Raw genomic sequence first — 140,422 nt, 5'->3', positions numbered from 1 at the left:
GCCAGGGGGAGGGCAGTTCATTACGGATGCTGGATGTGGCTGGATGGGAGGAGATCTTGAAGGTCAGCCATCCAGCTTTGATCATCCTGTGTCATCTCTGCCAAGAAGCTTCCCAGCCCTGTACAGAAAACCAAGTCACCCCGTTTATACAGACCATCAGGCAGAGACCCTACGTGGTAACTACCAGGCAACCAAAGGAAACTGTGTGCATGTAGACCTGCCATATATACACCGACCGTCTCCCATGAACACAGCAAAAATGTTGTTGTAATGTTCCACAGTCAGCCCTGGAATACTCCAGATAGGCACCATGTTAAGAGAACTTGTCATACAAACGTGCAAATGCATGAAACTTGATTCTGGAAGTAGGAAGTCCTCAGGTTTCCCATGGGTTTTGTTGCCCAAGTTCAACTTAGAGATGAGTTTTCCAGAACATGCCTGCATGTCTAATTCAGATGCCTGCAGACAACACTGTGGAGCACGGCGGGCAGTTGGCTGCGAGGATCTGCCCAGAGCCCTGGGGTGTGCTTTTCAACTTAACAGGACCCTGCCTGTTCTTCTGATGTGGTATCACGAACCAAAACGGTTCCAGAAATAAATGTTTGAAAGTTAAACAAGGATGTGGCTCGTTATATGTACATATTCAATTCATGCCCGTGTTGGCATAAGGCATTATAACACGGTGTTGTATGTGTATTCCAGATGCTTGACTTGCAATATGTAGTATTGTGGGTGTTTTAATGAGGGATAATCAGATGGCCTTCCCCAATTCCTCCCGTCGAACAAAGCACCTATATATGAAAACTATGAACAAGGAGCACTGACTTTCCAAGCCATGAGGATGGCACCCTAAGTCTGATCCTTTTGACTTGTAATATTTTTCAAACCACTTCCTCTCTCTGAGCCTCAGTTTCTCACCTGTAACTCCTGGAAGGGGCGCACCCACCCCACGCCCTCCCTCCTGTCTCACCCCAGCAGCACTAACCTTCTAGGGGAACCCGGGCACCCCCGGGGGGTTCCCACCCACCATGCAGCCGCTGCACCTGCTGCCCACTCTGCCCGCTCACTTTTTCTCAATTCTCAGCTCACTTGGCATCCGTCATCCTTCAGATCTCAGTTCAAGCATCATTTCCTTAGAGAAGCCTCACTGCAGAAACTGCCGGGTCAAATCCTTCCATTAAAGACCACATTGCACCGCATTTATCACGAACGCAGATGTACGTGCATCTGTGTGATCATTTCATTCGTGTGTGTCTCCTCCACCGGACTCTCAGCTCCTGACAAGAGAGGCTGTCTGTTTGTCCTCATCACTGAACACAAAAGAAGTAGAACGTAGTGGGGGAATAAATGAATATGTGCAGGGCAAAGAAATAAAATTAATCAATCAATTGATATAAAATGGGATGACACCCAAATAATAATAATAATAATAATAATAATGATAATAATAATAATAATAGAACAGCTTCCTCCCACCACCACTATGCCCTCCCCCAACACATGACCCAAGTACATATAATCTCAGATTATAAACATCTGACTTTACAAATATTTCATTCCTCCTGCCAGCTGCCCCCCGGCCACAACTGGTCTACCCAGCAGCCAGCGTGTCCTGAGTGAACATCACCCTTAAGTCAGCTGTGAATAACTGCCCGCCTCCTGCTATTTCTCCACCATTTCCTTTCTTTCCCCGAGCACGGTTTTTTCCTTCCCTCTTTGCCCCTCTCCTTCAGGATCTAGTGCAGAAAACCCTCAACCATGTGTGTATCAAATCAGTTATGGTTTAGTGTCTTTAAAGAACTCTTATGTGTTTCCCTCCTTCGCTCTCCCGCCTGCCTTTCCCTTTTCTCATCCCTCCCTCTCTTACCCACTTCTTCCTCCAGTCATTCTATCTGGGAGCCGAAAATGGACCTTAATCATGACTGCGGAATGCAAGAGCAGTGCCCAAGCGGTCCGTCTGAATCGGTGAGAAATTCGATGTCGTAAAAAAACGGAGCCACCAACCTCAAAAGTCCTTGAAGATTCCCGCATCCTTCCCCAGAGTCCCCACAAAAGTTTACTTCTGCAGCTTTCCCCAGTTAATTCTGTTTCTTCCAGAGGTCAGCGTTCAGGGCAAATGCAGACACAGCCCATGGAACTTTGAGACACATTGTTTAATTACTCACACAGCAACAATCTGCGATGAAGGCTCTTTTCATTGTAGATGTGCAGGATCTCAGCTCACTGCAACTGACTGATGCAGGAATTCTAAAGATTTATATTATTTCTATGCAAACAGTCCAGACTCCTGTGCCTGTTCATAACTTCATTCTCTCTTTGAGAAGTTGGAAGCAATCCAGTAATATGGAGATCTGTTGGAAGTAAGGCTTCCCAAATTTTAAGAGTGCTGGTAATGTCAGGTCTGTGGCCTGGGATCTGCAGCAGCCCGGGCCTCGAGGTCCTTGACAAATGAGGTTTGTGCAAAGCCTCCAGCAGCAGCAGCAGTGACAGGTCCAGAGGTCTGTCCGGGCCCTCCGTGTGCAGGTCTCCCTGGTGGAGCTGGCCTCCCCTCTGTCACCACCACTCCTTACCACCCAGCCTTCCAGGGAGCCTGCAGTCCCGGTTTAATCAAAATCCCAAAGCAGCGCAGTAACGGCCGCCTCTTGCACTGAGCATCTCCCAAGCATGTGCCACACCCTTTTGCAAACACTGCTAAACCACCCATGAGATAGAAACGACTGTCCCCACTTTAAAGATGAAGAGACTCAAGTTCAATGACAAAGGCTGGGTGGGGGAGCTGAGGTCCAAATGCTGCCGGCCAGCCTCTTCCCTCTAAGCCCCTGCGGCTCCTGTCCATCCCAGTCCTGGGAGCTAATGTGCACGTTCCTGGGTTCCTCATCCAAAGGGGTACTTTACACAGAGTCCAGAGTAGACCAAGCCCAGATGGCACGCATACAGAAGGGAGCCCACGGTGAGCCCTAGAGAAAAACTCTCAGGAGTCCATTCGGCAGGGTGACAGGTGACAGCCAGGGAGCCAGCGAATAGACCTGGAGTCGGAAGCCAGGAAAAGGTGAGCGGTAAAGAGTAAGCGTCTCCAGGTGCGAGAATCAGGGTGGGCTGAGAAGGTTGGAACTCCTTCTCTTCGGTCATGTCACAGATTTCAGGGTAACTGGGACCCCCGGGGGGACAGAGCCCACGGGCCCTTCTGGAAAGGAGCAGCACTGTCTAAGGGCTGGGCACACACCCTTGCATACAGCGGGTGGGGCTCTGAGATGTTCTATCAATGACTCGAGTCCAACTTTAAACGCACCAGGGAGATTTACTCCTTAAAGTCTCGAGAGGAAAAAAGGAACTGAAGATAACTAAATAGCCAGCCACCCCCAGCCCTCCTGGGCTGTGAGCCTGTGTGCTGGCCAAGCAGGCCCTCCAGAAGTGGGACGGCTGGGCTGACGACGGCTAGGCTGACCCGGGCCGATATTTTTTAGCCCACCCTGGTTTCTGATGAGCAGCGAACCACTGATTATTGCCCCTGATGGCTGCTGTGGCCTATTTGTCATGGTCTCCGGGGAAGAAGAGCCACAGCCATCTTCACAAACTCATTTCAGCTCCTAAACTTCTCCTCTCCTACCCCCAGCCCCCACCCCCACTTCAGAAGGAGGTCACCATCACCCAGAGTCCCTTGGCAGGCTGACACGCCGTTTTAACTTTGCACTTTCCTGCTTTTGCTTTTTCTACAGGATGCACAGACGCACCTTCTTTTCCCCTGAAACAGGGAACCTCTGGAGAAAGAGTAAGGCATTGGGGCACAGTGATGGTCTGAAACTCGGTGGAGGTCCCGGCTCTGCCACTTGTGAGCTGGGACAGCTTGGTCTTATGGCTTGACTGCTCTGAGCTGCTGGTTCCCAATCTGCATCAGGTGAATAGGAGCAGTACTCACCACGCAGGGGTCTCAGGATTAAGGAAAATCAAGTCCATCGTACCTGGCACAAGGTAGCTGTGACCATTACCACGTCAACCTCAGTCCCCCTCCACACACTGTGATAGCAACCTCCAGGTGGTTCGTGCTTCACAATTGTCCGAGGATTTTCAAGAGCACTTTCGTGGGGGCTCCATTCAGCTCCCCAGTTTGCATGATGCTTAGCTATGTATGGTTGCATTGAGGTCTGTAAGACCTGCGTGGTTGGTTATTGTCTTCAGTCTATCATTGAAATCTTCTTCTGTTAAATATGCGTGCTGTATTGCATGTTTTGAAGCAAATAACAACAAACAGATTCAACTCTTGTTAATTAATATTCATAGTGACCAACCACACTAGGCAAAGGAACTATTTCGGAAATGAGAATAAATAACAGACATGGTTCCTGTCCTGGGAGCTTATAGGTGATTTGATAAAGACACCCGGACCTCGGGCACACACGCACACCCTTCCATGCCTCACAGCAAGTAGGCCAGGCCAGGTTGTTGAATGGAAGTGGGTTCTCCAGTGAGGTTCTTTCCCCCCTGGTCCTTAAAGGATTTGCAGGGTCTGTGGATTCTGCCCCTTGGAGATTTACTGGAAAGACAGGCAGAGATTTCTTAACCAAGAGAAAGAGGTCGGGGGACAAGCGGGGAGAAGAAAGGGTCTGAGGTCAGCTGGGCACCTCCATCCTCATCCCTGTGCTGTGTGTGTGCTCCAGTTATCTCCCTTAGTCCCAGAACAACACTGCGAAGCACAGCATCACCCCGATCCCCCTTCCGAGACTGGAAGACTCGCTCCCTGGTGCTCAGACCTCCCTGGGACTGCGCTTGGCAGAAGACAGCCAGCTCCCCCACAGTCAAGCCGCACATCCAGTGAGTGGATGATGTGGGGCTGGGAAGGCCTGAACCCTCCTCGCCCACTCAGAACAACCCTGCAGGGCTACCCCCGCTTCACACCTCTGCGTGCGGTTCACCGCCGTCAGCTTCTGCCTCCGCTCAGCCCTGCCTTCTCCCCTTCCTCCTCACATGGGGATCCCAGAAGCTCTCTGCGATAAACTCCTCACATGCTAGTCTCTGTGCCGAGAAATAGAGGCTCAGAGAGGTTAAATAGCTTTCCCCAGGTCACACAGCTGTTAAGGGGCAGAGTTGGCCTCAACCCCAAGTTAGTGTGACAAAATGACTCTGTTATTTTCAGTGCATGAGACGAAACGCCCCACCCACCTCCCTCATCAGTCCTTGAACTCTAAAACTCCCTGAAAGAAACCTGATGTCTCCTCCTGGCCATGAAAAGTCCAAATGAGATCAGGTCTTAAGGTTTAAAACCGATTGTAACCCTTGTTCCCCTCCCCCACTGAGAATCCGTCCCTGACCATCTATATAGGACACTTCATGCAACTGACAAGGGCAGGGGGTCCTCGCCGGATGGTCTGCAAGAAAGAGCAAGGCCCCAAGGCTGGTGCCCACCTTGCCACTAGCCATTTGTGTGACTTTGAACAAGTTACTCATCATCTTTGGGTTCAGATTTCTCATCTATAATATAGAATAGCTCTGTCCCAAAATTGTTTTGGGGGTTAAATGACATGACCAATTTGGGGGGGGGTTGGTTTTTGGTCTTTGGGTTGTGGGTTTTTCTTTTTTTGGAAGTATGATCGATTCACAATGTTGTGTTAGTCTCTGGTGTACAGCATAGTGATTCAGTTATACATATTTGTTCTTTTTCATATTCTGTTTCACTATATGTATAAGGTATTGAATACAGTTCCCTGTGCTGTAGGTAGGACCTTGTTGTTCATCTATTTTACATATAGCCGTTGGAATGTGCAAATCCCAAATTCCCAATTTATCCCCCCTCGCATCCCCCTCTCCGTAACCATACATTTGTTTTCTTTGTCTGTGAGTCTGTGTCTGTTTTGTAAGTAAGTTCATTTGTGAAATGACATGATAAATATTTTGAGACTATTTTGAAAGGCACAACATTTTCCCGCTCAGTAGGAAAGTAGAACCTTAAAAAGGTGAGGATAAAATGATGTTTACGCAGAAACCCAAAGCCAAGCCCCTCAGCTTCACAGTCTGCCTGCCCGCCTCGGGGCTCCAGGGTTCAGTGAGAGCCTGCTGATGCTCTCGGGGGAACCTGAGACTAACATTCCCTGTCCGTCCTGGAGCAGCATGCGACCCCGGGACAAGCAAGGGGTTGGGTGTCAGGAGACCTACGTTGCAGTCCTGATTTTCTCAGAAATGAGCTCTGTTGCTTCACATACCGCCTCCCTTCTCTGGGTCTGGTTTTTTGAAATGAGGATGTTGGACTAGACTCCCCTTGGCACGGCTTCCGTCTGGGGCATGTGGGATTCTAGGACATCCGGTGCCTTCTAGAAAAAGTGTTCTGCCTCCTCCACTCCACCCCTCACTCTGACCACCTGCCGCCTCCCCCCTTCCACTCTGAGGGGATGATGTCCTTGCAGCCCAGGTCAGGGACCAGGGATGACAGGAAAGAGGGGATGAAGGCTGCCAGCAAACTCAGGGCCACTCAGTTCCTGGAATCCACGGGCCACATTAGCCAGTGCTGGTGGCTCTCTCTAGGTAGAGGTAAAAATGCTGCTTACCTAAATGCCAAGCCCTCACCAGGCGGGTCCATGTGTGCACCAAGACAGTTGGCTCCCATGTGTTGGCTGGTGGCTCCTTTGTATCCAGCTTCACAACACACTCAGTTGTTTCATCCTGCAGAGCATCTCAGGAGCCACACCCTGACCTTACAGTAAGTCAAAGCGAACACAGTTGGGAAATAAAAAGTCCTGGCAAAGCGTTGAGTGAATCCACACCAACGCGAAATCAACTCCTGTCATTCCTAAAGGCTGTTTGCAAAGTTAATGACCAACAGGTCCTGCCCAAGGTAGACCCCCCCACCACATCTCATCCGCACACACCTTGGCATGTGGGGCAACAGGGAGGTGGAGCAGCTGTAACTCTCACCCCACGAGGGATGGGCACCCTTCTTGCAAAATCTCACCCTGAGGGAGACGTGCTCCCAGAAAAAGAGGGTGAGTGACTTGGTTTGCAGGGATGGAAATTGTTTCTGTGGCAAAAACCCATCAGCTACACGTTGCAGCTTAGAGAGAGGTGGCGTTCACTTGACAAACATTTTCAAAGTGAAGCTAAGGTTTCAGAAAGAAATACTGAGTATTGATGATGCTGAGAAAAGCTGGGAGAGCTTTAATTTCATTCATTCCTTCACTCACTCAAAAGTACTTGTAAGGACCTGCTACGTGCCATTTACTTGACTGTCAACCGAAATTGTAGGAATGCCCGTGTGATTTTGAAATTAAGTAGAAGGGTGATAATGGGTAACCTTTTGTCATCAATTTCTAAAGAACCATTAGTGAATTTACTTTAGAGCAGGTATTGTGGCAATGGGACTGTCAGGTATTTTGTATTGTCCCCATGCGGTTCCCATCCACCAGCAGACGTGATATTTATAGATAATTCTCTGTGGTTGCCAGAGGAAACATGTCCTATAAGGAAATCCAAAGTGCTAGTGTCAGGATTCACCCCCTAGTCCAGAGATGGTCAAGGGTTCATTGAATGTGGCAACTTCATTGACTGGGGTCAGGTGTTACAATGTATCCTGGGGCCAATGGGGATCGGTGGGAAAGAGTGCCTTGGGATCCGGGAGGGAAAGAGTGGTGTCTGGCATCCTGGCTTTTCCATCTTGAAAGCTGCATCCCAGCATCCTTCAGGTCCTCAGATCAGAAGGGTTCTAAAGCTGTTCACCGTCTCCTAAGAATGTATTCATGCCAAGGTCCAGGCTGTTTTTCCAGGATGAAGATCTGAGCCAGAGACATGAGCATATGGCCTGAGCAAAGTGTTGAGGTGCTGGAGCCCCGACTGTCTGTTGAGTCCCTCCCTAGGCCACAGAGCCAGCAAAGGGAGCAAGCTCTTCCCTCCCAGCAGAGAGCAAGGATCGGGCATGGGGTGGGATGGACAAGCCCTGTGGAGCCCTTCCCCTGGGACTTGAGAAGCCTGCTGCCCACATTTGGCCGGGAGCTGACTGCAGAAGCTGCAGCTCCTTGCGAGCTGGCTCCAATGACAGCTGCGCTCCTCACCTCGTGTCCAAGTAATTAACCAGCAGTTGTTCCCACTTTGTGGAACACAGGCCAGGCCACCCCTGCAGCATCCTGTGGGGACGCTCCAAGTCTCACTGGCAGACAACTGGCAGGCAGGAGAAGCTTCTGCAAAGCTTGACTGAAGGGACTGAGGACATTCCAATTTTTTCTTCCCCACCTCATGTCATCCTGATCCGCCTCTCCCTTCTCCCTCAGGGCCCTCCCGGAGTACCCAGGACCAGCACTCCAGGACACTGACCCCACCACTCCCCTGAGATTGTCCAGCTCAGCCCGGATTTCCACTTCTGGATGGGAATTGGGATGGAATCCCTGAAACCACTGAATTCTGGTGTGTCTAAGCTAGAAGAAACCTTAAACATCTTGGTGATCTCACCATCTTGCAGAAGAGGAAAGTTACCCTTGGTATAACTGTAACCAAGGACACACAGGTGGCCCGGGCAAGGCTGAGCCGACTCCCAGGGCTGGTCACGGCCACATTTCACTCCCATTTGGCCCTCCCCCAAACCCTACAAGACTTTCAATCCACAGCAATCCGGAGCCTCCTGATCTTCCTTGACAAGCCTCACTGGTATTTTCGCTCTCATTTCTGTACCTTCTGTGCCAACCTCTTATTTTAAACTCCAGACTTGTTTTTCTGGAAACTTAAAGATCCCTCAAATGCATAGAACACCATTGCCCTCCTCTTGCCTAAAGCTATACTGTCATCCGTGTTCCTTCTTGTAGCTGTGAAATTCTGGAAGTGGATCTACTCTGGGAGGAAATGAGTACCGGATCCTCTGGTCTCAGCCAGGTAGCCACACACCCGCATCACAAAGACAGACGCAAGTCCACTGCGATGACTGGCATCCCCTGGTGGGAACTCAGAGAGTTGGCAGGGAAGTTTAGATGTCTGACAGCTGTCCACATTCAGGGGCTGAAAATCCCTTCCTCCCCAGGGGCCTCCATCTATCTCGGGGTGTTAGAATCTAGCTCTGCCCAAGGAGGGGGTGAACCCCACCTGTCGCTAAATCCATAGTACCAAATGATTCACACGATAACATTGCCCGTGTTTAAACATGACCCCAGGTTCCCCCGAGACCAAACATCTCTTCTCTTGTCCAAGCATTTTAGGTCCCAGTACTCACGGAATCTCAGCCATAGGACACCCAGCCACACCCCGCATTTACACTCCTGGAGGTGAAACCCCACATATAGTACTTAGAAGGAAACTGGATAGGGGACAACCAAACTGTCACCTCCTGTGTCCCAGCAGTGATGACCATCCCGGCAGCCTGAGGTTATGCCTGTTGTCTGGACAGCCAAGCCCGCAGGACCTCGTCCCATGTTCTGAGAAAGTGGGGCTAAGTCTCCATCAGCAATGTCTCCTTCCTGCGCTCGGCCAGGATGCCCTGCCCTGCCTTCTCACAGCCTCTCCTCTGCTTTTTCCAAAGTCCACCTCAAGTTCTCACCTCTTCTGCTACTCTGTGTCCTCCTCGCTGGGATTAGGGATTATCTGTAAAATAAGGGGACTGAGCTGGGTGGCCACGGGGTCTCTCCCAGCCCAGATATGCTTCCGGGTTAACTGAATCGTAGCTTCGGTTTACCTTCCTCCTCAAAGGTATGACCAGGCCTGGCCCAGCACTGTGCCTTGATAAACACTTGCTTGTTAAGTTGAATCGATGCACATGGAGCGATGTAATGGTCCAGTGCATGTGGGTGTTGATAGGGAGTGGGTTGATCATTCAGAAAGAGACAGAGGGGGAGGCCCTTTCCTAGGAAAGTGACGCGGGTGGGTTCAGGGCAGGTGAGAGCAGGCTGGAAGGGGCAACAACACTCAGAGGGAAAGAGGAAAGAGCTGTGATCACGACTGTGCCTCTTGTCTGGGATTCAAGATTTGGGTAGAGATTTTAAGAAAGGGGAGACTGGAGAACAAAGGGCATGATTGTCATTTGTCCAGGAGCTTCGAAACCACAATTTGCAAGGCACCCACATCCACCACACCCATGCTCTGAGCCTCAGTTCCTTCACCTGCAAAATGAGAGACCAGGAACCAGAGTCTCAAAGTGTGGGCCTAGCTTGTTAGGAATGCAGAGGCCTGGCACCACCCCGGGGACCGAATCGGCCTTTAACCAGATCCCCAGGTGATGCTGTATGTGCTGAGGTTTGGGAAGAGCTGGCCCAGACACGCTCTCTGTGACTCCAAAGCAGAAACTGTCAGAAAATGAGCGTTGGACCCCTACCATGCTCAAACTCAGCTACATCCTGAATCACTTGGGAAGCCTTTAAAATCTCATGTCCAATAAATGCTGGAGAGGGTGTGGATAAAGAGGGTGTGCACACTGCTGGTGGGAGTGTAATTTGGTGCAACCCCTATGAAGAACAGTATGGAGATTCCTTGAAAAACTAGACTTCCCCTATGATCCAGCAATCCCACTCCTGGACATATATCCAGAGGGAGCTCTAATTTGAAAAGACACAGGCACCCCAATGTTCACAGCCACACTTTTTACAATAGCCAGGACATGGACGCAACCTAAATGTCCATTGACAGATGACTGGATAAAGAAGCTGTTATGTACTTACACAATGGAATACTACTTGGCCATAAAAAAGAATAAAATAATGCCATTTGCAGCAACATGGATGGCCCTGGAGAATGTCATTCTAAGTGAAGTAAGCCAGAAAGAGAAACAAAAATACCATATGAGATCACTTATATGTGGAATCTGAAAAAAAAAAAAAAGACACAAATGAACTTATTTACAAAACAGAAACAGAGTCACAGACATAGAGAACAAGCTTATGGTTACCAGCAGGGAAAGGAGGTGGGAAGGGATAAGTTGGGAGTTCGAGATTAGCAAATACAAGCTGCTATAATATAGAATAGATAAACAAGCTCTTACTGCACAGCACAGGGAACTGTATTCAATATCTTGTAGTAACCATGTTATTAAAAAGAACATATGTATGTATATGTATGACTGAACATTATACTGTACACCAGAAATTGACACATTGTAAACTGACTATATTTCAATTAAAAAAAAAAAAAGGTTGTCTTAGGACACAGCCCATCTCTCCCCCTGGAGAAGGGCTGTGCTCAGGCATGAACACGAGGTGGCATGCTTTCTAAGGGTACAAATCTTTACCCGTATGTTAAAATTTTTCCACCTGTCACACACATATGCGTACACACACACACACACACAGTCCCAATGCCATAGCCCTATCAACTAAGTCAAATTTTCTGCATACTTTTTTAACTTCTCCAGGTCACTGCAGAGGACAGCAGGGCCGAGAACTACTCTGGAGCCTCTTGCAAGGGTCAGTCATTAATTTTTCTGACTTCACTGGTACCCCCCCTTCCTGAGTGCCCAGCACTGTGCAGGGGACAGAAGGGGGAAAGATGGAGGAACAGCACGTGACGCGGTGTGTCCCTGAGTAATTTACAGTCTGGTTTGGGATGCAAGAAAAGGGCTTGCATTAAAAAGAAGTGACATTGGAACTGAGGCAAGGCCACGTCCACAGCTAGAGGAGTCCATGTCACCCACAGGGGTGCCAAGGGTGGGGCAGCCTCTGGAGGTGGCAGGCACCCGTGTGTAAGGAGAGTGCCTCCCTTTGGCTCCTATCCTGATCCTCCTTTTATAGATGAATAAGTGGAGATTCAGAGAGGTTCAGCAGCTTCCCCAAGGTCACACAGCCAGGAAGGGAGGAGAGAGGCCTTGAATTGTGTTGCTGGCAGACACTCTTTCCAGAAGACCACATGCTGTCAGGCCCAGGCTGACATCTCCCCAAACTTATTGATTTGCCAGAACCATTCAATTGCTAAACTCTGTGGTGCTCCGACTTGGAACGCGGGAGCAGAACAACAAGCCGGAGCAGTAGTGGTGTGTGTCAGGGTGTCTCCGGGTGACATCTACCTAGCCTGCATCACAGGGAGATGTGGCCGATGGGAGGGCACAGGTGCCCGGTGCCCCCTTGGGAAGAAGAATAATTCAGCTCCAGGAGGTGAGGGCACAGCGCGCCCCACGGCCCCGCCTCCTTTGCCAGGGCAACGTAGGATGTCAGACAACACTGTGGCCGCCTCATTATTGGGCTACTTGGCCATTGTCCCCGGGACAATGGTTTCCAGCCCTGGCTTTGTGTGGGGCTGCCAGCCGAAGTTATTAACCACAGGAGCTGCCTTTGAGGGACATCCAAGGGAGGGGTGAAAGGTCAGCCGGAGCAGCCAGGGGAGCGGAAGTGGGAGGGAGAGGCAGCACAAAAGAGAGGGATGAGCCCCTGTCCCCCTCCCCCTCCCCCCAAAGGAACCCCAAACAGAGCTGGGCCCAGAGGGGGGCGTGGGGTGGGTGGTGCCAAGAGGAAGTTCCTGCTGCTGCTGCTGTGGAGAGGAGCCTGGGACAGCTGATCACCCTGACCTGGCCACCCTGGCCAGCCTCGGAGGTGGGAGCCCAGATGGGGATGCAGGCTGAACAGGGAAGGCCTGAACCGGGGAGACCGGAAACAGAAGGAGGTGGCAGAGGCTGGGCATGGGGCTTCTCCACTCCTTCCTAAAACAGGTGTCTGCCACCCAAGACCTTTAACATCCATGCCTGTCCTGCTCTGGGCGGGGGAGGCGAGGACACTGGTTTAGTGCTACTTGGGCAGGTGGCCATGGGAATTAGGCCCCAGATACTGCAGGTGACAACCTGCCTTTAACTGCACAGGGAGACTGATGCCCACACAGGAGGAGGATTCCATGTAGGGCCCAAACCCGGTGATGGACAGAACTGGAACTCAGCGCGGTGCCCGCTCCCGGTCCGGGGAGAAGCCCTGAGGGCCCCTGGCATTCAGCCGGAGCCTCCATCCTCCCCGCAGACTTCCCACTTTGCCGAGTCCCCACGGCAGCCACGGTCTCCCGGATAATGCTGAAACACACCAGCCCCCCCTGAGATGCCAGGCCCGCCTCTCAAAAGAGAGAAAGGCAGAAGGCGCTGCTCACAGAGCTGCCGCCACCCACGCCAGGCCCGGCCCCTGCTCCACTGGCCCAACAGAGGATGCTCAGTCCAGCATTTGGCGCCCTGAGCAGGACCAGAAGGTCCTGGGCCTCAGGTCAGGAGGCCGAAAGAGACCCATGTCTCGTCCAAGGTCCGGGGGTCAGGGACGCGGCGGGAGAAATCAGCTGAATCATAAGAGAAGTGCTCACAGCTCTCTCTAAGTGTGGACGTGTAGGGGCTATGACAGGAAAGCACAAATGATTCCACTCAACTTTTATACTTAAAGGTTATTCATTTTTAAAAGAATGCTTCAGTTCCTTGATATGGTTGCTCAGGGAAGAGAAGAAAATGTGTGATCGAAGGGTGTGAGGGTCCCACGTGGAGCTGGGAGGGACCAGAACGCGGCTGGTTTGGGGGAGCGCGCAGTTAGAAAGACCCCGGGAAGGCCTGCACCCCATCTCCTTTCTCCGTGGCCTCGTCCCAGATCTTCCGCTGCCCCCTGGGTGTGCGCCATCCTCTGCTAGCTTGATGCTGCGAGCACCAATGTCCTGAGGCTAACTGCACATGGGGACAGGGCTCCGTCCAGCTACTGCCCCAGGTCCCACTTTGGCTCTCTCCTTAGCAACACCCAAGAAGCCCAAACTTTCCAGAATTTGGCAACAGAGGAAATTCCAAGCCAACAACAACAGGAGGAAGTAGGGAGAGTAGAAAGCAAATGAAATGTTAAAAAAAAAAAATTAAGCAATGCTTGCATTCTCATTAGTAGGAACGTGTGAGATGAAGCACGTTATGTTATTAGGCATTCTCTCGATTCAGTAAACACAAGCCGAATAAATTTATAAATATCAGCATTAAGTGAGATTTAACGGGGAGCTGTTTATCTTCTGCCTGTCAGGCAGGAGGCAACACTCTCCATGTATCACCCGTGGGCCGTGCAGGGCGCCCCGGAGCCGCCTCTCAGCTCCCCGAGCCGCGTAGCTCTGGTGACTTGAGTCCCGGTGACTTGAGAACACTCTGCACCTCTCCGAGCCAAAGCTCTTTATCTGCAGCATAAGAAGCCTGCACGACCTCACAAAGCTGTTGGAGGATCAAATGAGTTACTGCTCAGCATGTGCCTGGCACATAGTAGGTCCAAAATCCGATGGCTTCCCTGCTTACTTACCTCTAGCTCGGAGCTGGAGGAAAGGTCCCCGCGGCCCTGGGCGCTGCCGGCCTAGATAGGAAGGAGCCAGGCAGCAAGTGCAGGGGCGACAAGGCCGCCCAGGGGAGGACGTGGACGGGACGCGGGGAGCCTGGCTGTGTGTTATCCTGGCTCCGCTGCGGCCACGTGTGGGACTTTGTGCAGGTGACTCCATCTGGCTGCCCCTCCCCTTCCATTCTCCCGAAAGTCCCTTTGACGCCCCAGCCTAAGTGACAGGGGCCCAGTGAGGCCACATGCGGTGAGAAGCAAATGTCAGAGAACAAGGTCACTGAGACCATGAAGACTTCATGTAACAAGCGAGTCCTGAATGTCGGGTAGATGGGGGTCCTCGCTCCTCTGCGATGCCTGCAACCTGCCTCCCTCTTGCCTGGACCCCACCCTCACCTGAGCCTGTCCGCTGGCTCCGTGAACGAACAGCCAAGATTCCAAAGGCCTTCCCAGACCAGGCAGCATGCCCCGGCGCTGTCGGCTCCCTGGGCAGAGCCTGGAACTTGGGCCATGTCTAGGCACCCGTCTCTCCCTCTCATAAAATAAATTATATTACATATCAGATAAAACAAAACCTGGACTCCTGGTCCATCTGGTCGTGTATAAACTGCTCTGTCAAGGCCAGCCCCGGCAACGGGCCCCCAGTGAAGAGGTGCTGAATGTGTGCCTGACACCAGTTTCAGCCCCCCAGGGAGGCTTCCTTTATTGGAAGAAGCCATAAGGTCCCAAAAGAGTCCCTGAGAACAGAACATACACTTGAGCTACCTGTGAACCAGGAGACACCAAGAGGTTTATATTCCCAATACATGGCAACCCCTCCTTCTCTTCCCTCCTCCCTCTGCTGAGCCCTCCCGACCCCAAGCATCTGCCCCAGGACGACATCCCCGAAGTTATCCCCAGATGCAGCATCTCCGTGGTGCTGGGAGCGGGTGTCACTGGATGGAAACATGCGTCAGGGCTGCCCCCTCCTGCAACACGCTGCAGGCAGGTCAGCTCGTGTTAGGGCCCCCTCAACCCATCCTGGGAATGACCCTCAGAGCCCCGTGTTACCCTTTCTAAAGAGAAAGCACATCAAAGCAGGTAGCATGTGAGAGGAGCACACAGGGGGCCGAGGGGAGGCCCGTGCGTGTCTCAGGACGTCCGCCTTCTTGTCAATAGGGCGAAGGGTCATCTTTATGGTCCACTCCTGAATCTTAAGCGTCATCATTATTACGCTCTCTGGCTGTACAGGGAATGAAGGTTCTGGTCTGGTCTGGGGAGCTGAGTTGCAGAGAAGCAGCGTGAGCTGCTCATGTACAGATCCTTGAGTGCAAGGGTATTGGGTTTTAAGGCTGAAATAAGCACTCGGAAAAATTTCGTCATTCAACCACGCTTACAGGAAGCCAGCTACGTGTGAGGCTATCTACCAGAGACTCTGAAAAATAAAATGCAGAAAGAGTCTGAAAATCGTATACCCCAAAACAAACAGCATATGAGCGGGACGGAGCCCCTGGGCCTCGTTGCATCTGAATCCAGGCCGAGACTTATCTGCATCCCTAAGTTGTCTGCTACACAGGCTTTCGTTAGTGTTGCTTTGAGAGGCTCAGCCTGTGGGTCAGGCGTAGGGAAGACTTTCTCAGGCTTCAGTCGCCGGAGCCTAAATTTGGGGATTGTAATCATGGAAATAAGGCACATCCCCCCTGGATGGGACCCACCCACTTTTGTGGGAGCCTGTCCACATTCAAAGTGCCATGGTATTTCTGGAAGCTTCAGAACAATTTCATAGAGAGTGACATGAATGCATGGACAGTGAAGAGTGAGAGGGAGGGTGGCGGTGTCATCACCAGCAGAAGGAAAGCCAAGACGAGAAACGTAGCCAAGAAGAGGTCCCTTTGATCAGGGGGCGTGTGTGATGTGTGATCGCTTGTGGAAAGAGGAGATGCTGTGCTGGGATATATTACCTTCGGGGCTCTTCAGTGATTTCCAAGCAGCAATGCTTGCCCGGAGCTCGGGAGACAGCCAGGTTGGAGAGATGTATTTGTTACCTACTTAGAAGAGGGCACTGAAGCATGAAGGTTGGGAGTAGGCCAGAGGAGAGAGTGAGTTGAAAGAAGAGGATATCACCAAGGCCAGCATTAAAATGCACCTTGAACCAGAGATGGGGAGAGAAGGAGAAGGCATATATGCAACACGGAAGATGGAAGGAACCACAGCTGTGCACAGTACCTGGATGTCAGCTTAGCGGAGGGATTCAGGAAGGAGAGGAAGGGTAACTGTGATGAATACTGCAGAGCAGTCCCAAAGATAGGGACTGAGAAAAGCCAGTGAATGCAACATTGGTGACCTTCAGGGGCTGGGAAGAAATCTAACAACCAGAAGCCAAGGCATCCCTGGCGGTAAGAACGTTTGTGTCCCCTCCCCACTCCACCAAAAAGAGTTGGTGATGTCCTGACCGCTGGTACCTGTGAATGTGTCCTTATTTGGAAATAAGGTCTTTGCAGACGTAAGATGAGGTCCTCACCACGGGCCTTCAACCCAGTATGATTGGTGTCCTTATAAGAGAGAGGAGAATGGCATGTGAAGACATGAACACACCTGCTGCATTTCGACTGCATTAGCCTCAACCCTATGGAAACCCGAGCCTGGGGCAAGGATGGAAGGGCTGACACTTTGCAAGGGAGAAAGGTACAGCCAGGCCAGCGAGGGGTAGGACGAGGTGGAAGGAAGGCAAGGGACGACGTGAAGCACTGTGCTAGAGGCAACTTCACAACCAGCTGTGGAGACACACTGCAGGTCACTCATGAGGCTTGGCGTGCTGGGCTCCTCCAGAAGGGTTGCAAAGAGAGATCCTATCTTCAAGTATCTACTGAGCGGAGAAGGAGAGGAATTTGTCTGACCATTTCCCTCTAGTCTTTCATTTCCCACCAATCAAGATGTATCCAACAGTGAGCAAATGCTTCTGGACTTCTGGATTGCTTCATTCAGTCTTTGGCCACCCAGACACCGAATCTCAAGGCGTGGCCAGGTCTGGAAGGGGAAGGATGACGCAGAAGGGAATGGACATCAAATGAGACTGAAAGGAGGAATTCAAAAAAGCACACACAGTTTGTGGCCAGTGCAGGCGTACTTTATTGCACATCACAGATACTGTGTTTTTTGCAAATTATCGTGGCAACCCTGTGTCAAGCAAGTCTATCGGCACCATTTTTCCAATGGCACTCGCTCTCTTCATGTCTCCGTGTCACATTTTGGTAATTGCCACAGTATTTCAAACTTTCTCATTATTATTATATTTGTTATGGTGATCCATGATCAGTTATCTTTGATGTTACTGTTGCAAAAATAAAAAGACACACTGAAGCTTCCAATGATGGTTAGCAACAAAGTATTTTTAAATTAAGCTGTGTGCATTGCTTTTTTAGACATAATGCGATTGCACACTTAATAGACTACAATAGAGTGTGAACAGAACTGTTACATGCACTAGGAAACCAAAAAAACTTGTGTGACTCACTTTATTGTGATAGTCACCTTATTTTGGTGGTCTGGAACTGAACCCTAGACTTTCAGAGCTGGACATTAGAAAGCACTTTGCTTGACCCACTTTAAAGATGAGGCAACAAAGACCTGGAGAGGATTAGTGAGAAGTAACTTCATAAATTTACGACTCTCTTTAGTGGGGGAGTCCTTTCTCAGTAATGAGCATTTTGTGATTTTTGTGAACAGTTTGAAGCGTGATGGTTAAACCTACCTGCTCAGCCACCCACACCCATGGGAAATCATACGAGTCAAGGGGTTGCAGTCCAGACACTTCTCCACCTGGTGGCACCCACCTGAATTACAGGCAGAGTAAGAAACAGCAGGGAACAGTCCGGGAACTCGATGAGGACACGTGAAGTGCTCAGATCTCCTTCACCGACCCAGACCAGCTTCTCCTGGGCTCATTTCTTCCTTTGCCTTAGTCCCCAGGGACTCAGCATGTTTGTTGCCCCTTCCCCTCCCCTAACCCACACTGTAGCTTCCTATCCTGTAACAGGAAATCAGAATTAAGGGGAAAGCCATGAATAAGACCTGTGCTGATGCTGGCCTCTAGTTCTTTGAAGATTCTCAAGATGGTGAGAGGAAAAAACACACCTGTGCACACAGAGAGGAAACGCAGGGACGAAGGCTCGATGCCTGATGGGCTTTTTCTCTCTTTTTCTTTGACTCTGAAAGGTGAATTTCACCTTCTTCAACCGCTGCCCTTCAGCCCCACTGCTGCCATTTTTTTTCCTGACTTCTCTCTGGGAGATCCCATGTGACTTCCCCCAGGATGACCTTTCTCTCAACCAGAAGGTCCAGCCAAAGCAGAGTACAGCAACTACTAGACTCAGAGAAACATCCCTGGTGGCTCCAGACTAGCTTCTGGGAGGACCCTCCTCAGGGAGTTCGGTCACAGTTACATTTAAAATATTGAGAAGGAACTGGTGTGTTAATTCACCAATCTCCACGTCAGTGCTAGAGGCAGGTTCAAAGCTCAAAGCAGTCAATTTAGGACCAAAGAAGAAAGAAGAAGAAATTCTATTTTTCGCTCTAGCAGTGAAAATATTCTCTGAGCAGTCTGCTGACAAAACACTCTTACGGCCAAGAGCAGAATTTCTCCGAGCAGACAGAAGAATGAGTATAGTGCTAGTTATCCAGAGCTGTGTAACAGATCGCTGCAAATTTAGCAGCTTAGAGCAAAAAACGTTTATTATCTCACACAGTGGCTGAGGGCCAGGAATCCAGGAGCTCCATGGCTGGGTAGTTCAGTTTCTCCAAAGAGGACATCCAGTGGCCAACCGGCACGAGAAAAGATGCTCAATATTGCTAATTATCACAGAAATGCAAATCAAAACTATGATGAGACATCACCTCACACTGGTCAGAATGGCCATTATTAAAAAGCCCACGAACGATAAATGCTGGAGAGGGTGTGGAGAAAAGGGAGCCCTCCTACACTGTTTGGTGGGGATATAATTTGGTGCAGTCACTATGGAAAACAGTATAAAGATTCCTTGAAAAACTAAAAAGAGACTTAACACTATGATTCAACAACCCCACTCCTGGCCATAGCTGGATGGTTCAGGCTCAGTGTTTCTCAGAGGTTACTGTCAAGCTGTCATCCAGAGTGGCAGTCATCTGAAGGCTGGACTTGGGCTGAAGGATCCACATGCAAGATGTCGCCCTTCACATTGTTGTTAACAACGGGGGAGCAGGGCTCAGTTCCTTGCCACAACTTCCATTTCACCCTCAGTCTTCTCTTCTTGGGTAAAATATCCTTTATTCTTTTAATTCATCCTTGGTGGGAATGGTTGAGGGTTCCTCTCTATGTGCCTCTGGTCCCCTCTGTTTCTTTTTTTCAGCCTCCTATTTTGAAGGTCATGCTTAGAACTGAACTCACAACCCAGGTGTGGTGTGACTCGGAAGGAACGCGGAGGGAATATCGCCACCTTGACCTTGGATGTGCTGTTACTGCTAATACCACTGAAGATTGTAACCTTTCTGTCAGCCCTGCACCTCCTTCAAATGGCACCTGCCCTAAAGATCCAGCCTCTGAGGGGTGCTTTCTGCTTTCGGGGTGACAGCAAGCTGATCGAACGGCCTGGTGTTTGCTAATAAGTCTGATGGGCCTTTGGGTTGACACTCACACTCTTCCCAAGAAAAACGTGTGTGTTTTAATTCACCTGTAGAGTCACGGTGTCTTAATTAGAGGAGAGATTTATTGGGGGTCATTTCAAGCAAGATGTTCTTTCAAGTATTCTTTATCCAGGAGGGCAAAGCCTGAAGACTCAAGAGCCATGACCAGGCTCCATTTGCTTTCCAGATGGTCTCCCCCCACCTCCAGCCCCAGTCTCTGGAATCAGAGAGCCTGGGTCCAAATCCTGACCCCGACACTCAGTAGTTCGGGGACCTTGGGTATGTTGGCCCATCAGAGCCTCACTTTGCTCATCTGTGAAATTGATCAACACCTCCCCAGTCCTTTTTGGGAGTGCTATGAGATAGCAGAGTTACTGGAAAGTGCTCTGTGGGTGTTGTTGCTTCCATCCTTCACAGCAGTCTCCTGCCTCCCCCAGTTCAGCAGAGCACACACGGCGAGGGAGAGGGAGAAAGGCACGTGGGGCTCACCCCACTTCAGGATGCATGGCCCAGAAAATGCAAATGAAAAACTTTTATCTTCCATGTCCTTCACCATCTGGTAGGGAAGAGGAGTGAGCTACTAAAAATCTTGCCCTGAAAGCATACCTCTAAAGGAAATCCTCAGCTTACCCCACCATCTCCTGGGCCTAGAATAGTGTTAACTGACTGACTGTCTGGGCTGGCTCCAGAAGGCAAAGGAATCACTGGGGCTCCCAGTTCCAGAGGCTGCATGTGATAAAGTGAGTGAGAATGTTTTCTGCTTCCCTCTGGAGCATTGCAGGAGGGGCTGATGTCATGACAGCCCCCAGGGTTTACATTCAAGAAGACTAAAGCATCATTGGGACAGCAGCCAGGGAATAAGAGGTTCTGAGCCCTTCCACATTTTGGTCCAGGTCTCTTTCCTCTTCTGTCTTTAACACGAAAGGCTGAGTCTAATTCTGAACCCATTCGTTCATTCATTATTTGCTGTCTACTCTGTGCTAGACACTGCGTGGAAGAAATCACAGTAGCCCCCCGTTCCCCACCTCATGGTGCCTGTCTCCTAGTCTAAGGAAATGAGAAAGGAGTTGCAGAAAAGGAAGAGCTCGTTCTTAGCAGTTGGGAGGTGAATCTTCAGAATCAATCTGGGAAAAGACATAACAACCTATCAGAGATAAAGAAGCCCTGTCTGGTCTCCTCTCCCTTATCTGTAGGGACTGGACCTGCCACACAGAAGAGTGTTCACTCTGTTTGTCCCCCTGGCCTTGAGACACTGGGGCAGCCGGAGTGGGGAGGAGCGTATAGGAATGACCATGGAGGAGACTTAAGTAAGTGGGGCTCTGAGCAGGCTGGTAGAAGGTCTTGAGGAAGCCAGACCCATGAGGTAGAGGCCACTATGGGATCAGAAGCAAAGACCTTGATCTAGAGTCTCCAGGTCGGTGGCTTATCTTCTCACTAGAGCATGAGCGCCTGGGGCAGAAGAAGTCTGGTCCCCCCAGAGTGGAACTCCCTCTCCTCCTGAGTGGGGAAAGGTGGGAACCAGCCCACCTGGGTTTCAGCCCACTACGTGCCCTAGGTGAGTTCGCCTGATGCTTCTAAGCATCAGAAATCTTCTTTTTAATCCTGATCAGTAAGTGTCTGGCGTTGGCTGGCAGGTCAGGTGCTGCTTTCCTCTGAGCTGAGGTGCTCTCAAATGAAGACTTCCTGCAGTTTTTAACCATCTTCTACCGGACATCCTGGTTCTTTGTATAATGTCCAATACAATCTCCTGATCAGCACTCAGTTCCTTCAGGATAGTTGTGACGTGTCCTGAAATACCACAGGGACTCAGTCCAGTGCCCCGCAAACGTGGGTGACCTGCCTTCCTGGCGGATTCAGCACCATGGGGGACCAGCCCTGAGGCTGCCAAGACACAGAGAACCCCTGCCCTGGCTTCAGGGACCCTGGCAGACCCCCTCTGTATGTAAATGTGCTTTAAAGAAGGAGGCGCGGGCTTGGGAAGCTGCCTAGGAGCCAGGCAGGCAGCCCAGGGGCTGGAAAGCTGGCAGCTCCCCGCCCACCACCGTGCGGAGTCCCTGAGGCATGCGCAGGGAACCCGGGCCGCAGTAGGCTCAGCCCCGCCTTCCCGAGGCACCGCACAGTGATGCTCCTTTAACTCCTGGCTCATTCTGATACTGAGGCTGCATAAAGGGAAGGGTCCCATGCAAATGAAGGCCAGTGTAGCGGAAGGCTAAATATCTTTAATTAAAGGAAGACACCTGGAGACCTAGTCTATGGGAGGAGCGGGGAACTACAGCAAGTCTGGGCCCTACTGAGCGGGAGGGGGAAAGACGGCCCAGTCCACACCGGGCTCGACCTTTGCTTGAGGCCCCTCCTCTCATAACCTCCCCCCAACCTCCTCCACAAGAGGAGTTGGCCTCCCCGGCTGCCCTGGGGCAAGGCCTGGGTGCCTGGAGGAGTGGGGCCTTTCTGTCCTTTGGAATAGTTCTGAGTTTGTGCCACTGGCTCAGCACCCCAGCACACAACTCTCAGACCCCAGAGTCATTGTCTGAAGGAAATAATTGGCCCCAAATGATCAGGCCAGTGAGAAATAGAGCCAGGCTCTCCAGACTGCCAATGTCGGGGCCCTTCTGCTGCCAGCTGGAAATTCCAAGTAGCAATGAGGCCAAGAGTAGCATCCAGGGGAGCCTTTTAGAGCCCACACTACTTCATCATCATCACTATCATCATCACCATCATCACCATCATTATCACCATCACCATCATCACCATCATCACCATCATTATCATTATCGCCATGATCATCATCACCATCATCATCATCACCATCATCACCATCATCACCATCATCACCATCATTATCATTATCGCCATGATCATCCATGATCATCATCACCATCATCGTCATCACCATCATCGTCATCACCATCATCATCATCGTCATCGTCATCGTCATCATCATCATCACCATCACCATCATCACCATCATCGTCATCACCATCATCATCATCGTCATTGTCATCATCATCACCATCACCATCACCATCATCACCATCATCACCATCATCGTCATCACCATTGTCGTCATCACCATCATCATCATCATCATCGTCATCACCATCATCATCATCATCATCACCATCATCATCATCATCATCCTCCTCAAAATGTGCAGAGCACTTAAGCCCTGGGCCATATGCTTCACTTACCTCATTTAATCCTCACACACCTTTGAAATGTAGGTGTTCTAATTATGCCCATCTCTGCCACTGAGGCCCTAGGAGGGCTAAATCACCTGTCAAAGCCCTACAATAAGTGGCAGAGCCAAGCCTCCAAGACCATCTGACTTCAAAGTTCAAGGTCTCAAGCTCTTTTCTTTAGGGATAAGGGCAACCCAGAATGGTGGAAACGGCGTATGCACAGTACCTTGGACAGCACCCAACACATCGTTGATGCTCCCAGAGGAGGTGCTCAGTAATTGCTATGCTCCCAGGCTGATGCCCAGACCTCTCTTCACACTGGTGGGGGAGTGTGTGTTCCCCTGGAGGATGATTCCTGAGAGACAAAACATGGGATGCAGAAATCACCTGCTGGGTCCTAAGAGCCAGAGTTATGGACAAGGGCATCTCGGGTACCTGGGGTCCCAGTCTCTAGACCAACATCTTTCCTGCAAAGTAAAATGGAGAAGGGTCAGTGCTGTTTGCTGTCTCTCCCTCTCTCTTTATGGAAACGTTGCTGAGGATTGGGGCAAAGCAGAACTGGGATCTTTGAACCCATAATGAGTACCCAGAACCCAAGGTGGTCCTGGATGACTTCAAGATCCTTGATTCAGATTTGCCTCTTTTTTTGTACTCAACTTACCAGACATTCAGGAATCTTGCAGGAGAGGGGAGGGCACAGCTCAGTAGGAGAGTGCCTGCTTAGCACGCAGGACATCCTGGGTTCAATCCCCAGGACTTCCATTAAAAATAACAATAATAATAATAATAAATTCAGACCCTTTTAAAAAATAATCTTGCAGTGTACCAAGCAAAGGAATAGTCCTCATTCACCTGGCTATGAAAATCAAGGTTGCTGTGGCCACCAAGCTGAATGCTCTCTCACCATGCCCCCACCCTTAGAATCACCTATAATGAAAAAAAGATCAAGATCAAAAAAAGATCACCAAGCAGGAGGTGATCCCTGATAGTCACTGAATGCCTGTGAAGTGAAACCTGCCAGTGAGCTTTGCCTGAGTGTCACCACAGTACAGAGCCCTGTACAACCCCTCACTACAACCCCTCACTACTGTCCTTGTACAAATACATCCCTGTTGTGCTGGCCAATGTTTTACAGACCTTGTTTCATTTAAGATCATCTACAGTCGTGTGTGATAGACACCATCATACCCATTTCATTGATGAGAAAGCTAAGGCTCAGAGAGTTTAGGTAGCTTGTCTAAGGTCACTCTGCTTATAAGTGGGAAACCTGAGATGTACCCCCTGGTAGCTTGGCCCAGCTCCCCAGAAACCCACCCCTCCAAGCTCTCTCTGAGCTTAGCAGTCTTCACCCAGAGTTCAGTAGCCCTAAATCCTTGTCCAGGGGCCTGCTGCTGATCAATGCTGTGGAAGAAGAACTTTCTCCAGGAGGGGACTTCATGGGAATTCCTGGACAGTCACTACAGGAGGAAAACCTTTGGATTTCTAAAAAATCCAAGTCAGTGATCAACAGTCTTTACCACGCAAAGGCTGGAGGACAATGATTAATGCCAAAGTGTCACCAAGAGTCAAAGAGTAACAGTCTGCAACTCCTCGTGGGGCCTGAAGCCAACGTGGGCTTTATTGTTTCCTTCTCCCTTCTCCTCCTCCTGGCTCTCAGAGCAGGCCAGAGTAAGTGGGTCTGACAGAAGAGACCCCCTCCGCCCCCAGGACCACTGGGACAACACCCTCCCAGGTTTGGGCCCCTGTAAATCAGGGCCCCAAAAAGTTCTGGCTGTGATGGAATGAGGGGGAGGTGGCTTGGCAGGGGGATCTGCATGTTTAGCATAATGACCTAATTGTGTGGCTTGTTGCAACTCAGCAGTGCTCACATGGTCACATGTCCCTTAGGCCGCAGGTGCTATGACATTTGCCCAGAGATTTGGAGCCCTCGCTGGCAGAACTGAATGCCAAGGAGGAGGAAGGTGGTCTGGCTGTCTCTCACTTTCCTTGGGATCCAGAGGAAAGGAAGGTGACTCCCTCTACACTTCCCACTGACCCTGGCCAAGAACTGATCCCACCCAGATTCTCCTCGGAGGATCATCAGCTGCCCAAAACAAAGAAGAGAGAGAGGCAGGCAACATTCCCCAGGGGGAAACTGAAGGACTTCTGAGTTTCTGCTTCCACCCCCTACCTGTCAGGAACCAATGAGGGGCATGCAAGCTGAGACTTCGGGCCAGTGTTCATGCTGTTAGCTGCTGTGTGCCCAGTGCCCAGCACCACACCATCACAATGAGGGCATTTGTTATCCTGCTGCTGACATCGCCCCATCAAATACTCACACAATTGCAAATGTTTACTGAGCTCCTCCTATATGCCAGGCACTGCTCTGGGCACGGAGGACACAGAAGTGCGCAACCAGCGGGAACGCCCCGCCCTCGTGCCACTTACCTGCTCCTGGGGGGGGCGGGGGCAGGTGATAAACAAATAAATAAGTGACACACGTAATATGTCAGATGGTAGAGACAAATACAGCAGAGTAACAAGGATAACAAGTGGGGAGAGGGTTGCCACAGCAGGGCTGGAGAAGGGCTCACTGAGAAGTGATTGGGGTCAAGACTTGGAGGCGAGGGGGCGAGCACCAGGCTAACCAGGGAAGGTCCAGGGCGAGAGCAAGCCTGGTGCGGGTGAAGCATGCAAGGTCCATGTGGCTGGAGCAGGATAAAGAGAAGAGGAGGAGACGCTTGAGGGAAGTGATGGAGTGGCACGTGCTGATACAGCGGACTTTAGAGGGCCTTAGGAATGCTGTCATTTCCTCTGAGTAAGCTAGGGAGCCACTGAATATGAATTGGAATATACTGGAATTTCATCCATATATATGTATGTATATAATTATATATAGAAATATGTATTATGTAATATATAGTTTTATATGTTATTATACAGCAGATACACGTAGCAATATGTAGCAATGCATGCATGTCCTAACAAATGTATTAAATAACGGATGAGATAGCATTTAATCACTGTAGAGAGTTGTATTGAGTCTATATAGTGTTAGTACAACTTACGGAGTTTCAAAATACTTGCACACACGTGGGTTCGTAAGAGCCAGTAATGTTAGCAAGGAAGATGTCCTTAGGAACTTTGTGCTGAACATGAGAAACATGAGTGCAGAGGTACTGTGTGTTTTCTGCTCAGGACACATCCCTGCAGAATACTCCTCTGCCCCAGTGCTTAGCCTTTTTTTACAGAGCTGGGGACACCAAGGCCCAGTTAAGCTGAGTGACCTCCCCGAGGTCCCGCAGCCTCAGTCCCAAGTCTGGGACTGTAACCTCCTGACTCTCGGCCAATCCTCTTTTCTTACTGTCCTATATAGAGGCATATGTAGGTGCCCCTTGTGTAACTGTCCACTCCCTCCTTCATCCTGGTCAGTGTTCCTCTGTTGCTTAGCGCAAGGATGCTATCTGTGCCCTATCCAGATCAGGGCAGGATTTGAAATCCAAAATCCTGGGCAACTTTAGGCACATGCCTAAAGGAAGAAGAGGAGGGAAGGGGGGGGGAGGGAAAGACATAGGGCTCTCCTGCTCTCCTGGCAAGGTTACCCTGGGCATTATATTCAACATCATCACTGCTTTATCACATTTCTTAACAGTTAACAAATCACTCTCACACCACCCTGCTGATAGGATGTGAATAGTATATGCACTTTTTTTTCTTTTACTAAGTATGAGGAACCTGAAAATCAGAGTGGGTGAGTGACTTTCCCAAGATCACACAGCTCAGGGCAGGACTGTGGCATAAACCTAGGTGTCTCACAACTCCACAGGCTCTGGAATGGAGAGGCTGAGTGCCAAGTCTCTTGAATCTTGAAGGAGAGACTATAACACTGAAAAGTCATCCAATTTGACCTGTGAAGGTGGCCTTGAGGTTCCCAGGGAGCTGAAATTTACCATCTCTTGATTCCCTGATAAGTTTGAGACAGTCCAGAATGTTCTCAGGATGAACAATCCTCAGGCAGGATGATCAATTTGGAGCTTCTGTATACCCTGGACACTGCCTGCCTGGAGGGTGACAATGACCCTGGATCGGGAGACCTCACAGGCAGCTTCTTAGTCTCTCTGACCTGCTTATCTTCCATCCTGAAAGGGGTATTCAAGAGCCATGAAAAGAGAAGCCAGCCTGCACTGGTGGGAAGCCGATCAGCCCGTGCCTGTTTTAAAGGTGCCCATCCCGCACTCCCACCATCCCATTTCTCATTATCAAGTTCTCCAGGAAGATATCCCCTACATGAGCACAGAGAGTTCATTGCAGAACAATTTTGATGAGGAAAAGATGAAAGGTAAATATTCTTCCAAAGGGAGACGGTTGCTTAGACTAGATCTCATTCACCTTTTGGACTCTGATGGAGACGTTTAAAAGGACCAGGTGGAGCTCTACACCCTGAAGCGCAAAGGTATTGGAGACATCGCTCAGTGAACGAAAGCAACTCACTGAGCAAAGCTCACTTCCGATACACTACTACGTAGGCTAAAACACACACCACTAAAAGCAACAGGTCATTAATTCTACAGCTACAGACGTAAAGTATGACTAGAAAAGGTCCGAAGGACAAATATTGAATAGGTAATGGGGTTACCTCAGGCTAAAGGCTGGAAGAAAGGAGACATTTATCATGACTGTTTAAATTATTTATGATCTATTATGTGTATAAGTGAAAAGTAAACAAGTAAGTAAGGAAAGAAAGAAAGAAAGAAAGAAAGAAAGAAAGAAAGAAAGAAAGAAAGAAAGAAAGAAAGAAAGAAAGACAGAAAGAGAGAGAGGGAGGGAGGGAGGAAGGAAGGAAGGAAGGAAGGAAGGAAGGAAGGAAGGAAGGAAGGAAGGAAGGAAGGAAGAAAGGAAGGAAGGGGCCTTATGCTCCGGCCTCTACCCTCTGGAGCCATGGGAACAGTCTCTGGGAGGAGAGTGCTCAGGCTGAAGAACTTGGCAGCCCCTCAGGGAACAGAGAAGACCTGGTCCACGAGCACAGTCTTGGGCATCCCCAGAGTGGGTTTGTACCCCACCTGTGGGTGCAGGAAGGAAGCAGCTCACACGCGCCTGGGGAGCCTGGGTTCCGGCAGTCCTAGGAACTACCAGTTTGGCTCTTCTTCCCAGTGCCCTCACCCTACCACCCTTTGGAATCTCTCAGCATCTCCCGGCATCCTGAGTGTGGTGCCCGTGGCACCCCAAGGTCCATCTCTATCATCTGTATTGTGGCAAATTTTACTTCCAGTCACTAACGGTTACTGAGCTCGCTGTCTGATACAAGAGAAGCACCATTATCAGTCTCACTTCTCAGACTCAGAAACTCCAGCTCAGAGAAGTTGGGTGCTTGGCACAAGGTCACACAGCCAGTATAGGACTGTGCAGGATTCCAGCTTTGAGCGCCAGATTCCCAGCCCCACAGAGAATCATGACTTGTACCCTTTCTCTGCCTTGTGACGAGGCGGGGGCCAGGATCCAACTGGGAGAAGATCCTTCTCCAACACTCTGGGCTCTCTCCCCTGGACCGAGCCTGAGGGAAAGGATTCTACTTGAAAAACTGAAGTCTTGGAGCAACGGGATGAAAGTCTGTAAGGTGAGAGGGACTGTGGATGAAGCAAACAGAAACTACCCTGGCCACAGCGCATTTCCTGAGCTTCAAAGGAGAGGTGTTTAGGACAAAGTAAAGGAAACACTACCTTATGTAAAGATGACGTGCCTAACAATGGGAAGAATTTTTTTTTTAATTTAGAAAAATGTATAGGTTTAAGGCCTGAGGATCTAATGTAAAGCATGGTGACTATAGTTGATAACCCTGTATTGTATAATTGAAATTTACTGAGAGTAGAACTTAGACATTCTCACCAAAACAAATAAACAAATAAAAGAGATGATGGTATGTTAATTAACCAGACAGCCAGAATCCTTTCACAATGTGTATCAAATCACCACGATCTACACCTTAAGTATCTTATCGTTTTATTTGTCAATTATACCTCCAGGAAGCTGCAAAAGCAGGAAAAATAAAAAGGAAAAGACAACATGTAGGCGGATGATTAACTCATTCTCGCCGCAAATGTGTTTTGTGTCTACACTTTTTTCCATGGGATTTCCCAAATGCGTGGGGATTCAGTTAAGGGGAGAGGCAGGACTCGCTGTGACCCCAGCCCTGATTTCTTTTTTCATTCTTTCATTCACCTGGCCTCTCTGTGCTTAGGAAGAACTAGTTACTAGGGGTCAAGCTTCCTGCCAACAGGCCACTGACGGCCCCTGAAACTGACAAACAAGACACTTTTTCTAGTTTGTTTTCTAGTGTGTTCCCAGTAGCTTTCCTGGAGCTATTACAGCTGTCCATGCCCTGTAAACAGCCCACGTGGGAGGGGAGAGAAGGCTGCCTCAGGTCCTACGTGAGCCTGCGTTCAGATCCTGGCTTCACCGTCCAATAGCAACCTCTGGTGATGACCCAGAGCAACCTCTATGCGCCTGTTGCCTCAAAACTGGGTTTCACTGGGTGTTGTGGAAAGTAAGTCGGGTGATAGGTAAGGCACTCAACAGTGCCTGGCTTTTAGTGCTTAGTAAATAACAGTGGAGGTAACTGTTGTTATTAGAAGGAAAAGCCATGCTCAGCATCCCCTCCGCATGATGGTGTGTCCACCCTCTGATGGGGACAGGATGGAGGCATCGCTGGGACACTGGTGCATGGAGACAAAAAAGGGATCCAAAGCTCTAAACCCTCAGGCTGTTCCTTGAAACACAGGGAAGGCAGGGACGGTAGGGTCTGCAGCAGAATGCAAGAAGGGAGGAGAGTCTTGAGGCCAGCCAAGGCCCAAAGCACGGCAAAGTGCCCAGGATTGCTCAGCTCAGAATATGGGAAACCTTCCAGGGGGCAGGCAGTGAAGGCTGCGGGGGCAAGAGGCAGGTGAGAGCTCCTGATTCTTCTCTGTCCCTCAGCTTCTCCCCTTTGCCCCCACCAGGCTCTCTGGTCCTTTCATCAGGGCCCTGGGCACTGCCAGGGTTAGGGGAGCCCACGCTCTGTTCTGTGGTTTGTGCCAACAGCAGGAACCCTTGGCGTTCCAAGGCCACTGAGAACAAAGCCAACCCTGAGTCTGTTGAAAAGCCCTGGACCTGGGTTTTTTCCTTGGCGCCTCTCCAAGAGCAGCTGTCAGGACAGCAGCCCGCTCGGGTGCCCTGGCGCTGGCCTGAGAGGATTCCTGTGTCCTGACTCCCGCCGCTCTGGGCTGGACTGAGGGGCCTGGCCAAGGGGAGGGCATTCCTGCTGGATGAGCTGATCTCCTTTCCTGTGGCAGGAAAAGTTTTCTGGCTATGGGAGTCTGACCTCACCCTGACCACTCCTTGGGATCCAGAACCTTCCTTTCTAATGGGAGGCGGAGAAGGTGCTGGGGAGTGAGGGAACTGGGCGGGGGCGAGCAAAATTTCCCACATTTAAGGCAAGGCCTGAGTCACAAGTGCTTTTTTGGGCATTGAGTCAGCCACCTACCAAGCTGGGTAACCTTGGCCGTGGTATTCACTTTTCCTGGGACTCAGTTTTCTCACCTGCAAAATGGGCTGCAAAAGGGTCCTTATTTGTCACTTTTAAAAACTTTAAAAAGAGAAAAAAAAAAGTGACCTTTGTCACCTCCTCTATACATTGTTCCTTTCCTTTCCTTCTGTCACTTCCTTTTCCCCAAGGAGGCGCTTTCCTACTCAGCCCTGAAAATTGCAGGTCTCCCTCCCTCACCAGCGGCCCAGGCAGCAGCCACGAAGGTGCTGTGGGGTGGGCAGCAAGCTCCAGAGACCGGTGCCCAGGACACATCTCCAACCAACTGGACAGATGCCACCGGTGGCTTTTTCCAAACTGCTTTTCCACTTTCCTCTCACCTGCCAGGACCTGTATTTCTATGTCTGTGTTTTGAAAGCCTGGTGGTGGGGGGCGGGGAGGAGCTGGGGTAATTAATGATTGATTCTCTGGCCACAGCCACCCAGAGGCCTCAGGGCAGGCTGTCGGCCATTTCCTGAGGTGTGGGGACAGGGTAGAAATCCTGCGTGGCTGTGGCACAACTAGATGAGTCTGGGGGGTGGGGAGGGTGGTGCCCTGAGCACCTGACCCTGAAGTCACTGGGGACAGATGCTCTGCCTGGGGGCTGCCCCCCACCACCCCGCCATCGGCTCTGCTCTCTCTGGGTCAAAGACTATTCACTGCGCCCCTCACCAGCACCCCCACCCCCCAGCACCCCCACACCCACCCTGCACCCATAGCACGTGTTCACTGGCCCTTTCCTGCTCTGCCGCTCACCTGTCCATCACCCAGTGGCTCACACAGGGCTGTTTGAAGAACTCACGGTGCCGCTGGGAACAGATTAAAGCAACCTACTTCTACAGCAAAATTTCAGAGGAGTTTTAACTCTGCCCTTCTTGGAAGTATTGCCCTGCCTTTGTTGTCTACTAATAATTAACTCTGGTACAGAGCTGCAGTATTCAAAGGGCTTTTACATTCATAATTCTATTCATCCTCACAACAAGGCTACGAAGCAGATCTCACCTTCCCCACCTCCCACCCGCACCCACATCCTACAGAAGGGGAGACTGAAGCGCAGAGAAAGGAAATGGTCCCATTTCACAAGGCCAGGGCTGAAATGCTAGCCCTTGGGTTGCATTTCTTTCTGACTCGAAGTGGCGAGATGTTGGATGCAGGTTCTTTACCAGGTCAGGGAAGGCAGCACAACGGGGTAGCCAGGAGGGTCGTTGGGGGCAGGATCTCCCCCAGGGCTGGTCTCTGGGTAGTTGGCACAGAGAAACTTCTGAGACTTCATGTCAAGGGGAGAGAGAGGCCCCAGGCTTCCCATCCTGGGGTACAGAGAGGCGAGGGGGACAGAGGCCCGTGGACCACGCTAAAGTTCAAGGGCCTGTGGCAGAAGGAGGCAGGATTCCACCTACACAATTAAACACCCAGCTTGAACTCTGAGCTGCTTATAAAAGACCCCAAAACCACCTTCCTTCCCAGCTCTATCAGCTAAAATGACCAGCTCATCCTGGTTTCCCCCGGACAGTTTGGTTTTTAACACCAAAAATCCCACATCTAGGAAATGCTCTCAGTCTCGTCCCTGACAAACCCTACCACCAACTCTGTGGATTTCAGCTGAACCGTGGAAAGAAAGACCATCTTTTGAAGGTTCAGCAGATAAACTCAGAATTTAAAAATCACAGAATCCTCATTGTGGTTAGGTAGCCACCTGGGATGGATATGAAACTCTTTGAACGTTGAACTGAAAGAATGTTCATTTCCACAAAAAAAAAAAAAACAACCCACTCAGATCTGTGGCCAGCATTGCCAAATTTTTTTAAGGGAACCTCTTCTCTACATTCATATTGGCAACTAATTAAATTGTCTTGGAAAAACACTGAGTTAAAGAATTGTAACTGAGTTTCAATCGTAGGTTGCCAGATGACAGTCTTGCCAGGAAAGAAAGCCTTACGGGTGTCAAATCTGAGAAGAAGGTCCGGGAGAATGAGGTGTTGGTTTTTCTAAAGTGTGTTCTAAATTTCCCATTGCTCTGAGCATCTCTGAGGCAGGATGATAAATCGATTTTGGAATTTTAAGTTACAACAAAGGAAGGTTTGAGATGTTCATGCTTCACTAAAAGGATCATAGGCTTTTTTTTTTTTTTTTTTTTTTTTTAGGTTTGAGGAAAAACTGTGATAAAAGTCTTTAAAAAATTATACATAATTTCAACCTCTTCATTTTGCAAAGAGTTGAGGTATTGGTTAATATCATTTCCTTGGCCTTGGTTGAAAAGAACTAGGAAGTAACAAGGAACCCAGGCCTGACTTCCCATTGTAATAAAAAGCAGGACCGGGCCATGAGGCAATGGGGCTCACTGTGTTCTTACTGCTTGTTGGCTTGTGGTCTTGAGAACTTCTCTGCGGAGCCTCCTCCTGGCCATCTGCTATGTCACCTGCTGTCTAGGCAAGGGGTACTCGCAAGGTGGTTGGGGGATGTGGATTTTGCACTTTAAGTTTTCAAATTAAAATGAAATTTTAAACAACGAACTCACAAAGGAGGACAGGAATGTTTTGATAACTTACTGGCTTTGTCCTTTGAGAAGTTTTGCTAAAACGGGGAAGGAGAAGGGGTCTTGTTCGGGTAGACTCTCTGAGGTTTGCAGAACTCTTTGGATAAGAGCTTGCCAGGTCCATCGCACGCAGAGCACTACCTCCCGAGCAGGAGGGGAGCCAGTGCAGACTTTGCTGGGTCTTTGCTGGGACCTCCACACTCCACAGCTCCCCAACAGCAGTGGGGCAGGCGCCAGAGCAGTGAACTGGCCCGTGGGGTCGGGGAGGACCCACACTGAGGTCCACTGCCACCCCAACACCTTCAATGCTCTCCCACTAGTTGGGGAGTTCAGACTAGAGAAGCAGAGTATCTCTAGACATTTAGAAACCACAGAGCCATTTTAAATAACCATCTTGGAGAAGCATTTAAAACAATAAAGCACCTATTGTTTTTTGTTTAGAGCCAGGTATGCATGTGGAGGACCCATTTCGGGACATTCTTTTTCTTTTTATAAAATGATTAATTTCTGCTAAATCGAGAAAGGAGAAAGGCTGGGTGGGAGGAGGAAGTGGGTGAATCTGAAAGATAGAGCTTTGTCTTTTAATGAAGAAAAATTATGTGTACTCACACAAGCACACACACACACACACATCCCCCCGAATCACCCTAGGTTCCTCTGCCCCGTCTCTTCCCTGTCACTCCAACAGCTCTAGCCTCTATCCCAGAGCAGACCCTCCAGGCCAGGAGCCTTGCGTCCTCTCAGCTGTAACCCTGAGTCCAGAGCATGGTCTGAGATTGGGGAGCATCCAGGCCTTGCCCCACCAGCCTGTTGGTGCCCCCAGGACATTTGTTCTGCTACACAATCTTCCCCGTACCCCGCTTCACTGGCGGAAGAGCAGGCCTGTGAGGACAGAGGGGGCAGCTTTTGCCCCCAAGAAAAGCCTTCTCATTCCCACCCAAGAGAGCCCTTCGCATCCACACCCAGGCCCCCACCGTCCCGAGGCTGCTGAGTCCTGCAGACAAGCCAGAGGTCAGCTCAGTCCTGTCCCTTTCCAACACCCTTCCACGTGGAGGTGAAATCTCACTGCCTGTCCTCTGCACTCTTAGCCCAAGTTCAAAATCCTCAAGGAACAAGAAAGTTGGCTGTGTGTTTGGAAGGAGAACGGAGTCCCTGTGGAAAAGGTTATATGACCGTTTCCATCAACGTAACAATGTGAGGCGTGGATCCTGACTGGTATGGAAGGAATGGGTTCAGGGGCTGCTTGGGACTTTGCTCTGGAAGAGGTCCACACTGTATGAGAAGGTGGGACCATCTTGCTTCCAGCCCTGTGAACAGGTGGCTACCTTAAGAACCAGGCATAAAAACAGAAGTTCTCTCCTACAAAAGAAAAGGCTGATCCCCTGAGTGGATTAGGGGTGAGAGAAGGAGGAACACAGGGTGCACAGAACCACCATTTGCCTTACTTCTGGAGTCTCTGACCCCTGGGGGGACCCAGACAGCCTCATCCTCAGGCTCCCAGGCCTCCATCTCCCACTCCTCTGGTATTTCCAGGCCTGCTGAGTTAGAGCTTAGCTTCCTCCTTCTCCTTCCTCCACTGGAAACAGAAGCTCCAGCGAATGTTTCTAACTCCTGAGTCCACTCAGCCATGTCCCCCTTGCAAAATCCTCCCCTTCCCGCACCCCCCTGCACCCAGCCAGCCAATCCGCGGCCTGCGAGCCTCTCCAGACCCATCTCTCCGGGCCCAGGCGGGATAAAACCGGTCGTTGATGCCGGGTGGATGGGAACAAACTTCGGAAGGAGGAGAGACGCGCGGCCCAGGGCACCCTCGCAGGCAGACCCAGGCAGAGAGGGCCTGCGGCCAGCCGGCCAGGTATGCTGTGCAGGGGTTGGCTGAAACCTGACTGGGCGAGAGGGACAAGGCACAAAACAAGGGAGCGGGTCCCAGGAAGCCTGGCAGCCTTTTCCTTCTCAAGTCAAACCGGACAAGGCTGGGGCGGCAGAGGAAGAGGGCACCCAGGCTGGAGTTTGGGGCTGCCTCAGCGGACCCCGATCCCGGATCCTCCGGACAGGCGCGTGTATTAGGCCAGGCTGGCCACACTTCGCCTAAAAATCCTGCGACTCCTGCCTCGAGATGAAAGCTTCAGGGGTAGGGCCTGGGGAGGAGGTCCAGGACAGGGGGCCGGGAGTCTCATGCCCCTGCCCCTGGGTCTGTGCAGGGCAGCGGAGTGGCGGCGGGCGCAGCGGGGACCTGCGTGAGGAAGCCCTGAGCCCTCGGCGGGCTGCAAGCGACTCCCCGGCGATGCCTCACAACTCCATAAGATCAGGTAAGAACACGACATGGCCAGAACCCCGAGCCCCCGCGTCGCCGTGCGTCCGTGCGTGCATTCGGGTCGGTGGGGCTGGGGAGCTTGCGCTCGGGGCTCGTGGGACCCCTTGCGTTGGGGCGCAGCTGGGAATGCCTTGGGCCTGGCCCTCCGTGGCGGCCGCCTCGCGGCTCCCGGGCCCTGAGGTCCCCCTCGGTCCGCCAGAGCCGCCCTCCTCAGGCCTTGGTTTCTGCGGACTACACGGAGAGGTGAGGAGCTCTCCATGGGGTCAGAGGGGTGTCCTTCGCGCCCCATCCCCGGCTTGCCTGGCCCATCCGAGTGGGCGTCCTGAGCGCTCCCAGGCCCTGCGCCGCCCCCGACCTCTAAGCCCTCGTCCCTGGGTGCGCGCAGCTCTTGCCCAGGGCTCCCCGGGCAGGACCCTGAGCCCCGCGCACCTCTCAAGCCAACGGGAAAGGAGCCCGTGATGCGGGGCCTGGGAGCCGTGAGCGCACTCGGGGGCTGTCAGACTCCTCCTTGCCCAGCACCTGGCAGGCAGGGACCTACCGCGCTCGGGGCGTCCGGCCTGCGAGGACTGAGCTGCCCGCCAGCCGAACCCCCTCCCCGCCGGCGCCCGGGCTCAAGGCCTTCAAAAGTGCTCGGGGTCCCTGGCTGTGGCATCAGATCTCGCCCACCTCCTGGCCCGGAAAGGAGCCTCAGGGTCGGGGCCAGTGGGCGCGGTGGGCACGGCCGCCCGGGGGCTCAGCAAGTGTGGACAGCGGGCAGAGTCGCGGCCCGGCCCGCGGTGATGGATGGAGCCGGGTCGGCCGCGAAGAAAGCGATTTACAGGGGCCAGGGCGCAGTGCTATCGATTTGGGCCGGCAGAGTGAGAGGAAATCAATATTTCAGATGAATTCTCGGCGAATATGAAGTCCCGCTCGGCAAACGGGACATTTGTTATAATAAGGAGGGTCGGATCGGGCGCGGCGCGCGTCTGAGATCTCAATTTAGCGCAGACCGCCGCGGGTCGGAGCTGCGCCCCGCTGCCTCGGGTCTGGGGGCCTAAACGCCACCCGCAGAGGCTCAGGGATCCCCCCCAGGGCGCCGGAAGCTTTCTTATTCGGGTTCGCTCTACCGCCGGATACAGAGTCAACAGCCCGCTTCCTCCCCATCCCTGTCCCCCAAGGAGAGTGGGGCCACCGCCGCCCTGGCTGCCGTCTTCGGGAGCCCGGCCTCCGGGGGCGCGGGGTGGAGACCTCCCAGCCCTTCCTGCGAGCGGCCGTGTCCGCGAGCCGGGGGGCCCGAGCCGAGCGCCTGCCACCCCTTACCAGCTGCGCCCTGGCGCCATGCAAGCTCCTTGATTACTTTTTGAGGCCCGGACTAGGTTTAAGTCCCGTAGTCTTGAGCCAAACCGGGGTATAACAACGGCCGTCGCCCTTGCCTCGGGATCAGGAAGGTCTCCGAGGCCGAGTGCGCGGCGCCTGGTACCCGATTCCACGCCAGGCTGGTCCTGGCCGCTTCTGCTCGGCTCCCGGGTTCGTTGTCTCCCCGACCCCAACCCACCCCCGACCTTCCCCTGACCTTTCTGGAGGTGCTCTCGGACTTCGAACTTACCGTGGTGGACCAGACTCTTCCCTCTCTGTCGCTCGCTGCTCGAGAAATAAGAGGATGTCACGGTCCCTCGGGTTGGCTCGATTTTGTTTTCGCTACTGATTTTCATTACAGAAGCACTCATTAGAACAAACGGAAATAAATAAGGAAAGAAGAAAGGACGCAGTTTTTACTTTTACTTTATTTTTAATCAGCAACAGACCCAGATGATGAGACACCACTTTTCCATGAGCTCAGATGCGACTCGCCCTCAGGCTAGGGAAGGGACCCGTCCTCCTCCAGCAGGGCCTGGGGCAGAGGCATTTTCTGTCTAGGGGAGTCAGAGAGGCTTCTTCTAGCCTCTTCCCAAAACAAATAAAGAAATAAACCTAAACTGGAGGGAGGACGAGTCTTTCTCCATTGGTTTAATTTAATGCTAATAAAACAGAAGAAAATTGCTTAAAAGGTAGCGCAAAGGGTTCAAGGCTGTCCCCTGTTTCTTTTCCATATCCTCTCCAGGCAAACCCGAGGGAGAGACCCTCCGCCTTTGTGGTCAGTCGACTTGACACCATTGCCTATGTTAAGAGCTCAATTCATAAACGGACCCCTCCTGTTTTCATAAGCCAGTTTCCCTCTCGTAGGGCTTAGGGGCTTCCCTCTGTTCCGCAGGCACTCCCGTTTCTGAGCTCAGCTTTGCCTGGGGAGTTCCCCGTGAAGCTTGCCCTGGAGCAGAATCCGAGGTGCAGGTGGCTGCTGGCCCTTTCGCGCCAGCGAGGCGGACGCACGTTTCTACTAATTCCAGATGCTGGAGAAAAGTTTCTTGCGCGGCTTCAGCCGCCGCGGCCGCCGCGGCTCGTCCTCGGCTCACTCTCAGCTGACCTTGCTTCGCAGAGAGATCTTTAAAACAAAAAATATTTTTCTTAAGTTTTATTCTGAAGGGATGTGAAAGGCAAAGGGCCGATTATTCTGATGTGCCGCTGGTCAGCAGTGGGCTGAACGGCCCCTAAAATCCACTGGGAGTTTTGTAGCATCAGGGAACAAAGATCCTCTAAAGCAAAAGTATTTTTTAAAATAGTCAAAGATGCAAGAGAAACGAGAAATACCACATAAATATTAAAATATAAGTAATACTTTATCCTTGTATCCGGGAGGAAGAGGAAGAGAGTTTAGTAAAAAAAAGCACGCGGATTGTCCTTAAAAGTTATGCGAAGTAACTTACCAGAAGCCTTCTCCCTCAACTCCTGAAAATAGGTTTTTCAAGAAGTAAAATGAGACTTTAGATCAAGGAGAAACCTACCTCTAACTTCCTTAGATCAGCGATGTAACCCCCCCCCCCCCGCCCCTGCCATTCCTCCTCTTGTTTTTAGAAAGGAGCAAAGGGGACCAAATGATTTGGGGAAGGATCAGTTTTGTTCCTAGGTTTCTTGACTGCGCTGAAAATAAAGTCTCGGAGTGGGAAACAGTCTTGAGGAACATAAAGAGGTATAGGGGTTCCTCAATTCGTCTTTGTTTCAAGATAGTCCGTCCTCCCACCCTCCTCAGTGCCAGTTAATTAGGAGATAATTTAGCTACCTTGTGAATTAGTTTTAAGATAAGTATCTTTTCAAGCTTTGTCACTTTAATTGCCCCCACTGATTGATAAGAAGTAATTATTTCTAATTGACACTTTTTTGATGTCTATTGGAAACATTTATTTGGGACATTTTTGAGGTGGACAGAAAGTTAATTAATTTTATCCATCTGTACCTGAAAGGACTCTGCCTGATTTTGCTGAAGAGGACAAAAGATACGAAGGAAAACAACTCAAAAATCAATCAATCTCGGAATTTTAATTATTAAGAGATATTTTGGTTCAAAAGAGAGCATCCTACTGTTATAATAACATGTCAAAACTTTCTATTTATGGCCTCAAATCTTGAATTTTAATGCGGTACATATTTTATGGGTATGTGTTTTCCCAGGGTCATACTCACCATCCTTTTATATACTGACTTCATTTTGGAGGCTATTCAGCTTTGTAATTAATTTTTGTGAAAAGTAGGATCAATAGATCTCAGTACACTCAGAATAAATGGCATCATTTTTGCCAGAGCTAATTGTAAGAAAGATTTACTAATAATCATCCTTGTTCTGTAATTATTGATAGAGTTGAGTATAAAGGTGAAACTTTTCATACCTAAACCTCAAACCTCAAACCTCGGAGTAAACAGTTTAATCATTCACATCCTCCAGAATATGCTACCACAAAAGAGAGAGAAGGGAACGAATGAATACAGAGGAAAAGAAAGACACTGGGAAGAAGAATGGGGGAGGGGAGCAGAGGGAGGAAGAAGGTAGCTGGAGAGAAAAAAAATGGAAAAACTTATTTCAGAAATGAAGGTAGCCTGGTGCATGGAGGCGTTGCCATTCAATATAAGAAAATCAAAATTCTGCTTCAAAACATGTCTTTTTTGAACGTGATCTCAGCCATAGCTCCTAGCAACCCCTAACCACCACCAGAACCTCCCCCCAACACAAACACTTTTCTACGCATAAAAAGAGGTGGGATCTTTGGGGAACCGGCTGGTCTGGATCTTGGGTGTCTAGATGTCAAAGTCTGGATTTGGTGCCCATGAAAAGGAAACTAGAAAATACACATTGTGCTCTGATGGCTTATAAAGAGATTTGAGTGCTGTTTATTTTTATTATTAAAGCCCCTGTGATCTTCATTCCTAGTTGTGTGTACTCACAGTCTTTTCATGGATAGACTTGTGTCTCCCTGACATAGGAAAACATTTCCACATTAATCCAAAGTGGAGACACATGCTCCCGCACACCCATGCACTGCTTGAAATCAGAGCAGCCCCATCAGACAAGATGCTCTCCTGCCAGGTTCATTTCAGCTGGTGCCTTTTTCCAACATTTGCGCATAAAATCTCGTCTGTTTTTAATGCTGTTTCTCCCGGATTACGTGGAGCTGCAAGAATGAGGAAACATTTTAAATGAAAAAGAAGTTTAAGACGTACAAACAGCAGATAATATCGCATACCAACCTCACTATTAGTGAAACTGGAAAAAATATATAAATAATGCAAAAAAATCAGCAAGGGAGAGTTTAGTAATGGAAAATTCCCCTGCAATTAAATGAAACAGTAATTTAGTGGAGATATGCCTGGGTGAATTAGCATTTATTAATTGGTTCTCATAAAAACAATTTATGTGTCTGTGTTTGGGGGGAGGTGTTTAAAGTATGGATTTTTCATGGGAAAATTTCCTCAAATATTCATATCAAATTATGGAGTGGGTCCATTCTATTTTGTGAAAAATCCCCGTTCTGAATTTCACCTGCCCACAGAGAGCATGAGGATAAAGAGGAGGAGCCCCCTTTAGATGACAAGAATGAAGCTGGTCCCCTCTTCTCTTGGGACAGTTCCAGGCATGAAGCCAATGGGGGACATATCAGCAGAGTCTGCTAAGCTTAGGAACATCCAACCCGGGTCCTAAGTAGATGCCCAGGTGACCCATCCCCTCTGGGGCCCAACTGAGAGGCAGGGGAGGCTGCTCTGTAGCCCTGCCACCCCCCACCCCCCCACCCCCCAGCCTGCTCCAACATCCTCGCCAGCTCAGGCAGGAACTGCAGTTTGTAATCTCAGCGAGGAGCTTGCTAGGGTTGACTGGTGCAGGGATGTGTTTACTTTCTCTCGCCACAGTTGGTCTGTCTTCAGTTCTAAGCATTTTCAAGCTGCTCTATTTATCAGTCCACGAGGTGCCGAGTTCTCAGTGGCACTGAGAAAGCTTTGAGCTCCAAGGATCTGAGTACACAAAGAACCAAAAGATAAAAGAGACCATTTCGTTTCAGGAAAAAAAAAAAAGAGAGAAAGAAAGATGACTTTCAAAGGAGGGGGCAGGGGAATGCACCCCCATTCAAGACGGCAGGTTGTTTTTGTTTTAGTTGAGACTTGGGGAAAGGCTGAGTCACCAGCCTTCAGGAGCTCGCACTCCTTTCAAGGAGAGAACTTGGGGATGTAAAACACCCCCTAAAAATAGGAGAAATGCAACCCCACCCTCAGAGCTTCAGGAGGGGAAGGATTCTGGACCACCTTAGCCCAGGTTCTCTTGGAAGTGGAGCTAAAACACTCCACTAGGAGGTACGTGTAAGGACCACTTCTGACAGAGGTGCTTGGTGCTTCCCTTTGAGGGAAGGAGTACAAAGAAAAACTATCCAAGTGTCTCCTGGTTCCTGAAAACTTCCCTCTCCCAGGCCAATTACAGTTTCTTCGGTCCTCTGTCAGTGACCCTGGGGTGGAGCCTCTGGGTCCGGGTGGAATGGGCAGGGGCGTCCGCACTTCCTTAGTTATTTGCCATCATGGCATGTTTAAGTAGATCTTCGAGGGTTTGTAATTATGTCCTGAGGTCCAGGGTTAGGGCTGACAAGCCCATCTGAATTTCTGAAAACCCCTCCTGACTCTTCCCTTGGCCTGGTGGGTGGATGAGCAAACGTCTCTGACCTGGGTCAGGGGTCAGAAATACCTTCGTAGGAAGGTTTCTATTTTAAACCCACAGTTCATGTCACTGAGTCTGAGCTTTTCCTTGACTGGGGCTCCTTCCCCAGAAGGATAAAGGGCCTGGGTAGGACCTAGTGTCTCCTTGCTGAAGCATGCCTGAGACCCAGGGGAGGGACACTCAGGAGTTCCCCAGGGATATGTGGGTCCTGTCTCTGTGTTTATTTTTGAGGATCCTCCCTTAGTCCTGGATACCTTATAAAATGTCAAGGATCACCAAAGCTCAGCCCAGCCAGCCCACAGCCACTCCAGCTGTGCCAAAGCCAGGTTCAAAGTGCTGAGGGTACCCTGACACTGAGTGAGCGCTCCGTAAGTGGAAGCTCTGACTATTATCTTTGTGGGCTGTTACAAGTGTGGGATTCTGCTGGGAGGAGGGTGTGCCCATCATCTCATTGAATTCTCAGGAGTCTATTAGGCGGGTTTGTTACAGACATTTTTACAGAAGAGAAGGGAATGGACGCTGAGTGAGGCTGATCTGATTCCAGCTCCCTTTCCACTGTCCTTCTTTCCAAAGTCCAGATCATCAAAACTTCCTGTAGTGTTAGATGGTTCATGCCTTCAACTCCATTGGGAACTCGGACCAGCACCCTGGGGGAGGCAGCTCAAGGCCCTGTACGGACGGCGACAGGTAGGGCCTTCAGTTTATCAGCTTGTTTTTCTCATCGGTGTCCCTAAGATTCCAGCTCAGTTCAAATAGATCCCTTTCAGGGCTGTATTCACTCTTCCCGTCTGCAAAATGGGAGCAGTGGTCCCTCTCTGGATGTCCCTCTTGGAGGTCACTGTGAGGAGGAAGGGTGCTCAGTGACTAGGAAAGGCAAACAGAGAGAGTTTAACACTCCCCAAGATGCTGTGTTTCTGCCTGCACCCCCAAAAAGCAGCTATCCACGGGCATCTCAATAAATCACAGGCCAGCAGGGAACTTACTCCCTCGGCATCTCCAAACCCCACCGGGCCTCTGCGCCTGGGTGCGTTTCAGGGACTCATGAGTTAGTGGGTGTGATGCAAGCAGCTTCACAGTTACTGGGAAGACCCGCCCTGGAAGTCAGGGGCCGTCACCAGGTGCCTTGCTCATGGGCAGCAGGTGGGGAGCCCTTGAGATGCTGGAAGCCATTCCCCCAAGTTCAGCTTCCTTCCCTCTGCTGCTTCCTGGTTGGGGCGGGGAGGGCTCCTCTCACTCAAGGATTCAAAATCACATCGTCTGCGCCTGTGGAGCTTCCTTCGAGGCGCGCTTGTAGGAGCTGAAAAGGGGGCTCATTTCAGTGTCACGTTTCGCTGTGGGGAGTAGCGGCCCAGCTCCTGGCTGGTGGCATTTCTCAGATGCAAACCTGTCTTTGGGTTAAGCCAAGAAAGAGTGAGAAAGAAAAGCCACTTCTCTCCCTTCCTCTGTAAACTCTCTTTTCTTCTCCTGTCCTCCGCCACGTGCTCCTCCGCGTTATCTTCTGCACTCGCTCCCGTAAGTGGCCTTGGAGTGACCGGAGTCGTCAGCGCTAATTAGTCCCCTGGGACATATTGTTGCTGTCAGAGCAGCAGAGAGGTCGGGGAGCTGGTTGGGTGACGCATCTAAGAGAGAAACAGCTTCATCTGCTGTTGTCCCGGGAACCGCGCATTCCCCGCACACCCAGGGCCCTCTGCGGGTGTTGCGTTTTGATTCCTTACTCCTCTGGGAGGACGGCACAACCATCGCTCCTGGGATCGACTCCAGGGGAGCTGGGAGGCGTCAAGATGGCAAGGGACTTTTGAAGTCACCGGGGAGCTGGGCCTTGCGGCAACCTACCGTCTCTGCAGGCAGCAGGAGGGGCCACGCCTCGGAGTCTTTGCCTGTGACTCACACCTTGCTGCTTTCTCCCCCAGTGACGTCAGGCGAGCCAGCCACCTCTCTGGGCTTGAGTTTCCTTTGTATAAAATACGGAGATGTCACAGGGTTTCTAGGAAATACTGAAAGTAAAACCAGTATCCTCACCTGACACGTAGCAGCTACTCAGGAATTTGTCCCTGCTCCATACAGAGGGCACCAGGGAAGAGCATCTTCCAAGATTCTCCAGGTCAGATGCCCAAACATGCTAATATTTGTCTTAATATTTCCTGTGAAACTCTCCTGGAGGAACTTGACATCCAGTGTCCAAACCTTGTTCCAGTTAAGACTTAGGACAGACATTTTACTAGTTCACCTGGACAAAATAAGAGGCCTACGGCCCAGGAGAGTTGGATTAAATGAAAGGGTTCGTGGGAAAGGCTGGCTCAGAGCCCTGTGGCCATGATCAGCTGCTACCCCAGCCCACTCTGGAAAAGGCTTCCTTATTCCATTTCCCCAGAAAACTCAGTCACAGGGGAAGCACTCGGCTCACGATAGAACAGGCTGTCTCTGAACTTTGCGTTGGAATCCAGAACATTCTAGAGTTTTAGTAGAACTGGTCTTAGAGGAAAAGTGAGCTAGAGTGGGCGTGCATCTTCACTGTGTGTGTAGCTAAGACAGGACCACGGGAAGACGTGCGCGGAGTACTTGTTCTTAATTGACACGGAACCAGATGTTTATTTAAAAAGAAGAAGAAATTTACGAGTCTTCTGTCTTCTACTCTCTTCTCTCTCCTCCCTCCAGCCCCACCCCTACCCCTGTTTTATATTTCCCCACTTTGTGTAATAATAATCTAGCTTCGGCAGAATAGCAAACCCTGGTTGACATTTAGAAGTCTGGGATTAGCTGAGCACCAAATCCCTGACGCCAGCCCTGTTTTGCTCTTTCCCTCCAAAGGGATTGTTCTTGAAGGCTGTCCAGATAGACGTGGCAGGAGTTGGGCGATCACCTGATACATCCCTGTATGTCTGGCCATGACTTCAAGTCAGAGGAAGAGGCCAGGAGGGAGAAGGTGGGGCCAGGACAGGAGATGGAGTCAAGCTGGAATCTGTGGGTCAGACAGAGGTTTGATTCAATTTCACAAGCCCTCGTGGAGGGCCACCTGCCGTGGGCAGGGCACCACGCCAGTGATGGTGGCCCTCACTGCCACGGTAGTCCACGTAAATGGCAGGAGTGAGAGGCCTCTCCTCAGGGCAAGAAGCTCAAGACTCATGATCCCCTTTCAAGGAGGTAGACTCAACACCAGGAGGGGAAATCATCAGACAGAACACTTCAGTGGTGGGACAAGGGATGAGAACCAGCAAGCCGGGCGCTGGGATCACAAGAAGTCATTTATCACCCATAGCCACCCCCACACAACCACGTAGTCACTGATAACAGAGAACCCCTCATCTGGCCTTCTGGAGTCTGGTCAATCCCCAGAGCACTCGCTGTTCCAGAAAGGCAGCCTGTGAGGCAGTGTGGGAGCAGCCAGCTCCACAATGGTCTACCCTGGGGCTCCGGGTGGCTGGCCAGCTCGTGGCAAGATGTTCAGAGTTGTAGGTGTGAACGCGGTGGAGGCCTGCCCACTTCTGCCAAATCAAAACCCTCGCCGGACCCATCCGATGCTTAACCCGCGTGCCTTCAGAGATTGTCAGACTTTACAGGACTTCCCCCTTGGCCTCCCATCTCCTTGATAGTGTGACAAGGCCTGGGTCCTTCCAGTCCCCGTGTTTTCTGGTGATATGATAACACCCCATACCAGAAAGATCTCGTGCCCCCCACACCCTCTCCATCACCTCCTGCTGGCTGGACAGGTGCCTCCAACTGGGACGGGCCTGCCCCGGGCCTTGGGGCTCACCCTCGGGTGAGTGGGGCCTGCTCCCCAGAGTAGTCACACAGGTGCCAGCCTGATTGCCTGCTCACAGTTGCTTTCCTCAGAGCTGGCTGGGTCCTACTGGCTGGAAGGTGTCCATCTCCCCGGGAGATCTGAGGCCGGGAGCGCGTCCTGCCCCTGCCCATGTGGCCCTCCGTCCCCACCTCCCTGGAAGTCACTCTCTGTCCCGGAGGGTACACACGACTGTGCATGGTCTTCTATTGCTTGCAGGCTGTTGTGTGTGTGTTCATCCATCTCCACACGTAGACAGTGCCCGTCATGAGGCCAGGGCGCCTCTTTGCCCCTGGATGGAGGTTCCCGAAGAGGCTGGGCCTTGGGAATCTGACACACCTGGTTTTGAATCCCCACTCAACCAGGTCCACCTGCATGACCTCAGGGGCCATTTCCCTCCCCGGTGACGTGGACTCATGGTTCCTGCCTCAGAGGGCTGCTGTGAGGCCATGTGTTTGTGAAGCACTGAGTCCCAGGCTCTGCACAGCCCAGCCCTCCTCAGGCCACCCAGCTCAAATGCCACCTCCCCCTGGAAGCCTTCCGGGATTTCTTTCTTCCTCCCCAAGTTTCCTAACACTTTATTTTTATGGCATGTTTTGTAGCCTACTTTGTGTAGGAATGTCTGCCTCTGCGTCTCTCACCTCCTAGACTTAAGAATCACAGCTTACAGGAGCCTCAGAGGTCTTGTTACATCAGATAGTCTACCTAGACCCAGAGTTGTTCAAGACCGGAAGGGTGAAGCCCTGTCATCATGTTTTACCCACGGGGAAACAGGCCTGGAGAGCTGTGTCCCAGACCCCACGGGCTCGTGGCAGAACAGTGGCCTCACACTTATAACCCGGGCTTTGGTGGCACGCCGCTGCCTGTTGGAGGGTGTCGCAAGGGAGAGTGAGCGCTGACCCCAGAGAATAAGAAAGGTTGCGGCTGTCGGGACTGGCAAAGCCCAGGGGGAGCTGCCGAGGCAAGTGCACACCCGCACACGCACACACACACGCATGCATACACACACACAGCACACACTCCCGTACACACCAACGTCCAGTGACGCACACATACCCACACCTACACACAACCAAGGCTGGGACTAGGGTGAGGCACAGAGGCACACTTCCAGGCACCCAAATTTAAGGAGGCTCCCACATGCAGGCTCATCAAAGAGCAGGGTCAGCCCAGAGAGCCAGTGCCTCCTTAAATTTTGTACCCTGGATGCCTGGCTGTCCTCACCCTCGTCCACATAGGTGACACACACACTCCTACACCCACACTCATACACACGTGGGTGACGTGGCTCACCCACACGTGCACACGTGTATACAGTACTCACCCTCTCACACACATAAACACACGTGTGTGTGTGCAGAATACTGTCCTAGGTCTGTGGGCGATAAAAAGCCATGGCCAGAGAAGCCCCTGACTCCCAGACACCCCGAGAGACCTGGCCGGGAAGTTACAGGAGCGACTGATGAGTCCCGATCGAGGCCACAATGGCTGCGAAGACACGATACTGGACGTGGCAGGGACAGTGGGGTGCAAGAGATCTGGGGAACCCGCTCTGGGTTCTGGATCAATTCCCGTCAGCCTAAGGGTCACTGACTTGTGACCTCCCCGCTCTTGAAACCTATGTCCTGAGGTCTGAGCAGAGGAGCTCTGCTGTCCAGCCATGACCCCTCCAGGCCCCCCACTTAAGTTATGGGACATTGGTGGCTATGGGGCCCCGCAGAGACCTTGTTTGCGGATGAGACCCAGGGACAGCCAGTCATTTGTCCCGGTCACTTGTCTGGCCAGTGTCAAAGCCACTACAATGCTCGGGCTCTGAGATCCATGGTGACTCTTCCCAGATGAGGACAGAGTTACAGAGGGTGGGAGTGGGGGCAGAGTGGCACGACTTGCCTGTTCCAGAATCTTGCCTCTTGGTCTCCCGAGGATGACAACACTGGAGGCAGGGGTCTGAGGGCTGCCACTGGTGGGCTGCTCTGCTCAGACCACGAGAATGTCCCCACTCAGAATCCCCGGGAGCTCTGCACAACCCCTCCACTAAGCCTGTGGGGGAGACGTGAGCGGGACTGGTGGTCTCGTGGACACGTGACATGAGACTTGCTGCAGCCCCGCGTGAACTGGTTGTTACCAACAACGCGGTGCATCACAAAGACTTTGTATATTTGACCAACAGATATTCGTATAACTTTCATAAATCGGTGATTCTCCCACAAGGTTTCCCCGCACAGTGTGTAACCCGATCATTGATATAATGAAACTGAGTTACGGTGGCAGGAAAGAGTACATTTGTGGATAAAATACCTTTGAGTTAAGGGTGTATTTTTTTTCCTATTTATTGGCCACTGCCTCCTATTTTCCTAGGCCCTGGGGTCTGATTTAACAGCACATGCTAATTTCTGCTTTGTAGAGCTTACTGTTTGGTGGTGTTCTTGGCAGAATACTGTGTGTGACCCGCCAGATGCCCCGTCTCCAGGGAACAGCAGGGGATGGTGTGAGACTGGAATTGCCTGATGGCCACCGAGTGGCTGTGACGCCCCAATTCTGTGAAATGCTGAGGTCCACAGGCCCGCATCAGAAGGCATCTCAAGCATTTCCTCCATGGAAAATTTATGTTGCCACCGTTTGATGAGAGGAGCCTCATGCCTGCGCCCCCTCCTCCTGTCTTTACTTTTCCCAACAAAACCTCCTCCTTATCAGGCATGTGGTCTGACGAGAGAGCGCGCGCCCTGGTGTCTCTTCTTCGGGCACTAATCCCATGATAAGCTCCCCACCCTCATGGCCTCATCTAACCATGATCATCTCCCTACGTCCCCACCTTCAAACACTGTCACACTCAGGACTGGAACGTCAACATATGAATTTGGGGGGTGGGGGGGGGAACATTGATCCCATAACACCAGCCACAGACATCACGGTTTATTTTTCTCCTTCTCAGATGCACAAACTATTGATTCTCTCTCCAGAGATGCTTCTGTTCCTAGCCCTCTGTGATGTACCTGTCTCCTCTCTTCCCGGCCTATTTCTCTTCTAAGTAGGTACTCAGTCTGGATCCTGCACCTGGACCATCTCAGGTTTCACGCCAGCTCCTAAAGCAGCATCTGGTATCCCTTTAGTCACCGGCTCTAACTTCCTGGCGTGGCTGCGCCAGCCTGGCCAAGCCCAGTACCCGTCTCTCAGTGCCCCCACAATCATGCTCAGTTACTCCCCGATCTGATGACATGCTCTCCCCAGTCATTCATCCCCTGGCCACAGAAGCCTTGAGTTCTAATTCCAAGCTGTCTCAGAGAACATTATTACTCAAATATTCTATTCAGTGAGTTAACATCCACCAAGCTCTTCAGTGTGTCAGGCGTGGAGTTAGGCTTTGGGTTACAGGAATCAAGAGACCGTGCCTCTGCCTTTGTGCTGATGTTCTAGAGAGAAAGAAAAGCAAATTGGACTTTAAGTCACAAGCACAAAGAGAAAGAAAAGGCTTCAGTCCAGAGAGACACAAAATGCTGAGTTTGTCGGGCAGCAGGGAGGCGTGCTGGGCTGAGTGGGTGCTGGGGGAGGCAGGGAGGGCCTTTCTGGCGATGGGGCAGGAATCCACCAGGGGACTCAGGAGGGACCTGCTGGAGCCAGGACGTGACACTCTGGGAGTGTGTGCAGGATCCAGAGCCCAGGGTCATCTCTGGGCAAAGGGGACAGTTATGGGAAGACAGGTGGGGTTCAGACAGTGTGGGGTGCTTGCACCCTGCCGTCAGGAAGACGGGGTCAAGTGCACGGAATGTACTTGCTAGTGGGGGAGCAGTTCCCGCTCACGGCCATCCTCACCTGGCCCTGACCTCACACTTCCCTTGTCACCGGGTTCCATATTCCTAGGGCTACATACCTACGTACTCGGTCCTCTCTGGGATTTGCGGTGTTCTTTTGTTTTCGTTTTTGTTTTTGTTTTTATTGATGTATAGTCAGTTTACAACGTTGTGTCAATTTCTGGTGTCCAGCACAATGCTTCCGTCATACGTGAACACACATGTATTTGTTTTCATGTGCTTTTTCACTGTAAGCTACTACAAGAGATCGAATCTGGCTCCTTGTGCTCTACAGTATAAACTTGTTTATCTATGTGGTGTTTTTATTAAGTGGAACAGCTTGGCGATCGTCTGTGATCGCTAGATGTTTCACATTATCAAAATGTTCGGATTTCCTCCTGTCCCAGCCCTGTTCCAGAGGATCCTAACCTGGTGATTTTCCAAAATCACCCTGCTTGCCCTTCCTCTTAATCCAATCATTAACAGGCATCTGTGGGCAAACAGCGGGCGTACAATCCGAGAAGGTTCCATCCCACCCCACCGACCCGAATTCCCACTGTCTCCGTATGCTGACCCATGTTCCAGCCAGCTAGTCTTTGTTTCCAAAACACGCCGTGCACACTCCCACCTCTGTGCTTCTGCCCCATTCGGTGGCAGCTGCCTGGAACCTCGTCCCCACTCCCGCCCCCTTGGCCAAGCTCCGCTCAAGTGCCACTTCCTTAACCAGACCCTCTCTCACACCGTCCCGTGTGACTGCCCACTGCACCTGCCTCCAAGCGAGAGGAAGAATTCTGGCAGTTCTCCTTGAATCCCCAGCACCTTTGAGAAAACCCTGTCTGGAGCGAGGGCTCCACAAATCCCCGTGATGGTCGTTTTCACCTGACTCGCCAATAACATGGCCCGTTGTTTCACTGGTTGACCTAACTCATACACTTGAATTTTGTAAATAGAGTTTTTCCAGCATGAAGTACACTTGGTCGTTTCACATGCCACTGATATAATTACTCTTCTATTTTCTTTATAATAAGTGGCCACTATGGGACAGAGAGAATGAGAAAAGCAACCGTTTAGGGAAACGGATGCAGCCACTGAGGCCCGAGCTGTCCCACCAGGACACCTTCCTGCTCCTGAGGCATCGTTGCTGGACTGGGTTCAGATGCAGGATGACAAGGGGGGGCAGCAGTGACCACTGGAAGTAGCGAATACTGGCAGCGCTGGGCCGGACTGACCCAGCAAGGGAACCGTCCTGTGGGACGCTGGGTATCAGTGTGGCAGGGTGGTGGGCCAGATTCAGGGTCCATGTGTGGGGACCAATAGTTCCAAGATTCTGTAGGTTAGGAATAAAATTTCCCAACCAATATCTGGCACATAGTAAATATATGATAGATGCTTGATAAATATTTGCTAAATGAGAGGACCTTTTGGAAAATTTGCTTTATACAGATATCCCTCAAGTGTGCTCTCTGGTCTAACGTCCGAAGCTCCTGGGGCTCTATTAACCGATGGGGGGCGGGGCTCTTGAATCTGTGTCCTTCTCGGGCTCCCCGCGATTCTGCTGTAGATCAGGATCTGAGAATATGGATCTAGAGTCGGCCCACCTTGAGGCCCAGCCAGAGGTCATCCTCACGTGGAGCCTCTCGTGCCAGCCCTCTAAAGAGACAGCCCTTCTCTCTGCCCGGTACCCCTCCTCCCGGAGATGTTCCATCTGGCTGTGGACAGGAGTGGATCAGACCCAGATACAATCTCAGGTCTGCTCTTAACTGGCTGTGCACAAGCCGTTAACCTTCCAAGACAGTGTCTTCACCCACAGGATGGGCTCGGAGTACCAGCCCCTCCCTACCCATAGAGTTGTGAAAACCCATCCCCTACGCAACCAAGGCCCATTGATATTTGTTACCTTGAATTAAATTTCGGGATCACTTACCTGATAGCACTTTGAAAGGGCTCTGCAAATGTCAGGTGCGTTCCTGACCAACCTTTTGACTGGATCCGGAAAGTTCTTGAAAGGAGGAGAAGCCTGCAAGTCCTTGTGGGCTTGAGGGGAGCACAGCCTGGCTGGGCAAGAGTGAGGGACCCCTGCAGGAGGCTTCACTGGGCTGAGATGTGGCGGCTCTTGCCTTAGAGAAGAACTTGCCGAAGGATGGAAGGGTGGGGAATGGACCAGGACGGTGGCTCTGTGGGAGGATGGCGATGTCAAGAGAAGCAGGTGCAGGCAGAGAGGGTCAGATACTAGAAAACGTTTGCTCTCTGCCTGAGTGGTGGAGCCCTCCTTAGACTGACAAAGTCACTTGGAAGGGCAGCCAAACATCCAGGACTGTAGCCCAAGGGGCCTTCCCCATGCCTGCTGGGTCTGTTTCAGAGCTGGAACCTTGTTGATCTGTGCATTTGTTTGCCGGGGCTGCCGTAATAAAGGACCACAAACAAGGGGGTTACAGCACAGACGTGCATTGTCTCGTGGTTCTGGGTGCGTAGGGGTCTGAGATCCATCTGTGGGTAGGGTTGGCTCCTTCTGAGGGCTGTGAGGGAGAATCTGTTCTGTGCTTCCTCCCCTGGTGTCTGGTGGCATGCTGGCTGTCTCCCCTGTTCGCTGGCTTGTGACAATATACCTCCAATCTTCACAAGGCATTCTCCTTGTGTGTCTCTCTCTCTACCCAAATTCCCCCTTTTCATAAGGACATGGTCCTGTTGGATTAGGGCCACCCTAATGACCTCATCTCAACTCGATCATCTGCAAAGACCCTCTTTCTCTATATGGTCACATTCTGAGAAGCGGGGTGAGGACTTCCACGTGGGAGTTTTGGGAGGACACAGTTCAACGCATAGCGATCTGGGTGTTGCAGGCGGTTAGTCTAATTCAGCTCCCTCTGAGACTTTTGGCAGCTTCAGGTCCAAGTGACACCAGCTATAGACGCCCTGGCTGGGGACCGACAGAAAGAGGAGGAGCCAACAGGTGTTCCTTAGAGCCTTTCACACCCCCAGGCTCCCACAGGAGAAGGGACTCTGTTTCCCAAACCCAAACCCACAGAAAAGAGCTTCCAGACTGTGTTGATCACATAAGAAAATCAAATGACAAGCAGACTGATAAAAGGACCCAAAATCTTTCAGGGATTCTGCCCAAGCCCCACCATCTTCTTCCTTCACTGTCTGCTGAGATGGCCCCAGTCAAGATGGTGCTCAGGTCCCAAAGAGGCCCCCTGGGATGTGGAATGAACAGGGACTGAGGTCAGAAAACATGACTTTTGCCCTGGCTCTGCCATGACGTGTGTCTGTGACATCAGACACATGGCCTCCCCTTCCTGGCTGAGGGACGCTCTTAAAAGTGGTCACAGCCCTGGCACCTCATGGGGTACTTCACGTGCCCCCCTCAACTGTGTGTCAGCAGAGTGGCTCTCTCTCTGTCATCTTGCAGGTCACCTGCAGCCCATGGGGCCCAGTTCATCTTTCTACAGGTGGCCTCCGGGCCACCTCCTGGTAGTTTCCTCTGCAGAAGAGTTTCCCAAAGTCCCCTGCAGAGCTTTCTCTGCGCCCTCTGCTGGTAGTTTCTAGCCACCATTCCTGAGGGCAGTCCTGGAGTCGTAGATGTGGGACTCAAACGACAGTAAAGATGATCTGCGCCCTTCAAGCCAGATGAGGAAACTGCAGCACAGACAGGCAGAGTCCTGGAGCAGGTGGAACCCAGGTCTCCGATTCTCAGCATGCCCCTCTCCTTTCCCTGAAACCACTACCTGCAGGCTAGGTCTGCCCCGCTGTGTGCCCTCCTGTGTCCTTATTCAGCACTGCGTGGCTGTTAGAGTGTTATCATCCACTTGGCTGCAGTGCCAGGTTCTGGGGAACCAGCTGTCGACAGGTGTGGAGACCACAGATATGCAGTTTTGTCACAGATTTTTCTCACTGTGTCACACGCCAAATAGCGAGTCTTCTTCATTCGTTTCTACCTGTTTCACTCCTCAGGGCGGCCAGGCTCCCTCCTCCTGCCCCCACAACGAGGGCTGGGGGCTCTGTACACATACACACACGCGCGCACACGCACACGCACACGCACACACCCCACTGTAGGAATGCCACAGGGTTGTGGAAAGAATTAAAGGAGACCGTGCTTGTGAGTGGATTTTAAAACTTGAAGGTTCTATGAGGTGTCAGGGATTATTAACCTGTAAGTTTCTCAAGGGCGAGAGCTGTGTCTTCTGCCCACATACACGCAACCTGGAATATTATTAGAGTGGGCGCTCATTGAATTGAAATCTAATGAACTGAAAATTGTTTTAAGATAGACCCATTTTTTAAAAGAAAAAACAGCGTTAACATCTGCAGGCCTCTGACCCCAGGGGGATCGGAGTGTAAAGCAGAGCGATCTGTGCTGATGCCAGGCTTCCAAGTGCGCAGTCAGCAGGCTCTGGGCGCCCACCTCGTGCCTGTCCGCTCTCCCCCAAGTGCAGAGGCCCTGGCCTTTTCCACTGCAACCCCGGGGTGGGCGATGCCAGGAGTCTAGAGGCATCCAGGACACCTCCAGAAGCTCTGGCAGGTGCCACTCGCAGCCCCTGAGTGCAAGTTCATGTTTCATCAATTCCTTAATGTTTTCAGTACATATTTATTGACCATCTACTGAGTGGATATAAACTCTGGTCAATTACAGAGGAAGTTTTTAAAAATACAGACACCATGCCAAGAGATTCTGGCTGAACTGACCAGAGGTGGAAAGTTCCTGAACGCCCCAGAGATTCTAGCGTGCAGCCAGGGCAGGAAGCACCACCCTTCTTCCTGCAACGCAAGCTCCTGCGGTCACGTAGGACACTGCACCTGCCCTCAAGGAACTAGGTGTCTAGGGGGCAGGGAGGGCACTGGCCCCAAGAAAGGCCAATGGTGGGAGTCAGATGGAGGGCTGTGGACCGGAGCGGTCAGTGGAGAAGGTGGGAGTGAGTGAGTGAATTTTCCTGGGAGCTGGGCCAGAAAGGCTTCTGTCCTCGGGAACATGAAGGCCAGGGCGTGAGGTGGGTTTGAGCCACCCCAAAGCCACATCCACAGAGAAGAGGCACCACGTCTTCAGGAAGAGGAAAGAGTGCGCCTCCAGTTTGAGAAACAGGAAGGGAAGCGAGATGGTACCCAATCTTAGTCACGGGGAGAAAGTGGTCCCATGCTGTTTAAAAGCCTACCAGTATAGTTTATTGGATCCGAGAAAGCTGGCAGAGGCCTCCAGAAATCTTCAAGACAGTCCCAAAGGTGAACTTAGCCAAGAAATGCCTCCAGCTCCCCGGCCCCTGCATTCCCGAGCCTTCCAGAGTGCCTTTGAGACCAGGCAGGGCCTCTCATCAAGCAGCACTTTTCTTAGGGAGCTTAGAGGTCTACTGACATTTACAGCAGCTCCATCCCTGGAAGTCCCCGAGCTGGGTCCCTTCCTGGGAGGGAGGTGACAGGGTTAATCTAAGGGCTGGGGGAGGCAGAGAAAGGCCTGGAAACCACACAGTGAAGCCAACCAGATTAACCAAGGAAGCGAGAGGGGGGTAGACCATTAGGAAGACAAAGAGAAAATCATGCTGGAGCAATAGAAAGGGAAATCTAATATCAACTAGGGAAAAATAAATGGAGATTAGGGCAAACAAATTAGCTTTAATGGGTTCAATGCTAATACAAGAATAACAGCCGAGCTGTGAATGCCTTTGAGGGGAAGATGGGATAAAGAACCCGAGCAGTCATGCAGGCAATAAAGAGGATGCGGGGAGGCAGATCGACCAGAGGAGCTGGAGGCGGGAGGTAGAGGGAAGGGAAAAGTCAGGGCCACTGCGTGAGGGAGAGATGTGCAGGAGAGGTCTGCCATCTTGGACCAGAGTGGAGGTGACGGGGCAGGCAGAGGGCTAAGAGGAGGTGAGATGGGGGAGCAGGGGCGATCAGCGAGGGGTGGAATCAAAGCAAGCCAGGCAGTGGGAAGAGACTGAGAACAGAAGAATAAAAACCCCGAGAAGGAAAGTCTGGGCAGAGAGAGAGTGGGGATGGATGGATGCAAAGAGAGTGGAGAAAAATAAACCAACAGGGAAGAGGGGGAAGTGTAAAGGCATTAGGTTTGTTCTCAGACTAAAGAAAATCATCAAAGAGGAAATATTAGGTCCCAGCAAAATGCAAACCCAGAGAGGATTCTGAAGTGGGCTTTGCAAAGCAGCCCAGCCGGGGAGGTGACGGGAAGATACGTTCCCCCTCAGAGAAAGGTCTGACGGCGCCTCCAGAATAACCACGTGCTACCAGGGGCGGGGCTGGGTGGGCGGGGCTGAGCGGCACCTCGGAGGCCCCAGCTTGAGCCTCAGTTCTGCGCCTTTGTGACCATGCAGCCTCGGGCAAGTTGCACACGGTCTCTGCTCCGATCTGTAAAATGGGGACAACGTGCTGTTACAAGACCTAAATGGGACGAAGTGCTTAGAGCGTTCAGCCGGCTCCAGAACGAGCACCGCCACCACTGCGCGGCTGTCAGCGTCACTCCTAAGCGTTGACTCACGGCGGAGAGCAGGGCGGGACTGAATACCGAAAACCTTTACTTATGTTTTCCTTCCCCTTTTTCCTCTTCTGTAAGTCCAACATTGGCCAAACACAAGCCAAGTGTGGTTCTTTCCCAGCTAGAGACTAATCCAGGGGAATCCATCTTTACCACCTGCCCCCACCCCCGACCCCTGGCCCCATTTCCCACCCTCCATCCTTACCAGCCCTCCCACTCTCTGGGCTGATCTAGAGCATCCGAGAAAGCCAAACGTCTAGCCTATTATTCCAAGGGCCTCTAGGAGACCCTCAGATCTGCCAGAACTTGAGAGCATAGGAGGCTGGGAGCTGGAGTTGTCCTCATGGCCTCACAACCTGGGGCCCTCTTGGGCTGCATGAAAGTACATGGCGTCCCCACGAGAGGGACAGAGGCCAACAGACCGAGAGAATGAATCAACAAGAACCAGCCCAGGAATGAATGAATAACCACCTCGACAGGGGATCCAGGAGGGAAAAGAAGGGCTGGGATTGTTTCCTGCCCCTCAGGGCATTCCAGAACCTTGCCCTTTGCTCGTCACTAAGGATTTTGGAAGACAGAGAGCTTCTGCTGATCCAGGCAAGAAGAAGGGTAGGTGGGGTGGGAGAGCTTGTCACTTGCTGAGAAATAAGTTCATTCAATGGAAACCATTCCCATAAAACCGTCACCTCCAAGACAGGTCGCCAGAGCCTGGAGCCGTGCCTGTCGCGGAAGCAATGATGGTCAGAGGGTAATGGAGACTGTTTGTCTGAGTGCTATACGTGCATCGTGTTGTGTAGATCACACAACACGCCTAGCAGGAGAGGCGGAGAGCGGCAAAGTTCATGCCGAAGTCAGAGGTGGGGAAAGGGTTTGAATGTTGCTGTCTGTCTTCCGAGCCTGCTCTCCTAAACTCTACCCTACACAGCTTCGGTGGATGAAACTAAATGAGTAAATGAAAACTGCCCACTTATCAGGGCGAGAGGACAGATTCAAAAGCTACTTATCAGTTCATGCTTCTGTGAGGGACTGAGAAGTGGGCCACGGGGCAGGGGCTGAAAGGCTAGAGGATGGTACAGGATGTCCTCTTGTCACACGTGGTTCTTGTCAGCATCGTCGTAGCAGCGGCAGGTGATCCAGATTCCGGCTCTCCTGAAACCAGCCTCATGGGCACCTCGGATGGACCAGCAGCAGCCAGGATGTGGCATCACCTGGGAGGTCCAGGCCCAGCTCCCCGGGCTCCTCCTCCAAGCATCAAAGTTCTGAGGACTCCAGCCTCTTCCCTTTCCGCCCGCGGGCCTAGGAATGACGGCCCCCTCCTGCAGGTGCCCTCTCAGGGCCACGCCAGGGCTTCTCTGTGCTCTTCCAGCCTCCAAAGCCCAGACAAGCAGGTCCCTGCATGAAAGCCCTTCTGTGGAAATATCTGGAAATAAGTTTGGGTTTTCCAACCGGCCCCTGACTGATACTCTACTGAATGCCAGAGAAGGGCTGAGGAAACAGGATTCCAGGGCTGGCTTGGTTGTGTCCTTGGCCTTGAACCCAGAACACAGTGCTGAGCATCTTGGCAGTGAGAACTGGAGAATCAGTTTCTTTTTTTACCAACAGGACCCTGGCAGACACCTAGGAGCAGCAATGCCCAGCAACCTGGAGCCAGAAGCTTCTCCAGGGGCTTCTGAGCCTGGATGGCTGAGCTCCCAGGAAGGGCATAGCTTTGCTAGTAAACAGTTGTCCCTCCTGTCTTGAGCTGTCTCTCCTGGTTCTGCCCCTCAGTACACGCTGAAATCTCCCCACCAGAGCTGTAAATCCCTCGTCATCCTCCATAACCCTCAATGGCCGGAGTTAGAAGGAAAAGACTTCTCAGCCTGCGTTGGTGACAGTGTCCTAGAGTGATGTAAAATGGTGACAGTAGCAGTCACTTCACGGAGTGCCCCCCCGGAACCAGCAAGGCAGTGGGTGAGCCGTGACGCTCCCAGAGGAGGTGTGAGCCTGACACGCATCGCACATGCAATGCTGACCTTGAAGGCTGGATGCAAAAGCCAACAGGAAGGTCCCTGCATTCATTCCACGGCTCCTGTAGAAGAAAGGCAAGCCTCTCTTTTCCTGCGTCATGATGTCTGGATCCCCTCTTTAAAACAACTCACGTCTAAGAGTGTAGGTTTTTGAAAGATACAGACTCCTGCTTGGGGAAAAGAATGTGTGGGCTTCACTCAGCTTGTTTTGGAGCAGCTTTCTTTCCTCCCTCCCTCCCTCCTTCACATCCCTCCCTTGCCTGCTTCCTTTTTTCCTCCCTTTTTCCTTCCTCCTTCCTTCCTTCCAGTAATTAACTCAACCAGTGTTTATTGGGTACTTACTGTGCACCAAGCATTATACTAGATATTAGGGTTTTGAGATAAAGAAGCCACATCGTCCCTCAAGGGGCACGGGATCCTTGCAGCAGGACCCAACCAGTATAAAGAGATCCTGTTGGGGGACGGTATATAGCTCAGCGGTAGAGTGCGTGCTTAGCATGCGCGGGGTCCTGGGTTCAATCACCAGTATCCCTATTGAAAAATAAAGTAAATAAATAAATAAAAATAAATAATGAAAAAGAGACCCTTATGTTCTACTACATGGTGGTGGTAGAGGTTGTGCTCTGGTATGTTTAAAAGACAGGACCGGAGATAGCAGGGAGGGAAGGCAAGGAGGACTTCCTGGAGGAGGCAGCTTCCCGGACTGACTCAAAGTGTGAGTACAAGTCAACCGGGAGACAGTAAGGAAAGAACACTGCAGGCATGGAGGACAGCATGAACAGGGACACAGGGGAGGATTCCAAGGCTGTGAAAGAACAAGCAATTCCGTGTTGCTGGGTCATCAGGTTCGAGGCTCAGACAGGTAGGAAGCGGGGTGGGGAGGTAAGTCAGGGTCAGCTCATGTGGACATTGCCCTCCAGATTCAGTAGCTCGGACCTCACCATGCAGGAGATGGTGCCGTGTCCTGGAGGATTTCTTCAGTGTGGAGTGACATGGTCAGCCTTGGGTCTCAGATGTATCGCACCCCACAAAGGGTCCCATGTGCAGGTAGACGGCAGAGACCAGGGAGTCTAGGTGACTAGTTAACCCCTACTCATGTGCGTCCCAGATTATCTGTCACTTAGAGTTTTCTTGGATCACCTGGAACTAATTCCGTGTCTCGTCCTCCACCCCGTTATTCTTTAATACTATACTGTGTCCTTCTTAGCATCCATCCAAGTAATAATAGTACATTTATTTGTGTGTTTGCTTTTTAAATATTGATCTATCCTTAGACTGGCAGATCCATGAGGGCAGGGATCGATTCTGTGTAATCATTTCCAGTAAAACGCATGGCAAGCGATAGGCACTCGATACATGTACGCGGAACGGATAAGTGAACGCGTGGACGTGTGGATTCTTGGGATGGCTAGGAAGGTGCTGGTTAGGTAAATATTTGGCAGGTAAAATGTCATGGATTGGAGAGGACTCCATATGGAGAGACTGGAAGAAGCAGAAGGCTGTTAGTTGATTCATATGCTGTATATTTCTTGAACACCTTCTCTAACTGAATAATGAACAAAACAGACACGGTCATGCTCTCAGGGAACTTTCATTCTGGTGGGAGAAGACGGTCCGTACTCAAATGTGTAATCACGCAACAAATAAATATAAAATGAACATCTGAATGAATGCCATGCAAGAAAGGAAAAGGATGCTGAGAACATCCAAACAGAGGCCCTAACCGACTCTGTAGGATAAAGCAAAGCCGCCTGGAGGAGGGCACTTGCGCTGAACTTTGTGGGGCAGGAGAGAATTAACTAGGTGGGAGGGGAAGGTCAGTTCCAGGCAGAGGGAACGGCACATGCAAAGGCGCCAGAGCAGGAGGACACACTGCTCTAAGGTCACGCAGAAGGTGCAGCGCGGAGAGGGTGGTGGAAGGTGGCAGGATATAAAGATGAAGGGCCGGGTTTATGTTTCCATGGCAGCTGGTGTCGTGACCAACTAGGGCGACACTCACAGAAGAGTCTCTGTCACCCAGGAGATTTCTGGTAGGATGCTGAGTACAAAAATGGGGAATGATCTGGACTGGAGACACCTGGATGCCCACGATGCCATCAGTACAGGGGATGTAGGTAAAACAATGAGAGTGGGGGGCAGGTCACCAAGGATGTAGGGTGAGCTGGATTTAAGAGAAGCCCAGGGTGGGGTGGGGAAGGGGGAGACATAATGGAACAAATGAAGGAAGAGAGCCAGATTAAAGAGAAACAAAAGCACAAGGAACCAAGAGATGTCCTTGTCATGGAAGCCTCTTTTAGAGCGAGAACTCAGCACCCTCCATGGCCCGCCATCCACCTAGCTCTTAGTCGCTGAGCATCTGCTAAACCTCAAGTGGGTCGGGAGGTGACCACTGACTAGCAAGGGAGGAAGTGAAGGAAACAGCCAAGTATGACACCTTGTTGAGAAATTTGGTTGAAAACAATGGGAAAAAACAGTTTCGTAGGCAAGGGGAGGTTTGGTTTTGTTTCGTTTCGTTTTGTTTTGCAGGAGGGGCTGGGAAGGCAGCATTCATTGTGACTGTAGGTCTAGGGGACGGCCCTAGGGGAAAGGGAGGAGTGACTCATGTGAAAGCCGTGGGAGGCTGGTGTATGGAGTTGGGCAGAACGGGTCAAAGGATGAGGAATCAGTGAGAAAGTGATGAGAAACGCAAGCAGCAGCTTTAGCGAGCTACGGTCTCTCTTCTCCAGTTACCCTCGGGAGGAGAGGGCAAGGCACAGAGAGATGGGGGCCACACCCCACTGTGGGTCCTGCGCTCGCTGCCCCCAAGCAAGCTGGCCTCCCCTTGTCTGAGGACGTCACACCCAGAACCTGCTTGTGTCCGACCAGGCCGTCTCACTGTCCCCCGCCACCCCCATGACCCTCTGGACCACGCAAAGGGCCTTTGCTCAGGAAGCGTCAAACCTCTTCCTGGTTCACATCTTCCCCTCTGGCTCATCCAGGGTCTCCCACTCGTTCCTGGCTTCCGGCCTCAGAGCCCACCGTGTCTGCAGCAGCACGGCTAGGTGGTCAGGATGGTGGGTGGCCCGGCCCTCCCTGTGGCAGGAAGGAAGGCTGCACCCACCTCTGGGTGTTTGGTGGTGACTTGCCCAAAGGAGTCGACTCCCCCACACCGGACGCAGGAGGGACAAAAGTCCTTCTGTTCCGGGGACTCAGCTCCAAACCTCAAACCATAGGGGCCATCTTCTTCTGCAGCCAGCAGGCTCTTTCGAGACTCTCCATCCTGCCTGTCCTATGGTCACAGTCAATGTCTTTCCATTTCTCAAGAACATCAATGCCTTGGGCCTGGATTTTCTTCCTCTGGAAGCTTCTTCACCTGGTTCTCTCCTAATCATTCCTCCCTGCAAATCCCCTCTGACCACTTCTGGGCTCCCCTAGCATCTGACTCTTCTTTCCAGAATCTTCCTGAATCTTCCAGAATCTTCTTTAACATGGTGATTCCTAATTCATCTGATTGCATCCCCCCCAAAGAGTTTAAGATCACGGCCAGTTTTCTTGTCTCGTCCAAGGTGATAGCCTCAGTGCTTTGCACCTGATTCATGGGAGGTCCTTGGCACCCATGTGCTGAGATTAAGAGAAATGAAAACTGTAATACACAAACGTGTAAGCACTATCATTCTACGAAGACGGGGCTAGGATGGGAGGTGTGTATGTAGTTAATTATTCTCTTAAATTTCCTTTACCAGCCATTGCCCAGTCTAAACCAGTGGTTCTCACCCTGTGGCCCCAGACCAACAGCATCAGCCCCATCCGGGAACTTTTTAGAAACGCAAATTCTTGGTTCCATCCCAGACCTACTGATTCAGACACTCAGGACTTTGCTGTTTGTGTCCTGACAAGCCCCCCGAGTGATTGTGATGCACATTCAAGTTTGAGAACCACCACTCCAGTCCTAGGGCCAACCTTGGGCCATGGCCTCCAACCACATGAATGTTAAAAATCAGGAAAACGTTACACTTTGATCTAGAGTTCCCTCTGACCCAACGTTTCTCCATCCTCAGTCCCCCTGTTTTCCTCTGGCAGCTGTAACAGATCAGCATCAGACACTGCAAGAAGTTTGGCTTAGCTCCCATTCAATGGATGAAAACACCAAGGCTGGGAAAAAAAACCCTCAAGTTTCTCAAATGATGAAACTAAAACAGGCAGAGTCAATGCAGGAATCTGGCCCAACCAGTAACACAAAGAACTCAGAAGCCAGTAACATAAAAGAAAGCCCCAGAGAATTCACAGGGTAAGGGCCAGAGTTATGACTGCATCTTTCCCTTCACACCGATGCAGGCTGATCTAGTAAATTGCCTTTCAGGAGGGGTCCTGAGGGTCCGGGTTTCTAAGGATGCTGATCAGCCCTTCATGAAGACTGAGGACAATGGCCTACACAGCTTCAGTGGAGAAACAGAGTAGATTTGTTTTTAAGGCACAATTCCCAGTGCATGCCACCAGAGAATGGCCTTTGGCTTTCTACACCTGCTACCTTTCTAGGGGTGAAGAACTCCACCTGTAGGAAATCTCACTTCCAGACATAGCGGGCCTAGCACAGACACCTGAGCCCGGTGGGTGACGTGGCAGCCTAGGTTCTGGAAATTTGGGACAAACCTGGACTGCTCAGGGTCTTGTTTGTTTGGGTGGCTATCGGGCGCCCCCTTGTGTTCAGTGTCTGGACCCAAATGAGCCAAAAAACAACACAGATGGAGTGAGAGTCAAACGGCCGGCCTGTGGCCAATGAGAAGCCAGCTAACTGGGCTCAGGAGTAGATCCAGGCCCTCCGCCGACCACCTGGCATGTCTTCCCAACCCTGGTGGAGACACACTGGCTGGGCCAAGTGGCCTAAAACAGGGCAGCGTCCAAGCTCTCCTCCAGGGAGCTGGGTCACCGCGTCCCTCCTTCAGGGTGTTTGGCCAGCAGGCTTTTGCTGCTGACCTAGTGCCCAGGCCAGAGGCGCTTACAGCCTCTTTTTTTTTTTTTTTTTTCCAAACAGAAACTGACTGCTCTGCTGAAGGCAGCTTGGGCCCCTGAGGACACATTGCAAGGAGGTTCTGAATGTGCTAAGTCAGTGGGCAGTAACGGGCACAGTGTGCCCAGCAGAGGATCTTCCCACCCTCGGCCGTAAATAGTCCTTAACGGGCTGACACGGAAGGCCTGGCAATAGCTCTTCCTCCTCGCCTCCCAGCTCCCTCGACTCCCACCCCCGGGGCTCTGCCATCCCGGCCAGATCACCAAATCATGCCCCGGTGTGAAAAGACGTCCCAGCGCAGGACTGCGCGACCAGTCCCAAGTTCCCAGGGTCGGTTCTGGCCATAGACCAGGGCTCACCCAACAGCCCTGGTGGGAGCCTTAACCCTTGGTGAGATCCTGACTTCTCTTCATAGAAGCCGAGTCACCTGTCATATAAATCAAGTCACTGAAACTCTCTAAGCCTTGGTCTCCTGATCAGCCAAAGGAAGATCGCAGGCCTGAAATTAGCCCCACCTGGACCCAGAGATTTTAGAAAGTTGAATATGTTGACGAATTTAGCAGATCAGCAGCTTGTTGCCTCTAAGCCTTTGCACATGCTGTTCCCACTGCCTGGAACAGTTCTAGCTTTCTTCCTTCTCTCCTTCTCTGGTCTGATCCATCTTTAGCTTCAGTCTCAGCTCAGACTTCTCCAGAAACACTTCTATGGTCCCCTGAGCCTGGGCTCGGTCCCATCCAATGGTTCCCAAGACCCCCCGCGTGTCCCCTGTCCCAGCAGTGGCCATGCGGTGAGTAACTGGCCGGTCTGGATCCTCACTTAAACCCTGTGAGGCAAGAGCAGGGATCACATTGGCCTTTTTCACCTCGGCATCCGCAGGGCCAGGGACCAGTGCCTGGCACGAAGTAGGCACTCAGTAAATATGTACTGAATAAGCAGAAGGGACTCAGAATGAAACACAGGCTGCAGACAGAGGGCAGAGGCCGAGTCAGGAAGGCAGCTGAGGAAACATGTGCACATCACGGCCTGTCCACGTCCTGCACCACTGCCCACAGCCCAGCCTGCCAGCCCTGGAACCCTGGGAGCCGGGGCCAGTGAAGTCTCTGCCAGCCCTTCAGGGCTCCTAACAGTGCTCGGGCCATTCAGGCTGGGAGCCCACGGACAGAGCTTGGGCCTCCTCTGCCCCAGCTCAACCGGAGAAGCTCTGCTTTTATTCTTTTGTGTCTGTGTTTCTCAATGTGATTGTGCTTAAAAGTCTGGCTCTATGGTTCAAAAGAAGAGAGAAAGGGAAACTCAAATACCACTGATTTCGCCCTGTGCCCTCGTTTCACAGATGAGGAGTGGAGGCACAGAGAGGAGAGGGGATTCCGCCAAGGTCACACAGCTCAGTATCAGAGCAGGAAGACCCTGAATCCTCAGCTCCTTCTATAGTCTCCAGAAGGAGGGAGAGGGGTGGTGGGGTTGCTATTTGGGGTGAAGTGCTGAGGGTCTAAGAGGAGACTGAGCAGGGACAAAAGGTCCCCAGATGGTGATGTGCCCTTCTGCCGTCAGACACCACCCCCTGCACTGGAGCTAGTCATCCTCAGAGGCTGGGAGCAGGATGGGGTGCAGCAGGAGTGACCGTGTTCCCGCTGGGGGTTCAAGTTCACGGGCTCTCACACAGCCAGTGCCCACACGCGGGCCGATTCCCTACCTGACCACAACATTCCCCGGGACTGCTGTCTTTCAGGCCACGGAGGGCTGAACCAGCTGGGAGGGGCCTTTGTGAACGGCCGACCCCTGCCCGAAGTGGTGCGTCAGCGCATCGTGGACCTGGCCCACCAGGGCGTGAGGCCCTGCGACATCTCCCGCCAGCTCCGCGTCAGCCATGGCTGTGTCAGCAAGATCCTTGGCAGGTAAGCACAAACTTCACCACTCGCCACCCTCCCTGCAGGGCTTGCCCTCTGCAGCCCACCTCGAGGCCTACCAGGGACTCGGGTCCCCTCCCCGAGTCCGGCTTGGGTCCCAGGACCTGCACAGGGTGTGGTGGTGGTTCTGGGTGCCCCCATCGCTCTCCCTCTCCTGTGGTTTTCCTGCCTTTCCGTCCTTCTTTGTCCATTTCCCCTTCCTGTCTTGTCTCCCTCTCCCTTTCCCTCCTCTGCCCCATGTCCCATTTTCCAGAGGCTTCTCCGTTCCTAAAGCAGAAGACTCTTCCCCAAAGGCCCTCCCCATCCTGAGACCAAGGGAAACAGAGCCAGTAGGGAGGGGACACGCAATCCGAGGTGGCTCCTGAGGTCTAACCCCAACACGAGGGACATCTGAGTCTGTGTTCCTCAAACGGTAACTCCCAGAGCATCTGCGACCCAAGCTCGGGGCTTGCTTGATGAAATGCAATCCCTAAGCCCCAGGCCAGACCTACAGCATCAACCTCTCTGGGAGCCAGGGCTGGATGCTGTGATTTTCATAAGATGACCAGGTGACACTTTATGAACACTAACCCCAGAATGGCAGTTCATAGCCCTGGCCACACAGCAGACTCATCAAGGAAGGAAGGAAGGAAGGAAGGAAGGAAGGAAGGAAGGAAGGAAGGAAGGCAGGCAGGCAGGCAGGCAGGCAGGCAAGAATTGATGACTAGGCCCCAGCCCACACCAGTTGAAGCAGAACTTTAGAGGAACGGTCCCAAGCTGGGGTCTAGGGATCAGGAACACGAAGACTGGGGGGGCTGATGCAGCCACGCAGTCTGGGGCACACGTGCCCATTTCCAGCAGAAGTGCCCGTGTGCACAAGGGACTTAGGGCTTTGTGCCAGCTCGCTGTACCTGTCCCCTTACCCAACCCATAAGTGGATTCAAGAGGAGCTCAGGTTCAAAGTGGCCAAGGCCTGACCTGTAATTGAGCACGGACAGCCCTGCCTTCCCGGCCTAAGTTGTCAGGGAGAAGTGAGTTCCCGGCTAGCATCAGGAGGGGGTGGTCTCCAGATGGGTGCATTTTCCCAAGGAGGGGAAATTCCAACACACAGGAGTTGATTTTATTTCACGGCAGAAGAGACCAGAGAGTTTCCACCGAGAAGGGAGGCAGGCTCTCCTGACGTAGGTCACTGATCTGCTGAAGAAGCTAGTTGGGGGATGGGGGTGGGGTGGAGACCCTGGGAGAGTAGGCCCAGTTCTTAGACAGCTGGATGTGGCCAGGGCTCCAGGCCAAGCTGGGGTTCCAGAGTGCATGAAGACCGGCTTCAGCTTGAACCACATAACCTGGTAGAAAACCAGTGGCCGGGAGTAGTGGCTGGGGGGTGTTTTATGGAGAGCAAAGGTAAAACCAGCAAGACAGGGCAGAGGGCCCAGTGACCCCAGCTGGCTTCCTGGGGAGGAAGGGTAAAACCAAGATGGCGAAGGAAGATAGTAAGTCATGCTTCAACCCAGAGGAGCTGGATGGAGAAGACAGCCACGGTGAACCTGTGTGCACACAGAGCATGGATGTGAAGATGTCCCTTCTTAGAAGGGAGATGCTTTGTGCCCCCTAAGGTGGCTCCTGCACGTGCTCAGATGCCGGCAACTGGCCAGAGGGCCAATGGGAAAAAGGAGATGCCAGGTGTCCTGGGGTGAGGTCTTCCAAAGAGAGTTCCGGTTTGGTAGCAGCATAAACCCACCCATGCAAGGGAAACAGGCAGTGCTGGGGACATCAGGTGACAGAGGCCAGCCCAGGGGCATGATCAACCCCGGGCCCCTTCCCAGAAGCCTCAGGGGGAACGAGAGTCTCTGGCTAAGTTCCTGCCAAGACCCCACCTGCTTATTGGGTAATTCTTTGGGGTTCTCTATTGGAGTAGGTACTACGAGACTGGCAGCATCCGGCCTGGAGTGATAGGGGGCTCCAAGCCCAAGGTGGCCACCCCCAAGGTGGTGGAGAAGATCGGGGACTACAAGCGGCAGAACCCGACCATGTTTGCCTGGGAGATCCGAGACCGGCTGCTGGCCGAGGGCGTCTGTGATAACGACACTGTGCCCAGTGTCAGCTCCATCAACAGGTGAGGGGGGCTCCGCAGCGGGGGCCAGGGCCCCTGGGCTTTGGGGCCATCATGATGGGGACCTGAAGAAGGGCTTGGCTTGAGTGGAACAGAGCCTCGGAAGGGGCTGCAGGCCAAAGAGTCAGGCAGGAAGTGCCCCAGGCCCAGGGCAGGTACCACACCTCCAGCCTCCTCACTGCCCTGTGGCATCCCCACCCCTACCCCCACCCCCGCCTTGGGTTGTTCTCTCTGCAGTTTCCTTCCTCACATACCACATCCTCTTTCATTCAATAAGAGAATCTTCCTCTTGAATTGATCCTTTCCTGAGAGAGGCATGAGATCCCTAACCTGGACCTCATTCTGGCATCCACTCATTTGATTGGTCATTCAGTTATTCACTCACTATCTCCATCAGTCATTCACTCACTCACTCATTCATACATACATACATAATTCATTCACTATGTGTAGAGCCTGGGGACACACAAGCCTTGTCCTTGTGGAGCTTAGTCTAGTGGGAAGACACCAATGAAGTAATGGTCAAGTGCCTGCAACAACTGTAAAAATGATGCTATAAGGCAGCTAAGGAGAGACATATGAGGGTTCTGAACTGCCATAGGCTGGCATGTTATGAAAAGGTGCTCCTGAGTAAGAAATAACGAATAAGAATTAACTAGGTGAAAGGGGGAGTGAAAGGAGCTCTGAGACAGCATGTGCAAAGGCCCTGTGGCTAACAGGATCTTATACAAGAAAGTGAAAGAAAACCAGTAGATAGAAGGGGAGCATGAGTAGGCTGCCCATCAGAACTGGTGGCCATGCTACATATTCTTGCCTCTGACCTATAAGCAATGGGAACCTTGTCAAATTTTAAGCACGAGGCTTACTTGCATTGCAGAAAGCCCACTCTGGCTGTGATAGAAAGAAAAGACTAGAAAGAGTCAAGAGCAGATAAGGGTGGGCCAGTGAGTGACCCTGGAGGGAGAGAGTTGGTGGTTGCAATGAGATGGGGTGGTGATGCTGGAGAGATTTACAAGGTCAAACCCACAGAGCCTGACGCTGGGCCTGATGGAGGAGGGAGCAAGGCAGACGTTGAGCCCCCCCCAGTATTCCTGCCTGGAGGGACCGGAGGAACCAATCAGGAAATGAGAAGAGTGGGAAGGACCAGATGTGAGGAGCGAGGTGTGGGTTTGAGGGAGGACAGGCTGAATCCGATGTGCCTCTAGATACCTAAGAGGGACCTCCAAACGGGGACTGGGTCTGGGGCAGCCAGGAACCCGTTTCCTCCTCTTCTAAGGTTCTTTCACCTCTTCCTTGCAGAATCATCCGGACCAAAGTGCAGCAACCCTTCAACCTCCCCGTGGACAGCTGTGTGGCCACCAAGTCCCTGAGCCCAGGACACACGCTGAGTGAGTGCTCAGGGCCCCGCAGGCACGCTCAGCCCCTTGCACGCACACACACTAAGCACACACACACACACAGAGCTGCGCACAGACACACCCGTGTGAGGACTGCGCCTTTCCACTGGGACAAAGTCTGGCGGGGATCTCCGGGAGGACTCACGGCAATATTTAAGGGGGGGAAGCACTTTAGGCAACAACCCTGGCAGGTGCCTCCACGGTGGCAGCCGGGGCTCTGAGGGGTGTCAGTCCCAGCCCCTGACGCTCCCTCTCACCCCACCGCAGTCCCCAGCTCCGCCGTGACGCCCCCTGAGTCTCCCCAGTCGGACTCTCTGGGTTCTACCTACTCCATCAACGGGCTCCTGGGCATCGCCCCGCCCGGCAGCGACAGCAAGAGGAAGATGGACGACAGTGAGTGTGCGGGAGCCAGAGGGCAGGTTGGGGGTGCAGGAGGGCAGTCTGTTCAGGCTCTGATGGGACAGAAGCCACCACCCCTCCCCACAGACCCATGACTTTGTGGCCCGTCTCTAAGTCCCCACGGCCCCAAGGCCCGGGAGCCTGGTCCTTTCCATACCTCGAAGCAAGACTGCTTCTCCACTCTGGCCTGGGGGATGGGTTGATGGGCCCCCTAAAAGCTTTCTTTCTGCCTGGGGATGCCCGCCAGGTGACCAGGACAGCTGCCGGCTGAGCATCGACTCCCAGAGCAGCAGCAGCGGGCCCCGCAAGCACCTCCGCACGGATGCCTTCAGCCAGCACCACCTCGAGCCGCTTGAGTGCCCATTTGAGAGGCAGCACTACCCGGAGGCCTATGCCTCCCCCAGCCACACCAAAGGCGAGCAGGTGAGGAGCCCGGGGGGCTCGGGAGGTGAACAGGCAGGCAGGGGGCCAGAGCCAGGTGTGGTCTCTGAAAGCTACCGAAATCTGCCTGCCGTCCTGCCACCAAAGCAGATAGAAGTTGCTAGGATGGGCTCAGGGCACATGCCTCCTGCGGCTCCAGGCCTGTGATGTGCTTTATTCCACCAAAAGCCGGCCTCTTCCTCCTTCTCCTCCCAGCCCGCTGGCCTTTCCTCACCCATGGACTCTGAGCTTAGAGCAGTACAAACAGCCATGCCATCCCTCGTCCCCACTCCCGGCAGCAGAATCAGGTCCCAGGACAATAAAGCCACAGTTCCAGCCTTTACACCATGACCTCAGCCAGCACCTCCAGCCCCGCCTCGGGCCACCGTGCCTGCCCACCCCTGCACCTGCCCTGCTCACGCTCCCCACCGCGCCACTCCCGTTCACACCTCTCTGCCCTGGCTCACCGTGTGCCCTCCTCGCCGAGTGCCTTCCCTCCCACTCCTCTGCCTGGAAAAATACCGCGCGGCCATTATGACAGCTCAAGCATCACCTGGTCCACGAATCCTTCCCTGCCCTTCAGACTCGCTTTGCCTCTGCCTGGTCCGTGCTTCTGCATGTCCGGCTGGCCGCTCCGGGCACTGCTCACGGGGGTACCCTAATTATCTAGTGGACATAGGTGTAAAGACACAGCAGACTTCTTAAGGACAGGGCAGCACCTTGAGGCATCTTTTTTTATCTTAGAACTTAACATTGTGCCCCGCTTCTAACAGATGCTCGATAAAGGCATATTGAGTGAACATGTTGAGAAATTGAGCACAATAAACTGGAAGGTACAGGAAAGTTTTATTTCCAGTGCTCAGGACAAGTGAAATGCCTTACAGTGGGTTGGCTTCTATGAAAAGCTGGCAGAGCTGTCAAAGGTCTCCCCGGAGCCCAACGAATACTCCGAACCTCTGCCCAAACTTCCAGGCCTGCTGTCCTCTCGGTTCATTATTTTCCATCAAGAGAGGCAGTGTCTTCCCCCCTCACCCCACCAGGCCAGGCAGCTGAGGATTCTCACTAGGCCGGTGTCTGCTCACCTCTCCCGGCTCATGCTGTCATTTGACCCAGGAGGGAGGCGTACACCTTTAAGATCTGAGTAGAACAATGGTGACGATGCCAATAATGGGCTGAACCACTGCCAGTGGCCGTCTGCGCTGCTGGGCCGGCGCCAGCACCGCAGCTGGGCAGACAATCTGCGTCAGCGATTTTATCAGCCTGGGCTGTGGCAACCAGGAGGGGTGCGGGGAAAGCTGGCCGTCAGCAGCCCTGGGGAGAGGGCCCGGCTGGGCATCCTGGAGTCAGCACATGGCTCCCCGCGGAGGAAGCAGGGCCACAGCAGTGGGCCGGGGGGAGCCCGCACACCCCAAGGTCCTGGTAGAGAACCCTGCTGCTGAGACCCGCTGGGTCACAGAGCTACTTCCTGGTTCTGTCCCCAACCCCCCAAGGGACCCTGATCCATTACAAAGAGCCCCAAGACCCTGCACGAGCTGGTACACGTACATGGGGGATCGTGCAATGAGACAGCCTTGGGCTAGAAGGACCACGGGGATGCCCAAGCCCAGTCTTTCTGTTTGTAATGGAGATGACCCAGGGCCAGTGACGGTAGAGAGGGCGGGGGGAGGCAAACGGCTGTGGAGCTCAGGCCTGCCAGCCCTGATTTCATTCAGACGGTCCCGCTGTCACCTGCTTGAGAGGCAGTGCTTCTATCTAAGTCCTTGTTTGAAGACTGGAGAGAGTTTGAAAACCACAGAAGTGCTCCCCACCTCACTCTACAGATGAGGAGACAGAGGTTCAGCCGTATCCACCATTGATTCATTCCTTCCCTCAGCCAATCATCCACTCGCTCGTCCATCCCCTCCTTGGTCAGGGGGATGACACAGGGAGAACCCAGCCTGTGTCCAGGGCTCCTCGTGTCCAGGCCCTTGCTGTTCCCGCCTTGGTGACGCTCAGTGCTGCCACATGAACACTCCGTGAGCTCTCACCTGGGCACAGGAAGGCCCTCTGGCCAGGAGAGCGAGAAGCACAGGTCTTCACATTTGACCTCAGCATGCGGCAAAGACATGGTCATCTCTTCTGTAAAACCAACAGGGGACAAAGCACTCAATAGCAATGCCCAGCGGCCTCACTCCTCGTTGCTACTTTACTACCAGGCATACTTACGAGTCTACGCAGCTCTCATTCCTCCGTTTTACAATGCACCAAGAAGCAGCTCGACAGGATGTAACGGTTATGACAGCAGACACCAAATTGGACAGCTTATGACTCTTCCCATAACTCTAAAATAACAAGTTACTGAGCATGTGTTGTTACCAAGCATTCTGTGCTAAGCGTTTAATGTAGGTTTATAAAACCTCACTCAATCTTTGCAACAGCCTCAGGAAGTAGATTCTACGATCCCCATTATACAGGTGAGAAAATCAAGGCTCAGAGATGTCAAAGAGACTAAAGCTACTTGGCTGGTCATTGCAGAACCAGGGTTCAAACTGGCCTGAGTCCTAAAGCACTGTGCCCTCTGCACCGCAAGCCAAGTTCAATTGCAGTAAGAAATCCAGTCATTACTGGGATGTTTAAGCCATTCAGTGTAACATCAGCAAAGTATCTGACTAGATAGGTGGGTTTTTTGTTTTTCCCCACTGAATCGCCTAGATTTTTGAAAGCTGTAGGATTTTGAGAAGGTATTTGGTATCAAATCAACACATCCAGAAAGCATTTTAAACTTTTCTTACACTCTCTAAAAGTTAGGCATTTGGTTCAATTTAATTAAGCCAGGCTCTAAGCCACTCCACCCTGCCTAGAAGCAGACCCCCTCGGAAGGCATGGAACCAGAGCACCGCTTTGCCAGTAATTGCCGCTAAATGCTGACGATGCCCTCGTGGCCTCCAGAATTGACTGCAACTTCCCAAAGTGCCGGGCATGCAGCCGGAATGTGCTGTGGCTCCTCAGAGAACCCGGATCGATGGAAACTGTTGAAAATGATGGCCTTCAGAGGAGCTGTTATGTAACCACGGAGCTTTCCTCGAATTCAGTTTTGCACACTGGTTCCCATAGCCCATTGGTGACATGTGTGACCCACATGTGGGGAGCAGGTGTGTTCAGTCTCATCTCCTGGTGGGAGGGAGTCATGGTGAAGGGTGGTATAATCTTGCCTTTAACAGAACAAGTTCTTCTTGACGGAGCATCTTAGGAGGTGGCCCTGCTCATATCAGGGAAGGCTGGGTGGAATCTCAATGGGGTCTTAACAATAAGTCTCTAGCTTTGAAAAAAATAATAATAAGATAAGATAAAATGAGGTCTTAAGGAAGAAAACCCTCAGGTACCTGATAAAGAGATTTTTAAACAATGTTAACCCCAAGTGTCACATTCAGGCTAAATCTGCACTTTTATATTTGCTTGGATGTAGAGAAAGAGAGGAAAGAAAGCCCCATTCCAGTGGGGGCATCTGGCCTACCACTTCACTGCCGGCGACAACAACTGGGCAAGGATCTGATATCCACAGCTTAGTCCTTGTTTCATACACACCTGGAACATTTACCTCTCTGGGCTTTAGGCTCTCAACATATAAAACAGACAAAATATTAACATGGCTCACGCACGTCTCAGCGCTGTTGGGGACAATGGATCAGGGTCCAGCACAGGCAAAGTCTAAGGTTCGCTCTCTGCAAATGTATGTGCTCGTGATGTTGGCCCCTTTGGCGCAGCGGTTGAGGGCATGGGCACTGTGAGTCAGAGACCAGCCCAGAGTGGAGTCAAGAATGAGCCAGGAGAGGGGACAGGGAGGAAGGGAGTGTTTCCTGGGGAGACTGCGCTGGGGGGGCGGGGTCTCGAGGTGGGCCTGCCGCCCAGGGCCACTGAGCACTGACTTCTCTTTGTTCCCCAGGGCCTCTACCCGCTGCCCCTGCTCAACAGCGCCCTGGACGACGGGAAGGCCACCCTGACCCCTTCCAATACACCCTTGGGGCGCAACCTCTCAACTCACCAGACCTACCCCGTGGTGGCAGGTACGAAGCCCAGAATCCCCTGGGCCGCGTGGCCCGCGCTGCGAGGATGGGCCGGAGGGCAGAGCTGGCTGATGGAGAGGAGGAAGGTGTTAGGGTCCTGGGCCTGGAGAGGAGAGGGCGCTGTGCTGGCTGGGCCTCCGTGTGGGTCAGGAGGGTCTCGCCCTCTCTCCTCCGCCCCTCCTCCGCCTGCAGAGGCACCGCGGGGAGGTGGAGCTGCCCTCCCCGCTCCTCACCCAGCCCGGGGGACACCGCGGAGCCCCTCCCGCCCCCGCCGAGCCTCAGGGAGGAGCCGGGCCAGCCCGCCCCGCGCCGCCGCACCCCTCCCGCATCTCATGGCTTGGTTTGTGCATGTTCCCACCCCGTCATCTCACACCCCTCTCTCCTTGTTGTCTCCCTCCCTCCGGCAGATCCTCATTCACCCTTCGCCATAAAGCAGGAAACCCCCGAGGTGTCCAGTTCTAGCTCCACCCCTTCCTCTTTATCTAGCTCCGCCTTTTTGGATCTGCAGCAAGTCGGCTCCGGCCCCGGGGTCCCAGCCGGTGCCTCGGTCCCGCCCTTCAATGCCTTTCCCCATGCTGCCTCCGTGTACGGGCAGTTCACGGGCCAGGCCCTCCTCTCAGGTACGACAGGGAGGTCCCTCCCGGGCCGTGCAGCCATCGCGGGGGCGGGAGGGGGGTCCTCAGGGCCGGCCGCCAGTCCCCTGGTTTGCGTCCAGCCCCCTCCCTGGCCCCTAGTCCTGTCCATATCGGCCCATTCCCGATTCCCCTGGCAACTTTGGGACGTGTCCAGATGCGGCTCTCCAGGCCCAGAAGCCACGGGAGGGGCAGGCACTCTGCGGGGTGGAAGTGGGGTGCCTTGTGGATTTCCAGAACCTCACCCCAAGGCGCCATGGAAGAGCAGGAATCCTGAGGCCAGGAGCCAGGCTCTGTTAAAGCTGTGAACCCTTGGTCTGGTAACAAATAGAAAAGAAGAAAAAAAAAAAAAAAGAAAACTTTGGAGGGAGAAAGGCATTGGCTTTGGGAGCCAATTTCTGGATCCAATTTCTAAAGAAGACAGAGGGTCAGTCCCAGTTGGGTTTCCATAGTGTAGCTCTCTTGCTGTCCCCAGCTTAGCAGAGGCATCCTTGGAGAGCACTCAAGCTGAGTGACTCACCAACCCGAGAGATGGGGAGCAGGGAACTTCTGTCAGGAACCTCTGGGACCTCAAAACGTTTAAAGCAGAACACACCTTAGGGGCATTGGGAGGGCATCTCTCCTTACACTGCTGGGCAACAGGCCGAGGGAGCAGAGCCTGGCCACGGTCCCTGAATAGGACCACGGTTCCTCGGCTGGGTGAGGGCTCAGACCCCAGCAGAGCTGGGTCTCCCTGGCCGAAGGACATTGGCCTGTCCAGCCAGAGTCTGAGCAGCTGCTGGAAGAGTCACAGTGCTTGTCTTGGGCAGAAGGCCCGAGGCGGAGTGAGGGTGGCGGGCAGAGGCCCGTCCCAGGCTTTCTGTATCTGAAGGGCCACCGCAGAGATGAGACTGCTTCAGACGTGGGCCCGGGGCCTTGAACCAGGACCCGCGGAGGAAGCCAGGAGTGGGCCAGCCCTTCTGGATCAGTGGTTTTCAAGCCTGCTGGGCCCCGCCACACTCTCCTGAAATGAAAGCTTTGATGGAAGCCAGGTATCCAAACCAGACAAATGAGGAGCTGCTCCGTCTGGAGCAGGGGCTCTGCCCACTGAAAGCCCTTGGACTTGAAAACCACTGCAACGGGAGAACCAGACCTCTACCCGCCCAGAGGGACCACAGGGTCATCTTGTTCATGGTCATTGACCCTTTCTTAGAACTTAATGTACATTTCACGTCTGTCTGGCACCTGGGTTATTTTTCTTCCCTCTGTGCATCCTTGCATCTAATGAGGGAGGTCCTCTTAGAAGAGGTGGGCACAGAGGTGAAGGGTTCAGAAAGGAAGCCCAGCGTGTAGGCAGAGAGGCGGCAGTTTAAGGATCTGAAGGCAGGAGGGCCATGTTGACTCAGAGCAGAATTTCAAAAGAGGGTGAGGTCAGCGGAGATGGGTCATTTGTTTTGACCAAAGTGATTAGAGAGGAAAAATCTGGGAGCTGAGTGAAGTGATGTCAGCCAGAGAAAATGGGATGGGGAGGGGAAGGAGAGGGGGCGCAGAAGAGACTTACATCCACAGTAGGGTGGACCGGCCCAGTCACTGGGCAAGGCTGCCTGCCTCGTGTGCCTGGCAGGCTGGGTCCAGGAGGCTGCGGTAAGGCAGGTCAAGGATGAGGGGGTGGGTGAAGTGTGCGGGGACGGGGAGCAGCTTTTCACTTACTGTGGGAGCTGCAGAGAGGCTTGGCAGGACCAGCCAGAGAGGAGAAAGAAGGACAGAGGGTGGTGGGAAGTGGACAGATCAGAGCACAGACCTGAGAGGTGGTGTGAAGTGTGGCTGGAACAGCTCAGTGCAAAACCCCAGCCCCAAAGCCCCCACAGTTTCTCCCCTCGCTGTCATCCTGCAAGCACCCCAGCCAACATGCAGTCAAGTCAGGGACGATGCTTCCAACTTCTCTGAGCATTTAGTTTTAATGGACATGCCCTCTCTCCAGACCAGCTGCTGGGCTGGCAGGTCATCCCCCACCGTGGGGCAGAGTACCTGGCAGCAGACACCCAGCTAGGCGACATGGGCGTGTCCTTCAGGCAGGTGGCCCCCAGAGCCAGGCCCAGGTAACGCTGAAGTGCAGGGTGTGACCCCAGGGAAGGTTGGGGAGCCCAGCTCAGAGGCAGGGGCTCTGAGAAGAGCGAGCAGTGCCCAGGCTTGGAGGGAGTGGGTCCAGGAGGTTGCCAAGAGCAGGAGGCAAGTCAGGGCTGCATTTCGCAGAGCCGGGCCCTGTCCTGTGGCTCAGACACAAGGCCCACAATAGCTGGTGTCCATGCTGAGCCCAGGTGTTGGCCTGGGGCTCCTCAAAGACTGTCCACCTGCTGCCTCTGGTCAAGACTGAACCTAAATACCTACCACATGGCTGAGCCACGGTGAGCGGGCCGGGAGGACAGGGCAGGGAGAAAGCAGGTTAGGAGGGGAATGATCTCAGAGTCTAGGAGCTGGAAACCTATTCAAGGGAGGAAGACGTGAATTTGAAAGAAAGGAAAGGAAGCCAAGATCAGGTGACTCCGAGGTGATGCTGCAGATGAGGGGAGAGGTGGGAGGGCTAGGTAACTTTCCATTCCCTAGTCCGTTGCCTACACGCACCCTCCCAGCTCTCCTCCTCTGAGTGGCAAGCGGGCAAAGCCACAGTGACTTTGCCTGCCGCCTTCTTCCAAGTCCTTGCCCGCCTCCTAGGGTCTCCCCCGGGTCACGTCCTCTCCCAGCCCAGGGGATCTGCTTGTGCGATTCCCAGGGTGGCTTTTTCTACGTCTCAGCTTCTCCCTAATCAGCCAAGAAAGAAGAAATATCAGGGTTTGCGGAACCGGAGGGTTGTCCCTAACACTCCTGCCATTTCCCTCCAGGTGCCCCGGTCTGGGGTCCCAACACACTAGCCAAGAGCAGTGTTGAGGCCATCCTTGTCCTGGCCGTTCCAGGGCTCATTCCAGCTCAGCTGATGAGAAAGCCCTGACTGGTTTTATCATCAAAGAGTCCGTTACCCGCCTCCATCCTTTTGTGCAAAATTATATTTAGTCCTGCCAAAGAGATTTCTGGATTGCCATAAATTCTCCTTGCTATCACAGCAAGATAAGGAATTGAAAAGAGGTCACATAGAGGGCAGACATCAAAGGGGGCAGATAAAATTGTCTGAAATCACCTCTACCCTCAGAATTCCTCCGAGTCATGGCTTTCTGGTCCTGGGCTCTACCAATATTTAGAATGTTTACCAATATTTCTGGGGTGCCAGTGTTTTCTAATAGAGTCTTACATCACAGCCAGTCAACATGGACCTGTGGCTACATCAGCTTAAAAATTGGACTATATTGGAAGTATATTGGAGTGCAGAGGAGATGAAATTACAAACCAAAGATAAATCTATGGTGAGGAGCCTTAAAAATGAGCAAGTCCATAAATGGCATGGTTAGGCCATAATGGAGTGCCTCCACCTCACGGCTTCTGTGGTTTCCTTTCTAAGAAGGTTTCAAGGTTCTTGGCTTTTGGGGAAGAAACTATATATTTAATGAATTGAAGCAGAGTTTTGTGGGACTAATAAGAAAGTTGACAGTACCAGGGTCTGGGTGAAGGCCATCCTGAAGACAGTCTTGGCAGGCTTTTCAAGAGGGCCAAGTTTCACGGGAGGAAGCCTTCAAGAGTCCACTGCAGCATCTGACTCGGAGACCTCTGTCCCACTAGGGGAGAATTAGGTGACTCAGGGGAGACGAAGATTAAAATCTCAGAATACAGGGGAGTGAGGCTGATGCATTCAATTTCCATGAGCAATTTAGGGGTGAGTTCTTACGGGATGGGACCCATGGGGACAACCTGATTAAATTAAATTATGGCTTAAGGGGAGCATGTGCCCTGGTGCTCTGCCCACAGAGCTGCAAAGCTCAGGAAGCAGCAGGGCCAGCAGAATGAAGGGCAGTGTGGGAGCCCTGGAGCGCGCCTGAGCCAAGCCCGCCAAGTAGATGGCCTGAGAGCCAGGACTTAGCATCACCCCCAGTCGTGGTAGACAGAGGTGCAGCTTCAGAATCCTCAGCACAGTGCACCAGGAAGCCCCTACCGGTCAATCAAGTATTAAGGTGAACCCAACTTACAGTCTCTCTTCTAACCTAGCTCCTCATGAGACAGACAGGAAGATGCAGTTCTGAAAAATTAAGTACTTTTTACCTCGGTCACAGCCTGGCCTGGACCTGGAGATCAATGCGTCTCTGTCTCTCTCTCTTTCCCTCCCTCTCTCTCTCTTTCCCTCCCTCTCTCTCTCTTTCTCTCTCTCTCTCTCTCTCTCCCTCTGTCGGAGGCAGGGAGGGAAGAGGAGAGGGAGAAGGCATCAGGCTTGAACTGGCCACCAGCCTCTCCCATCACCTGCTCATGCCATGCCCCCCAACCCCTGCCCTTCTCCTCCTGCCCTCACAGACTTCATGCCCCTCCTTGCCTCTCATGGGCTCCAGTGCCTGGACAGGTGCTTCATCGAAGGGTCAAAGGGGCTGAGAGCTCTTCGTATTGCAGTATTCTTCAAAGCAGGATACCTTGGTCTGCCTCCTGCATACTTCTCCCTCGACTTCCAAATGTACTAAAATTCCCTTTCCTCACCTGTGTTTCCAAGCCCTCCTTTGTTCAGGCCCGTGTCAAGTGAACTGAGCCCATCTGTCGAATTCCAGCGGGTTCCATTCTATTTGGTCCAGCACCAACCACAGCTGGACGTTTTACTAAAAGTCCAACAAATTAGGAAATTAGAGGGTGGTGTTCATTTTCATCAAAACATTCACACATTTTCTCTAGGAGGGGGGCCAGTATTAGGTTTATTCATTGATTTCTGTTTGGAGGAGGAACTGGGGATTGAACCCAGGACCTCATGCATGCTAAGCAGGCGCTCTACCACTTGAGCTACACCCTCTCTCCCATTCACACATTTTTAAACAATGGACACCAATGGCTCATTGCCAACAACATTTATTCTACCAGGGTTCCCTTGACATGTAACGACACAGAGAATGTGTCCATTGCATGAATCAATGTGCACCCGTGGCCTGAAACCCTGGCTCTGAATTACAATGATAGCATCATGGTAATAGTAATAAGATGCATAAGGCTACTCTTATTTTTCCCCCATTTTGCATGTGAAGAAACTGAGGCTTGGGGCACATTTGTGGCTAGTCTAAGGACACTTGGAAAATTAGTTGTAGAGGCAGAATGGGGACCGAGGTCCTCTGGTTCCCAGACCCTTCCCTCCAGAGGAAGGGCAGAAGTCCAGTACACCTGGTCTTGTTTATTGACCCCTCCAGATGCTCATCCCAGTCTATCCCCATCTTGATTTAGTGCCTGGCCTTGCTAACTTAGTATTCCTGCTCACTGCTGTATCCCCAAGTGCTCAGAAAAATGCCTGGTACCTTGTACCAGTATTTGTAAGTATTTGTTGAATAAATGATTTATCTTCAGGGAATCTCTAGAAATAAAGGTAAGGAGTTAGTTACTGCTGTGTTGACAATTTATGGGGTTCCTGGGGATGTACCTTCTCATCCATTATTACAAGGCACCCCCAAAGGGGCTGATGTGTGAAGGACCTCAGGGAGGAACTGGTGGGAGGAAACTTGGACAAGCAGTGTCATGGAGGGAGTGGACTTGGTAGGCTGGTTGGCAGGGAGCCATGTAAGTTCTTGGAGAACAGGCAGCCCCCAATATGGAACAAGTAAAGGCGTTTGGGCGAAATAGTCATGATCCAACACAATGGTTCTCATCCAGGGGTGATTTCGCACCCCAGGAGACATGTGACCATATCTGGAGACAGTTTGAGTTTGTCACACTGGGTGGGAACCGCTGCTGGCATCTAGGGGGTAGACAGCAGGAGTCTGCTCAGCATCCTGCAAAGCACAGGGCAGCCCCACGCAGAGAATGCTCCGGCCCCAATGTCAGTGGTGCGGAGGTTGAGAAACCCTGTAAGCATCACCAAGAACTAGGATGACCAGGTAATTCATCATGCAAAACGGGGCATTTTAAGGATGAAATGGGCATTGTTAACAAATGTGCTGGGGCAGTGGCCATAACCTGGGCAGACCAGGATGGACTGTCACCTTGCCAAGAATCCTTGGGTGAGGGAGAATCTGGACCTGCAGGACATGAGGCGATGGAAGGAGGGGCGTCGGTGAAGGATCGTGGCACATGGGGTCGATGGAGAGAAACTTACCAGGTCGGGGTTGGGGGGGAGTCCTCCAGAATGGGGAGGTTTGACTCCCTGATGTAAAAGAGGGGCAGAGCCAGGGAAACCAGGACTTCACAGAGCAGCCTCAGTGTCACCAAGGCAAGGGTATCACCCTCAAATTATAGATAAACAAAAAGAGAGATGTTTGTCTGTTTGGCTGAAAATGGTTCTCTTCAGGAATGGGATGGACAGATGTGCATGGTTCATGGTCATGTGTAAACACTGTCAGCCCACATCTCCTTTCCAGGTCAGGAGTAGCCAGTATGTTTCATGTTCCTTGCAATTCTGATAGGTTGCTTCCACCTGAAAGGCCAGATTGAGGAGCAGGAATCCCCGCTCTGGCTCAGTGGAAAAGAGTGCAGTGATCGATTAGCAATGTCTGCCACGGGTCCAAAAGAGGGGAGTGATGCACCAACGGGCCACACCTTTGCCATCCCTTCACAGGGCCTCATTCTTGAATCTCCTCAGAGCTGGGGCTGAAAGGGTGTGAGCTGAGTTCCGTGGCCTCCAGTGTATGTACTTAGGGCAGCTGTGCCCGCTGCTGTGTGGGTGCCACAGGGGACAACAAAGACCCAGAAGACGTGGCCCCCAGCCTCCCTCCAATGCCACGACATTTTTATGGATGAATAAGATGCATGTAAATCAAATCATTAGAGGACAGGGAACAATACAGGATTGCAAGATCAGGTGCTCCCTGCGTGGTGGAGCCTGTGTCCTGGAGAAGAGAGAGGAGCTTGGGCTCAGGAGAGGAGGGAGGAGAGAGGAAGTTGGTTTGAAGAATGGCTTGGGAGAGGGTGGGAGTGGCAGAGGGAAGGCTTGCTGAGCTTCAGGGGAGCAAGCCAGTAAGTACGGGAGCCCACAGTGGTCCACCTGATGACTCTTTGCTGTATTTTTCCAGGGCGAGAGATGGTGGGGCCCACGCTGCCTGGATACCCACCCCACATCCCCACCAGTGGCCAGGGCAGCTATGCCTCTTCCGCCATCGCAGGCATGGTGGCAGGTAAGGAGAGGGGCTGGGCAGGAGGGGAAGCATTGCAAAGAGGATGTGTTGGCCACAGGTGGAGCAAGAGGGGACAAGACGTAGGATGTGCCCCGAAGGGCACTGAAGGATGGACCCAAGCGTGCATCTTCTTGTAAATGCCTGGAGAAAAGCCTCCAGTGCAAGTCCTGGCTCCTTAACTCTCCCCAGCTCAACCCCCCCACCTCCCGCCATCACTCGCCACGATGAGAAGGGAGGAGCTGAGACAGACTGGTGTTCAGATCTAAGCTCTGTCATTTCTCCCACGGATTCAGTGAGTCCTGGTGGAGAGCCCTCTGAGGGCCGTCACAACACTGTGAGCCCAGCAGAAGCCCAGCCTTTAAGCAGCCCTGTGGTCTCCCAGTCACTTAACTCTGATGAATCCCACTTCACCCTTTCTGTAAAATTTGAGCACGAACGGTGTTGGCGATGATGGTGACGAGGGAGGTGGTTGGTACGTGCGTTTCTTCACACCCCACGTGCGCTCAGCCCCGCATGGGCGGGGCCCTCGGCCTGGGTCCTCCAGAGGGACTAGAGAGTGTGCGATGAGCCGGGAGTATGTCTCCATCACCACCGGGACCGTCCTGGAACCCTCCCTGCCAGTTGTTGGGGTTTCTTTGTCCATCAGTGTAATCATCACCCAGGATGTCAAGGTCTGGACAAGTGAGGACCAGGAGAGTTTCTCTGGGCGAGTCTCCCTCTTTTAGGAACCAAGAGAAAAACCTTCCTCTTTTAGGAAGGACCCAAAGAGGGAGAGGGTAGAATAGTCGTCGCCACTGCCTAGAGAGGCCTGAGGACCTGGGGCTTCTGGAAAGGGCTCGGCATCAGGGCATCGGTGACCACTCCCTGTCACCCCCCCCCCCCCCGCCGCCCCGCGCCAGCCCTGGGCCAGCCCCCCTGGTTCTGACTCCAGAGACTCAGGGCATTCACCCAGCTCTGCTTCCCTCCCCCACTGGCAGCAGTCATTCTTTGCCAGCCACCCACTCTGGGCGCCCTGCGCGAGGCAGGTGGGCCGGGCTCTCCAGGGTGGAAGGAGGGGAGGGAGGGTCGAGGGAGGGAGGGAGGCTCCGCTCCCCGGGAACCCGCTGAGCTAGCACTTGTTGCTGCCTGGTTACCGTGGCGATGTGCTTAATGCAGCGTTGAAAATACAGAATACTGACTCCTCTCTCCCTCCTGGCTCCGGACTCCCTCCCTCCCTCCCTCCCTTCCTCTTCTGGAGCGTGAAATGAGATTGGTCAAGATAAAAAAGGAAAAGATTCGGTTATTTTTTTAAGAGTGTGGATAATGGGGCCTCTCAATCAAAATCCCAGGCTCCAGCCGGCTCCCCCCATCCCCCCTCCAGCCTCTCCACTTTCCCCTGCCGCCTGCTTCGAGGAGGAGGAAGAAACAGAAAGCACAGGGCTTTTCTCTTAATTATGAATCACTCCCCGGGGGCAGTCCCAGGGCAAGGGGTTCCTGGGGTCCAGAGTCTGACCTGTGAGGTAGCTGGAAGGCTTGGGCCCTTCATCGAAGGCCCCCAGGTTGTTTCCATAAAGACCTCATCCGGAGTGGGTGCTGTGCAAAAAATAAGTAAGTGACACGGGTACCACCTGGGCTACAAGCGACCTGTGAGAGGGGGCTCGCCTTGCACGGTGGCGGGGCTCCCAGTAAGTTTCATGCAAATCGGTTTTCAGAAAATGCGTCCTATTTAAATGCATCACCTGGTTCCTAGGAACTCCAGGGTGCAAATGAATTCTTAAGGGATGTTTTTTTGGAGAAGTATTTGTCCATCTTTTACCAGTGGTCCCAATCTCCACTTTGACTGAATGGGAATTCCTTCCGTTAAAATCAATAAACCTTCAATGAGCACCTACTGTGTGTTGGGTGCGTACAAAATGCTCAAAGCCAGGCATGCCAGTGACATTCTTTAATCAGTTACGGAAGGAAGGAAGAGAGCATTTATTATGCACTTTCTGAGTGCCTGGCCATTCATGAATATAACTTTATTTCTCACTTAATCCTCACCACAAGACTGGGAAACTGGTATTATCTTAGTTGTATGTAGATGAAGGAAACAAGCTTATAAAAGCAAAGTGGTGTGTTTGGGGTCATAACCATACTAAGGGGCTGGGTTGTTCAAACAATTCCTTTGATTTCAAATCTAGGGTTCTTTTTACTATACCACACTGCCTCCCACCATACCAGAAATAATACCACGGGCTCTGGGACAGTGACCTAGGAACGGGAGCTGGGCACAGACTTCTCTTGTCCCTTCATCTTCTGTTTGTTGTTGTCATTGTTCCTGCCCCATTAACACAGTCAATGACCCTCTTACCAGTTCAGGAGCTGAACCAACAGGTCCAGATAGACGGGCCCATCCATCTCTCTCTCCATCTTTCCATCCATTCATCTTTACACACATTTTTCCATACATCCATGCATCTTCTCATCCATTCGTCCATCCTTCTATCATCCAGCCTTCTATTCATCTTTCTTTCATCCATTTTTTCTTCCATCTGTCCATCCACCCATCCATCTATCCATCCTTCCATCCATTCATCCATCCATTCATCTGTCCTTCTTTCTTTCATCCTTCTTTCCATCCATCCTTCTATCCCACAACCCATCCTTCCATCCATTCATCTATCCATTTGTCTATCCTTCCCTTATCCATCCTTCTTTCCATCCATCCATCCATCCATCCTTCCATACATCTATCCATTCTTCTATGCCTCTATCCATCCTTCCATGCATCTTTGCATACATCCATCCTTTCCTCCATCCATCCATCTTCCAGCCACCCTTTCAATCAATCCTTGCATCCTTCCATCCATTCACCACTTTTCACTTAACAGTGGTTGAGGAACTATGGTATGAGATGCTGGGGATGGAGCAGTGAGCAAGACAGGTCCCTCTATTTACGGAGCTTACAACCTTATAGTGGCAAAAAAAAAAAGTATAGTAAACAAGTCAACGAAGGAATAAACAAGATAATTTCAGGTAGTGATAAGCACTGGGAAGACAATAAAATGGGATGATGTAATAAAGAGCCACAGGGGCAGAAGATAACTACTTAAGACTGGGTGATCAGGAGAGGCCTCTCTGAGAAGGTGTTCAGAGCGGTCAGCCAAGTGATAAACAGCTGGGGCAGACCATCCTCAGCTGAAAAGAACAGCAAGTGCAAAGGCCCCAAGGCAGGAACTAGTTTAGCATGATCGCGCCCAGAAAGAGGCTGAGTATATCCGAGAACAGGGAGTGAGTGGGGAAAGTACTGCAAAGTGGGGAGATGTTGGTAGTGGATGGGTCAGATTTTCAGATGGCTCAGGCCACTGGGAAAACAGAGTGTAGACAGTCCAAAGAGGAAGCACCGAGACCAGTTAGGGCAGGGATGGTTGCAGTAGTTCCTGCAAGACATGACAGAGGCATGGGCTGGGGAGGTGGCAGTGAAGGAAGAGGAAAGAGACACCGAGGATGTATTTTGGTGGTGAAGCCAACAGCACATATTAGTGAATTGGCTTTAGGGGGTCGGGGCTTGGAAAACTGCGTGGATGGTGATGGCAAGTGTATTTGTGGGAAATTAGAAGAGGAAGAAGTAGAGTATTTGGCACGTGGAAGTCAAGAGTTCTACTAGGTCATATTAGGGTTGAGGCACCTCCTAGCTACCCAGTTTCATACATCAGTAGGTACATGATCTGTGTCTGAAGTCAAGAGAATATCCTGACTAGGGCATAAATTTCAGCCATTGGGACAATCAGGGTAGAGGTTGTGGGGATTTGAGGGGGTCAGCATTGGCCTGATTGGAGGCTGATGAAGAGGTGAGGACAGAGACCAAGGAGCAGAGAAGGGCTGGTGGCTGGAGAGCAATGTGGAGTAAGAAGAGGATTTTTAAAAGAGAAGATAGCAGAGCACGTTTGCTGGCTGAAGGAGTGATGAATTGGAGAAACTGATGAAGAGTAGAGAAAAGGTATAAATGTTGGGGACCAGATCCTTGGAAGGGTGAGTGGGGTAGGATGCAGAGCAAAGAGGATGGCTGGGCCTCTCATGGCTGCATCTTCTGTGGCTGCAGGTGGGTTGTCAGGGCTGATGGTGGGAAGATGCCGCCCCCAGGGGTGTACCACTTCCTGAGCCCCATCCCCGGCTCTGACTTCTGTGTGACTGAAGCAGTAGGTACTCTGTAAGTGTGTGTTCAATGAATGAATAAGTGAGTGAGCAAGTGAGTGAATGCATGAAGAGGGGGCCCAGTGAGAGGGCAAACACACTGTCTTTTCCATCTCTCCTCCCGTCCTTGGGAGCCAGCTGTGGTTGGCGTTGGGCGGGGTCGGGGAAAGGCACGAGGGCCCTTGCTCTGTAGCCAGTGCTGAATCGGCTTCCTCCGAGGGTGCACTGAGACCAGGGAGGTGTGGGGTACACCAGCAGCAAACGGGGCAGGTCGCACTGTGGATCCAAAATAGAGCACCGGGGCAGGCGCTGGGGGCCAAGGGCCAAGTGCAGGCTCCAAAGGAGTGCGTGGCCTTGGACAGATGTCTCCCTGTCTCTGGGCAGCAGTGTCTTCATTTGTGAAATGAATGGTTGCATTAGATCATTTCTCTGTTGACTTTCTTTTATTAATCCCTTTGCTTTTCTCCTCTCTCTTCTTTTACGTGTGTTTTTCATGTGCCTGACCTGTGTTAAACTTAGTCCCCGCCCTTAAGGAACGTCCTGGGTTACTGCCGATTGCTGACTCCCTAGGCGAGAACCCAGTCGCCTTCCTCTGCTTCAGGCCCCTCCCCCTCACACCCATTCCTCCTGCACAAGTGCCACTTCTCTGGCAGGGAAGCAGCCCCCACTGACCCCAACTCAGGCTTCCACTCTGGTTGGATGACTGCCATGAGGCTCCGAGCTTTACTTTAGCACCTACCTAATGGGAAAATCATAAAAGCTAGCATCTCTTTTTAGTGGCGTTACTGGGGATGGAACCCAGGGCCTCGTACATGCTAAGCACATGCTTTACGGCTGAGCAGTACCCCCACCTCACAAAGCTAGCATTTCTTGACTGCTTCTTATATTCCAAGCCTGGTGCTACTAAGCATTTGATGCGTGTTACCTAATTTAATTTTCACCAAGCCCCACAAGATAGGGATAATAATGTGCCCCATTGTACAGATGAGGAAACCAAGGCTCAGGTGAGTTAAGTGATTTGTCCAAGGTTACCCAGTTGGGAAGTGAGGAACGGAGACTGGACTCCAGGCAGCCCAGCCCCAGAGCCAGGCAGCTTCAAGCCTCCCTTCCAGAGTCTGGAAAGGAGACCAGGAGCCACAACAGCAGATGAGATTCCTGAAGGCGAGGTGGACATTCACCGGAATTCAGGGTTGGCGGGAACCTAGCTTGGTGGATGGAATTGTCTCATAACTGCATAAATGGATGATCTGGAATTTAGAGCTAAGAGCCCTCAGGTCAACTTCTGCTCGGCCATTTCCCAACTGTGTGATCTGAGGCAAACTCCTGAATCGTGCTGCGCTCCAGTTTCCTCTTCTCTAAGTTGGCAGCCCTGATGAGCGCTTCACGGGGAGGTGGTGAGAGTGAAGGGGCCTGGCGTGTGGGAAGGTGCCTTGCCAACTTTAAGCTCCATCCTGAGTCCCGGCAGTAACTGTGGTGGTCTGCTCGGCTTTGCTGTTGCTATTTAAGGGAATTCTTAAGTGATTTCTTTGGGAAAGAATTCCTCTGGTGAAGCCAAGAATCCATTCACACAATGAGGTGATCTGATTTGTTTTGTATAAATCAAGCCCTGAGTTTGCTTGAGATGGCAGACTTGGGAATGGGACCGCAGACTCTTCGGAGCAAGTTCCCAGATATAGATTCTCCAGGGGGTCGCTGCCCTCCAGGGCCCCTCCCGTCTTCTTCCCTTCCCCCTCTACAGCCCCACACCCATACCACCACCACGTGCACACCCCTCCCTAACAAACTCTATTTAGGGAGGCGAAAAAGTTTATACTTACTGAGTCCTTTCATGACCACTAACCCCTCTCACTCTCATTGGCTCCTCCTGGAAAGGCCTTTTTAACCAAAGGTCCAGGCAGGTAGAAGCGGTTAGAACCTGGAGTCACAGCATAGTCTCCAAGCTCCACCGCACCCTCTGGCTGTGTGAGCTTCTGCAGAGCCTCAAGCCTCTGTTTTTTCATCTGGCAAATGGGCATAAAAATGACATCTACCTCCTGGGGTTCCCGGGAGGGCTAAGCTTGGGCAGTACCTCCAGTCCCTGACAGAAAAGGCACTGCCCCAAATGATGCAGACTGAGGGGCACCCCGAAGGGCTGATGGAAGGACATTCTGAGCACCCCTGTCCCTGCCCTGGCTCCACCTGTCCCACAGGGCTTGCTCAGTGCCAGTCCTGCAGACCCTGTCCCCCATCCCCAACTCTACATGAGTGCCATCCGCCTCACGGGTGTCTCCCCTGTGTGCCTCCCACAGGAAGCGAATACTCTGGCAACGCCTATGGCCACACCCCCTACTCCTCCTACAGCGAGGCCTGGCGCTTCCCCAACTCCAGCTTGCTGAGTAAGTCAGGTCTGGGGCCACCGGGGCCCTCTGCTGTGCAGGGCGGGGAGGGCGGGGTGCAAAGCTGGGCCGAAAGTTGTTTGAGAGCTGGGAGGCCCCACTTAGACGGAGGGCCTGGGGAGACAGATGTTACCTATATTCCAAGCAGGTAGAGGGAAGGCGGGGTGCCAGGTTGTCTAGGGGAGGAGGGCAGAAACAGGAGGCTCCCCTGCATCATTCTCCCTTCTGCCTCCCCAGGCCATGTCTATTTTTTGTTTAATGTTGGACTATTTTAAATTTATATATGTATTTTTAATTGAAGTACAGTCAGTTACAATATGTCAATCTCTGTTGTACAGCAAGCACAATGTCCCAGTCATGCAGATACAAGCATATATTTTTTTTTCCTTAGAGGTTACACAAGATATTGAACATAGCTCCCTGTGCTATACAGAAGAAAGTTTTTTAAATTATATATAGTAAATCTCAAATTCCCCAATTTATCCCTTCCCACCCCCTTTCCCCAGTAACTTACACAATGGAATACTACTCTGCCATAAAAAATAGTAAAATCATGCCATTTGCAGCAACATGGATGGACCTGGAGAATGTCATTCTAAGTGAAATAAGCCAGAAAGAGAAAGAAAAATACCACATGATATCACTCATATGTGGAATCTAAAAAAAGAAAAAAAGGACACTACGAATTCATCTACAAAACAAACAGACTTGCAGACTTAGTAAACAAATAAGGCCATGTCTATTAAATCTTTGTTCTGTGTAAGATTCAGAACTCAGGCCTTGGGAGGGCAAGAGTGGGCTCCAGAAAAGTCTCGGAGGGGAATCCCTACCTCAGGGACTTCTAGTCCCACCACAACAAATGCTGACACAGGGGTGGCCCCCCGGGAGCACCAGCTGCCCTCCTACTGGGGAGCGTGCTGATTGCAAAGAATGCCATCCTGTTGCCCACATTAACCGGCGCTCGCAAAGATTCCTGATTCAGCACGAGAGCCCTTACCCAGAAGTCCTCTGTCCCGCCACATTCCTGGCAGTTGGCTGGAGCCGTGGACCGCCTTTAGGATCGAGGTCCAGAGAGCGAGCTGCCCGGCAGCAGCCCTTCACCCCTCTCTCCCCCTTGGGTCTGGATGCGGCAAAGAAGCTTCCCAGGAGACCAAGCCCCGTACATGGGGAACATGAGGGATCCCGCTGGAGTCTCCGTGAGGGATGACCTTGAGGGTCTCAGAGCAAACCTGAGCCAGGGAGGAGCCGCAGTGCCGTGCAGCCAACCCCAAGGGCGCCGGGACAGGCCTGGTAGGACCATCCATTCCTGAGGCCCCTCCCCCATTTCTCCCATTTCCTCCTGACATTCCAGAAATGAACTTGGGACCTGAACCTGGGCTGTGTTTGCCAGATGAGTTCAAGCCACCCTTCTGTTCACTTTAGCCAGAAACAATGAGGAGACTGAGACGGGCCCTCCCCACTGAGCCTTCCCAGGCTGCCTGGCCTGGCAGGGCACAGAACCTCCCGGTGGGGCCCTCAGATGTCCATCCCCTTGACCAGTCAGGATCCAATTCCCCAGCTCCTAAGAAGATTCTCTGACCTCACACCTTTCGGGCAAGGCTGGGGAAGCCCCCAGGGATCCCCCAGTGTACTTGGTTCTTCAAGGATCCAAACAGAACTGCTCTCTCTTGCCCTCTCACTGGTACAAGGTGTTGAAGGTCAAAGGAGTCATGGGGGGAGGGGCAAGAAGCCACTGTTCTCCTGGCCAGAAACTCAAAGCTGAGGCCAGAGAAGGAGGAAACAGGGCCAGAGAGGAGTTAATCTTTGATGATCAGATAGATCAGAGGGGTCAATGATTAACTTGTGCTGTCTTAAAGGTTAGCAGGCGCAGGGGAAGGCTGTGGTGCAATTTCCCCTTCTGACCAGCAGTGTTGTTGTTTTTGTGTGTGTGTGTGTGTTTTTTTTTAACATGTCCAGGTTCCCCGTATTATTACAGTTCCACATCAAGGCCGAGCGCGCCGCCCACCACCGCCACGGCCTTTGACCATCTGTAGTTGCCATGGGGACAGCGGGAGCCACCGAGCCATAGGAGGACTCAGCCCAGGACAGGCCCCAGAGAGTCACACAAAGGAATCTTTATTTATTACATGAAAAATAACCACAAATCCAGCATTGCGGCTCACTCCCTGTGTGGTGGATTTAATGAACCGTGAGAGACAGGACGACTTTGGAGAAGGCCGCGCTGTCCTCCAAGACTCTTTAATGAGGGGCAGGAGTCCCGGGGACACAGAACCATCCCGTTCCAAAGAGACCAAATGGGAGGAGAATGTGGAGAGAGAGAAGAGGGGACAGCGAGGAGCTTGAAAGGTTTGGCGCGTGGGGCCCACCGCGGGCTCGGGGCCGCACAGAGGCGCCCCTGTGTCTCCATCATGGACACGCTCGAGCAGCCCCGGGCTGTAAGCGCTTCCACCCAGCCCACCGCCACAGCGGGTGCGAAGGCGCTCCCTCCCCTAGCCACCCTGAGAGTCACCTCCTGCCACCCCAGAGCTGAGGGTCTGGTGCCCACCTCTACTCAGCTTGCTTGGCCCTGCCTGCACCTCCCTCTCGGCCACCTTCTGAGGACTCGGTCCAGCCACCCAGGAGCTCCCCCTGGTGGTGAAGGTGGTCACCACCTTCCTTGTACCTGCTGCCGTGAATGTGGGAGCTGCATCCCGGGCCCTCCTCCCTTGGGTCCACCCCTTGGCAGCCAGACCAGCCTAGCATAACCGGAGCCAGACATTCCAAAGCACCCGGGGGTCCCTGGGGTGGGGTGCAGCCCGGCCCAAGGCAGAGCCAGGCGTGATGGCCGGGGACCCACCTTGCTCTCCCGACAGCCCTGCCAAGCCAAGTGTGCTCCCCGCCGCCCCAGTCCACAGCTCCCAAAGAGACCCCGAGCACCCCCCTCACCCCAGCCAGCCATGGCGGGCCCCTCTCCGCCCCCGACCAGGGCCTGACTGTAAATACTGTAAATAAGGCTCTGCTGGAGTCAAGCGTCCCTCTTCCCACCCGCAGGCTTTGGCCTCTCAGTGAATTGTCTCCCTGCCATGTTGGGCTTCTCTCCTTGACGCTTCCTTCTTTTTTTTTAAGACAACCCACCATTGCTACATGACTCAATAAACCATTCCTCTTCGTCTTCGGCTTTGGGGTTGGCTGGGGAAGGAGGAACCCCAGGACTGGGCTGTCTCCAGACAACCTCAGAGCCCGGTGGCCAGTGAGCTCACTTTAGGGCCAAGAGTTGAAACGCCCGAGAGAGCCCTGATTTAGTGCTCACCTTCTGCTCTAAAGAGAGTTTAACGCCCAGCAAACCATGTACCCCAAGTTTTGATTGCTCCAACTCTTAGTGAATGGCGAGGATAAAGTAAGCATGTGACCCGGAGCCTGGCCAAGTACAGACTCCCCACAAGTCACCGCGGTTATTACCAGGAAGCCAGAGACTCAGCCAGGAGGACCGGTGACAGATCCGGGAACGGCTCTACACTGGAACCCGCATAAACAGCTCTTCTGATCTGATCCTCGTGGTGTGAGAGGAGGGGAGGGAGAAGACACCTCCTGGGCTCTGCTGCGCCCCAGGCACAGTGTGGAGGGTCTCACATAGGTTAAGCCAGATTCGCCCCATTTTACATATGGAAAAACTGAGGCTCAGAAAAAATGAAATCACTTGCCCAAGGCAGGAAGTGGTGGATTCAGTCAAGTTCCCTTACTTGAAGTCTGGCACCTTCACCCAACACTGCAGGGCCCTCATCAAGGATGCCAGGGGGTTCTAGACCCAAGGGAGGTTCTGGGACTGCCACTGAGAGTCTGATTTCTTTTGGTTTGGTTCCTAAGTACTTGGCAAGACTGCAGTCAAGAAGCTGGGGCCAGGAAGAAGTGAGGGAGCTACTGTAGGGACGTAGGACAATCCCCTTCACGAAATTTTGGAGAACAAAGTGGGAAATACAATACTTGCCACTCCCAAGAGGGTTGCTTGGCCCAGTAGGGGCTGCATGGAGTCTGCATGGACCCTGTCCACGAGGGACCCAACCGGAGCGAGGGGCAGGATGCCCAGGTCAATGCTGGCAGCTGGACAGACAATAGCTGGGGTTAAATCAGATAGAAGAAGGGCTTCCTCACCCACCCTAGGGCTCCCAGGCTGAGAAGCAGGGCTCTGACCTCCCTGGTCCTCCCAAAGGAGAGGCCGGGAATGCTTGCTAAGGATGGCGTGAGGAGAGTGGAGCCATGGAGGGGACCCTCCCACAAAGAAAACCTGTCCTCATGTCTTCCAGTGGGATCTGAGAGGAGGCTCATCTCTCACTAACAGGACTTCCCTCCAGCCACGAGCATGGCAGCAGGACGGAATCCCATTAGAACTGAGGTCCTTGGTGATCCCACACCTCTGGGTTCCTAAGCACCCTAAGACAGCCCCTGCCCAAGAATCACCGTGAGGTGCTGGCCTGCAGGGCCATCCTTTGTATTCGCAGCCAAACCCTTTCTGGGAACTCTCTCCAACCCCCCGAATGATGAAAGGTCTTGGGCTTTTGCCAGGGGACTGTGGTTCAGTCCTCCTCTTCCTTCTCAGAGGTGGAGGTGAGCTGAGCACCCCAGCACTCTGCTCAGAGCCGTGTTGGCGTGTGCATGGCGTGGCCCAAGGGCAGCGTGTCCTGGCCAGCATTTCTCCAAACACTCCGTCCAGGATCAAACCACAGGTCCAGCTGCGGGGCTTGGAAGCCGTAGCTGTTTACATGCTGGGGGAGAGAGCCCATCTGAGGTGCCCCAGCACGGAGGGCGGTGCTGGGACAAGTCAGGGAGGTACCTGAGAGGGTCATGGCAAAGAAGGCATACAAGAAGGTGTGAGGACAAGTAGGAGGGCCGCGGATGAACGGGAAGGCTGCTTTCTCACCGGTGGGGAGTCTGGGAAGCAACTGTGGGTAGTTGCGTGCGAAGTGGGGGAGGGGTGGTTTACTCTGTAGCAGAGTCGGGTCCCTGGTTTCTCTGAAGGCGTGTGGGAGCAGTGTGTGTGCTGGCAGGAGAATGTGAGGTGAGGTATGGGCCTGAGGCCTTCCCAGGGCAGAGAGGGCCCAGCCTCACCCCCTCCCCCGCTGCACCCCGGAACTGTTCTTTCCAGCTTCGTCCTCGTCAGCTTTCCAGGCCAGTCTCCCTGGTCTGTCATCCTTACCCTTCTTCCTCCAGGCCCTCTGCCCTCCTAACATCCTCCGGGGCACCCCAGGGTGCCTGGAGCTCACAAAGTTCTGTTTGGGCCAGGTAGCCTCGGCATGGTGGTGGGTTTCCTGCTGCGAGACAGAGCAGCTGGAACCGTCCCTGGACCCAACAGATAGAGCAAACCCCAACTTCCTAAGATTGGCTGGGGCTGCTGTGACCCCCCCCCACCCATCCCTACCTTCCGCACCACCTGGGAGGGGTCAGGAGCAGCCAGGAGTCCTGCTCTAAGGCCAGTCCCTAGGCTGGTTCCTACCCTCCATCACTTCTCCAGTATTCTTGCCATTAGGTATCACTAAAAAATGTGACTCTGCCCCTCATGTGCCAGGCACGCATTGAACCCTCAGGACAACCTCAGGTAACAGAATTGAGTGGCCACAGTCCACAGATGGGGAAATGGGAGGCGGGAGAGGGGAGAGCTGCCTTCATCACCCTCCCACCTCCCTCCCCAAACACACACACCTTTTCCCACTCGAATTGAATCCAGTCTTCTTTCGGCTCATCCTTAGGGGGTGGGCGCAGGAGGAGGGAGCTGGAGAACTTGGGTTCAGTGCCCTGAGCTTCACGGGGATTGGGGCTCCCTCCCCGGCCCCCCTTCACCCTGACTTAACTGCCCTCCCCCATCCTCAGAAGTGAGAATAATCTTAGTTTTTGTCTGTTTGCCGAACTCACTCACATCCACTTTTGGCTCTACATTGGCCCCGTTTTGCTCTTGAGGAAGCCGAGAGTGAGAGGTGACTTGATTTTTCAAGGTCATTCAGAGGAGCTGAGAGCACAGCCTGACCCCTCATCTAAGGCCAAATCTGCATCCTAATCTAAGGTCTCAAACAGCTGGATGTGGCCAGGTTTCTGCAGAAACCTCAGGCTCCCAATGCTTTGTAGGGAGGGACAGAGTTACGTGGCCAACCTAGGGAACGGCCACACACTCCCACCTTGGGGAACAGTCCTGGATGAAAGGCCCCGAGGTCAGCCTGGGCCAGGGAGGAGACTGCCAGGTGAACCTCCATCCTCGGCCCCCAGTCTCCCCTCAGGCCGCCCCTCACAGCTGCTCTCCAGCCTGTAGGTTCATAAAACATCTTCATCTGCAGGGGCCCTGATTGTCCCTCTGCCCCTATGCGCGTCACCCACAGACAGGGAGGGGCCCAGCCATGCTGCTGTGATTCTGATCAAAGCTCCCGTCCCACAGAGGCCGCCTCCTCTCTCTCCCTCTTTCTCCTTCCTTTTCCCACCTCTTTCAGTTTCTTATTCCAGCCTCTCTTCTGCTGAGTCCGAAACAAGTATTCCTTTGAGAGACCTTCAAGGGTGTGGGTTCAGGAAAGAGAAAGTGAATGTTGGGGAGGATTTAGAGGTCCCACGTCTGCTCAGGAAATGGCCAGACGCATTTCTCCCCCTCCCCCTCCCCCTCCCTCACTTCTGGCTCCTTGGTTTTCTCGTTACTTCTCTCCCTCTCTTCTTCTGGCTCTTTGGGAGCACCCAGGACACGGATGCTGGAGGCCCTTATCTCCTGATGTCAGATACTCATTCCCTGCTCTCTTGCTCTCATTCTCTCTCTCTCACACACACACACCCCACCACCACCACCAGCACCAGCACCCCCACCTTCACATCTCCAAGCCCCTCAAACAGAACCAAGTGCTTGGCTTCCTGGACAAAGCTGGAGGAGGCAGGCAGGCAAGGCCGGTCCCCTTCCGGTCAGCATCCTCCCGTCGACGTCAGCCTTTCTCCTTCTCTCGAGAAGCAGCAAAGCCCAAGCCCCAGCTGCGGAGAGATTTGGAGCAAGGGCTGGGTCTGGTGGGCGGCGGGAAGCAGGGCTTTGTGTTGGGGGAACAGGGAGGTCGGGGGTAGGGGGCCCTGGTTCCTCCGCATCTGTGCCCGGTGGCAGCCGGCCAGGCTGTGGAGCGAAGCGCTGCCTGCGGCTCCCCCGGGGAAATGCGATTTCCCCTTGAGTGAAGCGGACTGTGCAGTGTGGAAATTGGCTCTTTTCTGAGCGAGTGGCGGCTGTTCTGGGCTGGGGCCCGCGGGAGGCCGTGCTGGCCCCCGGAGTGAGCCGGGAGCAGCCATGTGCTGAGAACTCATTAGGGATAAATCAAACCGTCACCAGCATGAAGCCAACACCCGCCCCCCACTGCGCCTCCTGGTCCCCCACCTCGGAGACCCCCCCCCGGCCCCCCTCTCCTCCTCCCCAGCCAAGGCATGCTCCCCCAGGGGAACGGGAGCCCAGGCCCACATGCGTGCACACAATCACACACCCAGCCCACCTGCTGCCCCACCTCGGCCTTGAATGAGAGCCCCGTTCATTTACAAATAAATCTTTTTGTTTGTTTTAAGTGTGTTTGCTTTTGTACAGGGAGGGGGCGACGGGTCGTTTCACTAACAGCCCAGGCCCGGCTCCAGCCTGCACTGGGAACTCCTTCCGTACACCCCACTCTCCCACTGCCCCCTTCACACCCCCTGCTCCTGCCTCCAGGGAGCCCTGGGTGGAGGTGCCCAGCTGTGCACAACATTGGTTCCCACCCCCACACACCCCCTGGGGAGAGGAGCGCATCCTGGCAGGCCCGGCCACAGAGCATCCCCCGAAGATCCCTCTGGTCCAGTCCACCCACACACCCCCCAGGGATCTCACTGCAGCGGGAAAGACACTGTCCATGAACGGATGAGCTTGATGTGAATGGAAACCCATATCCCCACCAAAGGGATGGAGGAAAAGACAGAGGAGAGGGTAAGAAAGAAGAAAGAGGGGCAAGGCTTCTTGGCCGAGATGAGGACTGAGGTCTTTCTGTTGAAAGTGCAGCCACACCCTCCCCAGAATCACCCTCTTTGCTGATGACGAGGATAAGGGCCGGCTCGCAGAAGTTACTGTTAGTTACTGTCATTGTAACACCTCGGTTTACCCCCCGGGAGACAGTGGTGAGTGCTATGGCCGAGGCCCCAGTGTGGGGCTTTGTCCACCACCCCCCACTTCCCCATTGACAACCCCAGAGAACTCCTCTGCTTCCTCGGCTGCAAAGTGCCTGGCTCGGGCCAAAATGATGTCCAGCCCCAACGCTGTGATTCAACAGTCACCTGGGTCAGTAGAAGGCATTACGGGACTCATCTGACCGGTTCGGGTATGAAGCCCTCTTTCTCCCAGATTCCCCAGTAATTTTCCATCAGGCAAACACCATATTTCCACACATGGAATCTGGTCCCTGTTTGGTGACTTCTGGTGCCCCACCCATCCAGGGCACTCAGGCTTTGCCTCGGCTGGCTGGCTGAGCTAAAGCCAGGCTTTAGAGGCCTCCAGGCTGGGGCAGAAACCAGCGCGAAGTACGCCAGCCACAGCTGATACAGGGAAAGTCTGCGTGGCCCTGGCGTACACTGGTCCATTCATCCATTTGGAAGTCACGCGACGCGCCAGCCCCTGACAGGCACCTAGAAGGAAACAGTATGAGCCTAATAGGATTACCAACCCCAAATAAAACCAAAAGCTCTCAGAGCGTAGAAATAAGATTTTTAGCAAAGGCGCTATAGAAGAAGATGGGAAAGAGACAGAGGCCAAAAGGGAGGCGATGTAAAGTGCTGCCGGGTTTGGGTGAGATTTGCTGAATCCCTCCTGGCCCTCCCCGGCCTTTCACGAGCATCCACATCTCCAAGAACAACCAACTGTACGCCCTAAACCTCAGGCCTGCAAGCTGGAGCTCTCTTCCTGGAAACAGGCTACTGTCCTGCGTTTCTGTGTCCCAGGGAGGGATCAGGAGGGTACAAGGCAAGAAGACTCACAATGTAAGCGCCCCCTCCCAGACACACTGTCACCCCATCGCAGCCACTGCCTGCCGGCCTGGCCAACTGGAATACGAAGGCTCGGGTCTTTCTCTGAGATCCATGTTCGTTCCTGCGGTGGGATAAGGAGTTGAGGGGGCGCTCAGGGGTTCAAAACAGACCCAAAGCTCCCCTTCCTGCAGTCCTGGCTGGTTCCTCTTCTCCCTATCTCAGTAACCTCCTGCCCCAGGCTGGGGTCCCCCTGGATCCCTGACCACAGGTCCAAGGATCTGGAGGGAAGAGAGGAGGAAGAGGGTCCTGAGTAGAGACGGTGGGGAAAGAGGCCCAGGAGAGGCTCCGTCTCCTGGGTTCTTCCTCCCTGGAAGCTCTGGCTCAGGGTGGTGACAGTGACACAGGCCTTGGGGACAGGCCTCACCTCCACGATCCCTTCCCCCATGCACATGTCCAGCAAATGTCTACTCGGAGGGTGGAGGGAAGGCCTTTAGGAGCTGAAACACCGTGATGGGGGGGAGGAGAAGGAGTCATAGGAGGGGGAGCAGGTGCCTTCTCCCGGCAGCCAGCCCGGGGTAGGGGTGGAGTGGGGGTGGCTGAGACCCAGGCCAAGGCTCGGGGCCCATCTGAGCATGTCGCCTGCTAAGGAGGGAGCGGTGGCGGGGGAGGGGAGGGCGGGGAGGTGAATAAATAATAGGAAATAAAACTTCATGAAGCAGAAAATAAAAGGCAGATTATACAGATGTGGCAATTTGAAGGATCATTGCCTCTGTCCTCTTTTTAACTGCTGCATCTGGAGTTTTGAAGCAGCTTATCCTCTCCCTCCCTCTGCTGGGTCCCCGCCTGGCTGGAGGCCCCCCTGGGGCCAAGGCACTCGTGGGGACAGCACCTCAAACACCCAGCCGGTGGCACTTCCTAGCATCACACGCCGCCATCCAGGCTCAGATGGCCTGCGGGGCTGGGGCACTTGGTGGGGGGGGGGGGTCCGGGGAGGAGCCCCGGGGTGAGGAGTGCTGGGGCTGGGAGAAAGCGGAGTGTGGGTGATGATGGGGTCGGTTATGGGGAGTGAGGATGGGAAGGGAAAGAGCCTGGATGGTCAGGAACAGGGTGGGGATTGGGGTGGGGCCGGACAAAGAGGAACCCTGGCATAAGGGGCTTTGGATGAGGTGTGGCTGGAGGGAGAGCTAAAACAGTATCCTCGTGTAGGCAGCTTCTCACTCGTCTTCATCAAAATTCATTTGTTAAGCCTCAATTTGACACCGTGCCAGGTGCTATATAAACAGACATGGTCCCTGCCCTGAAGGAATTTCCAGGCTAAGACACACACACACTGACATTTTGTTTATTTTATTTTAAATATTAATGTATTCCCCACCTTGTTCCAGAGAGGATTTGAGACAGCTCACAGGAAATGCATGCCACGAATGAGTAAAACACAAACAAGAAATAAAGCATCGGGACCACAGAAAACGTGTACTGGGCAGTGGAGTCGGTCCGGAGCAGCTTCAGCGGAGCTGCAGATCGGCCTTGCACCTCTCGGTGGCGGCCAGGCGAAAGGGCCATCACCATCACTTACCAGGACTCCTTTGCTGAGCAAGGGAGTCAGCACCTCCCTGTGCGGTACGTCTTCCCCACCCTGTTCCTGTCACCCCCGCGGGGGACAAAGATCGGAACACCTGACACCCAAGGTGAGGCAAAGGCCCAACTGGCTCAGATCTGCTCCTAATCCTGGTGTGTCGTCTTTCAAAGCAATGGACGACCTGTCACAGAATCGTTCATAGAAACGGGGGAGTCAGACGGGGATGGCTTCAGTGGAGATGACACTAAGTTCAGTCTCACGTGTAATAAGTAACATGTGTACAGGAATTTACCATTTCCAGGAGGATTTATTGAGAGGCCACATCCTGTAGACACTTACAACTCTGGGTCTGAGATTCAGAGCAAAGATCAGGGCTGACAACTTAGATTTGGAGGCTTTTCTCAGAAGCTCTCCTGACGGCCTGCAGTCAGCCTGGCGAAATCTCTGAGACTACACCTCGAAAAAATGCTGAGTTCAGGGGTGGGAGGAGCAACGGAGGAAAGACAGAAAGAGAGCACTCGAGAAAGCAGAATTAGAACCAGGAGAATGCGGAGTCCTGGAGGCCCAGGGAGGACCAAGTTTTGAGATTTACATTTTCGACACCGGAAGTCGGAAGTCGGAAGTCGGGCCCTGGACAAGGCCCTGGCCCAGGCTGGAAACCAGCACGCCCTGTCCCCGCCCTTGGGAGGTTCATGTCCTCTGGGAACTGAGAGACAGGAGATGCGAGGAGGGGAGGGCAGGGGAGGGGTGTAGAAAGTTGGGCTTCCATGTGATAGAGAATCACTGGGGGAGAAGGACTCAAGGAAGGCTTCACGGAGGAGGTGGCATGTGGATGTCAATGGGTTTTCCCCTTCCCAGTCCTAGCACTCAGAATTTCTCAGCAGCAGGTCCCAGTCCCCATCCTTTGGGTGGTCTTGCTTCCCCACCCACCCCCATCTCAGAGGGAGGCCTCTGTTTACCTTAAGTCCCTGGTGACTGGCTCAGAGGTGGACACATGGCCCAAGGTCTGTGTGTTGTCCAGAGACCCTACTGTGGACTTGAGTTGGAAATTTCCAATAAGCAGATATTCTCTGTGCTCTAGATTTAGACCAAAAAGAGGGAGTCTTGGGAGTTCCTGGGGCCACCTTGGTACCACGAGGTTTGCTCCTGCCTCCGAGGCCTGGGAGACGGAGACCAGAAGAGCCAGAGAGATGTGGGCTCCTGGCTCAGTGTGGAGCCCGACCTGGACACAGTCTGGCCAGTTACCGGAGCCAATCAATGTCCTCTTCTGCTAAAGCCCGTGGGAGTGGACATCTGTTCCGTGCCACGTCCAGGCAGAGAGGGAGCTGAGCGCAGAGGCCCGGCCTCAGAATGCAGGCCAGAGCCCAGAGGCGGGGAGGCTGGCGAGGAGGGCCAGCAAGGCGGAGACTAATAGCTAACCTGCGGCCTTCTCCCTGCGCCAGGCATTGTCCTGAGATGTTTACGTGCATAACTTCACTTAATCCTCCCAAGGGTCCTGTGAGGTAAGTAGTGATATTATCTGCGTTTTAAAGAGAAGCAAACAGAAGCTCAAGCAGCTAAGTAGCTGGCCGACCACGCTGGGCCTTGCGCGGGCTCGGACCGCTCACGTGGCCGGCGGGGCCAGAGGTCTCTGAGAGGTGAGGGGCTGAGAAGGCCTTGGATCTGATGATAGAAGGTCACCCGTGGAGCGCGGTGGCTGGACGCCACGGTGCCAGCTGGGAGTGGGAGCCAGGCGAGGGCGGGAAACAGCTGGCGAAGACCACACATCTAGGGTTCTTGGCTACGGGAAACAGAGTCAAATGCAGGCTTTTCTTTTCCCTCGTGACCACCAGACTGCAAGTTGCTTGCAAGAAAAGGTAATGAAAGGGGCAAGGGCAGGTCCAAAGACCCAGACTGGACCCCTGAGGGAGAGGTCAACACAGGCAGGAAAGTAGGGAGAGGGAGGGGAGTGGGGCCAGGGGGAGGGGGCAGTCCCAGGAATGCAGGGAGCACCCCTTCCTCAGGAGGCGGGGAAGGGGGAGGGAACAGGTGGAGGTGTGGGCCAGTTAGACACAGAGTAGCTGGAGGCAAGGGTGTTGGCAGAGACTGCGTGGGGAGGGGGCGTCTGGCATTCAGGAAACCCCATAAACGGGCAGGTAGGGGTGGAGGGAGGAGGAAGGGGCCAGGTGTGGGATCGCCAAGTTGTCCCAGCATTCCAGGCCATTCTCTTTCCTGCCCCACCTCGGCTTTTGTTTTTTTTCTTTTTTATTGAAGCTCGGTCAGTTACAATGTGTCAGTGTCTGGTGTACAGCGCAATGTCCCAGCCATGCATATACATGTATTCATTTTCATATTTTTCCCATTTAAGGTTATTACAAGATACCCTTTTCTTTTTACTTTATTAATTTTGGGGGAGAGAGTAATTAGGTTTATTTATTTATCTTTAATGGCGGTACCGGGGCTTGAACCCAGGACCTCGTGCATTGCAAGCATGCACTCTACCGCTGAGGCCTCCCCACTTCTTTTTATTCCGGACCTACAGGAAAGTTGCATATAGTTTAAAGCATCTCCAGGCCATGTTCTGCCCTACCGCAGCCTCACTCACTCAAGTCATTTCATCTTCTTAAAGCCAGACTCCCAGACTGTCTCCCAGGCCATGGGCTGGTCACTCTTCCGCTTAAAGTCCACCCTCCTCCCCTGCGTGCCTGGTCCTCTACCATCTGGCCTCAGCCCGCCCTGACTGTCAGGTGCCTTGCACCCCATCCCAGCCCGATCCTCCAACCCAGATACACCCCACTGTCTCCCTCTGACTCTGAGCCCCCACCGGAAAGGACTCCGGCCCAGGCCTTAGTAGTCTTCGCCTCCTCCCTGGTGCCTGGCAAACAGCACACAAATGAACGCCATCAGCAGAGAGCCAGACGGAGCAGAGCTGCTGAGACGGGGGAGATGTTCCATCTGGGCTGTCGCCTGGTTGGCTGAGTGGCCTAGGTGGGAAAGGAGGAATCAGTCAAAGCCAAACTTCTGCCAGCCTCACGGAGCCTGAGCTTGTCACCAAGAACCTGTGCCTGTCCCCTTCTGCCAAGAGATGGACCAACCCACTCCCGGGGGAAGGTGAGGAGCGTGGGGACCAGGTCGGTTTCGGCCTCTGGGCTTTGATCTGTTCCACACCCGCCAGGATTGGAACTGGAGCTCATTCGTTTTCCATTTTTGCAGATCACGTGGGACAATTCTGTGCGGGGCTCTAGGCTGTCCCCAGGAAGCTCCAGAAACTTTTTTCCCCTCCATCTGCAGGAAGCTGGCAAAGTCCCAACCCTCAGAGGGCTTCACAGATAGTGGGAGGCCTGGCCTGGACCACTGCAGGCTTAGGGAAGTGGGAACCCCTGGTTCCGGTGATGGCCAGGGGCCCTGACTTCCCTTCCTTCCAGGAGCACAGCCCTCTGGCGGGACACCTGGGCCTCCGAAGCTTGGGAGATGCAAGCCCGCCCCCTGGTGGTTACACGTCATAATCGCAGCTCAACAACCTGTCTCCACCCTCCCAGGCCTCCGGGCAAAGCCAGGCCTGGGCAGCACTGGCCAGGGGGCGGCTGGCAACCACAATCACCTGGCTCTGAAGGCCTCATGGCCCAGGTGAAAGGAAAGTTATGGTTCTACAGGAGCAAAGCAGCATGGAAGTGTCACACACATACACAGAAATCTCTGCCTTTTATTCTGGTTTTAGAAATAAGGATACAGGTCAGTGAGGTCAAATAACCCACTTATAGCCGTTCAGCCTGTAAGCATCGCTCCTGGGCCAAATCACATTCACCTGGTCCTAGGCGTCTGCCTCCATCACGTAAGACAACAGGACTTGGCCGTGGCAGTTAACTGATGCTGGACATCAGAGTGGCCCAGGGAGCTTTAAAAACACCCATAGGTGCCCCTGACCAAGACCTACTGGGCCTGACCCCTGGGCATAGGGTGGGAATGTCTTCAGCGCGGCTCCAGCCAGGTAAAGCGTGCCTCTTCACTGCCAGCTGGGAACCAGAGAGCAGGGTGAGCATCTCCCAGAGGCCAGAGACCTGCTTAATTCACGTTTGAATGCCATAGTACTGGGCCCATAAAAAGTAGTTGAGATCATTTGTGAAATGAAAGAATGAACAGCTGAGTGGATGAATAAATGATTCCGAGGTCCCCTTCAGACGTGACAGCCTCAGTGTGACTCCTGCCCCTGAACAGTTTTCTGCACACACACGCACTGACACACATACAGGCTCGCACACGGAGCAAAGGGGACACAGCCTGCCACCCCACATGTGGTCCCAGCTGCCTGGATCTGCCCCCACACACACACACACTCGTACACACCTCCTTCTTCGTTGGCTGGTAATTATTGTGCACCCATTGGGTGCATGGCCCAGCCCTGGGCCCTGGCCTGTCACCCCTCGTGGCTCCCAAGAGCTGGCCCCGCCTGGTGGAGTTCCAGGCCCCCCAGGGCTGGTGACAAGCACGGACGGGAGGACAGGGCCAGCAGGATGGCCGAGAGGCCGTGCGTCAGCCAGCAGGCGGGCAGCAGAGAGGCCCCTCTTGGCGGGCAGCCCGCTCACACACTTGGCTGAACAGAGACAATGGTGGCTGCCCCTGCAGCCCAGCCTCCTTCCCACAGGCACAGCCTCAGGTCTGCGAGTGTCCGGAACCTCCCCCAGAGTACAGCCCAGCTGGGAGGCAGCCAGAGTGGGCACAGAGGGACTTCCTGGGGAGGGTGGTGGGGAGGGAAGGGGTCCGGAAGGGTCCCAGCGCCCCTTGGGAATGGAGCTTTCAGGGACAGGATATGTGGGAAGGGAGCCAGACCTCCATTTGCCCCTCATGACTCTCCAGAACCCCCACGGGGATGCACCCCCACCTCAGCTTCTCTAGGGCCCGAACCCGGAGAGCCTCCTCCCTGCTCCAGGGAGGCAAAGGCCCCTTGTTCCCGGGCTCTCCACCGAGCTCTAGAGCCCACCCCTCCTGGCCCTCACTGAGCCCACAGGCTCTGCTCTGATGATCAGCACTTGGCCGTGGGAGGCGGGGCCTCTCATTCGCCTCCTGTGCATGAATGATGTGAGGAAGAGGAAACAAAGGAAGGGGACCCGAGAGTCAGCCTCACTGAGCCCTTGAACCTGTCGAGTTCTGTCCTCTCGTGGGCAGGGCCCCATTGGGGTCTCCCAGGACTGCTCCCAGCAGGTCGCCTGATTCCTGGAGCAAGGCCATCCTCAGGGCTGCAGCGCCCCTGCTTGACTGCCCAGAGGCCTCTGCTGCCCCAGCCTCTATCCCGGAGGCCCAGGGCAGGTACTCTGACTCTCAAACAAGTGCCCAGGTGCCCCCAGGCCTGGGGAAGGTGGCTGTTCTGGATTCTGGAGGGATGGGAGGTGACATGGGATGAACTGTGGGAGCAAAGCCAAATCCTTGACCTCCCTCCCCGCTCGGGGGCGGCCGGGGCAGGGGCAGTGGTATTAGGAAATCGCCAGTGCGCCAGGGAGGGAAAGAGGACCACAAGGAAGCAGGATTTGTCTTTCCGCGGGGAAGGGGCGGGGCCTCATCACCACCCTAGACCCCCGGATGTCAGGCTTTTCTCTGGGGTTTCGTCCCGAGTCCTGCCGCAGGCCGTGGGGCCGGAGTCAGTGAGGCGGCGCCAGCGTCACAGCTGATTGCGGTTCCGCTTGGGGATGATCTTCCGGTAGGTCCTGCGCTCTGAGATGTTGCGCTTGACCTTGGCTGTGGTGGGGGCCTCATCCTGGTGCAGGGACGGGCTGGAGTGGGACTTCTTCAGGCTGGGCTTGGGCTCCTGTGCGCCTCCAGCCTCCCTCCCCAGTTGCTCCTCCCACTGGTCCAGGTCATCTGACGGGCAGTGTAGACGGGCCACCAGCAGCTGCACGTACGTCTCATAGCGCGTTTTCTGCAACACACAGGCACCACCGCCTTAGCACCGCCCTGGCTCCAGGTCAGGAGGAGGCTGGAAACGGGAGGGACAGACAGCTCACGTGTGTATGACACTACGGTGGTAAAGACTCCTGCAGAGAGAGGGCTAGGCCAACAGTTAGCACCTGCTTGAGCGACCATCTTTGCAGAACCTTGCCCTTCGCTGGATGCATTACAATAGCACCGCTGGGCCCAGCCCCGTCTGACAGCCGACACCGCGGTAGCGGTAGCGCTGTAACTAACATCTCTAGAACACGTTATATCGCTGAGACACTCAAAGATCCGTCACCCACTAGGCCCGAGATCTGTGCGGCACTGCACACACACAGTGCACATCTGTACTCAACCCTAATTGAGTCTGAATAGCATTTTAACAATTGGCATCTGGAGAGCGTGACGCTAACTACCCTCATCTGTTTAAGACTCCTAAGGCCTCTGTAACTAGCATCCTTTGGATATAGTTCTCAGTTTACTTAGCGCTTCCCACCTCCACTCACTGGGTCCTCATCCCTGTCCGGGGAGGATTGGATGGGGCAGGAGTCACTGCCTTGGCTATTCAAAGAGGGAGGAAATGAGGCCTCAGGAGGGCCAGGGCCTTGCTAAAGGTCCCCGCCTGTCAGTGGTGGGGAGAGGGTGGAATTCTGCAGGCAGAGGAGGGCCCTATTGGCCACACCCCAGGGCCTCTGTGACGTGATGCACTCACAGCTGCGGGTGCAGCCGACCAGCAAAGGGATGAGCCAGAAAGGGAGGGAGAGGGCAGCGCCAGGGCCGGTGAGCACAGCCAGGAGGTGACGGTGACGCCCCCTGCTCCCGTCTCTGCCTCTGGATGGCCTCTGACCCACTCTGTTCTCACACTGCCCCTCACCTCCCCTCCTGCTGAATTTGGGCGCAGGGCAGGGGTTGGGGATGGGAATAAAACATTTCAACATCGATTCAGAGAGCTAATAAAGCTCATTCCTTGGTTAAGACCATAAATAAGGCAGGGGTGTGACTAGAGTCTCACGAAAATGTATCAGGTTTGGACAAGGTGTTTAACCCCTCCTGGTCTGTTTCCCCATCTGTAGAATGAGGATAACAGTATCCCAGAGTGGTTAGATACCTAAGTAAGATGATCTGTGATACACGAGCTTTAAAAATACTATTATTAGGTAGGTATTATGGGAAATAATTCTGTTAAAATATAGTTTTTCCTTCAATTTAGGAAAAGCCAAATATACTCTTAAGAAAAAAAATATATAAATAACATTCTCCAAGAGTGTTTCCAGACAAGCAGCTGCTATGTGCCCCAAGACAAGAGGTGAAGCGTCCTGAGTGCACACGGGGACACTACATTTTGTGCACGTGTGTGTGCAGGGCCCGGGGTTCTCACACCAACGCCTCCGCTGCCCTGGGCAGCCATGGAGCCAAGGCTTCAGGGACGCACGCGGCCACGAGAGGGCAGCAGAGGGTCCAGCCGAGGGGGCGGGAGGGGGCGCGTGGGCGGTGAGACTCGCCTCATATTCCAGGTACTCCTTCCGCAAGCGGTAGTCCTCCAGCTCGCGGCTGCGGCCCCGGCGCTCCGGTAAGGTCCTCTGCAGATCCAGCAGGTCGTCGGAGGCAGCGTCCAGGCAGTTCTCGTGGGATCGATGCTGCTCCTCCTGGGAGCGGGGGGCAGTGGGGAAAGCTGCTCCAAGCCCCCACCCTCAACCCTGTTCCAGGGCCCAGGTGTGCTGCCCAAGCCCCCTCCCTCCGTTCCTGGGCCCAGGCGCACAACTCCATCCCGATCCGGGACCCAGGTGTTCAGCCCATCTCTCACCCCACCCCCCACCCACCCTGCCCCCCGTTTTCCCAGGCTCTGTGCGCAGCCTCTCGTCCCCCTTCTCGTCCCCCGCGGTGCACGCCCCTCCCCGCCGCACCCCGCCGCTCCCCCGAGGCTGTACCAGGGAGCTCTGGGCGGGGCCCACGGGCAGGATGGGCCGCACGAAGCGGCGCTGGGAGCCCACCGCAGCGGGAAAGGGCGGCGCCGAGTGCGTGGCGGCGGCCAAGTTGATGCGTGCGATCCAGGAACTCATCTCCTGGGCGGTGCTGCGGGCAGAGGTGGCTGTCTGTCCCCAGGGCCACAGAGTTGGTCTTGTCACCTCTCCCCACCCCCGCCTCCCCGTGTTCAGCACAGCAGCCCAGCCGCCCAGGACTCAAGAGCCATCAGAGGCCAGCAGCCCGGCCACTAGCCGAGGTGGTTGACCCCTGCCGGTGGTTCTTCTCACCGGACAGAGGCCAGTCTGGGAAGGCGATAGAGTTTATATCAAAGGCCAAAAACATGGATTGTTAGAGATTTCCTGGAATCTCCTGTCCAGAACAGGGAGTCTCAATCGTACTTTCAAGAAAGAGGCAGTGCACGGGCCACGTGGACCACGGGCAGGGGAGGGAAGCAGGAAGTCCCTGCTTCACGTGTGTAGCCAGGACCCTGTCATCCAGTGGCACATTCTCAGGTCTCCCAGCCATGATGGCAGCGGCAGCCTCCCTCCAGGGCCGGGCCAGCAGCCATGAGAGGGTGGGAGGGCGTCAGAGAAGGAAGCTGCGGCCTTGCCGCCTGCCCATCCCCCGGGACTTACGGTGCCTGGAAGAGGTAGAGGCGCCAGTCTGCCGTGCGCAGCTGGAAGACGTGTGGCTTCTTGGTGTAATGGGTGGCCGGGGTGGCCAGAGAGTGGTGCACCCCCACCGGCTCATCCACCATCTGTCCCACCAGGCTCTCCCCCTCAAGGCCGTGGTCCTCTCCCTGCCACAGGGCACAGGGGCTCAGAAAAGAGCTTTTCATCAGTTGCCCACCCTCCCCCGCTGCCCATGGGGGTGAGGACTCCCTACCTTCAGGAAATAGAGGACCATCCCCCGCAGTAAGGTGTGTAGCATCTTCCAGCCCCGCTTGCCCCATGGTGCTGGCCCGGGAGCAGAACACAAAGGTGGGTGGCAGCCCCCCACCCAGACACACGCAGACACACACAGTCCCCTCACCCTGCTCCTCCCACCAGCTCCTGTCCCTCCCCGGGGTGCACTTGAAACGCAGAGGCACGGCAACACAACAAAACGCAACTGATCACAAACAGGCTGTGCCGTGCCTCACACACACACTCGCACTCAGACATCAATGTAGAGCTATTTACAAACAACGTGGATGTTCACCCAGACCATCCCCTCTCCAAACACACCCACCCACTGGCACAGCTCTCTGGTCCCATCCAGACAGCACAGGGGCTCAGATCCTTGAGCAGGAGGTCCGCTTCCCCGTGGTCAGCTCCCGGCCTTGCTCAGGTCGTGTGGCTTCTTACAGCCAAGTGCCAATCCCCGGGCTGGTCACCGCACCCCACCCATCTGGGATCCCATTACTGCTCGTGGCTGCCCTGCTCCAAGCCTTCAACTGTCTGCAGAATGAGGCCCAAAGACGCCTCCTGCCATCCTCTTTCCCACGCCTGTGTTCGTAGGAAAGGATGCCAGCTCTTTCCTTGGTGGGGACCCCTCTGCCCAACTACAGATACCCCAACCCGACCCTCTTTTCCTCCAAGGTTCAGCTCAAAGACCACTGCTTCCACGAAGCCTTACTACCCTGTCCCTCACTGCCCCGCCCCCAGACAAGAACAGAAACCACGTCCCAGTACTTGATCGAGGCCTCATGCACCACTCAGCTCTTCCTTTCATCCCAGACACTGGTCTGCTTGCCTGATTCCCCCCTTAGCACTGGGGCTCAGGGGAGGGGGGTACCTAGGTCTGCCTTGTCTCTGCACCTCCGCCCCTGGCACTGTACACAGCCCGCGGCTCAGGTCACCACTGAGGACCGAACCTGGGCTGCCTGTCCTCCACCTACGTCCGCCCGTGTCCCCGAGCAGGGCTCTGGGCACACACCTCCCCGTTCACGGACGGACAGGCGCCCCCGCGCGGCAGCAGGCGGACACTCACTCTTCTTGCCATCCGCGTCCTGATGCATCTTCCGAGCCAGGATGCCCTGCTTGTAGGTGGGCACCGTGGGGTCCTGGGCCAGCTGGAGGAAGGGGTTGCTCATCTTGCCCGCCAGGGGAGGCGGCCGGGCCTTCTCGGGTCTGGCTGCGTCTTCTTCATCCCTGGACGTCAGAGAATCGGGCTGGGGGTGCTGACTGGGCAGAGGCCTCCAGGAAGTGCCCACTGCCTCAGGACCCCCACTCGGTCTCTCACTGGGCAGCCACACCTCAGGATCCCTCCCCTCTCCAAAGGCCTCCTTCAAAGCCATCATTTCCTGTCATCCCCATCCACTCCCTGCCTCTGCCTCCTCCAGGTGTTACCCGGGCCCCTGCATCCTCTCTGAGACTCCCTGCCTCTGGCTCCACCCACGCAGAGGGGAGCACGGTCTGGGGCCTTCCCGGAGGGTAAGTAGAGGGAGGAACTGGAGAGGGAGGGGAGGAAGGGGGGGGGTCTCACTTACACAGCCCACTCGAGCTTCTCACTTCGGATAGACCAGTAGAGAGCCTAGAAGAGAAGCACACAGGTGGGCAGGGGAGCCCCGGGCCGTGGGGCTCACACCCACTCTGGCAGGACAGGCATGTGGCCACCGGCCTCCTCCACCCCAGTGTTGCTACCCTTCTCCCTGGAGCAGGAAGCAGCCCACACATCCACGCAGCAACTTAAGGGGCACCTGCCATGCGCCGGGCACGGCGCTGGGAGCTGCAGACATAAGGATGAGCCAAGCCATCCGAGTCCTTGCTGGAGCTTAGTGAGGCCTGAACTAGTTCCCTGGAAGGGGACTGAGCCAGCCACACACCCTCCGGCCCAGAGGGCTCTGACACGGCAGGAACCACGACAACAGGGGCCATCCATGTACTGGGAGTGAATGGATAAATGAGGTGCTTGCTGTGACTTCGAAATGATAAAACCACGGGCATTCACGTCAGGGCAGCTAGCCTGCCTCTGTAGCCCTGGCCATGCCTAGCGGGCTGCTGGGCACACAGCAAGTGTTCAATTAACATTCTCTGAATAGACAAGAGAGCAAACGCTGTAATTGCTTATGAAAGCAGGCGGCATGCCAGGCACTGGGCCAGGCACCTGATGAGTTTTATTTTCAGGCCTAAGAATCACCCGGAAGCATTACGGGGGCCCAGCCTGAGATTCGGATTCAGTAGGTCCAGTGGGGAGGGGGGTGGCCTGTGAGTTCGCACCAGCTAACAGATTCCAGGATGACGCTGGTGCTGCCGGGGCCCACACTTCCAGTCCCCATCGGTAAGCAAGGCCTGTCCTCCGGCCAATATTTCAGCAGAGCCAGACCCAAGCTCACAGGCCCCTTGGGACCAGGAGCCAAGGCTCCAGGCCCCCCACGAGCAGCCCCTGTGCCGCACCTTGAGCAGTTCCTTGGGGAAGTTGCCGCCGTCCCGCAGGCCGTTCAGGTTGGTTATGAATTCCTGGCAGCTCATGCTCTTGCCGATGTTCTGTGGCCGTGGTGAGAGAGGGAGATGCTGGCGCACACTCCCCACCCCACCCCAGAATAACCCCCGGCCCACACCCCCTCAGGTCCCTCCCCGACCCCATCCCAGGCCTCGGTCTTGGCCCCCCTCTTCCAGGACCCCACAGGCACCGTCCCCACCCCTCACCTGTCCGTGCAAGTCCGTGTTAAGGAGCATGATGGCGCAGGTCAAGGTGTGCACAGAATCTGTCCCGGAGCGAGGCGGTGAGAGAAAGCCCGCTGGGACCCGGACTCGCTCGTTTCCTCTGCCAACACTGGGCAGGGTGGCCCCCCCAGTCACAGCCCCTCCACACGTTCCAATCAGCCGCCACTCACTCCTCAGCAGACCGGGGACACTTCCATGCCATCCTTCTCCTGGGCACCCCAAAGTCCCCCTGCCCCGAGCCCGGCCCTCCAGCAGCCCCTCCCTACCTACTGAGGAGAAGAGCCCAGGATTGCAGTAATGGAAACGCCTGGAAAACTGGTAGAGGATTCGTTCCCGCTCCTGAGTCTCCCCGCTGAGCACCAGCGCCTGGAGGAAGCCCCTGGAAGGAGGGCCAGAGTCCAGGACAGTGCCCAGCAGGCCCAGAGCTCGGGACCAATCAGATCCCAGCTTCTGTTGGTGGCACCACACCCCTCACCCCAGCATCCCCTCTCCCCAGGGAAGGCCCCACGCGTTACCGGAGGGCACGGTCCAGGCTCTGGCCTCCAAACTGGAAGAAGGACAGGTACTGCTCAGCCACAGCCCTGCTGAAGTCATTGCTGTGGAGGGGAAGGTGGGGTGAAACCAGAACTGGGGGTCTGAGCCAGAGCCCCAGGGCCTGCACACATCCGGGGGCCAATGGGGTATTTGGGTGCAATCAAGGGAAAGGCACAGCCACCCTGGACCCTAGGTCCCAAGAGAGCAAGGGGGCAGCTGGGGTCTGGTCTGCCTCTGGCACCCCATCCGGTGCTGAGTGGAAGGGACAGGTGGAGTTGGGGTGGGGGAGGCAGGTGGCTGCGTCTGGTGGCTCTAAGCAGGGATCAAGGGTGCGGAGGTGATGAAGTGTGACTGAGAGGAAGAGGCAGGCAGAGCAATGCGTCTGGCAGGAGAGGGGAGAGGAGTGTGATGGACGGGACAGGAATAAAGGGACGAGAGGTCAGCCGTGGGGCTGGAGGGTCACGGGGGTGGGCCGGGGTGGCCAGCACAGGGGCTCTGTTGGTGGCTTCTCCCCATCCTGACTCAACCTCTGGCCTTGCTCAGGTTCAGAGCTCCTTACTTCTTCTGCAGGTAGGCAGCCACTTCGGACTTCCGGAAGCCCTCCAGGTGATAGAGGCGAGAGGCCAAGTTCCAGGCCCCCTTGTCTGTCCTGACGCCATTAGCCAGCTTGTCTCCAGCCTGTGGCCTTTGGCCTTCCTCTGGGGACTGTACTTGGGGCATGGGACTCTTGGGACACCTGCAAAAGTCCATTAGTGTCCTCAGACTCCCACCTGGGGTGGAAGCGAAGGGGCTGTGGGTCAAGTGTCCTTGAGGTCAGTCCTGGACGGAGTGCCCAGAGTCCGCAGCCCAGAGCTCAGGGCAGGATCTGGAGCCCTGGGGCCTTGACCAGCCAAGGAGGAGCTGGACCAGGGCCTCACCAAGGGAAGAGGCAGGGTCACAGCCTGCCTGGCCTGGCCTGGGCCGGGAACCAGGAGGACCCAGAAAGGGCAGTATTCACACAAAGCGGGCAAGGGTTGGAGCCAGACTTGGTCCCAGCACTTTCTCAGGTGAACGACAGAGATGTTCTGAGCCCAGTTCACCTCGAGTGGCAGGGGTGGCCCTTTGAAGACCCCAGTGGTGTCCAGTCCATCCCAAGGAGGGGTGGGATCACCTCCCCAAACCCCAGCCGCCGCCTGTGTCCCTTGCCTCCCCTGCCCGCTTCACAATGCCTCCTTGCCCCCCGCCCCCAGCTCCAGCCCCCACTCCCAGATCTGAAACCAAGGAAGGTGCAAGGATGAGGCAAGAACGGGACACTGGACTGGCTCTAGGGATGGCTGACAGCTGGGGGAGTCACAGAGGGGGGGGTTCCAACCACTTCCGTACAGGCAGCTCCGGGATAAAGACAGACCTGACCGCAGGGGCTTGGACGGGACCTACAGAGCATGCGCAGACCGGGCAGCGCCCGCAGACCCGGAGCATGCTCAGAATCTCACCAAGTCCCGTCTACCGACTCTTGCATTTCCCCTGCCACGTTGCAGCCAGGGAGCAGGCATCCTCGTTTCCTGAATCACCATCCGCGTTGCCACAGTGAGGGCGGGAGTTGTGCAGATAAGCCAAACTCAGCACGCGGGAAAACGTTCACCAGTGAACTGCCCACTTATACAATCAGATGGCGCTGGCCAGCCTTCTCCCCTCAACACGAACGCGCATCTCTGCCCCCGACCGCACGGCTGCCTGAGGCTCACACACCCCCAGCACGGCCGGGCAAACATGACAGAAACCAACTGAAAAGTGAAATTACACATCATGCCAAAAAACAGGGGGTTTTATGAAGTCCGTGACAGTGATGCTGGAAGACGCCAGGAATCACAGGGAAAGCCAGGGACAAAGGAGCAACGGGAAGGGTTAGTCCAGCGAATGACTGAAGATGAGAAGATAAAAATAATGAAACACTTGTCACATCTAAAGAGAACTGTTTGGATCATTGGCTGACAAAGCCCTAAAATACTTGTACAAAAATGGCCTAGTCAGTTAGTGTTGTGACTAAACTAATCTCTAGACAGGGAGGCACTTTGAGGGGGGGAAAAAAACAAACCACAGGGCAGATATAAACAGTTACAAGATTGTATATTTTAAATAGGTGAATTGTACGGTAGGTGAATTGTGTCTCAATAAAGCTGTTATTAAAATTAAATTAAATCAAATACACCTTTATGACCTCACTGTGAAAGTCATACTGTGAGAGTCAAGTGTGAACGAAAGACTTCTCGCTGGGCCACCAAACTAGGCCAGGAGAATTAAACCTCTATATTGTGTTAAATATAAGTTGAAATAAATGTGTTTCTGTAATAGTGTCATTTACCAAGAAAATTATCAATTAAACCTTTTAAAAATTATTTACTGTGAAAGTATGGTGCTCATGTTTGGTGGATTTACTTTTATTTGGGGGTTGAACTAACTTTAATTTTTGGTATAATGAACCCTCTCTTTTTAGGTACTAAGGGACTCCTCTGATCACCTCTGAATGTCTCCAGGGAATGGTTTTCCAGCTACAGAAGGAAGATGCTTCTTTGGTTTCTGGCACTGCCTGAGGCTCTGTCACCATCAGCCAGTAAAACTGAGATGGGAGTGGGGTTAGCCATCCAGTTAGTGCAACTCTGAGTCCGTGACCTGAACCACCACTGGCTTCCCCGGTCTCTCCCATATGACCCCGATTCGGCCAACCTGGGAACAAAACCCCTTTCCCATGTGACGTCCTGGGGCAGGTGGACATCTAGGCTGGTTTTCCAGTTGGCCTATTCCTACCTCTGGTCACAGTTCTGGGGTTCCCCAGTCCTGCTGTGGACCCCGAGATCCACCATTCCCTTGATCCCAGTCAAACCTCCCCTTGCTGTTCCGGCTTCCCCTGAGACCCCAGCCAGCGCCCTGGGCCTCCCAGACACATCCTCAAACTCAAAGCAGCAGGTAATCCCCCACACCCCAAGCTCTGACCTTCCCTCTCCCCAGACCTGCTTAGCACAACCCCCATTTTTCGGGACACACGGCCCTGGTCAGGTCCCTGAACACCTCCTTGTTCTCTCCTGGTGTCCAGCTATGGACACGGCTCCCTGGTTCTGCCTCGGCACATTCAAATCCTGCCCCACGTGTGTGGCTGTCTGCTGTTTGGTTTCTTGTGCTTCCAAACCCTCCAGTCGAATAATCCCGGCTTAACAGATACTAGTACATTAAGTCCCAGTGGGCATTCCTCATGCCCCACCCAGGCTGGGTGCTCTTCAGTGCACGCATAATTAGGAGGCAGAGGGCCGGGCAGAACACTCACCCTTCTGCAGAGGGCAGGAGATTGTCGGGCCGGACAGCTCCAGCCTCCGCAGGCCTGGCTGGGCCTTCTCTCTTTATTTCCTTCTCTGGCTTTGGGGCCTCTCCAGCCTCCTCCTTCTCCAGGGAACTGGGATCCGCCCCATCTGTCTCCAAAAGCGAAGGGCTTGAAGCATCTAGTGTCCACTTGGGAAGAACACCGCCTGAGGGGCAGCCTCGGAGCTGCGGGCTGCCTTCCTGGGAGGACACGGGGCTGGGCTGGGGGCCGGGGCCTCTGGCCTCAGACTCAGGGCTGCTCGGCTCTGGCGAAGAAGCTGGGCTCTCCCAGGGGCCAGGGGCCACGGCGCAGGGAGCAGACTCCTGGGGACACTCTGTATCCCTGTCACCTGAGAGAGAGCGTGGAGTGAGGCTGGCATGGGGCAAGGGGCAGGCTGAGGGCCAAGGGGCCTGGCAGAGCCAGGAGAACAGCCTGGGCCGACCCTCCAGCAGCCCCTCCCTGGGGCTCCTCCCTGGAGCCGCACATTCTGTCCCTCCCTCGGGCAGTGACCTCCCACATGCAGAGGGAGCTGGCAGAGGGCTCCCAGGACATCAGCCCCAAGGCAGTAGGGGGCCCAGGACTTGCTGCATCACTAAGACCCAAAAATGCAGGGCTTTTGTGCATTTGTTCATTTACTCAATAAGGTGATTATCTTAAAACCCATTGCATTGATGAAGTCATAGAAGCAGAAGAAGGATTTAACCCCAAGTCTGTCCGGCTCCAACACATCACAAGGGGACCCTTTAATGACATCCCTGGATCCAAGAATGATCTCTGTCCCCACTCCAGATCCCAAAGCCTCTAACCACCCAATTTCCCAGACCCTATATTGGTTCTGACCTCTGTCCTGGGAGCTAAGAGCCTCCCGGGGCCAGGAAGGAACGTCCTCTGTCTGCCAGGCCTCTGGGCTGGGCAGAGTCTGCTGAGAAAGATACAGGGTATCCATGAGCCCTGGGGGCACTGAGAGGTGAAGGGGGCAGTCCAGGCAGAGGGAGGGGAGGGAGGGGAGAGGGACCATGAGTATGCAGAGCCCTTCCCTCCCTGCTGTCCTCACACCCAGACCACACGGCCTTGGTCTGGGCCTCAGTTCCGAAGAGGCACCCCGGATGGGACCCACAACCTAGGGGTGCTGGGCCCCGGAAATCACCGGGTTTATGTTCTTCCTTTACAGATGGAGGAGATGAGGCCCAGAGAGGGGAAGTGACTTGCCCAAGGTTGCACAGGATGTATGGCGGGGCTGGAGGCAGATCCCACAGGTCCTGTTTCCCAGGTCAATGCTTTGTCCACACAGGATGCCACAGGTGGGGCAGGGTCATGACTGTCTCCCAGAGGAGTCTTCAGGAAGAAGAGGAGAAGAGAGAGCTTTGCCCCGAGGGAAACTGTTCCCAGAGCCTTTCCCACACCCCACCGAGCCTCCCTCCAAGGTGCGGCTCAGATGGCCCTGCCTTCTGCCGCACCCACCCAAGGAGAGGCTGTGTTAAAGGGAGGGCAACAGCCCCCAGGTGGTGGGCTGGGCTTTGTCATCCGGGATGGGATCAAACCTCAGCTCCAGGGACAGGGCTCCCCAGCTTCCCTCTGAGGACCCCAGGAGCCCTGGAGCAACCAGGCCCCAGGTGGCACCTCAAAGGACAGAGCCACGACCACCCCACATGGGGACCCCAGCCTGTGGGTGGAGGTGCCTGGACAGTGAGCAACTCCTCTGACCTCGGGGTCAGGTGAGAGCCGCGCTGGTCGCCAGCGCTTTCCCACTGTTCTCCGGGATGGGAGAGATGAGAAGGTTACAGCCCTGCTCTGCCAGCTTGAGTTTCCTTATCTCTTACGCAGAGGCCTCCCTGGGAAAAATGTGCTCACATAACTTGTCCCCATGACTTGTGCTGGCTGATATCAAGGACCTCAGCTGTTGTCCTAGGGGCCTGATCTAACGGCACTGGACGCGCGGAAAGATGGTGAGCTCAAAGTAACAAAATGCTGAAATCTCTCCCTAAAAGAGAAGACTCTTCAAGTAGGCATCCCCCATCGGGGCAGAGGCCGCTCCTGCAGGCTGACCCCTGCCCTGTTACAGTCGGGACTGTCCTAGAGGTGGGAGTGGAGAGGCTGAGACTGGCCCGGAACGCGCTGCACCCGGAGGAGCTGATGGTTCAAGTGTGTCCAGATGCAGCCCCTTGGAGCTGGCGAGAGGGAGACATTTGTACACTTAATTGTCATCACATTCAGTTGACATCATGGCATCTGTAAAATGTCCTCTAATTCTGAAGGCCATGACGGGCCTGTCTTTCTGCTATACGTCACTCCAGGATCCCCAAAGGCCTGAGCATCTGGAAAGAGTGTTCGGGGCCCACTGACCGCTGAGGAAGTCCTTCCCCCCGTGTTCCCAGGCGCGGCCTGGGGCTGTCCCAAGGGCTGGGCTTACCTCACTCTCCTCCTGGCTGGGAGGTGCTGTGGGAGGCCCTTCAGGGGTGGTGGACGCGTCCCCCACAGCCCAGGAGAAGGAGTGCGGTCTGTACGTGGGCACAGGGAACGGAGGCGTGGTGGGGCTGCTGGAATGCGCTGTGCCGTCCCCCAGATCAGGCTCCTGGCCCTGCTCCCACGGCATTCTGCCTCCTGGGAGGGGAGACTCCAGGGGCCCAGTCCTCACGTCTGCACAGAAGTCTGAGAACCCCCAGGAAAAATGAGCTTCAGAAGCACTGGTGTCCGAGCAAGGGCTCTCTAGGAAGACGGGGTTGTCAAAGAACACGCTCTCCTCCTCGGGCCCCCACTCCGGGGAGGAGTCAGGCACCCCCTCCCTTCGCCACCCCGGGTTCTGGGTCTCCACTTCGGGCCCGCTGCTGTCCTCCCCCGAGGCCTCGTCCACGTCTACAGGTAGGCTGGGGCGGAGACCCGAGTCCCGGTGGCCCGCTGCGCTGGGGAAAGTAGGGAGGTCCGTAGGGGCCGTGGGGAGGCAGCATCTCAGCTCAGCTCTGAGCCCTTCCGTCTTCTCCAGCTCCTCCTCCAGGTCCAGGACGCACATCTGGGCCTGCAGGATGCCCGCCCAGAACATCACCTGGGTGGACGTGCTCTGGCTCTGCCTGGGGCTCCCCAGAGGATGGCTGTCCCTGGGGGACCCGGGGGGTGCTGCCTTCTGCCCCGGTCCCCCCTGGGAAGAGCTGCTCCCCAGATGCATGCGTTCTGGGCTGGTGCCCCTGGGAGGACCATCTTGCCGTGTGAAATCAGGAGCATCAAAGGCCCAGGTCTGTTCCCCGCAAGGTTCAGGAGGATCCAGAAGGCCACGCGTTTCCCTCGGGTGCACTCCTGGGTGGGGCAGGTTGTCTCCCAGACAGATGTCGAGAAATTCCACAGGTTTGAGGTGTTCAGACAGTCTGTCGTCATCCATCATCCAAGAGCATAAACTCTGCCGGAGCCCCCAGAAGCATCCGCCTTCACAAGCCCATTGTGTGGATCAGAGGGAGCGCTGGCCAAGGGGGCGACTGGGACCCCACGTCTACCCTGGAAGTGCCCAGAGCGAATACAGGTTAGCCCTGGGCTGTCAGCCCCCAGAGGCACACATCTAGCAAGTTACTTGTGGTTTGGAGTGCCTGCCGCATCACATCTGTAGCCCTGGCCAAGAGATGCTGCCCTGCAGGGTGAGGGCTGTACTGTCCGCGCTGTGTGACGCACCACTGCAGCCTGCACCAGGGTGGCACCTGCCCCAGAGACACTCGTCTGTTGGCTGAAGGAGGTTTGAGCGGCTTAGCTGTAGAAGGTGAACTGAGCAAACCAGATCTTTCTCTTGGGAATCCGGACTAGAGAATGCTGAGGTTGGGGTGACTGGTAGCAGGAGCAAAGGGTAGAGGATGCCTCAAAACAGCATGAAAGCAGCGACAAACAAAAACCACACGTAGTGGGCAGGGAAATAGCTCAGTGGTAGAGCTTAACAGGCACAAAGTCCCGGGTTCAATCCTTAGTACCTCAGTTAAAACAAACAAACAAACATAACCACCTGCTCCCCTCCCCCCAGAATTTTTTGTTCAATGACACAAAGTATGTAGGAGCCAAAAAGACACAGACGAGAGGTGAGGGGAAGGGAGCGGACTCGAGGCAGAAGCAACTTCCCGGTACCCACCTCTCACCCACTTCAGGGCCCACCATTAGACACGCAGTGAGTGGGAATTCTCAGAGCTGGAAAAGCAAGGTTGGGTGGGGTCCTGCTCCTTAAGGTCACCTAGAAAGCAGAGCCAGACATTGTTCCTTCTTTCAGGAGGCGCCTGAGAGAAATGAGACAGGACCACTTGGAATTTCAGTTTCTTATTCTGCTTGAAAGCATCCTCGGAAAAGTCCCTCAAAATCAGAATCCCTTTCTGGGTTTTTACCTCTCCCCCTGTCCCAACCCACACATCCCTCACTTTGAGCAGGGTGAGAATCTGTAATTGCGGAACCAGGGCGGCAGGATTCTGAGGTCTTAGCCCCTGGAAAGGTCCCTGCCCAGCCCTTGGGGGCCCATCTACCACTGAGTTCTCAGTCGGCCTCCCCAGTAAACTGTGACTTCCCAAAATCGGGGCCATTTCTTACTTTTAATCTTGTGTTTGATGCTCTGGATCCAATTGCTCTGAATCCTTCTTCTCCTATGGGTCTCCCACTCTGTAAGCTCAGTCTCATTCGAAGCTCTTTCTCTCTAACCCACTCCCGTGACCCAGGTTACAGGCTGAGGACTCATACGCTTTGCTCCCTAAGACCTCGGCTGGCCCGAGTGGCAGTCCCTGGCTACCCTGCTCCCCCAAGCAGCTGTCCATTTCCTATCCTCCCCCCTGTCTGGGTGACAGCCTTGCTATTGTCCTGTCTCCAAAGGGGAAGGGACAAGTACACTTCAGGACCCATCGTCTATAATCAGGCAAACCCTCTGGATCCAAAGTAAGGTGGTGAGACCCCCCCCCCCAAAACAGCAGGCTTCTCAAGCAACCAGCCTTTAGTGCTCAGGAAACATGAGGAAAACAGCTCCGTTTAGGAGGTGGAGGGTGGCAGGGGGCCAGAGAAGCACCTGGTTTATAGGTACCTGAGCCCAGGGCACCCCCAGCTCCCTTCTCAGACCCCTTGTCCCCAGTCCCTGCTAAGACCTGGTCTACATGTGCCAGCTGGCTCCCCTGCTGAGACCCCTCATGCCTCCCCACATTGTATCTGCCGCCTCCCCACCTTAGGGGCCCATCTCCGTGGGCATCACAGCATTCTGCCCAAATGACATCAACTCCCCGCCTCTCAGTAGTCAATCACTTGACAAAAAAGCTCAAATACCAGTAACTGGAATGGGAAATGGTGGGCCGGGGCTGGCGGAAAGGGCATCCCACAATTTTTAATAAGACAGGATTCCCCCCCGTCACTCTTTGCAAGTATGTCCTTATAAATAAATACATCCATGAAATAAAGCAACCGTCCAGGTAAATGTTAACGACCATGAGGACTGGACTGGCCTTCCCAGGAGAAACTGAGTTTTCCTTGATAGATTCAGAGGGGAAAAAAAAAAAATAAATCAGAGACCAGAGAGAAGAGAGCAGATGTCTGGGACCTGAAGAGGCTGAAGGGCCAGAGGGCAGTGGGGTGGGGACTGGGGGTGGAGGGGAGGAAATGGGGACAGACAGACAGATCCACCACTTGGGGGAGGAGGGATGTGGGCTAGCTCGGGCAGGACTCGGAACCTGGCTGCTCTCCATCCCTCTCTCGCATTTCAGAGCATTTACTCCACTGCGTAATTGCTAGCATGTTAACCCACCCGGTTCTAGTTTGCCTCCCCTTCCCAGAACGTAAGCCCCGAGAAGGTTCTTTGTGCTCCTTGCTACGGCCGCCTCACTATGGCAACGCTGACTGCCGGTCACATTAGTGACTGATTGTGTTATACCCATTCCAGCCACCAAGTGCTGGGGCACATGCTTATCCTTCAGTTCAAGCGGTTAGAAACGAAGGTGAGTGTTGACTCCGGACCACCCAAGAGACACCTGGGGTTACAGAGCCTGGCGGGAGGTGCCCTGGCTCCAGGCAGGCAGGTCCACACGGGCAACGCACAACCTCTTGGTAGAGTTTCCACATTTGGTAAATAAATAATAGCGGACGCCCAATATTGGGGACATATTTATATTAAAAATCGACTCATTGTTTATCTGAAATTCTAATTTTGCGAGGCATTCAGTATCATAGCTGGCAACCCAACCCTGTGGAAACAGTGCACCCCTGCAGCGTGTGGTTCACCCCGCTCATGCTTTGCAGCCTTGAGACACGGGATTCCATTGCCCTCCGACCATCAAAGAAGCAAGGCTCAGAGAGCTTCAGAAACGTGCCTGGGTACCCCAGCTGGTGGCGGGGGCGGCTGGGGTCTGAGCCCAGGGCTGCGGCTCCCTGAAGTACCACTTTCTCTTCGCACCCGTAGATCAACTCCCTTGGGCGCTCATGGACTGAATGAAGCATGAATTTCCTCTGAAACTGAATTCTTCTCTTTCCTCCGCTATCCAGGGCAGGGCCTGCCCCACTCCAGAAATGTTTGTGAAAATCAAAGATGCAGGTTGGATGGGTGGGTGGGAGGGACGGATCCTCAGAAATCCCCCTCCTCAACAACCTTACTACCAGACTCGGGGGACTGAGGCTTTGAGAAGGAGATTTAGCATCATTATGGCCTTATGACCTCCTCCTGAGGGCCAGTCTGGCCATGAACCAATCATGCCTTCCTCCCTAAGGGCAGAGCTTTCCCAGAGTAGCTCCTGCCAGGCCAGCCCAGCCCCCAAAACGCCCACCTGGGTCCTGCCTCTGGGGCAGCGGCTGGACAGAAAGGAGGAGATTTCGGTACCTGTTCAGCCACCTGTCTGTGCTCTCCACCTGCAGAAGGGACGCTGGAATTGCGGGTTTGAGAAGTTTCTCGCCCTTTCTCTTTCTCTCTCTCTCCCTCCCCATCCTCCTCCCCCACACACCTCTCTCCTCTCCTCTTTCACTGCTCCTCCCTGAATGAAGAGACAGGATGACCTGAAGGGGGGGTTACTTCTTACGGCCACCAAGGCAGTCCCACCAGTCACCTGGGTGAGGGCGGCCTGACCGAGCAAGGGGTGGGAGGCCAGGGGTCAAGGGTGCAGACCCGCCTCTGTTTTTTGGAGGCAGAGGCGAGCCAGGCACTGGGGAGCAGAGTCCAGGTCTCATGCATCTAAAATTTTCCTAGTTTACTTTTTTTTTTCCCCACCCCTGGAGTTTTGTGAAATCTCCTCTGAAATCACTCTCAGGTATCCTCACCAGGACACAGGAGGGAGAACGCGCCTGCCACTGGCCTCTGAAGCGGGCTCTGCTACCTCTGAAACGAGCGACCCTTCGTTTTCCAAGGACCGGGATGGCTCAGGAAGCTTAAGGAAAAGTTCCGGGAGAAGGAGAATGGTTCTTTGGAATCTAAGAAAATGCTCAGAGCTCCAGAAGCCAGTGAGGGGAAGGAGCAGGCAGGAAGCTGAGATGGGGAGGAGGGAGGCGACGTTCCACGGGGTGACCCCCCCCCAGGGCTCCCTCTAGAGCAGTGACCACTGCAGGGGCTGAGTTCATGTCAGGACATGGGAGTTAAAGGACACAGAAACCAATGGCGGGGGACCAGGAGGACAGGTGTCCCTACCACCACCACCCACCCCACCTTGGGCTTCAAGGCAACGTCTTTTTGATCTTGGGGCAGGAAGGAGCCCAGATGGCACCCGGCTCATCCTTTCTAAGAGTGGGTTTGCTTTCCACCCGCCGCTTGGGCACACAGCCTGTAACCCTGAAGTGCCGGGAGACCAGGGGAGAGCCTGCCCCAGCGGACAGGTGACAGCGTGGGTGTCCTGCATTCAGTCCCCGCTCACCTGACACCTGGAGGCTCACAGACTAGACTCAGATCCTCTGGTCAAAACCCTCACCTGGTTCCTTGTCTGTGAAAGAAGGAAATAAGATGAAGAAAGCTGCACTGGAGATTTGTTACAAAATGGGAGGGGGTCCAAGTGCTAATCCAGGGCCCGGCCCTTGGTAGGTGCACAGAAAGACCATGTCCTGCTCAGACTAACTTTGCTGCTTTGCAGGTCCATTGTGAGAAGCCAAACAGATAAAAACAAACAACCCTCCGCAACAGGCAGCCTCAGCCCAGGGGGCACCCTCCGCCCCTCCAGAAGCCAGCCCTGAATCTCCATTCAGGAGTGTCCGTCTCTCTCCATCTCTCTCCTTTGAAGCTTTCAGAATCAGCAAGCACTGCTTCCTTTTGCCCTAGAAAAGCTTCCTTCCTGTGCAAAAAGCAATCTCCTCCAGGGACTCAGGAGGTGACCTGCCCGGCTCCTGCTAGGAATGTGGTCCCTGAAGGCAGGAGCTGAGGGTAGAGTCCTGGCCACCCATCCCATCTGGAGTTACAGAACAGATTCCCCCCCCCCCCCGCCACCTCCTAAATCTGAGGCCAGAGCACCCATGATACATGACTGGGGCCACCCCACATCCTGCCCACACGGAAGGAGCCTTCATGCAAATGTGCAGAGAGAGGAGAGACAGACACACACCAGTGGTGCTGAGAACCCTGAGGTGGGGTCAGCTGGGGCTCAGGCATGGAAGAATGGAGGGGGCAGAGGGGATGGTGGGGACAGAGGGGGTGGGGACAGAGAGGATTGTGGGTTAAAGAGCCAATGGGTCTTCACAGCAGCCACTGCCTGGGAAGGGGACAAAGAGGGCTCAGGGCCAGGCTGGGCCTGCCTCGCCCTTTCTTGGATCTCCTCCTTCCTCTAAAAAGAGTCCAGCAGCCCAAACTCTAACCCCTAGGCTGGGCGGTTCCTTGTCTGTAGAGGAGGGAGCACTGGGGTGGGGAAGCCCTGAAGCCCGGGGAGACAGCCCTCCTGGCTCAGGCTGCAGCCCTGGGGGTATTGGTTGTCAGCTGAAGACAGGTCGCCCTTCCCGGCCTTTCGGCAGAGGAGTGGGATCTTAGGCCCTAGGATGAGGGGGCGGGGGCTGAGGATAACAACTTCAACTAGGAGGCCTTACAGTGTCCCCAGCAGGGACGCCTTTGGGAGTGAGATGGTTCCTGATACCTACCAGGTCCACAGGCCTAAGCCACAGCTGCCTGGGGAAACCAGCAAGTCGGCCCCCTCCCCTTAACCCAGCCTCTCTGGGGGCGGGGGGCCTGAAGGCAACATGGGCTGGGAGCCCCGAGTCTGAGCTCCTATGGTGACCACACCCAAGGCTGCCCCCGCCCCAAAGCCCCAGCCCAAACGGCTTCCTTCTCTCCAGGGTCGAGGGGTCAAGGCTCACTTGGGCCTCTGGCCACACGAACCCCCACTGGGTGCCTGTCACAGCAGTCACCAGCAACCTGGGGGGCCACAGGAGGCTGAAGGAGGGTCTTCCTTGGTCCCCTCGCCCTTCACGACTGCAGCCCACCAGGGGCTCTGGGGGGGCTGGGGTAAGTGGGGGCCAGACTGGGAGGGGCAGGCTGAGGGAGGAGGGGGCCAGAGGGAAGGGAGGGAAAGGATGAGCAGGCAGCCCAAGGCCGGCTCGCGGCAGGTGCACACGCAGTAGGCCTACAGAGCCCTCCTCCCTGCCCCACCTGCCCCAGCAGGCGCCACAAGGGCCCACACATGACTCCGCATCCCTGGGCACCTTCCCTGCCCCCACCCCAGGCAGGCACCTTGCTCACCTCCGAAGGGCCCGGAGGGAAGGGATGAGCGGGCCCCGCTCCCCAGGAGCCGTCCTGCTGCTCGGTCGGTCGGTCAGGCCGCCCCGTGAGTGTGAGCGTGGCCGCTGGAGCTTCCGACTTCCGCTGCCTTCGCCACACTCGCCCTCCTGCTCCCCGTGGCCTCCAGGGGCTCCCCAGCTGCTCTGCACCTCACTTCCTGCCCCAGAGTCGAGAGCCCCGCTCCCAAGCCCAGCACCTCTGGCCCCCTGCCCCCTGCCCTGCTCCCAGGGCCCCCACCCTGGCTCAGCCCAGAGTCAAGGGCCAGGAAGACAGAAAGAGGAAGGTGCAGCCCCCGACTGTGAACACGCCCCACCCCTCCTCCCTGCGGTTCTGTCATCAGGTTCTCATCTCTGCCCGGCTCTTGGTTCCTCACAGGGCACCCGGGGGACTCGGGAGGGCCCTGGGGCTGGCAACTTTCCTTTTTCTGTCAATTTCTGAGTGGCTATGTCTCCTGGAGGTCATAACGGCACCCAATACAAGTGTCTTAAAGTGACGAAGTGTCCCCCAGTATCCCCTGAGTCACCCCTCTCACCAAATGATGAAGCATTAAGAGATCCATGAGGCAGGCTCAGAGAGGCTAAGCCACTGCCCAGGGTTGCACAGCTGAGAAATCACAGAGTTGTGGTTAGAACTCAGAGCATCTGACCACATGAACCAACCGTCATCTGTTTCCCACGGCTGAATTCCTGATGTATGTCCTTGGGATACAGGTCACAGGTTTCCACGAGTACGCGACGAGGCTTGGGGGGACCACACTCTGTACCATTCTCTTCTCCCTCCACACAATCTATTCTCCAGCCTTAGTGACCACCAGCTTCCCTGCTGAGGGTCTGAAGACCCCCAACCCACCCCGAGCTCCTGCCCAGGGGACTCCTTCATTCCAAGTCCTATCATCAAAGGGTCTCAGACCCAGGCCAGCCTGGCCCACAATGTAGAGGGCATGGCTCCCGCTGGAGCCTTCCTGCAGCTGCACCCCAGCCCCAACACACACACACACGAACAGAAGGCGTGGAGTCCAGTGGGATGTGCTTACCAGGCCTTTCTCCATCACGCTCGGGGCACCCAGGAGCCTGGGATTCTCTGCCTCCCAGACCCACCAGGCCTCATCCTCCACCCCACCCCTGCCCCCTGGGGACACTGCATCACGATTCTGTGCAGCCCTAAACCTGGGGGGAACATCTGACCACTGAACCAATGGTCATGGGCCACGTCCATGGGGCGGATAGGGACTGGACCTGGGGGCCGGCCGCCCTCTACACCCACGGGCAGCACCAAGCCACTGTGGGGAAGAAAACAAGAAGGGGCTGAAAGGCTGGGGGTGGGCCCTGCCACACGCCACCTTCAGCGGAGGCCAAGAATCCTAATTCACAGCTGGACCTCCAGGTCGTCATTAAGATGGGAGGCAGGAGAAGACGACACACTTCATACATAACAGTTCATCAGCTGCAGAGTTTTAATATTGACACATCCGAACACCTCTCAGTGGGGCGCTCCACTGTTCGCTTTCTGGGGCTGGTAAAAGCCAGGGGCAGGCTTCTGTCAAAGTCAGTGCAACGCACGCCTGGTTTATGACCTCCCATGAGCTGCTCCTCCCCCTGTATTGGGGATTTTACAACACTGTGCCCAGCCAGGGAAGCCAGAAACCTCAAGCCACCTCGGCCTAAACGCAAACCCTCGCTCGGGCATCCGGGGTGTCTGGAATGTGGCCACAGCTCAACCGGCACCAACTCCGTGCCGTCCCAATGCAAGAAGCTGCTGACCATCAGGAATAAAGCCCAGGAACCCTGTCCTCAGGATCTTCCAATGTAGTGACAGACAAAAACTGAGCAAGGAGGTAATCAGTGTGTGATCATACACTTTGATGATGCTGAGGAGAGAGGGCTTGGGGAGAGAGGAAAGGGAGCATTGGGGGCAGCTCACTGAGATCGGAGGCCAGGGGCACCGCATCCCCGCGAAGAGGAGCCAGCACACAATGAGTGTGGGGTGGGCATTACAGGCAAGTGTAACTTTTTGCCTGAGACTGGAAAGGTCTCTGTGAGTCAAGGGAACAGAAAGCCAGCCAGTGTGGCCGGTGCAGCCAGCCTAGGGGAGGGTGGGAGAAGAGGGTAGGGCTGGATGCCACGGGGTCCCCGGGGGTAAGCCAGGGTGCTGGGTAAGCAGGGAAGTGACAGGTGTATTTACTTTTATTTATTTATTTATTTCTGTATAGAGTCTCCAGAGTTGAGGGCTCAGTGAGACAGGGAGACCAGGCAGGGGCTGGGTGACAGTCTAGAGGAGGCGGGATGGTGGCTTGGAGGGGGTGGAAATGGCAGAGAAGGGGAGACAGAGGGCATGGGACCACTATCTGGGATGCTTGGTCGAACTGCTACCTAAGTAGACATGAGATGCAAAGATGAGAGTCAAGGGCAGTTCCTAGATTTCTGGCATGAGCAACTTGGGTGGGTGGTCATGGTATTTGCTGAAATGGGAGAGAACTGGGGAGATGGGGCTTAGTGGAGAACACCAGGAGTTTCACTTTTTAAATGTTAGGTCTGAGGTATCTGTGAGATACCCCAGCAGGCCTAGCCTGCACCTGGAGCTGACAGGAGGGGCTGGGCCGCAGAAATGAGCTCGAGTGTGACCAGCAGGAAGGTGGCCCGTGCTGGGGGCTGGCGGAGCCTCCCCATGAGAAGCCTGCAGAGGTGAGAGAGAAGGGGCGGCCAAGGAGCGAGAGAAACACTGCGAGGGTGTGTTGTCACCGAGACAAGAGAGGAGATAGGTAACTTCAGGAGGAAGTGGTCAGCTGTGTCAAACGCTACTGGAGAGTGTCTGTGCAAAGTGACCACTGAATGTGGCCACACGGAGGTTCTGGACAAGCCGGGGGTGGAGGCCGGCGCCACGAGGTGAGGACTGATTAGGAGCTGAGGACAGGGGTCTGCCCCCTCCACACCTGTATGAGTCTCCATCCTCCCTGACTGTGAACTTCTCCCTCAACCGCTACCCAGCTTGTGCCGCAGAGGGCCTGGCTCGTAAATGCTCCACAACCATGTGATGAAGAAATGGGTCAAAGCCACTCATCTCCCTTCCCTTGTTCACATCAGAAATACCATGGGAAGTGGAATCTGCCTCTCCCCTCTCCTTCCAGGCAACCGGTCCTGTGTGTTTGGTTTGTGCGTCTAGGGGGACCTGGGGGTATGGCTAGGGAGTGGGTCCTGCTTTCAGCAAACTCTAAGAAGAGACTCCCAGACTCCTGCACTCACCACCTTTGTCCCAACTCCTAGAACTTTCACCTCCTCCCCAAGATTGATGACCCAGGAGCAAAACTGGATGGAATACCCACAGGCAAGGAGGGCCTCCAGCTCACAGGGTGAGAGGCTGCCACGTGGACAGAGAAACTGGCTTCTGCCCCAGAGGCCCTGTCGGGCGGTGAGCCTTGATCCTCCCACTCCCGGGGGGGTCTCTGCCCAGCACCCCCGCCCCCAGGGCCCAGCGTACAGACATGCAGCCTCCTGACATGACCACAGCCTGAGGGCAGACAGCCTTGCCAAGCAGCCCCTTCCTGCCTCCCTGGAGGTGGCGACTTCCTGTTTGCCCACAGAGGAAGCCACTGAGCACAGGTGGGGAGGCGGCTTTGCACACACAGCGCTGACTGCGAAGTGGAGCCCACCTTCCAGGAAGGGAGCTCTGGGGAGTTCAGTGCACAGTCCACCCTCCTCAGAGGCAGAGGGAGGCAGCAGAGGAAGGGAATGGGCTCCTGACTTAGAAGTCCCTTTCATGGAGAGCCCCTTGCTGCTGAAGCTCGCCAGGCCCTTTCCAAGCAGCATCTCCAAGCTCTCGAGTCTGGGGTTGGGGTGGGGGTGTTAATTATCCTCATGCTACAGAGCAGAGGAAGAGACTGAGGGTCAGAGCAGTCACTCAGTCTGGGCTCGAACCCAGGACCACAGCACCAAACGCACCCTGTGTGGTACCCCGTCACCATCTGCCCGCTGCTGACTTGAAAGAGCGAGACTTCTTTCCAAGCAAGCAGGGCTGCTGACACCCGGCCTGAGCTCACTTCTACGATACGAAGCTTATGAAAACCCCTGTGCTGATGGAGCCCATTACCGTCCTTCTGGGGGTACCAGCTACCAGGTAGGGTGAGCGCCAAGGCCAGAAGCACCTCAACGGACCCCCATGTCCCTGACCTTGTCTCCCTGAAGGGTTTCTCCCTTAGGGAGGCCTGGGCGTCAGGCAGTCCCATGATCTTTCCTCCAGAAAATACCTGATTCCCTCCCAGCTCTCCTTCCCCCACCATCCTGGGCCCTCAGGGAGGACAGACAGGAGGACCTGCTTCCCTAAACATTCCTCTGCCGGGTTAGATGGTGACAGTCCCGCTGGCCAAATGGACTGTGGGCTCCCTGGGGATCAGAGCAGAGAGCCGGGAGATAGGGCCAGGATGAGGGCTTCCAGGGACTGAGCCCGTGGCAGGGGTCCCCAGTGCTCCTCCCTAATGCCTGTGGGCTCAGACTGGGAGGGAGAGGACTCCCAGAGGCCGCGCAATGAGAAAAGGGGGGATGGTCCAGCGGAAACACCATCACCAACCTCCCAACACATACGGGGCACCAACGCTGCCCTTGTTTTCCTGGGGGAGGACAGGAAGTCATTATTATGAAAGTGAATGACAAGCTTCTGTCTCTTAGACTTGGTTGCCCAATCCCGTGGTGGGTACAGTAACCAGAGGAGATGTCCCTAATCGGCCGGTGGACAGATGCCCAGGCCACTGCTCCCTGGCCCTCCTTTTTCTTGGCACCAAAGTCTGGCCCCGGCTGCTCTCTTCCCAGGCTCCCCGGCGGGGCTGCCCCCCAGCGTCGCCCTGTGTTTTCAGATGAGCATTTTCCCTGAAGTCATTTGTCCTGGGTCTGTCCTTCTCAGGTAAGCAGTGAGCAGGGCTCTACAGTTATTCACCTCCATCCCCGAGCCCCTTGGCACCCAGAACATGCTGTCAAACATCTGTTGAAGTGCACATGCATTAAGATGTTTATAAAAGCAAAAAATGCTCCCAACCTCAACAGCCATAATCCAGAACCAGATAAATTATGGTATGGCCATAGAGCCATATGGTGAACATTTAATGATCTTGTTTTTGAAGCATATTTAATGAAGTGTGAAGATTCTTATGGTATACTCTTAAGTAAGAAAATCCATTATATATTCAGTATGGGCTCAATTTTTTAAAAATTCGTGTCCTCAAAAAACTAAAAATGGACTTACCCTATGATCCAGCAATCCCACTCCTGGGCATATATCTGAAGGGAACTCTAATTCAAAAAGATACATGCACCCCAATATTCATAGCAGCACTATTTACAATAGCCAAGACATGGCAGCAATCTAAATGTCCATCAACACATGACTGGATAAAGAAGTTGTGATATATTTCTACAATGGAATACTACTCAGCCATAAAAAAGAATAAAATAATGCTATTTGCAGCAACATGGATGGAGATCATCATTCTAAGTGAAGTAAGCCAAAAAGAGAAAGAAAAATACCATATGGTATCACTCATATGTGGAATCTAAAAAAAGAAAAAAAGAGGACACTCATGAACTCATCTACAAAACAGAAACAGACTTGCAGACATAGTAAACAATTTTATGGTTACTAGGGGAAAGGGGTGGGAAGGGATAAATTTGGGAGTTTGAGATTTGCAAATATTAGCCACTGTATATAAAAATAGATTTAAAAAAACACAAATTTCTTCTGTATAGCACAGGGAACTATATTCAATATCTTATGATAACCTTTAATGAAAATGAATATACATATATATATGCATGCTTGGGACAGTATGTGTATACCAGAAATTGATACATTGTAACTGACTATACTTCAATTAAAAAAAATCTGTTTGTGTATTTAGGCCATTAAATACCAAAACATTGGTTGACAGTGGCTATCAGTGGGTGGTAACAATACACATGATTTTAAATTCTGGCTTTTTTTTGGTATGTACCTACTTTTCAAAAATAAGTATGTGTTTGTCATCAGCAGAAAGAAAGGTACTAAAAAATTAAACTTGTTGAATTAAATATTGATTGAATTTCTCTGCTCACTTTAAAGACCGGGCAGCTCTTTGCCAACCCCCATCCCCCTATTGCCAGTGGAGGCTGAGAACCAGTGTGGGACAGAGGAGGGGCTGGAGGGGCTGCACAGGTGTTCACTGTTTCTGACCCATCACTACTGCTGCCTCTCAACGGGCTGCCAGCGTCACCTCCCAGAAGTTGGTGGAGGGACTTATTCAGTGCCCCAGAACCAACACGAAGTTTATTTTAAAAAGAAGACATTTGAATAATGAAATAATGCCATTTGCAGCAACATGGATGGACCTAGAGATTATCATACTAAGTGAAGTAAGTCAGAGAAAGACAAATATCCTATGATATCACTTATATGAGGAAGCTAAAAAAGATACAAATTTTATTTACAAACCAGAAATAGTCTCACAGACACAGAAAACAAACTATGGTTTACCAAAGTGGTCAAGGGGGGGAATAAATTAGGAGTTTGGGATTAACACAAATACACTACTACACACTACTATAAACGAGATAAACAAGGACCTACTGTGTAACACAGGGAACTATATTCAATTTTTGGTAATAAGCTATAATCACTTTGTTGTACACTTGAAACTAACATTGTAAATTAACTACACTTCAATAAAAAAAATTTAAAAATAAATAAATAAAGATGTAGATATTTGAGATTCCACAGATGCAGCAAGAAGCCTTCTCAGAGCGTCCATTATCTGACTAAAAGCAGCAACTACTGAGAAATAAGGCTGCTGCCATAAATTCCTTCTGCAGGGCAGATCTACTCCCAGAAGGGAGAACTCAATAAAACCTACCCCAAAGCCCTTCCTTAAGAGAGATTTACGGCCCAGAAGGAGACTGAAAAAACACTCCTACCTGTAGAGGCAAACATGGCTGGGTCTCTCATTTCTCATTTGTTCTAAAACCCCGTTTGTCTTTCCAAAAGAAACCTATTTGCTCTTCCCATCGATGTCTCTTTCTCCCTTTCCCTTTCCCCTACTCAGTTAGGCAGATAAGGCTTTAACTTTAACCAGGTAACAAGCCAGCCACTTCTTTGACTGGCTCCCACATGCATGCCAATAAAGCTTTTTCTACTGCTACACAGGTGTCAGTTTAATTCGCAGGCACGAGGGATGGAATCTTAGAGGGTAGGGGAAAACTTTTTTCCCTCTCCTACATAGCACAGATCACCTCCTCCATGAATCCACTCTTCTAAAGCTGTGTTTGCCTAAGCAGGCATATGGTACACATAATAAACATTTTTGATAGTTAAGCATTTATTTGAATACTCATAAAAATAATATAAGTCATATATTTAAATATGCATAAAAATATAATAACATTTACAGCAAACCCATGATTTTATAAATGTTATTGGTTAGGAACATGCTAAAGTAAATAGTGCCTACTTTATGTTTTGGTTTGTTTTTTTTTTTCAAATTGTGTGCATTCAAGAAAAAATATTAAATAAAATATACCTCTTATGTCAAAAATCATGACAAGCTATGGAAATGAGTAGACACTTTGTACAGCTGAATCCAACCTTTAAGACATTTACTCTTTTGGAGGAAGATCTGAGGGTCTTCCTTATAACACTGATTAGCCTTGATCAGTCAGTAACTGACAAGCAGGATGTTGTCAGGTGTACGATGGGCAGGAAGCAAGGTGTTATGTAAAAGAGAGAACAGGTACGCTCTCACAATATGAAGGAGGAAGACAAAACCAAAGCAAGGCATCTCCTAGGGCTACCCGGAGGGTCCGTGTTACCTGGAGTTGCCCAGAAGCTGACCTTGCCCATAGCAACAAAGCCTGGGGCTCCCCGTGCCAGCCCGAGTCCATCATCTCTATCACAGTTGCCTGCAGGAATAGAGGGGGCAGCCTGGCTTGGCAGCTTCCAGGGGAACAACACTGGGGCCCTGGGGAGAGAGCCCACACACCTGTACCTCCTGAGGCCTTTTTCCTCCTGTCTGCCTTGGCCCTTCCAGGCATCCTCTAAGGGTGCACTGAAAGACGCCGGGAAGGCAGGGACCCCTCCTTAAATGTCCTTGTTTATAAGGACCCCTGCCGCATCCCTGCCCAGGTTTCCATGCTGAGAGGACACCTTTCTGAGGTTGGAGCCAGCAAAGGGCAGAGAGTTCAGAAGTGCATCCGTGCCTCCTTGCTGGTCCGGCCTGTCCATCCACTTCTCCCTGCAAGCCTGCCCCAGGCTTTGTCCCATCTGGGCCTCTTCGGTCCTGAACGCTCTCCCATGATGATCTCGCCCACTCCCAGAGGTTCATCTCCTACCTGCTCGCCAAAGGTTCACAAACCCTCCCCAGTCCTAACTGCCAATGGGAATCCTCTAGCCAGGTGGGCAGGACTTCAGAATAGCAGCACACCCAATAACCTGTCCACGTGCCCCTGAGCACGCCTCCCCATCCTTTGCCCAGGCCTGCCCTCCTGGGTCCTGTGTGTGGCAACACATCTGCCCCGTGCCCCAAGTTAGCAAGCTTGACACCAGCCTCGACCCCTCATGCCTCCAGTGCCCAGCCCTGCTGGTCCTCCCTCCCCCACAGCCCCACTGGTCCTCTCATACCTGGAGAACCCCAGGGACCTCCTGCCTCTCAGGTCCACATCCACATCCACCCCAGTTCTCCTCCAGGAGCTCTCTCCTGCCCTTGAAAACCCTTCCTGAATGGCCACCCCCACACACACACCCCACTACCTCTCTCCATTTCCTTTAAGAAAAGCCCAACACTGGCATTCGAGGCCCCAGCCTCTCCTAGGACCATACCCCTCAACTGTGAACCGTGACCCCAGCAGGTTATGGGGCTTCCCTGAATATTCCTGGAAATTTCACACATTGGTGTGTCCTCATGCTGTGCTCTTGGTCGGCTCTGTTCCCTTCCCCCTCCCCCTTTCCACCTATCCAATCCTCCTCGCCCTCCAAGACTTTCCCGCACCAGGCCATTTCTCCAAACAAGCTTTCTAGACCAAGCCAATAAGAATCAATGTTTAGGACAATTCCATTATCCCGACTATGGAACTCGGGGCAGAAACAACAAACCAAGCGTCCAGACAGCAGCCAGATAAATCTTCTTAAAAAACAGCATCAGATTTAAAAGTAAGATCATGATTTGTAGTGCAGTACAACCTATGGAGGTTTAAAATACGTGCATGTATAAATCAACATCATATATTTCTCTAAAATACGTCCAGATCCCAGGATACACTTATCATAAATATACCAGAGTAGCCGCTGCTCACAAAGGCAGGGAAGATGGTGAGAGGCAGTCAGTGTGACCAGAGATGAGGGATGAAGAGGAAGTCATAATAAGACCCCTTATAATTCAATAATAACAAGACAAAAACCCCAATTTAAACCATAGGCCAAGGACGTGCCCAGCCCACAGAAAAAGACAGAGAGCTTAAAACATACTTGACACTCCTAACACCACTCACTATAAAGAAATACCTATTAAAACGAAATTGCGATTCCATTTTTCTGACTGTCAAATCCGCAAGAACAAACAGTTGATAACGCCGAGCTGGTGTGGTCCGTGGGGAAGCGAGCAGTCCCGGAAGTAGCAAGTCAGACCCTGGCTTTGGAAAGCAATCCAGCAGCATCCGTCAAAATCTAAAGTACACAGAGCTTTTCCATCAGTAATTACACATTTATGAATTTCTCCTGCTGGAACAGTCACAGAAGTGAGCAAAGACGTAGGTACAAGTATCCTTAATAGAAACAAACAAAAATGGGGAAAACAATTTGGAAGACCAAAATGGATAAATAATAGATAAATGTGGTATATCTATTCAACGAGATGTCACATATTTATGTTAAAAAAGGATGAAGAACATCTATATGTCCTGAATCAGAATAAGTATATTGAGTAAAAAAAAAAAAAAGGTACCAGGTACAGACCTGACCATTCTTACTATTTGTGTAAAAAGAAAGAAAGAAAAGAAAAAGTATAATATATACAAGCTCATTTATAAATAGAACATATGCCTGCAAGAATTCTCAGTTGCCTCTGAAGACAAGAACTGGGAATCCAAGGACAGGAGGAGGGAGATTTCTCACCGTATACTTTAAGAGCTGTTTGAATTAATGTTTGCAAAAAGGTTTTTAACACAGGCAAGTAGTACCTTTCAAAATATTTTTAAAGAGTTTTTAAGCCATGCAAATATTATCTTAAAAAGAAGAAAAGAGGTGGAATGCAGCCATTACCCCTGCTGTCTTCTTTCTAAATAACCCCTGCCGTCGGACACCCAGGAGACTGTCTCCCCTGCAGACAAATACCCTTTCAGCCAAAACCTTTCTCTCTCTCCTTCAGAGCACTTGGCTCAAAACTACACCACTTGATTGCAAATCCGGATTCTTCACTTATTAGCTGTGTAAAAGTGGGCAACTTTCTTACTCTTGCTGAGCCTCAGTTTTCCCATCTGTGAAACGGGGCCGTATATACCTCCAGGCGTGCTGGGAGGGGGACCTGTGTTTGCACATCAGGTGCTCACAGGAGAGCCTGGCATAGAGTTCATGCACAATAGCCTCTTTTTCTTTTAAGCCAACTAACAAGATGATTCTTTTAAGAAGGAAAGACGATTTGCATTTTCCTAGAAGGCAACTGTTTCCCTCCCCATATCCAGTTTCCAGTCTTTACTGATTTAGAAAAAGCAAGATCTGCCTCCCACTTCAGCTCTCTTTGTGTGGGCCCATGAGGTTTTGATGGATGCTGGGCATAAGAAAAGCAAGTGATACCTTTCCCGCCAAGAGATACACTCTCCATCTCTGGGGATCACTTATTCCCCTGCAAGTGTAAGCCACCAAGCCTGATCTGAGCGGAGCATCACCTGCCTTCGTGGATGCCTCCGGTCAGCAGGCTGAGCTCCCCACCCCACCCCCACCTCTACCAATGAGAGCCTCTGAGAGATGCCAGAGCCACAATGGCCGCCTTCCGGTTCCTCCAGCACGTTCAGCAACACCCAGCCTGCTCCTGCCTCCTTCATGTCTCAGGGCCTTTGCACTTGCTGTTTCCTCTGCTTGGCATGTTCTTCCCCCAGATAATCACATTCCTATGTCTTGTCTACTCAAATGCCATCTGAGGAAGCCAGCCTGTCCCGGCCACCCTAATGCACCCGGCAGCCCCCATCACCTCCGAACCCCTTCTGCTGCTTTGCTTTTGTTCACAGCGTGTATCTGACACGACGTTGAAACTGCTGTTATTGTTTTTTGTCCTTTTCACTCCACCAGAAAACAAGCTTGATGAGGGGAAAGGCTGTCTTGTTCACAGCACCCAGAACAGCACCTAACATACCGGCCCTCTGTAAGTATTTGTTGAACAAATGAACAAGTAAGCGAGTGAAGGCACATCTTCCGGGGGAGCTTAAAATCTCCGTCTTACATCTAAGCCTGTCACCAAGAAGGACACTCTCAGGACTCCAGACAGGGCTCCTCGCCACATGGATCCCTTGTGGGAAGCCCCTAAACCCCTCCTCACAGTCACAGAGGACATTCCATCCTGTGCCCTCAGAGTTCTAGGGCCTGAAGATGGTACCATTTTCCCACCCCATTTAAAAAGCCTGCGATGAGGCAGAATGCCTTCTTGAAGTGAGTCCACAGGGCCCTCGGACATCTTTCAAAGGAAGGTTTTATCGGGAGGCTGGAAGGATAATCAAGATGCCACCTGAGAGTTCTGTCCCCCCTCCCTACCCAACTAATTGTCCAGCCCACCAGAAACAAGAACAAGTTACAGCATGGTGCCTCTGAGCGCATCCCTGTGGTTTACAAGGGGAAAGGACAGGATGGCTGAAAAAGCACTGCTGGCAGCCTCCGGAGCAAACACACCACGGCCAAGCAGGAGGGACTGGAGTCCAAGAGATCCTCTTAAAAATCACTGGAATGAATATTACTATGTCTCCTCCACCGGCAGCTCCAGTACTGAAAGACAACGGCCCCGTGGAGCCAGGAGCCCCGCATTCAAAGCTCAGCTCTGCCTGTTGCCTGGGACCATTTATTAACATGCCAGGGGCTTGCTTCCTCATCTATACACTAGGGATCATGCAGTGGTGAAAATGAATTGATTAAAAGACGCGAACGCATTTGTTTTTTCAAAAAAAATAAATAAATAATTCTGCTTGCTACCATTTCTAGCTAAGGGTCAATTTCTCTTATTTGTTTCACGGTCACGCCCATCATCACCTTGTTTTGCTTTGCTTGGGTTTTTGGTTTTTTTTTAACAGCACTTATCACTCTCTGAAATAATGTGATTCATTTGCTTAAATGCTTATTTTCTGTCTCCCACAACTCTTGTGAATGACAGCACTTGTATTCCCAGCGCCTCCATGCTTAAGTAGTTGGCACTCAGTTAATATATGTTGAATGAATGAATGAATAAACGAACGGACGAACGACTCTTCAGACCCCCCTCACATAAAGGAAACATCGTGTCTGGAAGAAAAGAATGACTCACTCAGCACTCTGCTGTCTCAGCCCGACCTTTGCGTGTTTCTTATGTAGAAAAGCTCACAGACATCCAATTAGTTGCTAATTACATTCAATTAGCTCTGGACCCGGGGAAGGACTGGGATAATGAGGTTCAAGGGCAGGGGGGACCCCCGAGCTGCCCAGGCCTTCACGTTCATGCTGCCCACCTGACCTACACATGCAGGCCGTGGGCACAGGGGTCTGGGTGAATGCACTGAGCAGAGCACACCTTGCAGCCTGGGGAGAAAGCTGGTGAAGGGCTCACAGCCCTGGCACCACTCTCGTACAGAAAGAAGAAACTAAACTCAGTGCTAGGGCCAGCAAGAACCCTAGGCGGGATGTGAGTGTGTCACCTGAGCAGACACTGTTTACCTTCTTAGGAATCTCTGATGCTTTCTGACCAGACACACCCAGAAGGGCCAAGGAGAGGGGCCAGCATCCAAGGGCATGGGGCATGGGAAACAGCTGAGTTCTCCTCCATCCCAGGGGACTCCTGGCCGGCAGCCCGCCAGGTTCCCACCAAGCAGAGAGGAGGCCCTGGCCAGGCCACTGAGGCACAGGACAACCGGGAGGTAAGGAGTAGGGCCTCAGTGTGGCCCAGCTCTGATGCTGGATGGTTCTGAGGGCTCCCACTGCTCTGCCGCCGGGCCTGGAGCCCCTAGACGCACCCAGCCCAGCTGGAGAGGCCTGCGGGGCCACCGCATCCCAGGCCGGGCTGACTCTCCAGGTGGGGCACAGCCCAGCGTCCCCCTGTTGTCCCTGTGCCCGCCCTCCCCCAATGAGGTTGAACTGAGGACCCCCCGCCTCGCCGTCGCCCCTCCCGCAGCCTCTTCCCGCTCTCCTGGCTGCGCAGGTGCTCACCGGCTTCGAGCCACCCGTGCGGCACACAGTCCCCATCGAGGGCGGCGGAGGCCCAACGTGTCCTTACCCACGTCCCTCCGGGCTGCTGCTCCGGCCGCCCGCCCGTCCGGGCGCCCCATGGCCCGGAGCCCAGGCGCGGGCGGGGGGCAGCGGGGGATGCGGGGCGGCGGCTGCGCGGGGCGGGGATGGGTGGGGGGCCGGGCCGGTCCAGCTTCGGCGCTGGGCTCCCGGGAGGGCCCGGTTTCCGGCGGGGAGAGAGAGAGAGAGAGAGAGAGGGAGGGAGGGAGGGCGGGCGGCCCCGAGCGGGGCGGGGCGGGCGAAGCGGTCCGACTGGTCTGACTGCGGTGGCGGCGCGGGGCCGGGCGCTCACTCCCCGCACCCCAGCACCCCCGCGCCCCACGCTCCCCCGCACTCTCCGCACCCCCCACGCCGCACCGGCCGGGCTGCCGCGCCCCGAGCCCTCTCCCGGCTTCCTTCCCCTGCCAGCCCCGGCCAGCCCCAGACGTGCGCACGCCCCGGGCCGGGTTAACCGAGTCCCTCCAAACTCATTCTTCGCTGTTCCTTTCGCGGGCTCAAGAAAAAAGAAAAATTGCACTCTTTGAGCTCAGAATCTCAGCTGTTGACAGACGGTGGCTGGTTTGGGGATCGGTGGATTGAAGGCAAATAACTGTGTCCGGAAACGTGAATATGTTTGAGCACACACACCCTCAGACCGAGAGGTACTGGCAAGAAGCTTTTATTTTTCAATGTCCACTTGATGCCACTATCTGGGATCTATTTCTGTAACCGTGTAAGGCACCGCATGTGAAAATCCGAGTTAAGTGATTCCACATTTCTAGTAGAGCCAGTGGGAACGTGGGGAAGCCCTTCTCAATTCGATGCTGCGGGTCCTCTACAAACACAGCAGCAGCTGATAATTAATTTATGAGTGTTATCGATGCATCAGGCAATAGCTATCTACCTGTCTTAATACTTAATCCTCACAACCGCCCTCTAAAGTAGGAAGTTTTCCATATAATGAGGAAACCGAGGCACAGAGAGGTTAAGTAATCTGACCAAGGCTGCACAGTCAGGAGCCAGAGGCCATGCTCTCCATCACCAGGCAACGCTGCTGCTTTGTCTTTTCTGGATGGGCCCCTGAGGCCCCTGATGCTAAGTCAGCGATCCTCTAACTTATTCATGATTCACTTGTTAACTGTACAGACATGTATTGTGCGCCTACTGTTTGTATGCCAGGCACTGACAGGGCACTGTGAGATATAGAGCAGAATCAAATGCTCTGAAAGTTATAAGTGGTGTAATGTCAACTGGTGATGGGAGGTGAGGGGTCGATCCCTGAGGGGAAAAATCCTGGAAAGGAGGGAGCCACAAGGGGGAGAGGGGCAGCATCTGCATGCAGACCACCCTCGAATCCTTGGCTGACCCCTAAATGAACACACATGGGGCAAGAATCCACGTGACCCGAAGGACAGAAATAGCTGAGCAGAGATTAGAGCAGATAGTTGCCTGCTGCTGGGGAACTTGGAGTCAAGTCCTGCCATCTTAGAGGGGCTTGGTAAACACTTTGGACTGTCCACTGAGACCCCAAATGGCCACACTTAAGGAGTAAAGACTGCATCCCAAGATTAAGGTATAGACCCCAGGATTGGGGACAAACCAAAAGAAATCCATCTGAAATCTCAAACCAAGCCTCCACAAAACCAAGGTGAGCTTCCAGTCATTTAACTTCCCGCTAGAACAAAATGTGACACTCTTCAGAGGAAAATAAGAGAATCCAGAGCATCTACAACGTGTCATTCACAATGTCTACCGCATAACAACAACAACAACAACAAAAAGTAGACATTCAAAGACACAGACTGTGAACTTCGATCAAGAGGAGAAAAAAAAACAATTAAAATATACCCACTAAAAGGCAAAGAATTGCTAACTAAGGGAAAACTGTTTCCCTGTACACTTTCAATACTTCTGACACCAACTGTGTGGGTTTTCCCTTCATATGAAGCAATTCTCCAACTCTTCAGACACCAACAAGGTGTCCTACAATCTAATTATGACACTACCCAGAGTTAGTGCCAACCCCACAGGTTGAGGACTCAGTCCCACAAGACTGCCCCCCATTCCAGAAGCCAGTCGCAAGCCCCAGGTTGTCACCTGCACTTCTGACCCACTGTCTATGAATTCAGGATTGCCAGGCCCACCTCCTCAGGCTTGACTATTGCTAGAATGGCCCACAGAACTCAGGAATCTCTTTACATACTATTACCAGTTATTACAGAGGACGTAGCTCAAGGACAACCAGATGAACTGGATGCATAGGACAAGGTATGGGAAACGGGTGCAGAGTTGCCATACCACCTCCTAGCATGTGGATGTGTCCGCCAGCCAACCCAGAAGCTCTTCAACTCCTGTTGCTTAGGGTTTCCATTACGGAGGCATGGTTGATGCAATCATTGACCATCGGTGATGGAACTCAATCTCTAGCCCCTTTCCCCTCCCTGGAGGTCAACGGGTGGGACTGAAATTTCCAACCCTCTAATCACATGAGTGGTTCCTCTGGCAACCAGCCATCCTCGGAGCTTTCCAAAAGTCACCTCATTAACATAAATTCAGGTGGTGTTGAAAGCTGCTTGTTATCAATGAAAGAAAACTTTTCTTTCATCTTTGGCACCGCAGAGCTATTTCAGAAACTGGGGACAGAAAAAAATACACACAGATATTATAACAAAAGATGTTCCTATCACCCTGTCACTCAGGAAATGACAAGGAATTTTAGGAGTTCTGTGTCACAAACCAGAGGCAAAGTCCAAATGTGTGCTTCTAATTACATCACAATATCACACCTACAGACAAAAAAGATGTTGGAATCAGAGGATAAGGAATCAAAAATAAAAATTATGATAAGGATGTTAAACTACAGCAAAAGGTAGATATAATGGGAGAAAAGAGAGGGGATTTCAGCAGAAATAGACAGATGTGTTATAGGAACTGGCTCATGATCCGGCATCTGTAAGCTGGGACCCAGGAGCCCAGTGGTATAAGTCCCCATCTGAGTCCAAAGGCCATAAAAAGTAATAAAATAATGCCATTTGCAGCAACATGGATGGACCTGGAAATTGTCATTCTAAGTGAAGTAAGCCAGAAAGAGAAAGAAAAATACCATATGATGATATCACTCATATGTGGAATCTAAAAAAAAAAAAAGACGAATTTACTTACTTGCAAAACAGAAACAGACTCACAGACATAGAGAACAAGCTTATGGTTACCAGAGGAGGGAGGGGGGAGGCAGGAATAAATTGAGAGATGAAGATTTGCAGATACGAACTACTATATGTAACATAGATAAACAACAGGGTACTTCTGTACAGCGCAGGGAAATATATTCAATATCTCGTACTAACCTATAATGAAGAAGAATATAAAATCGAACGTATGTGTTTATATGTATGAACTATGATGCTGTACACCAGAAATAGACACAACATTGTAAGCTGACTAGACTTCAATTAAAAAAAGAGACAAAGCCCTCAATTTAAAAAAATGGCCAAAAACCTTGAACAGAGACTTTAACAATAAAAGATCGAACACATGAGCCCACAAAACGAGGCACAATAGCATTAGTGCAAAATAAAACTACAAGATACCACGTAACCCCCACACGAACGGCTAAAATTTAAACACTGATTAATACCAAATATTGACAAGGAAATGGAGCAAGTGTTACCTTCATGCTTTGCTGATGCGAAACAGTGCAACCACTCTGGAAGGTAACTTGGCAGTTCCTGGTAACATGAAACACACACGTGCCATTTAACCCAGATATTCCACTCCCACTGTTTACTCAGGAGAATTACATGTCCACAAAAACACTTGTACAAAAGGCTATTCGCAGTGGCTTTATTTATCGACACACAAAACTGAAAGCAACCCCAAAGCCCTTGGAGAAAGGGTTGTGATTTTCCAGGAACTGGAATACTACTCAACAATAAAAAGGAAGCCTCCGGACCTCCCGTGATAATGTGGATAAGTAGCAAAATCATTACGTTGAAAGGAAGAAGCCAAAAAAAGGATGTGAACTGTTTGATCCCACTTACGTGATGTTGTAAAGAGGACACAACTCATCTACAGGGACAGAAATCAGAAGAGTGGTGACCTCTTGGGTGGGAAGAATTGATTAGAAAGAGGCATAATTTTCAGGAGGGATGGAAATGGTCTACATTTTTGGTGAGGCAGTGGTCGCATACATGTGTGCATTTGTCCAACACACAGACCTGAACATTTAAATTTTGCACATAATATTGCTTATAAATTATATCTTGATAAAAGAGTGCCAAGAAAAACCCATTTACCTTTTAGCTTAAAATTCTTTAATGGC

The 140,422-nt window shown here is 53.3% G+C and overlaps 2 protein-coding genes and 2 long non-coding RNA genes across 23 annotated transcripts; 1 reads left to right on the top strand and 3 right to left on the bottom strand.

Moving 5' to 3' along the window:
- Positions 1–19,110: 19,110 nt before the first annotated feature.
- Positions 19,111–31,399, bottom strand: LOC106729442. Of its 2 annotated transcripts, none has more exons than XR_004315839.1 (3): positions 31,305–31,399; positions 23,241–23,369; positions 19,111–21,623 (listed from the first exon to the last, which is right to left on the bottom strand). It is a non-coding gene; the product is annotated as an uncharacterized LOC106729442 (long non-coding RNA). The 2 variants fall into 2 exon arrangements; XR_001365853.2 differs by having other exon boundaries at positions 23,241–23,481; positions 31,305–31,379.
- Positions 31,400–34,794: 3,395 nt separating this feature from the next.
- Positions 34,795–90,230, top strand: PAX8 (paired box 8). 7 transcript variants are annotated; one of them, XM_032469793.1, is made up of 13 exons: positions 34,795–34,933; positions 35,280–35,387; positions 42,009–42,122; positions 64,199–64,364; positions 66,268–66,468; positions 67,765–67,853; positions 68,130–68,255; positions 68,509–68,684; positions 72,604–72,724; positions 73,132–73,344; positions 80,448–80,549; positions 86,993–87,079; positions 89,036–90,230. In XM_032469793.1, the coding sequence occupies exons 2-13, from the start codon at positions 35,363–35,365 to the stop codon at positions 89,110–89,112; spliced, it is 1,497 nt and encodes a 498-aa protein (XP_032325684.1). In that variant the 5' UTR covers positions 34,795–34,933; positions 35,280–35,362; the 3' UTR covers positions 89,113–90,230. The 7 variants fall into 7 exon arrangements, with proteins under 7 accessions (XP_032325684.1, XP_032325691.1, XP_032325689.1 ...); XM_032469798.1 differs by having other exon boundaries at positions 34,809–34,933; positions 66,271–66,468; positions 73,211–73,344; XM_032469794.1 differs by having other exon boundaries at positions 34,809–34,933; positions 66,271–66,468.
- LOC106729445 lies at positions 69,509–73,211 on the bottom strand. Of its 6 annotated transcripts, none has more exons than XR_004315894.1 (3): positions 73,144–73,211; positions 70,887–72,792; positions 69,509–70,799 (listed from the first exon to the last, which is right to left on the bottom strand). It is a non-coding gene; the product is annotated as an uncharacterized LOC106729445 (long non-coding RNA). The 6 variants fall into 6 exon arrangements; XR_004315891.1 differs by having other exon boundaries at positions 70,887–72,827; positions 73,098–73,181; XR_004315895.1 differs by having other exon boundaries at positions 73,098–73,170.
- An 11,053-nt stretch (positions 90,231–101,283) lies between the features above and the next one.
- On the bottom strand, positions 101,284–136,302 carry PSD4 (pleckstrin and Sec7 domain containing 4). 8 transcript variants are annotated; one of them, XM_032469481.1, is made up of 19 exons: positions 122,626–122,872; positions 120,824–120,889; positions 117,100–117,198; positions 115,411–116,483; positions 114,210–114,335; positions 113,841–113,922; positions 112,968–113,349; positions 110,229–110,405; positions 109,651–109,731; positions 109,402–109,514; positions 109,118–109,176; positions 108,866–108,955; positions 107,959–108,002; positions 107,460–107,620; positions 106,374–106,444; positions 106,124–106,287; positions 105,452–105,596; positions 105,026–105,169; positions 101,284–103,509 (listed from the first exon to the last, which is right to left on the bottom strand). In XM_032469481.1, the coding sequence occupies exons 4-19, from the start codon at positions 116,371–116,373 to the stop codon at positions 103,252–103,254; spliced, it is 3,060 nt and encodes a 1,019-aa protein (XP_032325372.1). In that variant the 5' UTR covers positions 116,374–116,483; positions 117,100–117,198; positions 120,824–120,889; positions 122,626–122,872; the 3' UTR covers positions 101,284–103,251. The 8 variants fall into 8 exon arrangements, with proteins under 8 accessions (XP_032325372.1, XP_032325378.1, XP_032325377.1 ...); XM_032469487.1 differs by having other exon boundaries at positions 113,841–113,919; positions 122,626–122,871; XM_032469486.1 differs by lacking the exon at positions 117,100–117,198.
- Between the last annotated feature and the right edge of the window lie 4,120 nt (positions 136,303–140,422).

This window comes from Camelus ferus, chromosome 28, assembly GCF_009834535.1.
Source record: "Camelus ferus isolate YT-003-E chromosome 28, BCGSAC_Cfer_1.0, whole genome shotgun sequence".
Lineage (NCBI taxonomy): Eukaryota > Metazoa > Chordata > Mammalia > Artiodactyla > Camelidae > Camelus > Camelus ferus.
The sequence above is the reverse complement of the archived record's forward strand: the minus strand, read 5'-3'. Positions and strand labels throughout refer to the sequence as shown.

Excerpts from the sequence above, each read along its gene's own strand:
- PSD4 (XM_032469485.1), bottom strand. The coding sequence starts at position 116,373 with ATGATGGATGACGACAGACTGTCTGAACACCTCAAACCTGTGGAATTT. Across the intron at positions 113,923-114,209 it reads TACATCCTGTGCAACCTTGG|CAGACTCTGCCCAGCCCAGA; the intron begins GCAAGTCACTTC and ends TATCTTTCTCAG. Across the intron at positions 108,003-108,865 it reads TCCCCAAGGAACTGCTCAAG|GCTCTCTACTGGTCTATCCG; the intron begins GTGCGGCACAGG and ends CTTCTCTTCTAG.
- PAX8 (XM_032469793.1), top strand. The coding sequence starts at position 35,363 with ATGCCTCACAACTCCATAAGATCAG. Across the intron at positions 64,365-66,267 it reads GTCAGCAAGATCCTTGGCAG|TAGGTACTACGAGACTGGCA; the intron begins GTAAGCACAAAC and ends TCTCTATTGGAG. Across the intron at positions 80,550-86,992 it reads CATCGCAGGCATGGTGGCAG|GAAGCGAATACTCTGGCAAC; the intron begins GTAAGGAGAGGG and ends TGCCTCCCACAG.